Genomic DNA, 101,667 nt, shown 5'->3' on the forward strand with positions numbered 1-101,667 from the left:
AACCTCTCTTTTTCTTTTTCAGACAGTCTCACTATGTAGCACAGGTTGATCTTGACTTCATGATCCTCCTGTCTCAGCCTCCAGGCATGTACCACGTAGGAGAGCAGCTTTTAACCTAGAACAAAAATGTCTGTTTTTCAATGATTTGCAGAAATCATTTGCTTATGACCACAGGAAATACCAAAAGGGCCATCCTCTACCGATATGTGGGGTTTTGTTTTGGTTTTGGTTCTGAGATTTGATCTCTTGGCCTCATGCATACTAAGCCTGCAAGCTGCCACCCTAAGCTACGGACTCTACTGGCAAGTATTGAATAATATGATTCATGTGTGTGAATCAAATGCCATGTGGTGGCTTTCCCTCCCCCCTAACCCTGTCAACCTCTCTCAGAATGCTGTGGTTTCCAGGTGTCATTTTGGTGGAATTAAATGTGAACACCTCAAGTATACAATGCATGGCTGTCAGCTTTACTCACATTTACAAATGGATTCAAAGCTGTGGCTTTGCTTCTCTGGGCAAAGGTCAGCGCCCAGTGGCACCAATGTTCCACAAGAATTAACAAAACCTGGGGGAGTGGGTTAAGTTTGCAAGCTGCCACCTGTTAACATTCCAGTGCGCATTTCATTCTTAGGTCAAGATGGCGGAAGTCACCAGCCTCGTAAGCATCAGAACAGAAGAGCAAGGCTTGGGTTTTCATAGAGGTAAAGTTTACAGAGTGAAATGTACAGATCTTAAGGATTCGGTATAGCCCTGTGTAACAGAAGGCCCAGACAACATATAACACATTCCGATCATTCAGAAAATATCCCTTCCTAAAAGTCCTCCCCCTCACAGGAGGCCAGTGGTTCGATTTCTGTGGCCATAGACTAGTTTTGTCTGTTCTTGAATTTCACACTGATAGAACTTCATATAATCATATATCATTCATATAATCCTTCTATAGTTGTTACAGTTTTGCTGGTGCTGTTGTAAACTGAATCTAGAGAAATGGAGCTGTTAAGGTTCTGGCAAAGATCCAGGTTGAGAACTGCAGAAGCAGAAGAGTGTTGGCAGGGTTAAGCCGTTAAAGCAGTTAAAGCCAGGCCAAGTGATTCATATTCTCAGTGAGAATGTCAGAGCTGCTGGGGGAGATGAGCCAGTTGCACCAGAAGACCTGACAGGGTGGAGCCTTCAACAAGGGCACTGTGTGGCTCATGGATGAATGGACAGTGAATTTCTAAGTTAAGTCTAGGGCTTAGCTTTTCAGGGGCTGCCGAGAGCCCAGATCTAAGCAGGGCAAACTGGCGTAGGGTTTGCAGTTATCTGTGCTCAGGATAGAAGCTGGGGAGAGAAAGGTGGCAGAGCACACTTGCTTTCTTCCCCCAAAGGCTGCAAGGTCTAAGCTCACCTAGAGACCGTTTCTCATTGTGCAACATGAATCTGCAATGTCCTCACATGCCCAGACAACCTCCATGGTTCTGGTTCACTTCTTCTGTCAGCCCAGAAGCCTCAAGGGAGTGGGTGGAGGGGTAGCCAAGGAATTGGGACCAGGCCAGATATTGGTGGCTCCTGCCTGTAATCTTAGCTACTCTGGAGGCTGAGATCTGAGGATCATAATTTGAAGCTCGTTCTCCAGTTAACTACTAAAAAGCCAGAAGTGGAGGTATGCCTCAAGGGGTAGAATGCCAGCCTTGAGTGGAAAAGGCCAAGTAAGAGTGTCAAGCACTTTGTTCAAGCCCCAGTTTAAAAAAAAGAAAGAAAGGGCTGGGAAGGTGGCTCAGTGGTAGAGCGCTTGCCTTGCATGCATGAGGCCCTGGGTTCGATTCCTCAGCACCACATAAGCCAAAAAGAAAAAAAAAGCCGGAAGTGGCACTGTGGCCCAAGTGGTAGAGCGCTAGCCTTGAGCCCAGAGTTCAGGCCCCACGACCAGACCCCCCCCCCCAAAAAAAAGGAAAGAAAATGAGACCCACATGATTTTACAAAAGCGATTTAGGAACTAGGGGTACATAGGGGAAAAAAGGGTTCTCTCTGATAGGGGGATCTCTCTTCATAGCAGTGCATCAATGCTCAGAGTCTGTCTCCCACATATATTAGACACATTTATTTAATTGGGCAATCAGAGCTTGAGCCTCTTTTTTCTAGGCTGGGAAAGCCCAATAGGAGAAAGGCTGCTGGAGCAGAAACAGAGCTGGGAGGAGGCTCTGATCCTTAAGGCAGCCTCTGCCTTCCTCCTCCTCAGGATGAAGATGCTTCTTCTGGGATGTTGTGGCTCTCTATCAGCTGCATGGCCACTGGAGGACTGTAGGCTCGGGAACCAGGCCTGGTGGCACCAGGTCTGCGTCGCATCTCTTGATGGCCTCGTAGGCCTGAGCCCAGCTTGGAGTCATAGGGATGGTAGAGATCTGTGTTGAGATTTTTCAGGCACGGAGAAGTTCTCTAGAAAACACGAAGCAAATGGTTTCTTATTAGTTATCCACTTTTTCTCTTCCAGCCCCACGCATCCCTTGCTCCTGCCATAGCTACCTCCTGTCACTTTCTTTCTTTCCTTTCCTTTTTGTCAGTCGTGGAGCTTGAACTCTGAGCCTGGGCGCTGTCCCTGAGCTCTCCAGCTCAAGGCAAGCGCTCTGCCACTTGAGCCACAGCGCCCCTTCTGGTTTTCCCAGTGGCTTATTGGAGATAAGAATCTCACAGGTTGGGAAGGTGGCTCAGTGGTAGAGTGCTTGCCTAACATGCATGAAGCCCTGGGTTCGATTCCTCAGTACCACATACACAGAAAAAGCCAGAAGTGGTGCTGTGGCTCAAGTGGTAGAGTGCTAGCCTTGAGCAAAAGAAGTTCAAGGACAGCACTCAGGCCCTGAGTTCAAGCCCCAGGACTGGCAAAACAAAAACAAAAACAAGAATCTCACAAACTTTCCCACCTAAGCTGGCTTTGAACTGCAATCCTCAGATCTCAGCCTCCTGAGTAGCTAGGATTACAGGTGTGAGCCACCCATACCCAGCTTTCCTGCCACTTCTTTGGTCCCCTTTGTCCCTCCCCCATCCCTCACCTCAACAAAGACCTTCCTGCCTTTTCTTGGGTGGCCTTCTGTCTTCCTGGCTTCAGTCTTCCATTCCTGACTAACTCACAATTTACCATTCCCCATCACCCCGTTGCAACTCTGCTCTCCCTGCTCCTTTTTGTTCTCTCTTTTCTTCAGGAAAAGGAGGTTCCCACACTCCAAGGCACTCACCAGAGATAAGACAAACCCCACAGAGAGAATCACAGCCATGGCTACCGAGGCCAGCGCGATGAGGGCGACTTCCCACGGCCTCAGGTGTCCCTGAGGGGCGGCGCTCGTGTTGGTCCCACTGGAGGTGGGATCTGACGCTGTTGGGTTTGCCCCAGGTGTGGTTACTGTCAAGGAGGTGGCTGTGGTTGATCCCAGGATGGTGTTTATGGTGCTTGACGTAGGCTGAGGGGTTGTGGTGTTGCCATTAGAGGCTATGGCTGCTTGGGAAGGGTGGCTGGTTAGCTCCATTGGAAATGGAGTTTGTCTCTGCAGCTGTTGTATTATTGTCATGACAATAGTAATAATAGCACCGGGTGCCCGTGGCTCATGCCTGTAATCCTAGCTACTCAGGAGGCTGAGATCTGAGGATCACAATTCAAAGCCATCCCTGGCAGGAAAGTCCGAGAGACTCTTATCTCCAATAAAAACCACTAGAAAACTGCAAGTGGCCTTGTGGCTCAAGTGGTAGAGCATTTGCCTTGAGCTGAAGAGCACACGGACAGCGCCCCAGCCCAGAGTTCAAGCCCACAACCAACAAAAAAAAAGTAATAGCTGTCACTTATTAAGACTCATGAAGTTCCAGGCATTGCACTTGATAATCACCCACATACGAGTTAGTACCTCAAATCCTCACAGCACCTCCATGAAAAGGAACCACTATTTTCCACATTCTATGGGTAGAAAAGTTGAAGGTTAGAAAAATACAGCAACTGGTCCCAGACAGACAGTCAGTGGGTGGTGGAATAGAGGATTAAACCAAGGCAGCAGCAGGTAACCTGAGGGGATGGGTGGGGTTGGGAGAGATGGGGGAGGATGATGAAAGGGGTGACATGGATCAAGATGCACTGTACCCATAAACCGAGGGGTTGAATCGAAACCCTTCTGTGCAAGTTACTTTGAGATAAGTCTTTAAAAAATTAAAAAGGAAGAAAAATAATCTGAAGTAGCTTGACCTCAGAGCAAGCCTGTAACACCCTGCTATATTATTCCAGATGTGGGGGGATTTAGTGCTTTGGGCACAAGAAGACTGTCATTCCCTCTCCACTATTTGTGATACTATCCAGATGAAGAATGGAAGAGAGAAAGCTGAGCAGGCACTGGTGGCTCACACCTATAATCCTAGCTATTCAGGTGGCTAAGAGCTGAGGATCACAGTTCAAAGCCAGCCCAAGCAGAAAAGTTCATGAGACTCTTATGTCCAATTAATGAGCAAAAATCAGGAAGTGGAGGTGTGGCTCAACTGGTAGAGTGCCAATCTTGAGGGAAAAAGCTGAAGGACAGAGACTAGACTATTCCCAGTATCATATTGGCATGTAAGACTGAGAGAGAGGAAGAGAGGAAGAGAGAGAGAAAAAAAGAGTTGGACCATTATGCAAATTTGAGCCACACCCAAATGCCATTAGGTTCTTCTTTTAGGGGAAGATGAGCCAAAGGAATCAGGTTGGGAGAACAGTGTGTTTTACTGCTACCAGGCAAATCCTCAAGCAAAAAAACTAAAAAAATAAAAAATAAAAAATAAATTGGAGATCCATCGGTCTTGGCACATGATTGAACAAAAACCAGACAGGTGTAGTTTGAAGAAATAAAATCTTCCAGTATCCTTGATTAGTCAGAGTTAAGGGGAGACCAGGCTTCTTGCCCTTTGTCTCCTGGCTGTCTTCAACCCTCTTCTGACTCTTCTCATTCTTGGACCACCAAGCACCTGACCTCCCAAGTGTCTACCTTGTGTCTCCAACAGCCCTCTTGGGATACAGGTGTCACCCACAGCCAAGGTGTCCTTTCTTTAATATTGTCTAGGAATGTGAATTTACATTTATGGGCAGGGGCGAGGGGAATCCCACAACCTTGTGAATTAAGAGAAAAGTTAAATAGAAGTTGAGAAGGAGCCAGGGGCTGGTGGCTCACGCCTATAATCCTAGCTACTAAAGAGACTGAGATCTGAGGATCATGGTTCAAAGCCAGCTGGGGTGGGAAAGTCTGTGAGACTCTTTAATAAACCAGAAAACCAGAAGTGATGCTGTGGTTCAAGTGGTAGAACGCTAGCCTTGAGCTGAAGAGCTGATGGACAACACCCAAGTCCAGAGTTTAAGCCCCATGATTAACAACAATAAAAAAAAGTTGAGAAGAAAAGCTGACTCAGGAACAAGGGACAAGTTTTTTTATGTTGTGTTGAAGTAGAAAACAAGTCAAAGACAAGACTGGGGATTTCTAGAAAGAACTAAAACCTACAAGTGTAGAACTGTATGTCTTATGAAATGTGTAATTAGAGACTGCTTTCATAGATGTGGGAAATGGATCCCAGCCTACTATGGGAAGTTAGACATGAACTTTAAAATCCCTTTAGTAGTAGGGCACTGGTGGCTCATGTCTGTAATCCTAGCTATTCAAGAGGCTGAGATCTAAGGATCGCAGTTTGTAGGCAGCCCAGGCAGGAAAGTCCATGAGACTCTTATCTCCAATAAATTACTCAAAAAAGCTGGAAGTGGCATTGTGGATCAACTGGTAGAAAGCTAGCCTTGAGCACAAAGAGGCTTAGGGCCAGGGCTAGGCCCTGAGTTCAAGCCCTAGGACCAGCCCCCATCCCCCACCCTCCAAAAAAAATCCCTTTAGTGGAATGAAGAAGTCTGAGGCAGGAGGATCACAAGTTGGAGGCTAGCCTTGTCTGCATAGCAAGACTTGCTCTTCCAACTCAAATGCATTTATATTTGGGAGAGATTTATTATAAAAGGAGCTGGTCAGATTTATGGCCTGAATTGCTACTGGGAGCAGAATGGAAACAGGGTTGAATTGGAAAGAGTGGAGCACACACGACCATCCTTAACCCTTGCATTAGAACAAAATGCAGCAGTGCTACACATTAGATACTATGTTGAAAATGAACTGCATAACATGTGGGTAGAGATGGGAGGGAAAAACTGGAAGAAAGCAAGAGAAGGGGTGACATTGTCCCAAAGAAATGTACTCATGACCTCACTTATATAACAGTAACCCTGGGGTGCATCACCTTCACAAGAACAATAAAAAACATTTTTTAAAGCTGGGCACCAGTGTCTCACGCCTATAATCCTAGCTACTCAGGAGGCTGAGATCTGAGGATCACTGTTCAAAGCCAGCTGGGGCAGGAAACTCCGTGAGACTCTTATCTCCAATAAACCACTAGAAAACTGGAAGTGATGCTGTGGCTCAAGTGGTAGAGCTCTGGACTTGAGCTGAAGAGCTGAGGGACAGCGCCCAAGCCCAGAGTTCAAGCCCCATGACCAACAAAAAACAAAAACAAAACATTAAAAAAAAAAAGAACTAAGAAAACAGATATGCATCATAGGACTTATCAACATTTTCCCCAATTCCCCAAACTCTACTCACATCCCAAGATTCTAAACAACATCACTCACCATTTCCAAAAAGTAGAAGATGAAACAAGCAGTTTGCAAGGACAAATGCTTTTCTCTTCATCTTGAGGCAGTCTGTGTGTGTAGTGGGGCTGGGAGGGAGGGTCCTGAGCCTGGATCAGTGAAGGCCTAGAAGGGAAAGAGAGGTAAGATGGATGGTGACAGTCTCAAGGTGAGGACATGGGGTTAGAACACTTGTAGTTTATATCTCCACAGAATGGGGCTTCAGCCCACAGAAAAGAACCAGTGTTGGGCGACCTGGGGCTGCAGGATCGTGAGGTTAGGGATGTCTGCTCCCTTAGCATTCCAATATGCTGTCTTCCTCTTTCTGTTTCTTAGAGGGCCTTTATAGCATTACCTGGGCCGGGCAGAGGCTGAGCAAGGAGCCTGTTGTTCTTGTAGTTGTGGCCAGTGATAGGACACCTGAGGTTAAGGAGGAGGGACAGAGGCCAGGAGGAACGCAGGGATGGAGAATGGCTTGGTTTCAGTAGGCAGGTCCTGGGGAGGTGTAGGAAATAGAATGGTTCAAGGGAATCAAGGCTGTCAAAGTGGAGGGCACCCACCCTCTGAGGCAGAACCTGTTCTAGTTCAACCTTGTTTCCTGGACAAGAAGTTACAAGTGCCCAGGGGAACAGGGATGTGAGGTGGAGGTCCCAGCAAATGGAACTTAGAAGGCAGGATGCTTGGTGCTTTTCTTTCTTTTTCTTTCTTTCTTTCTTTCTTTGTTCTTTCTTTCTTCTCTTTCTTTCTTCTCTTTCTTTCTTTCTTTCTTTCTTTCTTTCTTTCTTTCTTTCTTTCTTTCTTTCTTTCTTTCTTTCTTTCTTTGCTGAGGATTGAACTCAGGGCCTTGTATTTGTCAGGCAAGTGCTGAATCCCCAACCCCTAAACTGAGGTTTAAGTGTCCACCAACTGTAAATTGACGCATAGAACTGGAGATAGGACTTCCAGCCTTTGCTGAGTATGTAGTAGATTCACAAAGTACAACTGGGATGAGTAAAAAGAGACCCAGAGTTAGGAAAATAGACTCTAAGGCCCTTGGGATATGACAACAGGGTGGGTGGTTCTGGAAGAGACAGAACCAGGGGCAGACTGGCATCCACAACTATCTGTGTGATTTCAGTTTTAGGCCATAGGATCAACTCCGAGCATTCCACATATCAGGTGCAGCCACTCATCAGATGATTCCAGAAGAGCCAGGACAGAGGGCTAGGACAGGCAATGAGTGGAGAGGGGCCAGGAGTCAAGACTACCTAGGAACAGGCGTGGAAACCGACTGGCCCAGCGTTCACGCTAGCATGTTTCCTATAGGGATAGCAGCCATGTGGTTGGTGCTGAGTCTCTAGCATGCTCCAGGAAGGGTAAAAATCCTTACAACATTTCTAAATAGAGAGACACATTTGTTTTCCCTCTCTAGACCCCACTGGAGTTAAAGAACTTGTTCTGGCTTACTCATCTATTAGCTATTTTTTTCTGAGTTGCAGGTTTCCCATGTACTTAGTAAGGATTATATCTGGCCTTTATAGGATTGTTCTAATTCTGGCTTCTATTTCACATTTCTCTCTTGGTCTCTCTGTCTCTGTCTGTGTGTCTGTGTGTCTGTCTCCTTCCCTCCCCCACCTCAGTACTGGTCCTGGGGCCTGGGCACTGTCCCTGTATATTTTTGTTCAATGCTAGTGCTTGAACCACAACGCCACTTCTGGATTTTGGGGGGGGGTAGTGAAGTGAAAGTGCTTAATTGGAAATAAGAGACTTGAAGGTTTTCCTGCCAAAGCTGGCTTTGAACTGTGCTCCTCACATCTCAGCCTCTTGAGCAGCTAAGATTACAGGTGTGAGCCACTAGCACCACCTTCTTTTTTTGTTGTTGTTGTTGGTCATGGGGATTGAACTCTGGGCCTGGGCGCTGTCCCTCAGCTCTTCAGCTCAAGTCTAGCGCTCCACCACTTGATCCACAGTGCCACTTCCACCACATTCTTAATCACTCTAAAAAGAGGCACCAATTACAAACATCACTTCCAGAATGATCCAGGTGCCACCTTCAAAGCAAGTCACAGGAACCTAAGCTCCTCTTCCAGAGGAATCCTGAAGCTTCTGTAGAAGCTACAAAAGGTTCGGTGAGGTTATCTAGGAAATAAAATGATGCAATATTTACAAAAAGGGCATCCCATTAGAACAAAGGAATTAGAAGCCTGTTATCTGAGCACAGCTCAGAGGAACCAGAACTCAACTGGATTCTGTCCTAAGAACCATGAAGAGACCAGGATGAGGGGCTGAGATTAATGCCCCCATGTATGAGAAATGTTAAGATCCAAACACTTGCTTATAAATTAAAGACACAGTACAACTTTAGAATTTTGTTGTGTAAATTATAAAGAACAAAAAGTTGTTTTAGGAACTGCCCAGATTCCCCCTCTGCCCAGCCCTTTAATTTTAGTATGTCCTAATTCAGATTGCCTTCAGACGTCTAGACAAGGAGTCTGCTTTCTCTTTCTAATTTTGCCCTACCATCTCCAGTTCCAACCCAATCCTCCCACACTGGATTTGTGCCAGGAGTTTTTTTAATACTTGGTAACTTTTAACATCTTTCCATGAACTACATTTCCCAGGCTTCCTTGCCAATAAGTTCCAGGCACATTATACTTTCCTTTGTTGAGATGAACTCTCATGAGAATTAGTTCTGTAGCAGCAATGGCTGGGACCACTCCTGGGCTTCTGGGTGAAGATTCTGGAGTAGAGTCTGCATTTCTCTGACTCTACACACTAAGTAGGATGTGGAGGATAGTGGGCCAGGCAGCAGTTGCTTGCATTTCTGTCTCTGAATGACAGCAGTGAACCTGAAAGCTATTAGCTGTCTCTCTTTCATAATTATAGCTTTCTAAATCATCTTTTACGCATCTGTTTCTCAGAGTAAATTATTTTATGCTTGAGATATCCAAAGTGGTTTCCGTTTCCATTAGAGGAAGCCTGGCTGTTACAACATTTGGTATTAATGAGATTTTAGAAAATGATCTTCAAACATGGGAGTCAGTGACTATCTGACCAATTCATGTTTAAGGGCAGGGGTAAAATCCTACTAGTACAAAATGGCATTCTAGAATAAAAGGTACAAGTAAAGCTGGGTGTCCCTGGCTCATGCCTGTAATCTTAGCTACTCAGGAGGTTGAGCTCTGAGGATCAAGGCTCAAAGCCAGTCTAGGCAGAAAAATCTATGACTCTTATCTCCAATTAACCAGCAAAAGCCAAAGTGGAGCTGTGATTCAAGTGGTAGAGCATCAGCATTGTATGAAAAAGCCAACTAAGGGCATAAGGCCCTGAGTTCAAGCCTCAGGACTGGCATGTACACACACACACACACACACACACACACACACACACACACACACATACACACACACACACACACACACACACCTCCATGTAATTCCAAGAATATGGGTCACAGATACCATGTGAGGATCACTGTGGAGATGCTGCTATAGAGGTCTAGATATGGAATCCCTTTAACCCTGTCTGCTGCACAGATGTTTACTTAGGTCAGATGTGCTCAGTGGGTGGGGATGTCAGGTGTAATCCATGATGAGATGTGGGCAGTGGAGAGTAATGAGATATTCAGAGCATAATTATGTGACTATATTACATAAGCTAAATTACTCACCAGGGAGTCCTCCCTTTTTACCTTTCTCTAGCTACCTTCTGGTCCTTTGTTTATCTTTGGAAACCAATTTTTTATTTACCTGGCGTGCCTACTAATATTTTAGTAGTTTCATTGAGATATAAGTTATATACTATCTAGTTCATCTATTTAATGTATATAAACTAATGGCTTCCCTTCCACCCCCCAACTTCTACTTTATTTCCTGGCTACTTGGACTTAAATTCTAGACTCCTGTAAATGAACTATACAATTTGTAGGTGAGGACAGGAGGGAAAAACTGGGAGAAAGTGAGGGAAGGAGTGACATTGTCCAAAAAGAAATGTACTCTTTACCTGACTCATGTAACTACAATCCCTCGGTACATCACCTTTATAATAACAATTAAAATTTTAATTTAAAAATTCAATTCTCTTTTTAAAAATTTCTCATTCTCTTCCTTCCTTCCTTCCTTCCTTCCTTCCTTCCTTCCCTTCCTTCCTTCCTTCCTTTCCTTCCTTCCTTCCCTTCCTTCCTTCCCTTCCTTCCCTTCTTTCCTTTCTTCCCTTCCTTCCTTCCTTCCTTCCCTTCCTTCCTTCCTTCCCTTCCTTCCTTCCTTCCTTCCTTCCTTCCTTCCTTCCTTTTCTTTCTTTCTTTCCTTTTCTTTCTTTCTTTCTTTCTTTCTTTCTTTCTTTCTTTCTTTCTTTCTTTCTTTCTTTTTCTTTTTCTTTCTTTCTTTCTTTCTTGTGGGTCATAGGCTTGAACTCTGGGCCTGGGCACATTCCCTCAGCACTTCAGCTCAAGGCTAGCACTCTACCTCTTGAGCCACAGTGCCACTTCTGGTTTTCTAGTGGTTTATTGGAGATAAGAGTCTCACAGATGCTTCCTGCCCAGGCAGGTTTTGAACCTTGATCCTTAGATCTCACCCTTCTGAGCAACTAGAATTATAGGCGAGAGCCACCAGTGCCTGGCTTTTCTGAGCTTTTTTGTTCAAGGCTAAGAAGCTACCACTTGAGCCACAGCTCCACTTCTGGCTTTTTGGTGTTTACTTGGAGATAAGAGTCTCATTGACTTTCCTGCCTGGGCTGGCTGTGAACTGCGGTCCTTAGATCTCAGCCTCCTGAGTAGCTTGGATCACAGGCATGAGCCACTGGTATCTGGCCTTTTTTGAACCTTATTACCTGCATGTCAGTCCTCCTGGATCTACCCTCTGTCTTGTGTTTTCTGGGTGGTTTTCATCCTGGTATTATTGTGTCTAACAGAGCTATTTCTCCCACTTACTCTTCCAGAGTATGTTCTAATGTGTTTTTTTGTTTTTGTTTTTTATTTTTTTCGGTCATGGGGCTTCATCTCAGGGCCTGGGTACTCTCTCTAAGCATTTTTGCTCAAGGCTAGAACTCTACCACTTTGAGCCACAATGCCAATTCCAGTTTTTGAATGGTTCATCGGAGATAAAAGTCTTACAGGGATGTTTTTGCCTTGGTTGGCTTTGAACCATGATTCTCAGATCTCAGCCTCCTGAGTAGCTAGGATTTAGGCATGAGCCACCAGTGCCCAGCTTTCTAATGTTATTCTGAACAATGGCCAGCTTTTATAAAATTTTCTATTAAACTTGTAAACCTTAAAATGTATGTTTTGTATTGTTAACAATCGAATGGGATTCTTTTGTCTGAGCTTGCTTTCAGATTTTCCATGTAATGACTTGCACAATTCCCTCCTCAGAGTCAACTTGGCTTTCTCTTCTGGATACTGGATGCCTTAATGTGAGATGATGATGGTGATGATGATGAAGATGATGATGATGATGATGATGATGATAATGATGATGATGATGACCATGGATGACCAATGAGGATGACAGCAACTGCTTGCATATAGCTCAGTATGGCCTCACAGACAAGGTCCAACTGTTTGGCTTGCTGAGCCTCTAGAACTCCGTGAGCAATAAAAGGCAAAGCAGTCTCCCCTGCAGTGAGTTGGGGTGAACCCATCAATTCACCACTAGTTCTAATAGTTGTGCCTCAGGAGGAGTTCTCCAAAGCAGTCCCCCTCCCCATCTGTCCTCTAAAACATGGAGGGTCGGGTAGCCTCACCCATGGACACACTCGTGAGACACACGAGGCCCTCCTTTCCCCTTAGGTGTCTCTGCTAAGAATCTCCTGAAAGGCTAACCTCTAGTCTGGAAAGTCTTTCCCTTGGAAAAGCAGGGAGCATTTTCTCTCTGCCTCTCAAGGGAGCATTCTGAGAGAGAGAAGGGTCAATGGCTGTCTTCATCCTGATTAGGGGCATGGGTGTAGACCACCTTCAAGTGCATATGTACCCTGAGATCATGCGTGGAATGACACCACCTCTGTGTTTTCTGTGGATCACAACTCAAGTTTGGGAGCAGCCCTGGCACCTGCTCTGCCATCAATTCTCTCAGGGATTCAGGAGTCCTGTTTGGGATAAGAAGGATTACAAAATGGGAACACACCAATATGACTGAGGTCTCTGGGTGTTACAGTGGAGAGTTCTGAGATCCTAACATAGAAATTCACCCATCCAACTAAGGTATTCCATTCAGAACTATGGATACTCACACAGGCTCTTTCTTCAGACATGTTGAATGCATTTATTTCTTGACTAAATGATTGATTACCCTTTTACCCTTTACCCTTGTAAAGGCAAGAGAGCGGAAGAAGCAACTTCCTTAAGGATTTTCAGGGACTCACACAAAGCTGAGAAGGGACGTCAGGGAGGACTAAAAGGAAACTCAGGTCTCTCACCGCATGATGCCCATCCCCCTCCCAAGCTCTGGCTCCTTCTGAAGAATGTGACATAGCTTCTGGGGCTATGCAGGAGACAGTTCTATCTCTTGCTCAGCTCTGTGGCCACTGAGGTGACTGGTCTCATCCAGAACCAGTTAGGGCTCCACGCAGGCCTGGGGGCGGCTCTGTGATTTCCTCCTAGGCTGAGGCCGGGGCCATGGGAGCAGTAGACAGCAGTGCCAGAGATGTTTCTCAAGAACAGGCAGTTTCTCTAGAAAAACAAGAGTCCACCACTTTAGAGTTGTATCCCCCTCTCCCAAGCCTTCACCAGGAACGCCTCTGGAATCATCCTTTTCCAATGACCTCTGTCACCTAGTCCTCCTCCCTCCAGCCTCCACTTATTTCCAGCACCGTTCTCACACAGGTGATTGGTTTCCTCTCCACTTTGATTAGCTCCTGCAGTTACATCTCACTATTTCTATTTTTCCCTCTCTCCTGATCTCCGTTTTTGCCCTGAGCTGCCTCTGACTTGGCCCCCTCCCACTTCTCATTTCCTTTGGTTCCTGCTGTTCCTTCCCACAGGAACCTTCCGGGACATGAAGTACTCACCGCAACAAAGAAGAACCCAGCAAAGATCCCCATGACCACTGCAACAGAGACCAGGGTGACGAGGAAGATTTCCTATGGCTTTACGGACTCACTGGGCTTCACCCCATTCTCTGCAGTTCCAACACTTGCACTAAATCCACCGGAAGTGGTATGTGTTCCACGTGCGCTCAAGCTGTTGGAGGTGACACTCAGTCCAGTGTTGGAGGCTGCACTGTGCTCAACAGATGTTATGCTGGGCACAGTGTTGGAGGTGCTGTCAGCACCACTGGACGTCACGTGGGTCAAGGTGGATACAGGCCTGGAGACTCTGCTATCCATAAGGGACGTCTCATTGGATCCAGTTGTGCTGGCGCTACTAGAGATTGCAGCTGTGGCAGAGGTAGTGTCTTCCCTGCTGGAAGGCAATCTGGAGGCAGGGTTGGAGGTTGTGATAGGCTCACTAGAGGCTAGGATGGATGCAGGGTTGGAGGTCATGTCGGTCCCTCTAGAACTTTTACTGGAAAGCCTGTTGGCAGGTGCCCAAGAGCTCACGGTACTGGGGGTGCCATTTCCCTCAGAGTTCACGATGGATGCAGTGTTAGGGATGCCATTTTCCCCAGAGCTCATAGGAGATGTCCCCTGGAGTTTATGGTAGACAGAGTATTGTGGGTACCAGTCGCCTCCGAGCTTGTGGTAGATGTAGTATTGGGGATACCAGTTCTCTCAGAGGTGGCATTAGACCTAGCATGGGAATTAGAGGAGGTTCCAGTCCATTTCCCAGAGCTAACTGTGGTGTGCTCAGAGTTGGCAATACTGATGTTATTATCACTGGAGGTTATTCCTGAAGATGATCATAAAGAATAGCAAGTAGATATCAAGCATGCATACCTCCTGCTCAGTGATTGGTTAAGCTTATTGCTTGGCTAATTTGTATTTATTTATGTATGTTTGTCAGCCATGGGGCTTGAAATTTGGGCCTAGAGGCTGTCCCTGAGCTCTTTTGCTCAAGGCTAGTGTGCTCCCACTTTGAGTCACACCACCACTTCTGGTTTTTGAGTGGCTAATTGGAGATAAGAGACTCACAGGGACTTTTCTGACTGGGCTGGCTTTGAACTGTGATCCTCAGATCTGAGCCTCCTGAGTAGCTAAGATTACAAACATAAGCCATTATCATCTGGCTCAATTTATATTTTTAATACCTACCTCAGCCCTTTAACAGACCTTTTTTGGTTTGGTTTGTTTTTGCTGGTCATGGGGCCTGAACTCTGGGCCTGGATGCTGTCTCCCAGCTCTTCAGCTCAAGGCTAGCACTCTATCACTTGAGCCACAGCACCACTTCTGTTTTTTTCTGCTTATGTAGTGCTGAGGAATCGAACCCAGGGCCTCATGCATATGAGGCAAGTACTCTACTACTGAGCCACTTTCCCAGCCCCCCCCCCTTTTTTTTTGGTTAGTCATGGGGCCTGAACTCTGGGCCTGGGCATTGTACCTCAGCTGTTCAGCTCAAGGCTAGCACTTTACCACTTGAGCCACAGCACCACTTCCAGCTTTTTCTGCTTATATGGTGCTGAGGAATTGAACCCAGGGCTTCATGCATGCAAGGCAAGCACTCTACCACTAAGCCACTTCCCAGACCCATTATTATTATCATCAGCTAAGATACAGAAATTGAGGATTAGCTGGGCACTGGTGGCTCATGCCTGTAATCCTAGCTACTCAGGAGGCTGAGATCTGAGGATCACAGAAGCCAGCCAGGGCAGGAAAGTTCAGGAGACTCTTATCTTCAATTAAGCACCAGAAAACTGGAAGTAGCACTATGGCTGGAAGTAGTAGAGCGCTAGACTTGGGTGAAAAAGCTTAGCAACAGTGTCCATGCCCTGAGTTCAAGCCCCACAACCAACCAAAAAGAAAAAAGAAAAAGAAAAAAAGAATTATTGATGGTCAACCAAGTTTATACAGCTAGTAGTTAGTGGAATGGAAAGTTGAACCCTCCCTATTGAATCTGAACTTTAAGATCCAAAGCTAAGTCATCCTCACCATTTGCCGGTGTGAGTTACATGGCCTACTTTTGATGATTTATATGCTATTGCTTATTCTCCTCAGAAGATTCAAAACAGATAAAAAGGTATTACAAAGGAATTGTAAAGCTAGGGGTGGAGTCCAATGTTAGGCCCTGGGTTCCATTTCCAGTACCAAAAATGGTGCTAATGATGTTGGGAATTACAGAACCAGGTGAAATTATATATATTAACTTTTTTTTTTTTTTTTTTTGCTGGTCCTAGGCCTCAAACTATGGACTTGGTTGCTGTCCCTGAGCTCCTTTTTGCTCAAGGCTAGCGCTCTACCACTTGAGCCACAGTGCCACTTCTTATTTTTGAGTCGTTAATTGGAGATGAGTCTCCCTGTGACTTTCCTGACCAGACTCACTTCAAACTGTGATCCTCAGATCTCAGTCTCCTGAGTAGCTAGGATTGCAGGCCCAACTTGACTCATTTTAAAAATAGTATCACCCCCTTCTTAGAAAGTATTTTTCTGGGTCATAATCTTAGTTACTCAGGAGTCTAAGATCTGAGGATCATGGTTTGAAAACAGCCCAGACAATAAAGTCCTCAGATTCTTTTTTTTTTTTTTTTTGGGGGGGGGGGTCCAGTCGTAGGCCTGAAATCTGGGCCTGGGCGCTGTCCCTCAGCTCTTCAGCTCAAGGCTAGCGCTCTACCACTTGAGCCACAGCACCGCTACCGGATTTTTCTTTTTGCTTATGTGGTACTGAGGAATCGAACCCAGGGCCTCATGCATGCAAGGCAAGCACTCTACCACTGAGCCACCTTCCCAGCCCCCATCATCAGACTCTTATCTTCAACTAACCACCAAAATGCCAGAAGTGGAGGTATGGCTCAAGTGGTAGAGCACCAGTCTTGAGTGAAAAAGCTAAGGGAAAGTGCACAAGCCCTGAGTTCAAGCCCTAGTACCAGTATAAGAAAAGAAAATAAGGGGCTGGGAAGGTGGCTCAGTGGTAGAGTGCTTGCCTTGCATGCATGAGGCCCTGGGTTCAATTCCTCAGCACCACATAAGTAGAAAAATCCAGAAGTGGTACTGTGGCTCAAGTGGTAGAGTGCTAACCTTGAGCTGAAGAGCTGAGGGACAACGCGTAAACCCAGAGTTTAGGCCCCATGACCAACACACACACACACACACACACACACACACACACACACACACACACACACACGAAAGAGAAAGAAAAGAAAATCTTTCTCTGGATATTGTTCAGAAAGCAGCCACACCAGATTCACATGGGAGAACTTGTTAAATATAAATATTCTTAGGATCTAGACTAAATGAATCAGATGATGTGCGGGTCATTTCCATCTGCAGTGAGAACCAGGGACAGTGTGTGCGTTGAAGTTTCAGGGGCTCCTGGTCACTGTGGCACGGGTTGGAAAACAAGCTTTGTGAAGCTCAAATGCAAAAAATTCCTGGGATTAAGGATGGTAAACTAAGACCCGTGGCTCTAAGAAAGGTTTCCAGCTCCTTAGAAGTTCAGCTGAAGTTTAGATCATGTTTACTTTTCACCCCTCACTACCCTGGAGGACAAAGATACTCAACTTCCTCACCCTTTATATTCTCATCTCATTTATGTATCACTTTGCTATTAACTGGAATACAAGTGCCCATCACCTCCCCCAGCATACGTCTTTTTGTTGTTGGTGGTGGTGGTTGTAGGGCTTGAACTTGGATCCTGAGTGCTGTCCCTGAGATCTTTTTGCTCAAGGCTAGCACTCAACCACTTTGAGCCACAGCACCACTTCTGGTTTTTGAATGGTTAAGTGATTAATTAGAGATAAGTGTCTCTCATGGCTTTTCTGCCCTGGCTGGTTTCAAACTGCAATCCTCAGATCTCAGCCTCCTGAGTAGCTAGGATTACAGGCATGAGTCACTGGCACCAGGCTAGACCATCTACTTTTAGATAACAATACTCACCATTTTCTAAAAGTAGGAGATACAATAGCACCCAACACTGAAGGACACTGTTTCCCTTCTGCATCTTCCTCTTCCTCCTCGTGACTGGAATGCAAGATGCCTAGATCCCAGAGGTAGTCCAGCCCTAGAGGGCAAACAAGATAGGAATCTCAATAAAGGGGCACTCCAGATGAAAAGCTAAAGTCTGGAGCTTGCAGGAGCTTGAGTGTCCTAAGTACCTACTCTGGAAAAGAACTTGTGTGTGTTGGGGAGAGTCTGGATGTCCACCATGCAGTGCTGTTGTCTCTTTCTCTGTTTTGTGAGTGCTGCAGGGGCCTTTATAACCTCAGGTAGGCTGAGGAAGGGTTGGGCAGTTGTCCTGACAGTCTGCCAACTATGAGCAAATAACAGCAATACTGAGCTTGAGAAGGAATATGCCAGGGCATCAAGAGGAAGGTGAGAATGAGAATGACATGATCGCACTAGGCAGGCCACTGGACTGGGTTAGAACAGGAAGCAGAAGGAAGTAAGGAGATTGAGGTTGTCAGGGTAAAAAGAATTCACCTTTGGAGTCAGGGATCGGGGTCAAAAACATTGTTTCCCAGTCGAGAAGTCCTGTGAGCTGTCTTTAGCCTGGACGAAGCCCTAATGAACATGATTGAAGGGCAGAACCTCATCCCTGTAAAGCAGATAAACATATGGCACTCAGCACTGCATGCTGAATCAGCAGAAAGAGAGATCCATGGTTAATGGAGCGATCTTTCAGTTCTTAGTTCATTTTGTGTTGCTATAACAAAACACCTGGGCTTGGCTACTTTATACAGAAAAGAGGTTGATTTAGCTCAGTTTAGGAGGCTGAAAGTCCAAGACTGGGCAGCCCTAGGTGTGTGGTTCTGAATTCAGAAAGCCTGGTTACATCATAAGGTGCAGACAGCAGTGGGATATGTGCACGAGACAAAGATCTCAGAGAGAGATGCAAAGCAAGATGATGAGAGAGGCCACGGTCTCCTCCTCTAACAACCTGCGTTCTCCACACAGAGAAAGCTCTCCCAAGAGAAAACTGTGATCCCTCTTAAAGACTCAGTTAACATCTACAACTCTTTTTTTTTTTTTTTTTTTTTTTGCCAGTCCTTTGGCTTGACCTCAGGGCCTGGGCACTGTCCCTGAGCTTCTTTTGCTCAAGGCTAGCACTCTACCACTTGAGCCACAGCGCCACTTCCGGCTTTTTCTGTATTATGGTGTTGAGGAATCAAACCTAGGGCTTCATGCATGCTAGGCAAGCACTCTACCACTGAGCCACCTTCCCAGCCCCAACATCTACAACTCATAAAGGGTTTCCCCCACCTCTGAGCCTTGCTGCACTGGGAACCAAGATTTTTCTGTAGTTCCTTTTACTATCCACTCCATGTCCACATTCTTCTTTTCCTGGGCAGCTTCCTCTGTGACCCAGTGTCTGGTTATTGCTGGGGCCCCTGTCCCCATGATTCCTGATGTGGTTCATTCCACTGCCTCCTCCAAAGCTGAGGCCCTCTCTGTGCCCAAAACCAAAGCAGAAAAATGCAAATGTATTTTTAAGATTAGAGGAAAAACATCAGAATAGCTCACCCCGGAAGTAGCATTAGGTTGTATGAATCACGAAGTTATAAAACATGTTAAGGTCCGGAATAGTCATCACTCTGTAAAGACTGCATTTCTTTCTGTTTCCCTTCCTTCCTTTCTTCTTTGAGCCAGTACTGTGGCTTGAACTCAGGACCTGGGTGCTGTCCTTATGCTTTCCCACTTAAGGCTGGCATTGTACACTCAACCCACAGCTCCACTTTGGCTTTCTGTTCACTCATTGGAGATAAGTCTTATGCGCTTTCCTGCCTCGGCTAGCTTTTTTTTTTTTTTTTTTTTGGTCCGGTCATGGGGCCTGAACTCTGGGCCTGGGCACTGTCCCTCAGCTCTTCAGCTCAAGGCTAGCACTCTACCACTTGAGCCACAGCGCCACTTCCAGCTTTTTTCTTTTTGCTTATGTGGTGCTGAGGAATCGAACCCAGGGCCTCATGCATGCAAGGCAAGTGCTCTACCACTGAGCTACCTTCCCAGCCCCCCCTTTATTTTTTTTTTGTCGGTCATGGGGCTTGAACTCTAGGCCTGGACACTGTCCCTCAGCTCTTCAGCTCAAGGCTAGCGCTCTACCACTTAAGCCACAGTGCCACTTCCTGCCTTTTCTATTTATGTGGTGCTAAGGAATCAAACCCAGGGCCTCATGCATGCAAGGCAAGCACTCTACCACTAAGCCACATTCTGGGCTAGCTTTGAACCCAAATCCTCAGATTTCAGCCTCCTGAGAAGGTAGGATTACAGGTGTGAGCCACAGGCTCCTGACTAAGATTGCTGTTCTAGTACTGCAGCTCCCAGCGACATCCAGGTGCACTCTCCACAGTACACCTGAGCCCTTACACATCCACACGAGTTGATTCCACTTCCCTCTCACTTGGGACCCATCTTATCTGTTTTTCTCTGCCTTCTAGTACATCTATTTTTATGAATTCTGCTTTCTACTTCTGCTTGGTCTTTTTTTTTGGGGGGGGGGGTGGGAGTCTGGTTGTGGGGCCTGAACTCTGGGCCTGGGCACTGTCCCTCAGCTCTTCAGCTCAAGGCTAATGCTCTACCACTTGAGCCACAGTGCCACTTCCAGGTTTTTTCTTTTTGCTTATGTGGTGCTGAGGAATCGAATCCAGGGCCTCATGCATGCAAGGCAAGCGCTCTACCACTGAGCCACCTTCCCATCCCCTGCTTGGTCTTAATATTATGCTATGTGAGAAAGTAAAAACCAGACAGAAAATACCCATCTGCCTGCCATGAATCAGGCTGGGATATCCACAGAGATAAGGCCAACTGTGATATCTCCTGCAGGGAAGATTTTCCCAAGGCCATGCTGCAGCTGCAGGTCCCAGAGCAGCTCTCAGTGGCTTAGTCAATGACAAATGGACTCCAAGATTGTAGTCTGGCATCAATTTGCAATACAGGTGACATCATCAAGAGGGAAAAACCCATTCTTCTGTTTTGTTTTGATTTTTATTGTGAAAATACTGTACAGAGGGGTTACAATTACATGGGCAAGATAATGAGTACATTTCTTATCAAGCATTGTAGCCTCCTCCTTTGTTTACCCTTCCCATCCCTTCCCATCCCCCCCCCACCCACCAAAGTTGTAAAGTTCATTTTCAACATAACAACTTGTACATCTCATTGTTGCAATGGGTCTACCTGTATCCCTATTTAAACGATTTGTTTTTTCCCTTCCCCTCCACAAATTATACCAACATCAAATACAGTGAAAGCAGGGGTTATACTGCTCTGTTTATGGATTCCATGAATGCCTTTAGTGATCTTTGTCTATTCTCATTCTGCTCTCTCAATTCCTGTATTACTCTTTGACTAGCTTCCTCCCGTTCGTGGGATTCCTGTAGTTCTGATGTTCTCAAGCTGCTCACGCACTTCCTGTATCAATCTTTGAGTAGCTTCCGCACGCTCATGATATTCCTGTATAAACCTTTGGAATGCCTCCTCTCTCTCCCTATCACGCTCATACAGAGTCCTTTGTAGGTTTTCAATCTTTTCATTTACCATGTTTACCAGTAGTGTTTGTAGAGCTTTTTGGGAACTCTCCTCTGGATTATTCATTATCTGTTCTGTCTCCTGATTATCATGATTGGGAGTAGAGATACCTGGACTTGCCATTTTTCTTGTGTTTTTCCGGCTAGCTCTGCCCATTTGGAATCAAAGTAACACCAGTTTTGTGCTAGAACACTATCTTAAGGCAAGCATCAAACAAAGTCTGTAGTTGCACAGTCAAAAGTCTGTAGATACAATCTAGTTCAACAGATATATCTATTCAACATCAAACAACTATGTATTAATGGGCTACGAACTGCAAAGAAGAATTTGCCAATCCAGAAATTATTAGGCTTAGGGAGAGATGTGGGTAAAAATAGGAATAGAGGGATGTGGAAAGGCAGAGGGAGAGTTAACTAAATCCTAATCTCAAAGTGGGAAATAGGTTGGATAGAATGATAGTAGAGAGAGAGAAAAAAAGAAGAAAAAAAAGAGACAAGAAAAAATAGAAAAACAAAAATTAAAAAAAGACGTGAAAAACTTAAGAATAAAAATGCTTAAAATATTTTATAGGTATAAAGAGGTAGTACTGCTATTAAGGAATTTAAGTCTAAGAGGTTTTGAGTTGAGTAATAAATTTCTGGATTAAGTGTGTACACAATAGGGGATAAGGTCTAATAATCGACTACTGGTATATCTGAGGATGAGCAGAACAGCAATTAAGTCACACAAAGAAGAGCAAAAGAGAAGAAAAAGTGAAAAGAGTGAGAAGAAAAAAAAGGGTCAAAAGGTCAGTAGAGCTAAACAAAATTTAAAAAAAGCACACACACAAATACCTTTAAAATAAAAATAAGAGGAAGAAAAAAAAAGTTAATACAAAACAAATTTTGTTTCGTTTTGAGTCCGGTAGTGGGGCCTGAACTCTGGGCCTGGGCGCTGTCCCTCAACTCTTCAGCTTAAGCCTAGCGCTCTACCACTTGAGCCACAGCGCCACTTCCAGCTTTTTTCTTTTTGCTTATGTGGTACTGAGGAATCGAACCCAGGGCCTCAGGCATGCAAGGCAAGCACTCTACCACTAGGCCACCTTCCCAGCCCCAGAAAACAATTTTTTTAACGTTAAAAATTAAAAGAAGTTTTAGAAAAAATTTTAAAATAAAAGGTACAAAAAAAAAAAAAGAGTTCTTTGATTTTCTTTGGGGGGATGGGAAGATCCTGTATCTCCCTTGTGTCTGTAACCAGTCTCTTGTTCGAGTCTCTGGTCTGCTTGTGGTGTTTGATTTTCTTGTGGCTTGGTTGGTTTCTTAAGTCAGTTTGTTTGAGCAGGCAGAAAAATGCTCTGCTTTACCCAGGATTTTGTGATCCTCCTCCCAAAGCTAGTTCATTGGGAGGGAGATCTGCTTTGAGTATCACAAAAGAGGGAGATGGCTGTTTCCTCCAGTTTGGAGATGCTGTGATGAGGCTAGGTTCTGGGTAGAGTTGAGGCCTTTTCAGCAAACAGTAGCTTTTCCCTGGGGGCTAGCTCCAGAGACACTCACAGAGCCCAACCTGGATTGATTCTCTGGCTCAGTTTGCCCAGTGAAGAAAGCCACTCCTGGGGTTGGCAGCCCGAGCTGGGTGACTTTTCCCTGGGTGGAGCTGAGTCTGGCAGGTCAGGTTAGGTTCTAAATGACTCTAGGTTTCTTCCAAGGCCTGAGTTGGAGCTAGCAGCTCAGCCGGGCCTTTGTCAGTATCAAAGATGGAGATCTCCGGTAGTGGGGGGGAGGGATGGCCTTCCCTCCTTTGCTCCCTGAGAAGGAGGACGTCAGGCTGCTACTCACACCGAGTCTTGGTTCCTGGGTCGTCTCTGGTCTGCGATATGCAGGATGAAGATGTCTGCTCCTTGTCAGTTCTTGCTGGTGTTGAGTAGAATCTGGTCTCCCGCTGCATCTGGCGTTTTTGTCCCGGACTCTCTGTATTGCAGGTATGGCAGCGGCTGCCGAGGCTGCTGGCAAGAGCTCAGATCTGTCTCCTTGCCTGGATTTTCCCTCTCTGGCTTGACTCTCTGTCCTGTGATGGCACACTTGGTGTGATTCTCTGGCTTAGGACTGTTCACTGGAGCACTAAAACTGCTTTCTATGCGAGAGCTTGTTTAGCCTCCACCTTCTCCTCCGCCATCTTCCCGGAATCAAGGCAAGCGCTCTACCACTTGCACCATAACGTCACTTCCGGTTTTCTGAATGGTTTATTGGAGAAAAGAATCTCGTGGACTTTCCTGCCCCAGGCTGACTTTGAACAGTGATCCTCAGACCTCAGCCTCCGGAGTAGATAGGATTACTGGGGTGAGCCACTGGCGCCTGGCTTAACCCATTCTTGTCTGGAGAAACTAAGTTGCTCTGACACACAGAAGTAGCTTCAATGTCTAACTCAGGGAGGAGAAGGAGTTTCTGAATCCCTATTTCAGATTCCTGTTTCTATCAATCTTACTTCTACTCATCACTCAGGATGGTTGCCCTGCCATAGTAATGTACTCGACACTGAACTGAACATTTAAACACATTTAAAATGTCCAGGTGCTAGTGGCTCACAAATCATTAAATTTCCCATTGAAGCTGAGTGCCAATGGCTCACTCCTGTAATCCTAGCTACTCAGGAGGCTGAGATGTGAGGATCATAGTTTGAAACCAGCCCAAGCAGACAAATCTTAGAGACTTATCCCCAATTAACCAGGAAAAAAGAAAGCCAGATGCTCTGTGTTTGAAAGATGAACATAAAAACATGTTGTTTTTTTTTTTAAAAAAAGATGGACTGGGAATGTGGCTCGGTGGTAGCATACTTGCCTGGCATGCATGAAGCCCTGGGTTCAATTCCTCAGTACCACATAAACAGAAAAACTAGAAGTGGCGCTGTTGCTCAAGTGGTAGAGCACTAGCCTTGAACAAAAAGAAGCTCAGGGACAGTGCCCAGACCCTGAGTTCAAGTCCCAGGACTGGAGAAAAAAAAAAAAGCACCAGAAATGTAGGTGTGGTTTAAGTGGTAGAGAGCCAGCCTTGAGCAAACACACACAAAAGTTATCTGTTTATTTGTTTTTGTTGGTTGTGAGCTTGAACTCCAGGCTTGGACACTGCCCCTGAGCTTTTTCTGGTCAAGGCTAGCTCTCTACCACTTTAAGCTACTACACCACTAATGGTTTTCTGGTGATTCCTTGAAGCTAAGAGTCTCAGGGACTTTCTTGCCCAGGCTGGCTTCTAACTGCAATCCTCAGATCTCAGACTCCTGAATAGCTAGGAATTCAGGTGTGAGCCACTGGCATTCAGCTTCAATGGGAAATTTAATGATTTGTCTACTTACCATACTATGCTTTGGGTAAGTAGGCCCTCACCTATCCAAAAGATCTATATCAAAGGCTTGATCCCCAAGGTGGAGCTACAGGAGGTGGTAGAGTCTTTAGGACGTGGGACCTTAGTGGGTTCTAGGGTTTTTGGAGGTATGTCTTTCAATGAGACTGTAGAATTCCTTCCTCTTTTTCTTTTTCCCTTCTTGGTCACAAAGTGAGCAGTTTTACTCCATCTTGCTCTCCTGTTGCTGTGATGAATGGAGTGGCAGGGGGAGGGGATAAGAAGAAGGAAGGCAGGGGGCTGGGAAGGTGGCTCAGTGGTAGAGCACTTGCCTTGCATGCATGAGGCCCTGGGTTCCATTCCTCAGCACCACATAAGGAGAACAAAGCCGGACGTGGTGCTATGGCTCAAGTGGTAGAGCGCTAGCCTTGAGTTGAAGAGCTCGGGGACAGCGCCCAGGCCGAGTTCAAGCCCCATGACCAAAAAAAAAAAAAAAAAAAAAAAAAAAATTGCAAGAAAAGGAGAGGATTGCTAGACCTTGGGGGTCTAGAAAACCTTTAGGGGACTGGCTACTAGGATGTCACTTCATGGGTCTCAGAGGTTCAATGAGGCTGTTGGTAAAGAGCTTGACTCAGGCCGGGAGCCAGTGGCTCATGCCTGTAATCCTCAGGAGGCTGAGATCTGAGGATCACAGTTCAAAGCCAGCCTGAGAAGGAAAGTCCAGGAGACTCTTATCTCCAATTAACCATCAGAAGTGGTTCTGTGGCTCAAGTGATAGAGTGCTTGCCTTGAGCTGGAGAGATTGGGGACAGTGCCCAGGCCCAGAGTTCAAGCCTCATGACGAACCTGCTGATGGTGGGGACAGAAGACCAAGTTGATGGGACTGTAAGAGGAGATCTGGACTGTGAAAGAAGACACTGGACTGTGTCACAAACCTCAGGTACCATCTCCCACACATCCTGGTCCTGCTACAAAAGCACAGTGAAGTGAGGTTGGAGAACATAAACCTCCTTGGTCCACAGGAGCCTGGGACATCAAACAAGGCCTTGCTGCACCTCATTTTCTCATCTATAAAAGAACCAGCTGACAGGCTAATGGGAAGATCGGTGGCTGCAATGTTGGAGAAAGCAAAGCACAGATGGTTTGGCAAGTTTGTCATCAATGTATCATGGGAGCAAAACCCAGGCCTGTTGATCTGGCAATTAGGGCAGGCACTGAACCGGGAGCTAGATTTGGGTTGCCATGTGAGTGCCCAGTAAGGCCAGAAGGAATCAGCTTTGTTCACAGAAAGAAATCCAAGATCCTTGAGGCCAGAAGCAGCCCCCAGGGAAGGATGGGAGGTGCAGAATCTGGAGTTCTGCTACTACCACCCAGCCTGCCCTCCTGGGCCTGGACTCTCACTTCCTGCTCTGACCTACTCCAGGCGGGTGACCTAGCAGTGGGAGTGGATTCCTTATAGGCCTACTAATTAAGTAATTAGGGATAATGACCCTTAGGGCCCAGCCTGGAGGTGCTTAAAGAACACATTCCATAGATTTCAGGGTGGTAATCAGTGAGGAAGGGAGGTTGGAATCCAGAAAAGGGAGCTGGGAGCAGCCAGATCCTGCCACTCCTTTTATGTGCCTCAGGCTGGGGAGGGGTGGGTCTGGTTGGCTGTTTGACTCTAGAGGCAAAGGTGTTTATATTTCACTGTATCCTTTTAGTTAGAGTTGGGACTAAGGGAGGGGACTCAATTGTCAGGGGTTGGATCTAGAAGGTTCCGGCATCTTTCCTAGGCCAGTTCTGGCAGCTGAGTGCCTGTTTGTCCAGACCACATAAAACCACACATCATAACCCTCTTTTTCTGGCAGGATCCGTAGCTAGCTCCCAGAACCTAGAAATCCACATACCACAGGTTTTCACCAGCCACCTGTGGCAGCTGGGATGCCTCCTTTCTGAGACTAGAGTCCATACTGCCCTAAGCAGAAGCAGTCTCAGGTGAGATATCCAGAGAGACTTCAGGCCCCAGGGCATCCAGCCCAGAGCTGGCCTCTGTTGGCAGGCAGAGCCAGATAAGTCAGGGAGATATGAGTAAAAGATTGGGTTTACTGTGGGGGTTGTGGTCTCAGAGAGATGGAAATGCCAAATACAGCAAATAGTGACCACGATGTCCAGAGTGAAGGGCAGGGCTCTGTTGGAACTGACACATGGACCCAGAATGGTTTGGGGGAAGGATTGGAGTCTTAACATAAAAATTGGCCTGTGGGCTGGGAATGTGGCTTACTGGTTAGAGTGCTTGCCTAGAATGCATGAAGCCCTGGGTTTGATTCCTCAGTACCACATAAACAGAAAAGGCCAGAAATGGCACTGTGGCTAAAGTGGTAGAGTGCTAGCCTTGAGCAAAAGAGCCTCAAGGACAGTGCCCAGGCCCTGAGTTCAAGACCATGACTGGCGAAAAAAAAAAGGCCTGGTTGAGGCTGATAAGTATTGAGTTTAATTAGTTGCAGTGTTGTTTTATTCTGCATGATACTTCCTTGTGACAACTCCTGAAGAACTTTTTCATTTCCTTTTGTATAAATTTAATTTGCGCTTATGTCTCAGGTTAGAACTATATTTTATATTTCCTTATATCCACAACAGATCATTTTATGGATGCTTAAAATTATTAAACAAAACACTTCCCCTCATTTTGTACCTTGCATATAAATTTGTCTTGAGCTCAGGCTGTTTTTGTTTTAATCTAGACGCAGAAAGCCACGTGCTAGTGGCTCACGCCTGTAATCCTAGCTACTCAGGAAGCTGAGATCTGAGGACTGTGGTTCAAAGCCATCCCAGGCTCACGCCTGTAATCCTAGCTACTCAGGAGGCTGAGATCTGAAAATCGCGGTTCAAAGCCAGCCCGGGCAGGAGAGACCGTGAGACTCCTATCTCCAATAAACCACCAGAAAACCGGAAGTGGCCCTGTAGCTCAAGTGGTAGAGCACTCGCCTTGAGCTGAAGAGCTGAGGGACAGCGCCCAGGCCCAGAGTTCAAGCCCCACGACCGACAAAAAACAAAAACAAAAAAAAACAAAGCCATGCCAGGCAGGAGAGTTGGTGACGGGAGGCCCTCCGTCATGGGCTTGAACTCTGGGCCTGGGTGCTGCCCCTCAGCTCTTCAGCTCAAGGCTAGCACTCTACCACTTGAGCCACTACACCACTTCTGGTTTTCTGGTGGTTTATTGGAGATAAGAGTCTCATAGACTTTCCTGCCCAGGCTGGATTTGAACCTTGATCCTCAGATCTCAGCCTCCTGAGTAGCTAGCTACCAACTGGCACCTGGCTTGGTGAGATTCTTCTTTTTGTGTGTGTGTGGAGGGGGGGGGTCCAGTTGTGGGGCCTGAACTCTGGGTCTGGGCGCTGTCCCTCAGCTCTTCAGCTCAAGGCCAGCGCTCTACCACTTGAGCCACAGCACCACTGCCAGATTTTTCTTTTTGCTTATGTGGTGCTGAGGAATTGAACCCAGAGCTTCAGGCATGCAAGGCAAGCGCTCTACCACTAAGCCACCTTCCCAGCCCTTGGTGAGATTCTTATCTCCAATAAACTATTCAGAAAAAGCTGGAAGTGGTGCTGAGGCTTAAGTGCTATAGAGTGCTAGCCTTGAGAAAAAGAATCTTAGGGACAGCACTCAGGTTCAGAGTTCAAGCCTTAGGACCAGCCAAAAAAAAAAAGTTGAACTAAATTTAAAAAAAAAATCTAGATCCAGAAACAGCCATTTTAGAAACAACAGAAATTGAAATTCCCCTCTCTTGTTGCCCCAAAGAATCCCTGTCCTGGGCGTCAGCCCCTCCTGCCCAGGGATCATCAAGAAGGTCACAGCCAGAGCCAAGAACACCAGTCAATTCTCCTGATAGTCCTCTGAGTCTTTTCTTTATAAATGTTATAGTTTATTATAAAAACACTGATGATAAAAAGGAACTGTATTTGTGCACTGTCCTCCCTCCACCCTGTCCCCCAACTCCGGCCTGCTTCCCCAATCAGTAGTAGGTAAAAAGGCTGTAATGTGTTGGGAGAGAAAATCCAGAAGGCACTCACAGATGAAATGCCTACAAGGAGAAAACCAGAACATTGGGGAAGATGTGAGGAGAGAGGACCAGGGAGTAGAGAAACTGGGGGACTTGCAAGATCAAGTCAGAACTGGCTTCTAGTAGAAGAGACAAGAGAATAGGATCTGAGTGGGGGCACCATCAGGAAAGGTCTGGGATGGGGCTGCGTGCATGAGACTGTAGGCCAATCAAAAATCCACTCCCTGTGTGCCATCCAAACCTACAGGAAGCCCACTATAGACATGGAGGAAAAACTAAGGGATTCAGGAGTTCAGGAGGGAGAGGGAAGAGAGTAGAGAAGAAAATACTGTAAATCTTCTTTGCTTCTTAGAATTTATTTTTTCCTTCATTAAAAAAAGAAGGGCACCAGGCATTGGTGGCTCACACCTGTAATCCTAGCTACTCAGGAGGCTGAGATCTGAGGATCACAGTTCAAAGCCAGACTGGGCAGGAAAGTCCATGAGACTCTTATCTCCAGTTAACTACCAGAAAACTGTAAGTGGCACTATTTGACTTGAGCTGAAGAGCTCAGAGACAGTGCCCAGGTTCCAGAGTTCAAGCCCATGACTGACAAAAAAAAAAAGGTAAGTATCCTGGTGAGGGGTGTCTATGATTTGAAATGCCAGGGCTCTGTCATTCTCTCTGATTCCCAAGACCTCTGACTCACAAGTCACTTTGGAGCATTGCCTTCTGAGACTCCTATGACTCCCTCCATACCCCTTCCAGGACTCAGTGTACTGTATTGGTCCCTACCCCACATATCCATGAAACACCTTCTCATTCTCAGATCATCACCTTCTACAGAAAACACTTGCTTGTACTGTTCTTCCTTCTTTTACTTGGAAACTTGCACCTTCTTGTTACCACCACATTCTCTGGAGGAGGCTTAATGCTGTCAACTATACTACTAGTATTCATTAGCCTTTTGGAGTCCAAGAAATAAACATTGTGAGTCTACTTCATCATTCAGGGAAGGAGTAGAGCCTGGAAGAGCTGGGGATATATGCCTTCTAAAAGATCACTGTGGGGAAGGGATTTGGCTCATTTGCAAGTTCTGCTGCTCCATCAGGTAGACAGGGTAGGAATTGGGCCCCTCATTGTCCTCTGGGTCATTGTCCTCAGCATTCCGGGTCAGTGTATGGCGTGCCCGAGTCATACAGGAGACCTGAGATTGAGATGAGAAACAAATGAGAATGGCACCTGTCATGCCATTTGCTTTGCTTAATGTCCACAATTCAGGCTCTTAATTTTTAACTCTGTGCCCTTGGTTTGCTCCTTTCCAAAGATTCCAACCAGCTTGTATAATCATTCCAGCCCCAGATCCAATACTCTGAGTGCCAAATTCTATCTTAGCCCTCTACTCTGTTGTATTTTCCTTGTCTTTATACCCTTTATCCTCACAGACTCCTGTTGACCCCCCCCCACCTGTTTTCCTCCGCTTTTTAAAATCTCAGTCACAGATCAATTCCAACTTTTTTCATTTCATCACTTCCTGCTTAGTTTTAATTATTTCACTTTTATCACATTCCACCTCCATGATGTCCCTTTTCCTAACGTTATTATTCTAGCTCAGACCCCCTAACCTCTCCATAACTACCTATCTCATGGTCTCATGTCTCTGAGTCACCCTTGTTCCTTACCATGAAGACCAGGCCAAGGAATACCAACAAGAGAATCACAGCCACTAGGACCACGATAACTATTGCCCATGCAGGGAATGAATCATTCTCCCTTGTCACTCCAGCGTGGAGACCTCCCTGTGAGCCATCGATATCGGGGTATGGAAGGCTCTGGTTGCCTGGGGTTTTTGAAAGGATGGAGCTTGTGGTAAGTTCTGAAGAACCAATGAGTCCTTGATGGGTAATCTCAGTTTTGTTGACGTAAAGACAGGTAGTAGGGCTGGATTTGTCTCCTGTAATCTTGACTGGAGGCCTTGTAGTTTCTGTGACTTCTATTTTTCCTGGGTTTTCTGTGGATTTTAATGAGGTTTTTACCATCTTTGTGGTTAGTGTGGTGTTCTTTGGGTATATGGTAGGATTTTCTATGATTCTTGTAGCTTTCTCTGGGGTTGTCGTCTCTTCTGGATATGCTGTAGAATTTTCTGAGACATGTGTGATCTTCTCATGGGTCAATGTGGTCTTTCCTCCATGCTCTACAGGCATTGCATGGGTTCTTGTGGAATCATCAGCCAATGTGGTCTCTCCTTCATGCTCCACTGTAGGCATTGGGTGGGCTCTTGAGGTCTCATCAGCCAATGTGGTCTCTCTTTCATGCTTCACCGTAGGCATTGGGTGGGCTTTTGTGGTCTCACCAGCCAATGTAGTCTCTCCTTCATGCTCCACTGTAGGCACTGTAGGCACTCTTGTGGTCTTATCAGCCAATGTGACCCTTTCGACATGCCTTGTAGTTATTGCATGGCTTCCTGTGATCTCATTGGCTGATGTGGTCTCTTTGATGGGTGCTGTAGTCCTTATGAGAGGCCTGTCTGAGGCACTTGTAGTCCTGTCATCTTTAGCAACTTCTGATTTTCCTGGGGTTCTTGGAGTCCTATGTGATATCTTCATGTTAATCTCTGAATTGACTGAATTGTGAGAAGAAGTTGTAGTCATGTGTGAGGTGATTCTGTTATTATGTGAATTCGTAATGGTCTTTTCCACAGGTCTTACAGTTGTACCTGAGCTTCTCGTTGCTCTTGATGTACTTCTTGTGGTTTTACAAGTTGTTTTGCCCCTGGGTGCTGAGGTTGGATGTTTTTCACCAGGTGGTGACTTCCGGGTAGTAGGGGAGGTAGCATGATTGACAGAGCGTCCACTGCGGCTCATTGTGTCTTGTCCTTGGCTACTGATGTTTTGTTCAGAAGTGTTATGATGAATTATTGCATTTTTGTGGCCTGTGGTTTCAGGATTGTGAACTGGCTTGGAGCTGCGGGTGGTGCTGCAGTGGCGTTTGGACTTCTGGCTTTCTGTAGATCTGGGGAGGTCTGGAGATTTCTGTGCTGAGTGCAGAGCAGAAGGGTCTGGAGTAGCGGGTAATAGAGGAACAGATGGTAGGGATTCACCAACTTTCTGAACTTCTTGAGATCTTGTAGCACCTGTGGGTGAAAAAAGGCAAATTAGAAATTTTCTGTACGTTCTTCCCTCATTCCTTCCACTTCTAGGGCTCCCATGCATCTCCTCTATAGATATGTCTCCCCAGCCACATTTCCTTAGAATGCCATGATGTCTGATCCCCATTCCCATCTCTAGCCTTTGGACCTTCTTTAAAATTATGCCTTCAACAAAACATCACTTGCCTCCTTTGCCTCATCTCAGCTGATCCGAGGGCCTTCTGGGATCTCTCCAAGTTCCTCTAAGTGCATAAGATCTAGTATCATCTCAGTATTCAAAAGTTTTGAGGGGCTGGGAATGTGGCTTAGTGGTATAGTGCTTGCCTTGCATGCAAGAAGCCCTGGGTTTAATCCCTCAGTACCACATAAACAGAAAAAGCCAGAAGTGGTACTATGGCTGAAGTGGTAGAGTTCTAGCCTTGAGCACAAAGAAGCTCAGGGACAGTGCTCAGGCCCTGAGTTCAAGCCCCAGGAGTGGCAAAAAAAAAAAAAAAGTTGGGCTGGGAAGGTAGCTCAGTGGTAGAGCACTTGCCTGCATGCATGAGGCCCTGGGTTCGATTTCTCAGTACCACATAAGCAAAAAGAAAAAAGCTGGAAGTGGCGCTGTGGCTCAAGTGGTAGAGCGCTAGCCCTGAGCTGAAGAGCTGAGGGACAGTGCCCAGACCCAGAGTTCAGGCCCCACGACTGGACCCAAAAAAACAAAACAAAACAAAAAAACCAGAAAAAAAAGTAAACAAACAAAAAAAAGTTTTGAATCATGGTGCAAAGCCAGCCCAGGCAGGAAACTCCATGAGACTCTTATCTCCAATTAATCACCCAAAAGCTGGAAAATGGAGCTGTGACTCAAGTAGCAGAGCACCAACCTTAAGCAAAAAAGCTAAGGGGCAGTCAGTGCTTAGGGTCCCAATACAAGCACTAGTACAGTCACATACAAAATAAGTCCTATTCTCTTTCCTGATAACTTTTGCTTGACATTACTGTGCCCATGTGCCTGTCAATATCTACTTCCTATCATGTCTGCCAAACTGGACAATTTTTTTGGTCAGTTGTGGGATTTGAACTCTGAGCCTGCGTGCTCTCCCTCAGCTATTCAGCTCAAGGCAACTGCTCTACACCCTTGAGACATAGAGTCACTTCCAGTTTTCTGGTAGTTTATTGGAGATGAGTCGTTCCTGGGCTGAATTGGACAATTTTGAGAGCAGGGTTTGAATGTCATTTTGCTATTCAGGTTGCTCTTTTAGTATCTGTGGAATGGAATTCCCTTACCACAGCAGAGCAGGGAGGGAAAGAATCTCCTTTTCATATTATTCCAGGCTTCTTCTATATGTAACCAAGTGGGAAACTAAGATAAGACCTCTGGTAAAACTTCCCATAGAGAGAGAACAAGGGAAAGGGGTGACATTGTCTTTTACCTGACTTATGTAACAGTAACCCCTCTGTACATCACCTTTTATAATAACAATAAAAAATAAAAACTTCCCATAGATGGGGGGGGAGCAGGGAGGATTGGGTGGAGGGGTGGGGGGAGGATGGGAAGGGGAAACAAAGGAGGAGGCTATAATACTTGATAAGAAATGTATTCATTATCTTGCCCATGTAATTGTAACCCCTCTGTACAGTATTTTCACAATAAAAAAAGAAATGTACTCATGTAACTCTAACCCCTCTGTGCAGCATCTTTACAATAAAATAAAATTAAATAAAAAAACTTCCCATAGAGATTAGCAGATAGACAGGTTGTAAGGGAAGTATAGTAAAAGAAGTAGAGGTTGAATCAGAGAAAGGAAATGGGAAGTTGCCATTTTGGCAAAGAAATCTCCCCAATGGGTCCCTCTCTTCACTTAATGCTAAGTGGTGGGAGGGACTACCTATGTTTAAGGACAGGGTGTGGAGGAAAATATCTCTATCAGTGGACAGATATAGGCCCCAATTTCATGGGGAAAACGGGAAGGGACAGAGAACTTGTCACAGATTTTGAGACAAGAAGGAGAAGCAGGAGATCACCAGAGAATAAAGAGAGATTGTGATTTCAAAACTGAGATTGCTGATCTCTATTAGCTTAAGGTGGCAGCCAGAGCCTGGAACTGTTCCCAGCCACAGGAATCCATGATCTACCCACCCATATGCTGACAAGGAGAAGGGGGCTGGGGAACTCAGGCTCCAAGTGGCAAATGTGGGTGGGACAAAAAGAGGGTAAAGGGAATAGAAAAAGGCAAACCTTGAAGGGAATCAAGATTGGGAGAGAAAGAAAGGCTGAGTTCTCTAGCCCCCACTCTACTCTGATTTGTGTGTGTGTATACACGTGCCAGTCTTTGGACTTGAATTCTGGGCATGGGTACTATCCCTGAGTGTTTGTGCTCATGGCTAGTACTCTACCAATTGAGCTACAGTTCCAAATCCAGATTTTTGGTAGTTTTAATGGAGATAAGAATCCCACAGACTTTCCTTCCCCAGGCTGTCTTTGAACTGAGATCCCCAGATCTTAGCCTCCTGAGTAGCTAGGACTGCAAGCATGACCACCAGCACCTGGCTTCTCTGATCCTTTTGACAGCAATTCTAAACAGTATTTGTCACTGATTAGGATCTTCTCTAGGTACTATAGTTTGGATCTGGAAACTAAATGCTGATCAAAGGCCCATAGGTTAAAGGCTTGGTCCCCAGTGAAACACCACTGGGAGGTGGTAGAACATTCAGGAGGTAGAGTCCAGGGGGACAACTTTAGGTTATTAGAGGTAGGCCCTTGAAGGGAATACCTTCAAGGGCATACTAGCTCACTCTTCTTTTTCATTCCTGGCTTTGCTCTGCCATATGTTACCACTATGATGGACCACCGTATGCCAGAGAAACAAAGAAAATTGTTCATAGATTCAACCCTCCAAAACTATAAGCAAAAAACAAACTTTTCACCTCTATATGTTGATTATCAGATATTTTGTCACAGTAACAGAATGCCAGACAATTATCTTTCTGGATTCTTTTCTATGCTGACTGATCTCTTAATGCCCAGAAAGTTTCCTAGAAACTGTCAACCTGTTTTACATTGAGAAACTGGAATTAACTCATAGAAGAAAAGTGAGTTGTACATCATCCTACAGCAACAGCCTCAGCCAAACTTTTTGAGTACTTACTATAAAACAGGTTTGAGTGAGGACCAATATTAATTCCTTCAGATTGAGAACTATATCCTATTCTCCCATATATATATATATATATATATATATATACACACACACACACACACACACATATATATATATATATATATATTTTTTTTTTTTTTTTGGTCGGTCATGGGGCTTAAACTCTGGGCCTGGGAACTGTCCCTCGGCTCTTCAGCTCAAGGCGAGCACTCTACCACTTGAGCTACAGCGCCACTTCCAGTTTTCTAGTGGTTTATTGGAGATAGGAGTCTCATGATCTTTACTGCCCGAGCTGGCTTTGAACCATGATCCTCAGATCTCAGCCTCCTGAGTAGCTAGGATTACAGACATGAGCCACCAGCGCCCGGCTCTCCCATATTTTTGTCCCAGTCATTGGGCTTGTACTCAGGGCCTGAACACTGGCCATAGTTTTTGTTGTCTTTTTTTTTTTTTGGTAGGTTGTGGGCCTTGAACTCTAGGCCTGGGCACTGTTCCTCAGCTCTTCAGCTCAAGGCTAGTGCTCTACCACTTGAGCCATAGCGCCATTTCTGGTTTTCTGGTGGTTAATTGGAGATGAGTCTCATGGACTTTTCTGCCTGGGTTGGCTTTGAACCATAATCCTCCAATCTCAGCCTGCTGAGTAGCTAGGATTACAGGTGTGAGCCACCAGTGTCCAGCTGTTTTTTGTGTTTTTGTTCAAGGTTAGCACTCAACCACTTGAGCCATAACTCATTTTTTGGTGTCTAAGGAGATAATAGCATCACAGTCTTTCCTGCTCCAGCTGACTTCACTTCTGTGATCTGAAGATCTCATCCTTCTGAGTGGCAAGAATTACAGGCATGAGCCACTGGCTCCTGGCTTCTCCCATAAGGAGAAAGAAGGTTTACATAAGGAAAGAAGGTTTAGAGTGGTCTAATAATAACCTCAGAGAGACTCAGGAAGAAATGGAGACAGGATTTAAATACACATTCTGGCCCAGACTCTTCCTGGTTAAGACCACAGAACACAGCTTATAGGCCAGTCTAGTCTCATCAGGAAACCTGTTGGCATTTGTGGAACTCCTGGAGTATGCTGGTCACATATTTATTTAATTTGTTCACAATCTTACAAAGAGATTTATGATCTTACAGTTTTACAGATGAGGGGAAGGAGATTCAAAGATCTTAAGTAATTGCTTAAATCAGGCTTTCCGTTCCATCCAGTTGTTTTTAAACATAAAGGATGAATTCACTGAGTAATAAATGAGCAGCTAGCAGCATAGAAAGGAAAATCCCACCAGCCTTGAAACATGCAAGGATGAAGCTGGTATAGACCTTGTCCTCCATCACTTTGCCTTCTTGCTCAGGTCCTTTAAATGGTTCAGAAGTCCCAGACCCTCAACAATGAGCCACAATGATGTTATTACCCACCCCAAGGGATACTGAGGGGATGAAATGATCATTGATTGGTCAGTTCTTTCCATGCAAATGCTCCAAGAATGTCTGCTCCCCATCCCTACCAACCTAATGCCGTCAGCCCATTCAGCCCATTTATGCAAGCTTGAAGAACCCAACCTGGGGATGGTACAGTTCTGTCGACCATGTCTTCAAGAACAGAGCTATATTCCATCTCCAATATGTCCCTTAGCAAGCAGACTCATTCCATGGACACACTAGACAACTCTACACAGTCACCCAGGCGCACTCACCTTCATTTGTTTCCCATTGGTCATCCAACCCTGTAAATACCAAGAGCTGAGCTCTCTCTCATTTTCCATCCCCCTATGTGATAATGAACCCTTCACCCTTGTGAGCATCTTACCGAACTCCCAAGAAGCTAGCAGGAAGAAAAGGCAGCACTGGAAGCCAAAAATGGACCAGAGGCCACCAGCTGGCTGGGCCATGTCGGAGCTGCACAGTGGTTTGGGGACCATGAGCTGGGGATCCTTTATCTTATGTGGGGCCAGGTCTGATGTCATGGGGCTGGGGCCCCTCACAGTTAAACCTTAAACAAATGGAGCTGCCCCACCTCACGGGGTGCCCTGATAATGGGAGACGGCAGCCACTGCGTCACGAAGTCAGATACCCGGGCACCACCAAAAGGGTGGGATCTGCAGGCAGGGAAATAGAGCCAGGCACAGGCAGGATCTTGACTCAGCCCCAAGAGAGAGGAGGCCTGGGGAAGGGGTGGCCTCCAGGCTACAGGGAGCTGAGAAACTGGAGTCTGTGTTCTAGGAAGTCTGAGCTCTGGCTGGGGGCAGGATGAGGAGGGACTCTGGGAAGAAATTGGCTTGTGGATCTTTCTCCAGTTTCACACTCGCCTCCTGCCTCTCTCTCAGCCGGCTCCACACCCTTGACTCACACAGGGTCATTCTTCCCACCCTGGGTGGGGCTGTCCTCAAGGATCAGGTGAAAGAGCAAGGGAGAGGAAACCCTTGTGTGACCCACCATGCAAAGACGGGTGCTTCGAGATACCCACATTCAGACATAAAGCAGTGGGGAGTGGTGGAAGCAGACTGAGACAAGTCAGATGCAGAGCCTAGAAACGTCACACCATGGATGCAGACAGCTCCAGCCATCTAAGGCCTGAGGCCAAGCTCCCTGGCAGAGATGTTCAGCCTCTGGGAGCTTCTGCCTTCACTCTATCCCTCCCTATCACCACCCCAGCCTCCAAGCTCCCATCTACCCCAGAAAGACAAACCTGATTTCTAGAAACCCAGATGTTTCCCCTTCCGTTCCTTCCCATTCTGTGACAAAGTTTTAGCTCAGGAACAAGTGCCTGGGGCTGGAATAGGAGAAGATGGGCTACCTGGATTGCTACCACCTCTGTGGCTGGTCTGTTGGCTCCATGGGGGCCTGTGGCAATGGAAAGTAAGTGCCCTGGGCAAAGTCCTTGCTTTCATCACTGCCATGTTCTCAGCACCTAGGACAGGGCCTGGTACTCTGGAGGCAAGTGGATCAATGCTTGTTCCCTGGATAGAGTGGAAGCAGAGTTGGCTGTGAATGCCTTAAGGGAAAAGAGCAACAGGGAGAGGGGATAAACCTGGGGACCCAGGGAGAGAAGGCCAGATCTCAGGAGAGCTGGGGCTCATGCAGGATGCAACACATGGATCTCTCTTATCATCCAGTATGACTGATTTCTCAACCATAGGTAGGGCTAGAATGGGTAAGAAGTGGAGAGGAGGTCAACAGCTCATTCATTGAATTAATGGGAGATTAATGAGGCTCCATGGAATCTGGCCAAAGACTGACATGCTCAGAACTGGGCAGATTTAATGCATCCCACAAGATCAGGAAACTGAGGCAGAGGCAGACCTTTTTCCATAACTCCATCTGGACTTGGGATTGACTGCTCCTTTTCCTTTCTCTAGGAACCCCAAACTCTAAGGCAGAGATTTTCCGTAGGGAGGAGCAATCCCTCCATCCCCAAGGAATATTAGACAATTTTAGGTGACAACCTTGTCACGGGTTTTTTGTTTTTTGTTTTTTTGTCAGTCGTGGGGCTTGAACTCTGGACCTGGGTGCTGTCCCTCAGCTCTTCAGCTCAAGGTTAGTATTCTATCACTTGAACCACAGCACTACTTCCAGTTTTCTGAGTGGTTTATTGGAGAAAAGAGTCTCATGGCCTTTCCTGCCTGGGCTGGCTTTGAACTGTGATCCTCAGATGTCAGCCTCCTGAGTAGCTAGGATTATAGGTGTGAGCCATCATGCAACCTTATCACACTTTAGAGATGGGTGCTACTGCATCTAGTGGGTGAAGGCCAAAGATGGGTGCTGCTAAACATCCTGTAATACTTGAACAGCTTCCACAGAAAGAATGCTCCAGCCCCTTATGTCAATAATTCCAAAGGTAAGAATTTCTACGTTAGGACAAGCTGTAGTCAGAATTTGTGGATGAACACTCCCTCCTACTTCTTTTAGTCACAACTCTACTCAAAGGACTCTAGAGAGGAGGAACTTGGTGGGTAGGGGCCCAAGGTGATCTTTTCACAGTCAGTGGTGTTGGCTCATTGAGCTAAAAGGCAGAGGAGCCAACCATAAAATAGATGGTTGAGCATCTCTGTGTGCTGAAGCATGTATTAATGCTCACCTTACAAGTTATAACCAGAGAGACTGGCAGTGGGATGTCATCTTCAGTTTCCAGATGAGGACAAACAAGCTTGGGACCAGAGAGTGCTAATCTAGTGCGTGCTTGCCCAGGCACCCGGCCAAGTCCCACAGAGGCTGCAAGACCAGTGGAGGGGGTGTGTGAGGCATTTTATTTAGGAAGGATTCTAGCTACCATCCTCCCAAAGTGGTCCAAGGTGCATCCCAGAGCTGAGTTCTTCACCTGTCCCAAAGGAGAGAATTAGGAAGTGTTAGGGAGTCAGGGGGCAACCTGCAGGTGTGGGGACTACCTAAGGAAAAAAAAAAACTGTCTGATAGTTGAGAAGGGGTGAGAATGGAAAGAAAGAGGGATGGTCAAAGTCTCTAACTGTGCTGGCTCAGACTCTGCAAGAGCTTCAGAAACCCTGAGACAGAATAGGAAGTACTTTACACTTATAGCTAGGATCAAAGGCATATTCCAGCATCTATGGCTTATTGATTGAGATGTAGTTTCACTATCTGCTCCCCCTCCCGCCCCAGGCTGGCCTCAAACCACAATCCTTCAAATCTCTGACTCCCAACTAGCTGGGATTATAGATGCATACCAATCACATCCCATCTTGCCTATTCCTTTTGATCTGTGGTGACTCAGCACTGTGATGGTCACCAGGTGAGCCTTCCTTTCTTCTGAGCCCTCCAACCTCCTCACAGCCCCACCCTGATTTGGTCCCTTCTGGGACCCTAATCATAGGTCCAGCCCCTTGTTCTTTAAAGACTGGGGACCTATCACAAGTCCTCAGAGAGCATTGTGTCTGGGCCTAAACTAACACCAGGTGATCTCTGGGGGATGGGTGTCACTAAGGTATCTCAAGAGGTTAATCCAACCAACTCTTTGCCCAGGAAGCCCTGGGCAGGGGCAGAGTGAGGGTGAGACCTTGAGCTCTTGACAACGACCATCCCCTTCCCAGGCCTGAGTTGGTTCTCAGCTCTGTTCCTCCTAATAATGGAAATATCCTATCCCAAAGTCCTCCTCTTATTCTTACAAGTGCAACTGTTCAGGATCAGGACACAGGGATAATCTCAAGGAAGTAGGATTTGGGAGCAAGTGTGAGGACTAGGGGGAAATGGTCAGGACTGTGTAAGACCTTGGGGAAGGATGGGCTGGACAACTGAACCACCTCTTCCCCAAATGGTTTTGGTTCTTTGTTCCTTTGGCAGAGAAAGAGAAGATGGCATGCGAAGGGACAGTGCAGACATCCTCAAATTCCTGAAGCCCAGTACTGGGGCTGAATCTGCTGAGTGGACTCCACCACCCAGGTGGGCATCTCAGTACAAGTTCCAAGAGATGCAGCATCTTAGATTCTTTACCCGTACACATAAGTGATCTAGGAACACTAGGGTTTATATGAGCCTGGTGCACAGCAGTGTCAGCTGTTGTTATATAGAAAAAGTGGGGGAGGGCTGGGAAGGTGGCTCAGTGGTAGAGCGCTTGCCTTGCATGCATGAGGCCCTGGGTTCGATTCCTCAGCACCACATAAGCAAAAAGAAAAAAGCCGGAAGTGGTGCTGTGGCTCAAGTGGTAGAGCACTAGTCTTGAGCTGCATAGCTGAGGGACAGCACCCAGGCCCAGAGTTCAGGCCCCACGAACGGACCCAAAAAAACCCAAAAAAGTGGGGGAGCCGGACACTGGTGTCTCACCATTGTAATCCTAGTTACTCAGGAGGCTGAGATCTGAGGATCACGGTTCAAAGCCAGCCCGGGCAGGAAAGTCTGTGAGACTCTTATCTCCAATAAACCACTAAAAAACTGAAAGTGGTGCTGTGGCTCAAGTGGCAGAGCGCTCGCCTTGAGCTGAAGAGCTGAGGGTCAGCGCCCAAGCCCAGAGTTCAAGTCCCATGACCAACAAAAAAAAAAAGAAAAAAAAAAGAAAAAGTGGGGAATATCAGCCTGGAAAAAAGTAGGGTTCTTATCTTTCTTCTTAGGAAGATCCAGGTACGCCAAAACCTCTGTGTCCCCTTTTCTCTTCCTACTTATACGTCTTGTGTATGCTGCTTTTTGTTCAGTTTTCTTCCCACTGGGATCCTGCTGCCCTCCTTAGTAAACCTGGGAGTACCTGAATGTCTCCCTGTGGATTGTCTCTTCCTCCATTTTCTTGGTCTTGCTTTTGGCTTCTCTCCAGGTGCCTAGTCCTCTCTGCCTACATCCTTCTGCACTTGCTCCCACTCATTTTGCCTGGGGGGAAGATGCAGGGCCTGTGCCCTTGAGGATCACATAGTTCATGTGACTCAGGTGTCAGTCTGTTGAGCATGACCTCCTGTGTTCTAATCTCTCTGCCATTAGCTGCTGGGTGACCTTAACAAGTCATTCTCTATGGGCCTTAGTTTCCTAGATTTGTGTGTGTTTGTACCAGTGCTTGAACTCAGAGCCTGGGCACTGTCCCTGAGACTTTTTTTTCCCCTCAAGGCTAGCACTCTACCTCTAACACTTGCGCCATAGCTAAGCTTCCAGCCCCTACCCCCTCCTTTATTTTTTGGTGCTTAATTGGAGATAGGGGTCTCCTCAGCTCTCAGCCTCCTGAGTAGCTAGGGTTACAGGTGTGCACCACTGGTACTTGGCTAGTTTCCTGTATTTTTTTTGGGGGGGGGGGTCCGGTCATGGGGCCTGTACTCTGGGCCTGGGCGCTGTCCCTCAGCTCTTCAGCTCAAGGCTAGTGCTCTATCACTTGAGCCACAGCGCCACTTCCGGCTTTTTAATTTTTGCTTATGTGGTGCTGAGGAATCGAACCCAGGGCCTCATGCATGCAAGGCAAGCACTCTATCACTGAGCCACTGTCCCAGCCCAGTTTCCTGTATTTTGAAGAAGGGTTGTAAACTAGTTGGGACCCAAACTCCCTCTACACATGGGTCCTAGTGCTTGCCCTTGGTTTGGAATAGCTACATATATTTCCTTTGCCTGGGTGGGCAAAGGTAGGGTGGATAATTGGTAGAAACTCCAATCTCCACCTGAGTATCTAAGATGTGTTGGAGATTTAAACTGCTCAAAGATGGAAGTCCCCATTTTCTAGGTTTCTCATTTGGAAAGCCAGAGGCTAAAACAGAGGATACCTTAGCTGGCAAAGGAACTTGACTTAATTACCCCTCCCTGTTGGGCCTACATTCCTGAGTCCCTGAGTGGCAGTAATGATGACTATTAATAGAAGTTAATAATTAATCACTAAAGAGCACCAAGAAGCCCAGGCTTGGGTGGGGCTCAGACACCTGCTGGTGAGCCACCTCCCTGATCCCTGCTTTCCTCTTCAAAGGACCAGCAGCTCCCTTCCTCCCCCACAGACTTGCTAACAGGGATGAAAACAAGGGACAAACCCAGAGAAGGGACTTACCCTCTCCTTTCCTCAAGAGCCCCATGAAGAGCCCACTCCAGGGTCCTGAAAGCCATACAAGGTGAACTGGAAAATCCAGTTCCCAGATCCTCCTCCTATTCCCCCCACATTGCCGTTAAGGACTGAGAGACCACAGGGACATCAGATGAGAAGTGAGGTGGCCACAATGAGGCTCATACTGCCCCTATTCCTTCTCTTATCCCTCCTCACCAGCTCACATGCAACAGGTAGGGGCTGGAAGGTGGCCATCTGAGTGTCTTGAACATGGAGAAAGGGGAGGGACTCCTTGGCCACTGAAAGATGGCGGAGCTTCCTAGGATCCAGGCAAATCCCTGCATCAGAGCGACGGTCGGGGGGCATCCTGAAGGAGGAATCATGCAAGGTGTGGGCCAGGAGGTACCTGCGCCCTGAAGGAACAGAGCCCTGACTGCAGGGTCCTAAGCTGCAATTTTGGGTTCTCAGGGCCAACGGCGACTTTGCAAGTGAAGCTGAAGACTTTTCTGGCCAATGTCTCCCATGACTCCAGCTTCCTGGAATTGCCTGGAAAGGTAGTAAGGGGCTGTTTGGGAGAGACTGGGGACGGGGGTGGGGGCGCTGTTTGTTTCTGGGAATCAATTTGGGCTCTGCTGGGAGCTGGCTGTCACAAGCAGGGGGTTGAAGAGCCATCTTACCCCTCACTCTGGTCCTTTCTGTTCCTCAGCTCTGCCTCCTCCTCCACCTCCCATCAGGGACCAATGTCACCCTCCATCATAAAGGACCCCCGCACCACTTTACCTGCAAAGACTGAGAACAACTGAAGCCTGTGTTACCTGGGCATTTAGCCTCAGGTGCTGGGACCATGCCTTGAACCTGCTTGTCTTCCAGTAGTCCCTCTGTTGCATGCCAATAAATACACTGAATACAGTGGGTCCATGCACTGGGTGGGCAATGGGAGCAGGATACTCAAGTCTGACTCCCAGCTGCTGAGTGTGGGGTTTATGGTCTCTCTCAACACCACAAAGGCCTAAAAGGAATCTGGGAAATTAAGTAACTGCACACATACACACAACTTTTGGGCTTCAGGACACTCAGGAATAAAGGAAAATTAAGTTATGAATCCCTACTTTGTTTTAAGCCTACTACTTAGAACATTTGATGTGGCAACCTTAAATGTCCCATGTTAGGTATCATTATTTCACAAGTAAGGAAATTGAAACTTAACATGACTCACTCGACTTTCAATGGCAGTGGAGAGATTAGACACCAGCTAGGTGTATGTTTAAGCAAGATTTTAATTTCAGCCCCTTTAGCTTAAGCTAAGGCAGGGATGTGGACAGAATACCCATAGAACATGGTCCCCAGGCCCAGAGGCCACACAGGCTGGCAGGGTGGAAGCAGGGGCAGGCCAGGGAGAGTGGTTCAGCAGTGAGAAGTGGTGTGGGGCCCCATCATTGCAGAGCTTTGCACTGCTTATGCCTAGCATGAAAAACATTCATCTTATCTAAGTCATCATTACACTCGAACAAAGGACATGCAACTAAGTTATTAGGCTCAAGAATTGGGTTAAATCCTTGTGATACCTTGGACAGGTTACTTCTAGTCTGAGCACATTTCCTCTCACCTTAGAAGGCTCTTCGCACGATTAAATGACATTGGATATCCAGTACTACAGAGGACTAAGGATCCAAGGCAGGCTTGCCATAAATAGCTACTCAGAGGTGCTGGACAGACTGCAATGTGGGCATGGAAGGACAAAGCCTCTGAATTCTACTGAGACAAGTCAAGGTGTTTAGGTGGGCAGGGTGGCTACTGGTGCATCCGTGCACATGTAAGTGTGTCTGAGTGTGTCTCTGGTGGTGCTCAGAGGACAGGAGGCACACAGGCCCCAGCACACCCTGCAGCCCCTCAGGCCTGGAGGAAGGCCAGCTTTTCTCAGCACCTCTGGGGATAAGTAAGGTGCAAGGAAGCTTCCATCTGCTGAGAAGTGGAACATGAAGGGCCTATACCAGCCAGGGCACTGGAACTGAGGTCATCGTGTCCATGCCTCGCCCTAATACTAGAAGGTTCCTCCTCCTCCAGAGAGGTCACCTCTACCCAGCACCCACACTTCCATGCAGCCCAGGGTCAGGGCCTAAGAGGAAGTCTTCCTCTCTTCCCACACCAGGCCTGTAAGGAACGATGGAGAGGTAAGAATGTTACCAAAAGGGAAAAAAACAAAAAGCCCATTAGCAGACACAGGTGAGATTTTATGAGTTTATCTGAATCTCCTCGTTCCTAAACTGGCGGCTGGGCTGTACAGGAGAGCCAGACAGTAACCGCACTGTCTCTGGTCAGGCAGGTGGCTTCCTCATTTATAAAATGAAGGTGGACTGTGGAATCTCTGACACCCCACCACACCTGACACCTGACAGATGTGCTGACCTCAGATGGGTCTGCAAGGGAGGCCAATCAACAGGGATAAGAGTTAGAGTTCAAAGCTCTCTCGGGCTGGGAGCCTCATCCATCAGCTGCTGGAGGTGAGAGGCTGCCTGGTCCAGTTTTGACAATTCCAGCTGGAGAGCGGAAAGCTGGGTAAGGAGAGAGAGCAGTGAGGACCCGGGTCTGAGCTCACCCTACCAGCACATGCTTCCTCAGGGGTGCAGGTTTCCTAAGAGGCCTCCAAGCCTTACCCTTTGCTGCTTCTGTGTCTCTGCCTCCCCTTCTGATGGGGTCCAAGCCATGAGGCCATCAAGCTGCTTCTGCAACTTGAGTCTTCGAGTGGCTAGCCGAGGTAGCTGAGTCTGGGGGTCTACCAGGCCCTGGGAAGAGAAGGTTGACTCGCCTGCAGCCTGCTCAGGCCTCTACCTTCTCCACTATGATGCCCCTTTCCCAGCCCTTCCACTGTACCCAGCATTCTTCCCCATCCCTCCAGTCCCCTTTGATCACCTGCAACTCCATGTAGACCTCAACAGTGTCACTGAGGGTGGCCTGGGCCCAGCCTGAGGGAGCTGCTGCGCCTGGGGGCAGGAAGCTCACAGCTCCACAGTGGCTCAGGGTGCCCAGGGGCTCCAGGAAGGCCTGGAAGAGGCCCTGCTCCCCTGGCTCCAAGGTCTGCAGCAGTACTGGGGAGGGAGTGAGAGAGGGAAGGTCAAGCCCCAGGTATCAGCTCCTGCCTCCTTTCCCATCCTGAACCTCCAGACCCTCGCTCTGCTCTCTATGTTGCTCCCTTCTCCAGCACCCCCTTCTTCCTGCAGCCAAATGCCTAGGATCTCACCCTGGGGCCGGGCTTTGGTGAGTTGGTAGGTGGCTCGAAGAGCTCGAAGCATCTGCACGGCTTCCTGGACCTGGGAGAAGCGCTGCTCCAACTCAGGATGGCGCCAGTGCTCCTGGCAAAGGGAACCCAGAGTTTGCAAAGCCTCAGCATCAACTCCCTTGGCTCTGCCCTCCACTCATCCACCTTCATCTCCCTAGGGTAACAGATCTATCTTCAAAAGCACACAAAATGTTCCACTCTCTAAGGAAAGGACAATACACGATCAGATTAGAATCTTAAACAACATCCAAATGTCACAAAACCAAGAAAGTTTTTGACATTTATCTTTCTTAAGTTATTAAACTTTCCCTGAAATTTAAAGGACACTCTGATACTCTCTTGTTTAACTGACCTCACAAGTATGCCCGGACAGTACAAAGGTGGGAGGAACTAAGGTAGTCACACAGAAAATACCAATCTGGTCAGAGTCCTGATTTCGAACACTAGGCTAACACTGCCCCCAGACACACTGCAGGGCAATCCATCCTCTCCAAGGCTCCACGGCAAAGTGTGAACCGCTATGGTAATGTCCATAGCAGCAAACCCTGCCAGAGGCTGTCCCCACTTTTGCTGGAGTTACATGCCAATGAACTAGATTGTGACTCACCAAGCTGTGGGCACTAGGGTAGGGTGCAACACAGATGCTGGGAGCAGAGAAGCCACCTGGCCTTTGGGGCAGCCTCTGCCAGAGCTCTTCAGCCAGGAAGGGCATCAGTGGGGCCAGGAGGCGGAGACCAACATCTGCGCAGGAGAATAGGACCTGAAGTGGCTCAGGGGGGCGGGGCTTGCGCAACAGCACTGGCTTCACAGCTTCCTAGAAAGGAAGCCCAGGTGTCAGAGGGGAGTCCACAGCAACGTCCTTCCTCCACAGTGGCTGCTGCACCTGTGGGGACTGCTGCAGGCAAGCTGGGGAGTTCTTAAGAGAGGCCTAGGCATGCCTGACACCACCCACATGCCAGTGCACATGAAGAGAGGAAATCCAGGCAGAGATTCTCAGAGGGAGGTGAAAATAAGATTTCCTAGGAAGATGTGAAATTTGTGGGAAAGCCAGATATTTGCTTGTTAGAAGGGAACAAGGCATTTAATAAACAATGGACGGACAAGGGTGTGGTTGATGGCTAGAGCCATCAGTACCACTTGGGAAGAGAACACACATTCTCAACACCCAGCCCGACCTGCTCTGGGGTGGCCAGGCAATCTGTGGTCAACAGGCCACAAATGACTCTGACATGAAGCCCTTCGGGTAGACCCTCGTCTGAAAGCCACCATGCTCTCCTCCCAGGCACCTTGTAGTACCTGGATGGACGTGATCTTGACAGAGTACTTATGGGGACTGCAAATGTTCTTTCTTCTTTGCAACCCTGCCTGGCAAGTATTTTCTAGAAGACTTCCTAGTCTCTCCCAGGTGAGAGGCAGGCTGTGCTGCAGAGACCAGTCCAGGGGAGGGAAACTGGGACTGCCTTTCCTTTCCTTTCTCACTGAGAAGCCAATTAGGCATCATGAAATCCATTGCTTTCAGCTATCACCAGAGTTCAGGAGGAACTAGCAGCAGGCCACAGGAGGAAGGGCTGCTGCTTACCAGGTAGACATCACAGAGGTTGTGGAGCCAGAAGTGATGCAGGGTATGGGTGACCAGGGAGAGCTCCTGGGTGAGGAAGCCACGCTCACACTCGCGGGCAGCAAGGGCCAGGCGGCTCAGGATCCAGGCGTCCATGGGGGAGGTGGGAGACAGCTGGGGGAGGGGACTGGTATCAGGACCTAGAGTGGTGGATCCCCAACTTCTTGCCTCTTTTCCTTCAGCCCCTAGACCCCCACATCAAACATAACTACTTCCTCTCTCACCTCCTCTGACGGCTGGGGTACAAAATTCTCCCCTAGGGCATTGAGAATAAAACGCAGGGCATTCCAGATCTTGTTGCAGAAATGGCGGCAGCTCAGGACCTCAGAGACAGACAGGTGCAGGTCGCCCCCTGGAGGGCAGACAACCTGGATGGAGTGCGCATGTGGGATGGATGCAGCATCCCAGGAAGTTGTCTAGGCTGCTGCCTCAGCTCGCTATCACTTCACCTCCCAGCTTACCCAGGACTCCATGAGAGCACAGTGCGAATCTCAGGGCATCTGTCCCACATTCAGGTATCCCATGAGGAAAGTCCTTTTTCTGCAACCAGAGGAAGAAGAGCTTGGCAGATACCAGCCAAGATGCAGGGCAGAGCTAGAAGTGTGGTAGAAGCCAGTGGCCAGGCTAGAGGCCTGCACCGGGCAGAGAAAGCATCTTACCTGTGCTGCAGCTGCAAAGGCCAGCTCTGCGGGGTCCAGGTTCCCATCTCTTAGCTTGGCCTGCAGCACCTGGGGATGGGTGAGGAAATCGTTGGCCTAGGTCTCAAGCCTGCCACTATACCTGCTGTCCTTTACCTGTCCTCTCCTTAGACTCCTATCTCTCCAGCCAGGCTCTCCTCACCTGCAGCTCCACACCACTGATGATGTCCCGTGGATCCAGCACATTCCCCAAAGACTTGCTCATCTTCCGGCCCTGCCTGTCCCGAACCATGGAATGAAGAAGCACCTGAGGGCGCAGAGGGGGTCAATGGGGTGGGAATGGGGTTAAGACCTATAGTTTCTGGACTCTAGGGATCAGAAAAGTGAATCCTGAAATTAGGAACACAGAAAACATATGAGGAGTCAGGGAAGGGAAGGCAAGTTAGGGGAAAACGGGAGCCAGAGAGGCAGGGCACTAACTGCTGTTACCTTGCTGAAGGGGAGCTGCCCCGTGAGCTGGGTCCCCAGCATGACCATTCGGCCCACCCAGAACAGCAGAAGGTCACTGCCCGTTTCCAAAAGTGACAGGGGGTAGAAATGCGCAAGGTCTGGAGTCTAAGAGGAAGAGGTAAGTGCTAACTAACCAAGTCCAAGCTGCCCGCCCCATGTCTATTAGGCTGGACTCCATGGATGCCCAGCTCTCCAACTTCTTCACCAGACCCATCTTCACCCTCCCACTATCAACTCACCTTTTGGGGCCAGCCCAGGGCAGAAAAGGGAAAGAGAGCAGAAGAGAACCAAGTGTCCAGGACATCGGGGTCTGGGAACAGAATAGGGATTGGGGACAGTTGAAACCTTGGTGTCTAGCACCTTAGATTCCTGCTGCCCGTCCTTCAGGACAATCCTCACCCCCAGAGCCCAGGTGGCTCACCTCCTGCCCCACTCCCAGCTTGCCTGACCCCACCTACTCCCTTCAAGGGCCCATTACCCACCCCTGTTCACTCCTTTTCTCTTCTCAGCCCCTCCTTAGCTCTGTACTCACCCCTCTCCAGGGTCAGCTCCGTTCCTGGTCTCCCAGTCAGTTCTGCTGCTGCCTGTCTGGCCTCTGCCTCAGACCGCCCCACCACCCAGCATTCCTTGTCATCCTGCTAAAGAGGTGGGACAAGGGAGGAAAATGACAAGGGTCAGGTATAAAACTTAAATCTTCCTGTTTTCTCCTGATGCCTCTCTGTGCTGAGCCCCTGTCACACAGTCGGTCTCATGACCAAGACCACAAAGTGCATTAGCAGGCAGGAGCTGGCTCTGGAAATAGCAGTCCACTGACTCCTGGGTAAGGCTCTCCCCACCCTACCCAGCCTCCTCTACCAACCTTCTCATGCCCCTCCGTGACAAGGTAGGCTGGAATCCGATGGCCCCACCACAGCTGCCGGGAGACACACCAGTCCCTGTGGAGAGAAGAGTCAGTGACCCCTCAACATGACCAGTAACGCACCCTCTCCCCCCCACCCCCCACCACAAATGCTCTTCTCACCCTTACCCAATGTGAGCGAACCAGTGCTGCCAGCTCTTCTGGTGGAAAGATGGACAGAGCTCCAAAGCCCCTGATTCCACAGCCTGGAGCGAAAGAGGCATTTAAAAAATGCTTTCCTGCTGGGCACTGTTGGCTCACACCTATAATTCTACTTAGGAGGCTGAGATCTGAGGATCATGGTTTGAAGCCAGCTTAGGCAGGAAAGGCCATAAGGGTCTTATTTCCAATAAACTACTCAGAAAATGCCAGACTCTGTGGCTCACGTGGTAAGAGCACTAGCCTTGAGCACAAAGAGGCCCAAGGACAGTGCCCAGGCCCTGAGTTCAAGTCCTAGGGCTGGCAAAAACAAAACAAACAAAAGAATGCTTTCCTGCCAGACACCAGCTATTCAGGAGGCTGAGATCTGAATTGTGCTTCAAAGCCAATCTGGGCAGAATAGTCTGTGAGATTCCATCTCTAAAATAACCAGAAGAGGGCTGGGAAGGTGGCTCAGTGGTAGAGCGCTTGCCTTGCATGCCTGAGGCCCTGGGTTCGATTCCTCAGCACCACGTAAGCAAAAAGAAAAAAGCCGGAAGTGGTGCTGTGGCTCAAGTGGTAGAGTGCTAGCCTTGAGCTGAAGAGCTGAGGGACAGTGCCCAGGCCCAGAGTGCAGGCCCACGACCGGACCCAAAAAAAAAAAAAATAACCAGAAGAACAAACAAACAAACAAACCTGGGCTCAAGTCATGGCTGCTCAAGGGGTAGAGTGTCAGCAAAGCAAGCAAGCTAAGCAGTCATATAGCACTGAGTTCCAACTCTGATCTCGGGAGACAGAGATCTGAGGATATTGGTTCAAAACCAGCCCAGGCAGCAAAGTCCACAAGACTTTTATCTCCAATAAACTAGTACGAAAAAGCTGGAAGAGTGGCATTGTAGCTCAAGTGGTAGAGTACTAGTCTTGAGCCAAAGAATCTCAGGGACAGCACTCAGGCTTTGAGTTCAAGCCCCAGGACCAGCAGCACCAAAGGAGAAAGAAAAAAAAAAAAAAAAGAAACAATCCTTTTCTTCCTACCCACCAGACCTGACTTCTGGGATAGAACAAATGGCCTCTGAGGTAATTTTGTAACTCTGGAAGGGCCTCCCAAGCCTCCCCCAAGGATCCTGAAGGAGACAACCCTCTGGGAGTCACTTTGCCTCTTCAATTACCATGACTAGAGAGCATTCAGGTCAGGACATCCCTTGCTGCTTCATCTCAGTTCTCAGGGGTTCCTCTAGCCCCTAGGCCCAGCCTTCCTTGTACTGAAGCCTCACCTGGGCAGCTCGGTCCCCCATTTCCTGGCAGCGAACAAACCACTGGCTCTTCAGTAGGTATTCCACCACATCCCCAGAACGGCTGAAAAAGAGAGAGAAGGAGGTCAGTGCTCTCTGGCCCTGTGCACAGGAGCCTACTCCATAGGCTGGGCCTAGGAACAGGACTAACACAACACCTATTTTCTAATGCAGAGGGTTCAGAGCCCATCTGCCAGCACTCTTAAGCTTCACCCGTTCCCTTTTGGGTGGCCCTCAGCAAAGGTGGTTTTTTTGTTTGTTTGTTTGTTTGTTTTTGGGGGGTATGGTCATAGGACCTGAACTCTGGGCCTGGGCACTGTCCCTCAGCTCTTCAGCTCAAGGCTAGTACTCTACCACTTGAGACACAGCACCACTTCCGGCTTTTATTCTTTTTGCTTATGTGGTGCTGGGGAATCGAACCCAGGGCCTCATGCATACAAGGCAAGCGCTCTACCACTGAGCCACCTTCCCAGCCCCAGCAAAGGTGTTAAAGTGGGCTACCTGCATATGGGCAGTACCATGGGGTGGTCCTGGAGGCCCCGGAACTGGCCCCGCTCCCTCAGTGCACACATAATCTTCTCCCGGGCCACAAATCGGTGAAGACCCTGGGAAAACAGTGGTGACAGGAAAGATCAAAGGCCTTTTGAGAAGGAAAGGGGGAGGGAGAAGGGGAAGTGGGCAGAGGGAACCCCCCAGAGGATGAGGTAAAACCGAGGCTGACCCCACCTGTAGCCAGTCCCCACAGAGTGAGGTCATGGTCCCATCCTCCGCAATGACAGTCAGGGGGCTCAAGCCATGCCGGGCCCCCATCTCAGCGTCAGCAGGACTGTGAGCTGGAGTGATTTTCACTGCTCCTGCGGAAGCACAACTGCAGCAGGTACTGACCCTGACCTGGGCTATGGGCTTTTCTAGTCACACTGTCACCTACATTGCCCTATCCCTCCCCACCTTCTGTCTGTGCCTCCCTTTCATTCCCACTGCCCTCCCTCATTTCTCTCCTCCACTTTCTGTCCCTGTCCTCCACTCACCTGTGCCCACCTGCGGCTGAACAGCAGGGTCTGTGATGAGGGGGAGAAGCTGCCCTGTCAGGGGGTGACGGAGCTGTCGCCCATGTAGATGCTAAGGGAAAGGAGAAAGATCAGGGGTGGGTAGACCTACAGGGAGGAAAGGTCTAGGGTGTGAGAACCCCAGGAACAAGAGGATGGAGACCAGAGGTAAAAAGCTAAAGCAAGGTCAACATACTTCCTCAGGGACAAGAAAGTAAATACTGTGGCAGAGCTAGAGAACATATCTAGAAGAGCAGCCATAGACACCATACACACAAGTGAGTATCACTTATATAAAAGGAGACAGCAGCTGAAATTTGGTACAGGTGCCACAGTGGGTTAACCCGTGAACTAGAGAAAAAGAAAAGGGAGCAGAGCAAATTACACTGTGGAGATGAGTAGGAAGGGCAGAGACATTACTCAAGTAGTAGAGGTCCTGCCTAGCATGTGTGAGGCTCTGAGTTCAAGCTCCAGGATAGAAGAAAAAAGGAAGGAAGAAAAAGAGAAGGAGCCTGGTGCCGGTGGCTCATGCCTGTAATCCTAGCTACTGAGGAGGCTGAGATCTGAGGATCACAGTTCAAAGCCAGCCCGGGCAGAAAAGTCCGTGAGACTCTTATCTCCAATAAACCACTAGAAAACCAGAAGTGGTGCTGTGGCTCAAGCAGTAGAGCACTTGCCTTGAGCTGAAAAGCTGAGGGATAGTGCCCAAGCCCAGAGTGCAAGCCCCGTGACTGACCAAAAAAAAAAAAGAGGAGGAGGAAAATGAGGAGGAGGAGGAGGAGAAGGAAAGGAAGGAAGGAAGGAAAGGAAAGAAAGGGAGGAGATGAAAGAGAAAGGGAGGGGAGGACAGAAGATGAAGCAAATAAGTGGACTACGTGGAGAATGGGTTGGGTGCAGGCAATATTTCTTACTGTGTAACGGGAGTCATCAGGGTGAACAGCTACAGCCACATCTCCAGGCAATGTTTCTGGCCTTGTGGTTCCCACCACTACCTCTGCATCTAAAGATAAACATGGCAGCTGGTCATCACACCCTCTGCTTGCTCTGACACAGTAAAGCCAGCAGAGCTACAAGAGGGAAGGGCAGAGAGTATCAAGGTGGGCCTAGGAACCACAGTGAAAATCAGGAGCCATGTTTATAGGAGCCCAGGTTTCCTGTAACTGCATGACCAGGAGAGGGTGTGAGTGTAAAGGAATTTCCCAAGACTTTGTATGGAAGAATCCAAGATAATAGTGACAAAAGCAACTAAAGCCTGAGGACAACTGGAAATCTCAGTCCTAATCACAAATGTTGTGCCTTTTTCAGGCCACTGAAAACACTGCTTTGGACCATTCTCTCTCTCTCTCTTTTTTTTTTAATTGTGAAAATACTGTACAGAGGGGTTACAATTACATGGTGCTTTGGACCATTCTTGATCTGTCTCTTTCCTTCTCTGATCTCTTCAGACAACTTACTGTACAAACCATACTTTAGAAGTGATCATTTGTCTCTTTCCTGTGAAGCAGATGGCTACTGAATAACAACAAATGCATGCTTACATCCTCCATAATAGCCAAGGTAAGTGCTCACGATGCAAACACTCCCAACATGGACATGAGAAAATAGGAAACAAACTGGGCATGGAGGATCATGCCTGTAATCCTAGCTAATTTGGAGGCAGAGCAGGAAGATTACAGTTCAAGGCCAGCCCAGGCAAAAATTTAAGTGACCCTGTCTCAACCAACAAAAAGCAGGTGCCATGGTGTACACATGTCATCTCAGCTATGGGAGAAGCATAAATCGGAAGATCACAGTCAATCTTGGCCTGGGCATAAGTGTAAGGCTCTATTCAAAACTGAAGGAAAAAATAAAACCAAGGAGGAAGAAAATGTAAAGTGGAGCAACTCACCAGGCTCTCCATCCACAGGGAAGGCAACAGAAACAAGGAGGCCAAAAGACACAGGGGTGGGACAGCCAGGCAGCCGGAGTTCTGTGCGTCCAGGCAGAGGCCGGTTCTCCACCTGGAGAAGTCGAGGAGGCCAGGTAAGAGTCACCTCTCTACAGAGCTCACAGGCAGGATGCCTGCTTCCCACCCCAGCTTCCCTGCAATCCATCTAAATCCTGGAGGAGCTGGGAACCACCCCCTTTCCCCTCACCCAACTTTTGTGCCATTGGTCACAGTACACATTCACTGAGCATTAGGTCATGCCGAAGTATTGTGCTGAGCATGTCACACCAAATTTTGCTTCATTTTACAATCCTGAGAAACAAGCATCCCAGCATCTCTGAATTGACAGTGTAAGAAGTGGAACTTAAAGGGGCAAAAGCCTGCTGAAAATCATACCATTTTTAGGGAAGCACTCAGACTGAATCCAGGCAGTGCAGCTCCAGAGTCTAAGCTCTTAATCACTCGATTACTTGCCTTACAGTCCTCAGAAACCCTTGCCTCACCTCAATATCTGAGATGGCTGATCTTAAAGCACATGACCAGTTGACAAGCTGACAGTTCCTGTACAACAACCCTGCATTGTAGAGTCGCACGAAAGCTTCAGTCACAGCCACTGAAGAACCCTAGAATGACAACAGTGACCAAATCAGCCCCTCCCAGTTGAACCTGCTCCCTCTTGAGGGACCCCTGTCTTGAGCCTCCCTTCCTTAAGAAGCCTGCTCCACACATGGGTCTATAAAACCCTACCCTAACACCCAAAAGGACTCTAGCATGGAACACTCACAGCATCCATGGTAAAACACTCCCGATCCCAGTCCAGGGAGGCCCCCAGAGCACGTAACTGCTCACAGATCTCTCCTCCTTTCCTGCACCAGAGATACATGTCAGCAATCAACACACTCAGAACTTCCCGAGTAACTAGCCCAATGATGCTACCACAAAGCCAGATGCTACAGGAAAATAAAATACAGATGGCCCTCATCTAGCCTGCCAAGCTGATAGACATGAAACCTAAACACAATGTGAGGCTTTCCACAGCATTAAAAGAGGTAGAAGGGGGCTGAGAAGGTGGCTCAGTGGTAGAGCGCTTGCCTTGCATGCCTGAGGCCCTGGGTTCGATTCCTCAGCACCACATAAGCAAAAAGAAAAAAGCTGGAAGTGGCGCTGTGGCTCAAGTGGTAGAGCGCTAGCCTTGAGCTGAAGAGCTGAGGGACAGCGCCCAGGCCCAGAGTTCAGGCCCACGACCGGACCCAAAAAAAAAGAGGTAGAAGGCCACGCACCAATAGCTCACACCTTGTTATCCTAGATATCCAGGAGGCTGAGATCTGAGGATTGCAGTTTGAACCCTGCCTGCACAAGAAAGTGTGAAACTCTTATCTCCAACTAACCACCAAAAAAGCCAGAAGTGAAGCTGTGGCTCAAGTGGAAGAGCACTATCCTTGAGCATAAAAAACTCAGGTACCAGGCCGGGCGCTGGTGGCTCACGCCTGTAATCCTAGCTACTCAGGAGGCTGAGATCTGAGGATCGCGGTTCAAAGCCAGCCTGGGCAGGAGAGACCGTGAGACTCCTATCTCCAATAAAACCACCAGAAAACCGGAAGTGGCGCTGTAGCTCAAGTGGTAGAGCGCTGGCCTTGAGCTGAAGAGCTAAGGGACAACGCCCAGGCCCAGAGTTCAAGCCCCACGACCGACAAAAAAAAAAAAAAAAAAAAAAACAACTCAGGTACCAGGATCAGGCCCAGGCGGAGTTCAAGCCCCAGGGCCAGCACATACATACACATACACATACACATACACATACACATACACATACACATACACACCTCAACGAATCTACAGAGGAGGGACAGTCACTTTGTGGAAAACCCAAGAGAACTGCACAGAAATAATGACATGCCCTAACAGACTATCTTTCCAAATGAAGGCAATTTATGGAAACTGGGAGGTAGGAATGGACAGGTAGAAGAGGTGATGAAATACACACAAGAGAAATGGGGATGTGTACAAGAGAAACTAGGATACATGCAGGTACACACTAATATGTATATATAGTGTACATGCACTCCACCAAATGCTAAGGGGTTCTGTTCCAAAGCTTCTGTCTCAGGAATTTAGAGGCATCATGGGAAACAGAGGCAAAGCTTGCCATCTCTGGGTATCCTGTGGCCCTGTCCATCATACTCACTCCTCCTTCCACTGCCACACCTCCTTAAGGAAGTCCTCCCGGCCCAGCTCATGCCTCCTCACTCCCTGCTCCTTCCACAGTTGTTTCTCCACCACAGCCTGCAGTAGGATTAGGGGCAGATGATCAGTGAGTCAGCAGGCTTTGGGAGAAGATACAGCTTTCAGCCAAGAAGAGGAAAATGTGACCAAAGACCTACTTGTGTAGCAATTCCTGCATGATCTGAGCCAGGGACCCACAGTACCCGATCCCCACGCATCCGATGCCTGAAACAGAAATGCTCTCAGGGGAGTTCTGGGGCTCACATGCTTATCCTCACCCATTCCTGTACTTAGTATCTTCCCTCTGCACTGCCAAAGACCCCATCCCCCTCTCACCAGCGCACAAGGGCATCCTGGATAGCCACTGTCAGTGCATGGCCAATGTGTAGAGAGCCAGTGACATTCGGAGGTGGGATACACATGGAGAAGGTCTCTCCTGTAGCCTGGGGCAGCCTCCTCTAGAAGGAGAAAAGTCAAAGGAAAGAGAGGACTGAAAATTACCTGGGGGAATAGCACCCTCTGGTGCCACCAAAGCAAAAAGAACTTCAGGAAGAATCAGCAAAGGTGAGAAGAAAGCAACAGAAACCTTTGCAGAAGCCAGGAACCAAATGAAAAGAAACCTCAGTGTCAACTGGACTCTGAGACTCATCTGTGCCCACCTACTTGAAGGACCACTCTCTCCTGGGATCCTGAGAACCATTTAATACCCTCTCAGCTAGGCACTAACCTGATATTCTGGTTTGAAGAAGCCCTCTCGAACCCACCATGGGTACCAAGAAGCCTCAACATATCGGGGGCTGTAAGCAGGAGGCAAGGGTACTGCCACATCTGTGAAGCAGAAGGGAACTCCATTAACTGTTGAACTTTGTTCCAAGCTGTGCAATGCTTATTCTGCAGACCAAATGGACAACTAAAATAGGAAAGAAGTGTGGTGGAACATGCCTGTAATCCTTATGAGGAGGCAGATGCAAGGAGGCTCATGGATTGAGAATAGCTTAAGCTACATAGTAAGTTCCAGGGCCAATCTGAGCTAGACCCTTACTTAAAAAAGAAAAAACAACAAGTGAAAGGTCTTCAGGCTCCCCAGTTACCTTTCTTTTCACCGGGTTCTGTTGGGATTTCATACAATACTATCTCCTTAGGACTCCATGCCTTACTGGTCTCTGCAGGTGACTGGAAGGCGGGAACAGAAGGGGAACTTGAAACTCCCAGTATACACCATCTGGCCCCCAGGCTGTCTCCTTCGGCCTCCCACCCAAGTCTTTTTGAGACCCAAAGACAAACTGACCCCTAACCTTGCTTTTCCGGGTTATGGCAGCTTCCAGCGCCTCCTGCTTCTCGCGCAGGCGCTTCTGCTTGGCTTCACGGTTCCTCCGAGAGACAGAGGAGCTATGGGGCTCGGATTGTGTGGAAAGGGGACGGGGCTTGGGGAGGCCCCGTGAGGGCCTCAGCCCCCAGAGTGGTGGCCGAAACGAGGCCAGGGGCAAATGAGGCATCGGGAGTGTGCGCGGAAGCGGCCAGGATCAGGTCCAGAGCACACCAGAGGACAAGCGGGCGCAGGGGGTCACACCCCCTTCATTTCCTGCCTTCTACACTAGCATGCACCCCCTGCTCCGCGAGGGCTGGGGTACCGTGCGGGCAGCACCCTGGAGACCGCAGCTCAGGGACGGGATGACGAACATTCAAGGGCCCCTACGAGCAGGCCTGGTGCCGCTTGCTGCGCGTCTGGCCGGCCGGCATGGCTTCCCCGCGGCGCCACCACGTGGGCCCGGGCCCTCAGCGACTCCCCCGCGCCCCCCAGCTCCCGGAGTCGGCCACGTTCGCGCTCACCCCGCGACCCCGCGGCTATCCCAGGGCGCCCCGCGGCGGTAGGGGTAGGGGGTTCCAGCGTCCGGGACACCGGAACCCGGCCGGCGACCCGAGCGCACGTGGGGGCGTGGCCACGTGCGGCGCATGCGCGAAGGCCGGCCTCGCCTCCCGGCTCCGCCCCGCCCCGCCCCGCCGTCAGAGGACCGCGGACGCGGACGCGAGCAGGTGTGCGGGACGTGTCGTCTGCGGGGAGGTGTGGTCTGCGGGGAGGTGTGTGGGGCTGTGCGGCTCACTTCCAAAACTTTATTGTAAACAAGAAAGGTTTCCGCGGGTGAATAATAATAATAATAAAAAGCACCTGAGTTATGAGGCCGCGGCCGCCATTGCGCGGCCGGCTCGCCCATCCCGCCCGGTCCCGCCCGCGCGCCCGCCAGGGTCCGGTCCCGGCCCGGGGTGCTCCGGTTCTGCGGGCTCAGGAGCTGTGCTTCTGCCGCTTCCAGAAGCGCTTGACGTCGCTGTGCCCGGCCGGGGTCACCACCATGAGCCGCTTGGCCGAGTTCTCGAACACCAGCACGCCCAGCTCCTTCGCGTGCGCCAGCAGCAGCTCGAAGTCCACTTGCGACAGGAACTGGTTGTACAGGACGCCTGGACGGGGCGGGACGAGGCGGTGGGCCGGAGCGGCCTGTGCCTCAGAATTAAAAAGCTCTGTGTGGGGGTCACTAGTGTGATCTAGACATGTTCAAGAAGCCCCTAGCTATTCAGGAGGCTGAGATCTGAGGATCACAGTTCAAAGCCAGCCTTGGCAGGAAAGTCCATGAAACTCTTATCTCCGATGAACCACCAAAAAGCCAGAAGTGAAGCTGTGGCACGCACATGCATGCGTGCGCACACACACAAAGGCAGAAAGCATGTAGGAAAGGAAGAGGGAGGGAGGAAGAAAACCTGTGACTTAGGGTTGGGAAGGTGGCTCAGTGGTAGAGTGCTTGCCTTGCATGCATGAGGCCCTGGGTTTGATTCCTCAGCACCACATAAGCAGAAAAAGCTGGAAGTGGCACTGTGGCTCAAGTGGTAGAGCGCTAGCCTTGAGCTGAAGAGCTCAGGGACTGTGCCCAGGCCCAGAGTTCAGGCCCCAAAACCGACAGGAAAAAAAAAAAAGAAAACCTGTGACTTGCTCACTCACCAAACCCAGAAAAATAATGAATCACTTCTCCCACTTGCCTTCTAGCCAAATCCAAACTACTGATTTGACACAATTCATTTACTGTTACAAATTCACCCTAAAACAAAAGTGTCTTGCTAGTTTTTCTCCTCCATTCCCTAAATAAACAAAAAATGAAATGCACAGGAATTTTTTCAGTCCATCAAGACTGAACTACCTGCTCTTCCTCTGGCCAGGAACTTGGACTGGGCCACTAGAAGCCACTTACCTTCAGTGAATCGGAGTCTGTCCCTTTCCAACTCCCATAGCCTAATCTGGTCTGTGATGGTGGGGGGCAGCACCGGGGTCTGCAGGAGCAAGGTTGGGCTATAGGGATTCAGGAATGCTGCCCCAGACTCCCACAGCCCTCCACTCTTTCCCAGGGTTTGGACACCCCTTTTCCTCTTCCACCATTTCATTGCAAGGTGCCATGGGCTACCAGCATCCTGATACCTGTTTGAGCATCACTGGGTGGGCCCTTGTCCTTAGGAAATGGATTATCTAGGAAAAGATAAGAGTGCCATGAGGGTTCAAGAAGGCAGGAAAGCCATCTAAGCTGTCACTTAATATCACTGAAAAGGAATTTTCTCTTATCATAGCCATTCTGTACTCCTGTTCTCAACACATCCCTGTTCTGCTTTTATCTCAAATTGGTCCTCCAGCTTGTCAGGTCTGCCCTTCCCAGTCTTGTTTTGTTTTACTTTCTTTAAAATAGCAGAAGCTACTGTATTCTGAACACTTAATCTTCAGCAGGCTCTGAACTAAATGCTTTACATCTAGTCTTTCACTGAATTCTCCCAACAACCCTGCGTGACGAGGATTGTCATTTACCAGATTCACAGAGGTAAAGCAATGAGGTCCAGTTTACTCAGCCAGAAACTATGATACTGAGACACAAATTAAGAGTTATACCTCCTCCCCTCATGTTTTCCCACTAGGGTCTAGCAGTTCCCACCCCTAAAGTCTTGATTTCTTTTCATGTGCCTGGTGTTCACAGACCACTCACAGCTACTATTGTGGCAGACTGAAGGGTAGCCTTCCATAATGGGTCTATCCTGTGCCCCTCAACCCAAGTGCAGCCTAATATCTTCCCACCTCTATCCGTGCAAGTAGGGATACCTGCTGGGCTGTGATGCCACTGGCAATGGCCTGCTGCACACTCTCCCGGGTCACCTGTGCCACCACCATGTTGGGGAAGCGATAGAGCATCTCAGAGAAGAGGGCAATGAGGGCGATCTGCAGCTCTGATTCTGACCCATGCATAGAAGAGAGGATGACAAGGTTACCCCCCACCTAGACTTCCTCAAGCCCTTCCTTCAAGTGTGAGAAGGTCAGGGAGCTCTGTAGACCAAGTAAACATAAACCGGCATTCCCTCCAGCTTCCTTTCCCTCCCTATACCCACCCCAAGGGAGCCCTATATCCCAGCCTCACCTGTGTAGGCATACAACCGGTAATTGGTTTCCACGACAATGAAGCCTGGCTGATGCACAGTACCCCCAGCAGCCCCAGAGACACCAGATGAAAGGTTGATGGCCAGGCGTGTGGGGTAGTAACGCCGAGATTTCCTCTGGGAAGGGAAAAACAGAGGTCCTCTCTCAGGAATCATTACCCTACATCTTCCTTGCTGGGACATCAGATCCTTCCCAGTGCATAGAATCTCAACTCTCAACTTCCTCTCCAAGTACTCAATCCTGACCAAATACTTCCCCCTACTGCTCAGGCCCCTCTTCCCTAGAAGCTATGTATCTGGGTGCTCTTACCTTCCTCTGGAAAACAAGCCCAAACTCACGCAGATGTTGCAGGAAGTTCAACAAAGAATCACTCATACCTTCCACAGAGTAATCCTGGAGAAGAGGTGGTTAGCTGAGGTCCAAAACACATCCCATCTTCCTTCTTCCCCCAACCCATCCCTCACATGCATTCCCTCCATCCACTTCTCTGGTCATTTTGTGTTCACACTTATCTTCTCACTCTGCTATCTCACAACCTGACTTCCCCTTCCCATCTCCCTGTCCTGACAGTACTTACCTTGCCTAGAGTAGAGAAGCTGAGCTGGAAGAGGAAAGACAGAATCTCCACCAGATCCATGCCCCGGCTCTAGAGAAGAGGAGAAATGGGAGGGGTAGGGGAGAAGAGGAGCGGGAACAGGGAACAGTTTGAGGGTGGCTGTCAATGGGATTTGAGAAGAGCAGGGATATTGGCAAGGGGATCTGACCTTCTTACCTGGGCTGTCTGCAGATACTGAAGCATAAAGTACCAGAGCTGGGCAGGGGTGTCCAGCAACAGGAACTGGAAGCCAGCAGAAGTAATACAGGGTGGCTCTCCAGGTTCACTACTAGAAATGAAGAGGTAGGATGATGATCTGCAGAAAAAGGCTACTCTCCCCAAGTGTCCTCTCAGGCTTTTTCTGGCTATCTCTCACTGTACCCTACTCATCATCTGCTTCTAATCCTGGGTGTCTAATCCCAGATACCCAGTTAATCCAAGACCCAAGGAAATGGCCAAGGAAGTGACTGTTATACTTCAGGTTTCCTTACCTCTTCATGAGCCCAGCCTGGCTGAGGAGTTGAGCCAGGTCCTGGCTGACAGCTGCGCTGGGGGAGCCCACCATGAAGTGCAAGACCACCTAGGAACGGATCAGAACAGGAAGACTGAGGCCTCTGCTAGCTGCAGGAAGTAGGAGCACAGCAGAGACATGCACAGACGCCTAAGTCCTCACCTCCCATCGCTCCTCGGCGTACTTGTCAAGTGAGGGAACGTCCCGAGCATGCTTGTCTGGTCCCAGCTGACTTGTGTCATCAGACCAGGCCTTCCCCCTATGGCCAGGATGGGCCAGCAGTAAGGAGCTCTGTCTCTCCCCTGCTGGCCCCTGGCCCTTCCCTCCCTTATCCCAAGGGCCCAAGAAAGGGACATTGCCTATATCCTAAAGCCACATCTGGTCCAACTCATCCCTGAAGGAGTTCCCCTTCCATTAGTGATATTAAGCAGTTCCTTTGGCCTAGCTTAGAAAAAGATGGGAACAACATACCCACCCAGAAGGGCAATTCGGAGGTTCTGGCGGAAGATTGGGTTCAGGATGAGGCCCTGGAGGCCACCAGGGAGCAGCTGGGTGTGCCAGATACGGAGGCCACTCAGCAGCCCTGTACTTTCCTCCTGAGCCCTGGAACAGAAGAAGAGAGGTGAGTGGGTATCTAGAGAACAAAAAGAAGGAGACTATAGATGCCTCCATTTCTGCCTTTTCTGAACTGGTGATCCCGGAACACCATTATAAACTAATATTGTGTCTCTTTAAGTATCTTTACTGCAGTGCCTAGCAAGCCTTGTTAAAGATGATCACAACTCTCCAAAAGGAAAAAATACATATATTTCCTGGAAGGAATGAGAGTATAAGTCAGTGGTAGTTTATATTATGCTTAGCATGTGCTAAATCTAGTCTAATCCCCACTAACTAAAAACATATAATTATAATGTAAATGTGTTTCCTAGTATTCTAAAAAACAAGTTTGGGAAAGGTAAATGTTGAGGAATTTGTATCTGGCTGAGAATGGAGACTCACTTGCTGAATTCCTTCTTCACCCACAGGGCTACGGCAGCTTGCGGCAAAGGCTGCTCCAGAAAGAGCATCCGCATCACCCAGTTCTTAGCCAGAGACGGGAGCTCCCTGTAGGGGTTAGAGGCCAAATGTAAATATCAGCAGCTGTGTTATACCTGCATCTCTACCTTCATCTATCTCTCAAAAATCTTACCTCTCCTCCCACTCCCCAGTATATCTTTACCAGTCTTGCTGCCCCCACAACCTCCATCTGTTTTGGGCCTTGCCGCCCCCATCCTAAGTAGATTGCTACACTCCTATCTATGGTAACTGATTGCAGCATGCATGCCCCCCATTATAATCCCTGCTATGAAGGAGGCTCCTTACCTAAACACAGCCAGACAAGTGGCAGGGTGCCCATACAATCGATCCAATACTCCAGGACTCAGGCCTCCTAAGAATTCCTGTAGATTCTTGCATTGTAGGTGCACCCGGTTCAGTCCACCCCTTGCAGGGGTGTTCTCCATCACCTGAGAGAGGTAAGTGTTAGAAGCACAACCCTACCCCTAAGATCCATTCTAGTTGAACAATAACCCCATATTTCCTGTGGTCTCCTCCCCCGTGCCATTCAGCACTTATTTCTTCCAAACTTCCCCTCTTTTCCTGCCTCTTCATCCCATTTCTGCCCTAAACTCATCTTCTGGTGATGAGATCATCTTCCAAGTGATGAGATTATTACTGGTCCTACATTTTTGCAAAATCGTTTTATATTTCAATGACTTCTCATCTTTAGCTAAGCAGCGTCGAAGACAGTTGTTTGCGCCTAGTCCTCTCTCTCCCTGCACTCCAAAACTGTCAGTTCTTCGCATATCCTAATTCTTAGCCCACTTCTGAATGATGCCGTAATAAGCCGGCTCTCTCTTCCATGCTTCCCAAATCTAAGTCTATCTCTATCTTTCCCCTCGCCCCTCTCCCAGAGACCCAATTTCTGATCTAACTTCCCCCGGCTTGCCAGTCTCCTACCCACGGTGGGATCCTTCACCACTCAGCGTCGATCCCCCTCGCGCACACCCGATCTTCAGCCGTCGCTTAATCACAGCCAAGATCTCGCATTCGCTTCCAGAGATAAGGAGAAAAATGGTGAAACACACGAGAGAAAGACAAAAGAATGACGAAAGACTTCAAACAAGAGCCCAAAGTGAAGAAATCGGAAGGGCAGGAGTGAACGAATGGGAAGGATAAGAATAAGCACTGCACTCGTCTGTCGCGAGGCATACTGGGAATTGTAGTCCTTTTCATGCCTACTCCAGGGCAAGTTGGAGAATGTCTGACTTCAACTCCCGAAAGGCACCGCGGGGAGGCACGGCCGAGAAGCCGCTGGATTTTAATTGAGAAGCCCGGGGAAACCAAAAGACAGACCATTTCGTTCCGCAACTGTCTTGGGAAGACACCATGTGATGGCGTGTCTAACCTGCCTGGTCCAGAGGCGAGATGAAGAGTGGAGGGGACCTGAGGGCTGGTAGAGGCCCCTTAATAGTGAGTCTTTGGGTGGAGACGGCACAACTGGGTTTCTTGGGCTCACATGTCGCCCACAAAAGTGGAATGATTCACGTTACACAGCACTTTCACACTTAGTTAAGGATCAACTTTTAATTGGGAAGCCCAGGAAACCAGAAAGCAGAACAGCCAGGAGCCAGGCCTGTAACCTAACAGAAGTTTTCTTTTCCGTGAAATGACAACCGTTTTAACTACTTCATATATTGTTTTGAGTATTAAAGGTGATATATGTACGAAACATAATACCTAGTGTATAGTATGTGCGCAGTAAAATTATCTTCATTTCTATTTCTATAACTTTCACTTGTCAATCTTAGTTTGGGAGCTACACAGAATCTCTTTATGTTAACCTTTCAGATATCAGATTTTTTTGTTGTTGTTTTGGTTTTTTGCTGGTCCTGGAGCTTGAATTCAAGGAACTGGACTGTGTCCCTGAGCCCCTCTGTGCTCAAGGCTAACGCTCTACCTCTTGATCCACAGGGATACTTCTGGCTCTTTCTGAGTAGTTCATTGTCGATTAAGAGTCTCACAGACTTTCCTTCCTGAGCTGGATGTGAACTGCAATCCTCAGACCTCAACCTCTTTGAGCAGCTAGGATTACAGGCTAGGATTACAATGCCCAGCTTTTTTTTTTTTTTTCAATTAATTAAGCTCCATATTCAGGGAATTTACCATTGTTCAGCCTATAGTCTAGTGAGAGAAGAAGATGGAAAAAACAAATGCATGAATACATGTAAAATATCACCTGTAAATGATACAAATAAGATATATAATACAATAATACAAATAGATTTGTGTGTTCAGAGAACATCAAAAAGGGACTTGTCCTTATGAGGGACGACTACTGAAGGGTAAGCAGCAATTAACAAGGAGAACACAGGGAAAATTGTTTCGAATAGAGAACAACTTGCTACAAAGGCCCAGTGGCAGAAAAGCCTTTAGCCATGGGAAAAACTGAAACAAGGTCAGTGGTGCATACAGGAGAGAGTGCTAGAGAAAGTTGTGGAGACCAACATTAAACAAGATTTCTTTCTTTTCTTCTGTGTATGTGTGTTTGCCACAGTTCCAATTCCTATTTTTTGATAGTTAATTGGAGATAATCTCACAGACTTTCCTGTCCCAGCTGGTTTTGAACCTCGATCATCGGATCTCAGCCTCTTGTGCTGAGATACCAGTGCTCAAGATACTTTATTTCTTTCTTTGCCAGAACCAAGGCATGAACTAAAGGCCCATACTCTCACTTGCAGGCACTTTCACTTCAGCTATGCCTCCAGCCCCAAAATTTTGTCCTTTAAACATTTATGGGGAGCCAGTCGTGGTGGCATGTCTGTAATCCCTGCATTGAATAGGCTCAAGCAAGAAGATCAAGAGCTGGCGGTCAATATGGTCTACATAGTGAGTTTGAAGTTAGCCTGTGCCACATAGGAAGAGCCTGTCTCACTAAACAAACAATCACTGTTGGTTTGGGGATGTAATTCAGTGGTAGAACACTTGCCTAGCATGTGCAAGGGCCTAGATTTGATCCTCATATCTGCCAAACAAACAAAAACATCAGCATGACACAAGCCTATAATCCCAGTACTCAGGAAATAGAGGCACAAGAAGCTCATGAGTTCAAAGTCAGCCTGGGTTATACAGCAAGTCTAAGCAAATCTACATTGTAAGACAGTGAGACCTTGTATCTAATGATGATGATGATGATGATGATGATGATAATCAGTGAGATGTTATTAGAGGGATTGAAATAAGGGAGGGAAGTCAGATTTATGTGCATTGAAGGTCATCGTGCTTACAGGGCTGAAAAAAAAATGAGACAGGAACAGGAATAGGTGATTAAAGAGACTACAGTAGGCCACAGGGTATGGCAATGTGTGCCAGTGGGGGCAATAGCAACAGAGAGAAATAATGAGTCTTTGGGAGATTTGGGATGCAAAAAACTACCAACTGTTGTGCTGGATTTGACCTGGCAGGTGAGGGTCAGGTGATCACTTGTGTTGCTAGGAGCACGATGCTGTCACTCAAAGATAGGACACAATAAAGAGGGGCAGGTTTGAGCATGCTGAAGTTTGCTGAATCCTTGGGTTTGCATTAGGCCTGTTTTAAAAGTCTGTTCTCAGAGATTTTGGCATTAACAGCTCATTGCAGTGGCTTTCATTTGCTTATTATTCTGGCTCTGGCCTATGAACTCTTAACTCATCAGTGTGTGTCTTTATGATGGCTCACTGTAATCAGTAACCTATTAGATCCGTGACCTGACCTCAAGAGTCTATTAAGTCAACTTCAGATGAAATTATCCTTATTGTTATTCTCATTATCCATTTGGCTCATTTTGTAAAATATCACCAGCCAAAACCTCCCAAGGGACTGTTTTCCACCTAAACTGCCATTAAGACAGGTCTGCCTGGCCCAATACCTGCAACTGATTTTTTTTTTTCTTCTTCCCAATCTAGTTCAAACTTGTTAAATGCTTTCTTAACAGTGACTCATCCTTGCATGCTTGCTGGGACTAATCCAAGGGTCTCCACCTGGGCCTCCCAGGCCCAAAGGGACTTCTAGAATTTAAGCAATATAAAGGAATTACAGGGCTAGGAGCCAGTGGTTCATGCCTGTAATCCAAGCTAAGTAGAAGGCTAAGATATGAGGATCATGGTTCAAAGCCAGCCCAGGAAGAAAAGCCAATGAGATTGCTATCTCCAGTTGTTAATCCTTCATATTTTCTGTGTTTTAAAACATAATTCTGAATAGTAAACAGATTTCACAGACCCCTAAGGGTCAGACACACCCTTGGAATCCCCGAGCGGAGGAGTTCCCTTCAGAGCTCCTGCAGAGCCCCTGGGTACACGTAAGTTCCCTGAGTTCCTGATGACTCATTATCACAAAGGGCCTGGATCATAGGCAAATAGACCACTGTGCTGGACAGTTAAAGTGTAGGACTGAAGACAGGGAGGAAAAAGAGAAGGAAGAAAGGAAATGGGTTGAGAGAGAAGTGGAGAAGGCAGATTTTACCAAACCCCAAGAAACTCACAACTGTGGAAAACTCAACCTTTATTATTACCTGCCTAGTGCAGGGGATTAAAATTGCCTCAAGCTAGGTCCATATATTAGTGTAAAAATCTGTCTCTTCCCCCCCAAAAATGTACAAACCCCAGGTGATTATAGAAAAAAACCAATGTGGTAGCTACAATAGAGAAGTCCAACCCCCAGGCCACAGCCCCTTGCTCTCTCATCTCCCCTAATCCCCAGTATTTACTCCACAGAAACGTACAGGCTTAGAGAAGGCCTAGCTACAGCATGGCAGGTGGGAAGAAGGGACGAGGATCAGGGCAGGGGCCACCCGCCCCTCTTCCAGGTCCAGTGTCTGAGGGGACATTGGAGGAGGAGAAGGAGGCCAACGCTGAGAACAATTCCAGGGGTAGGCCCTTTTTTGTCTTCCTCACCCCTCAAGTTCTCAGCCAGCAGAGTCCAGTGTGTGACAGGAAGAGAGAAGCTGGGGGTACAGCCACCTCCCCCTAGGAACCAGTGTTATCCAGTGAGGCCCAGGTGCTCCAGTGAGCCAGGTCCAGTGTCTGCCCTGCATTGCCCCACCTTTTCCCAAAGGATGGCTGGTAGAAGTCAGAGACGGTCCCATCCACAGGGCCAGCTGGGTGGGCGGCAGGGGCAGAGAAGAGGGACGGGAAAGGGAAGTGAGTGCCAGGTCCGGTGAAAGCTCCCTGGGTAGGCCCAGCCCACCCACAGTCATGCTGCCTCTCGGGGAGATGGGCAGTCAGGAAAGGGGGTGGGTGGGGTGGGCATAGGCTTCTCTTGTTTTCGTGTCATGGTTTCCCAAGGGTGGGTCAGCAGGATGGCATGATTCACACTGTGTTGAGTGCATCTTCTGCCAGAAACCGATGTAGCTGGGAAAAGGGCGGCCGCTGCTCAGGTTCCCGGCTCCAGCACTGAAGCATCAGCTCATACAGGCCCTGCGGGCAGGCAGGTGGCCGGGACAGGTACACCTGCAGCAAGTAGCATGGCATAGAGAGAGCAACAGGTGTTCTTTAGTCTCCACACTCCCATGCTCCACCCCTCACACCCCCACCCCACCTCCCCCCAGCCTCTGCTCTGACCTGCCGGCCCTGGTCCCGGAAGAACTCCCCTGCATTCTCGATGACTTGTTCGTCGGTGAGTTGCCCAAAGGGCTGGGCCCTGCAGAGCATCAGCACCTCCCACAGAGTTACCCCAAAGGCCCACACATCACTCGCCGTGGTGAACTTGCCCTGGGACATAGAGAAGGCAGAAAAGGACCTCAGGCAATGAAGCTGTAGGGAAGCCCCACACCCACCCAGCCTGACTCCTTCTCCCCCTTAACTTCCACTCTCCTTAGATGGCCTACCTCCGTCCTCCCTGCCCCCTTTCCTTATGCTCTGGTGCTCTTCTCCTCCTCCCCATCTTTCCTTTCCATTTGCCCTCCATTTTCTGGTCCTGATTCTCTGTTTTCCCCCAGCCCTATCTCCAGCTTCCTCTCTCCTCTTCCCTGACACCCTGTCCCCATTCTTCGCTCCTGGGCCCTTTCCCCATCACAAGATCTCTCTTCCTTGGGTCCCTTGTGCCAGAGGGATCCCCATTTTACAGACAAGGAGACAGCAGCCAGAGAAGGCAGGTGACTAGCAAAGCCACAGCGCTGAGTGGCTGCTGCTGTTGTCCTCTACAGTTCTGCCTCTGCCTGCCTCTCCTCCAACTACTCACCATGAGAATGCACTCCCACGCCATCCACCGGATGGGTAGCACCGCCCGGCCCTGCACTCGGTAATAATCTCCAGCATAGAGGTTCCGGCTCATGCCAAAGTCGGCAATTTTGATAGTGAAATTTTCCCCAACCAAGCAGTTCCGAGTGGCAAGGTCTCGATGGACAAAGTTGAGTGTGGCCAGATAGCGCATGCCTGAGGCAATCTGGGCTGCCACATGCAGTAACATCGGGTAGCTGGTGAGGGAGCCAAGGACAGATGGTTACCAGGATTCAGACCCAGAGAACTCCCAACTCCACACATTCCTGTGCAGGAAAGGAAGCAGACCCCAGGCTTCTGGTGTGAAGAAGTGTTAATGCCCACATGAGGCCAGGGGCAAGATCCCACTCAACCCCCATCTGGGCCATCCAGCCATAAGGCTCTGAGGTTAGGCTGCCACATCTAGGCTCAAGTGGTGAGGGTGCGGGAGGGCGATTGTGATTCACAGCAGTGTTCGAGTCCCTCCCTCCCCTCCACTGAGCCATCTCAGTCTGTGTGGCCAAGTTCTAGAATTGCCATATTCCCTGGTCCCTATCCCAGATCCCTCCTGGGACTTCTATCTGCCTCCTGACCTCATGCTCTCTTTTTCCTCCAGTCTGGAGTAAAGGGAGAGAGGGTAGCTCTCCAGGAAAACCTCCCTGCACAAGTCGGTACCTGATGGTGGGTCCTTGGGTAGCCTCCCCATCCCCAGGGGCCTCCTCGGCTATCTTGTCCTCCAACTGGTGGGCGCTGAGGAACTGGTTCAGGTCTCCATTCTCCATGTAATCCGTGATCATGCAGAGAGGGTCGTCCTGCACACACACACCCAGGAGCCGAATGATGTTGGGGTCCTTCAGCCTTGACATGATCTTCACTTCCTTCAAGAAATCATTCCTGGAGAAGCAGGGAGAAGGTGAGGGAAATGCTGAGGGAGCAGCCATGCCTTTCCTCCTGCTCACATAACCCCAGCACATGCCCCAAATACCAGCCCTCTGCTGGGCACTGTCATAGTTCTCTCTGCCTTGATGCCCAGGCTTCAAGGCCTCCCTTCCAGATGTCCTCACCTGGCATTCTTGGTGGCATCTGGCCGTAAGATCTTGACAGCTACCAGCAAGGGCTGCCCCTTGCGCACACTGATGGGAAAGTCAAGACTGACCAGGTCTTGAGGATTCTCTACCTCACAGAGGTGCACCTGAAGGATGAAAGCCACAAGGTTCATCCAGATCACTGGGTCCAATAGACTAACATGACCGATGGCCGAGAGACCAGGGGACATGCAGGCGTGGTGGCAGCTGGGTCAGGTGTTATTGGTGGTCAGATGTCTTTCTTACCTCTCCAAATTGGCCCTCGCCAAGCTTCTCCTTGAACCGGAGCCTCGATCGAGGGAAATCCACTCTAGGGGGCCCATCCCCCACTGCCCCTGGGGGTAGTGCAGGCACAGCATAGGTGTTGCCCCCAGTGACGCCCTGCAGGGTGACAATGTCAGCCTCGGCATAATGGGGGACACTGTTCTGGGGAGGTGGGGGCAGAAGCGGGGCACCTGGCTTCTCAGGCTCCATGTAGTCCCCGTTGCAGGCTGGAGAGGTGAGGAGGAAAAAGATAGGACAAGGGATCAAGTACGGCACCTGACAGCCACAATTCACCATAGCCCAGCCTCTCTGAGGACCTGTGTCTCCCAGTTAGGGGAGATATCAGGTCCATCCTGAATCTTCTTTGGTGCTCTAGCCACTAGCCTTGAACCAGATGCAAGTTAACTACTCCAGAGAAAGTTTTTAAGCAGTGCAAATGGTTAAGCAAAAGCTGTCATCAATTCTTACTGTCATCAGTTTTTACTGTGTGAGGCTCGCCCAACACAGACCAAGAGATCATAAGGAAGTCTGGGTTGGCAGAGGAATTCCTCTACCCACCACCGGAAGCATGGTCTACCTAGCCAATCTCCTCCATTTCCTAACCCCTTGCCCCTCTCACCACCAGCTCCTTCTACTCCCTTTATCTGCTCTCTGGATGAAAGAGGAGCCCCGGCCCCTCCCTGCCATGGTTCCCCAACGCTCCCAACCCAGCACACCAAGCTCAAAGACAAAGACAAGGGCACACAGAGAAGGGAGAGGGCAACAGTTCTCCACAGCCCCACAATAAGGCATCCATAGACAGGAGGGAATCAGAGCGGTTCCCTCTTGGCCCTGGGGAAGAGGCCACAATGAGAAGGCAACATGGAGGGGAGGAGGAGAAGACAGGAGGGGCAGGGCATGAGCCTTCACCTCTGGGACTGCAGAGAGAGGACACATGGGGGGAGAGGGCAAGCGCCCAGGGTGAGGCCCTCCTCCTCGCAGCTCTAGAGAGAGGGGAGAATAAAGGGGGTTTATGAGATAGCCTAGGACACCACAGCCCTGGAGAGCTGGGGAGGCAGATAGGAGAGGAGGAGGGGACAGCGCTGAGACCAATAGCCTTCTACTTCTAGGTTCAAAGGGGAGGCCATCAAAAGGAGCGAGGAGCAGCAAAGCTGAGCTACAGGGATGAAAGCTGCCAGCTGGAGCGCTCAGGAGAGCAGGAGAGGCCACAGTGGGGAAGAGGAGTGCAAGGTGTGAGGGCTTTTCCCTGCCCCAGTAAAGGTATGGGGAGCCTGGTGGAGCCCAGGGGCAGAGGGGCTTACCCTGGGTGTTGGTGGGTTTGGCCCAGGCGGGTGTGGGGGGGCCCGGGCCTCGAGGGGGACGGGCGTAAGTGGCCAGAAGGAGGCGGTAGGCCGGATTGGAGAGCAGCAACGCTGTCGGGAGAAGGAGGGGGAGACACGGGGAAGGGGTGAGACTCAAGGCTAGACAGACAGGGAGACCTGGAATAGAGCAAGACTAGGGTTCACTGGGATGAATATCCTAAGAGACAGAACAGAATAAAACAAGGACCTGGAGAGTGATGAATAGCTGAATGGACAGTGGATGGATGCATGCTTGGGGAGATGGATGCATGGATGGATGGCAGCTGGACAAGGAGATGATGATGGATGATAAACAGATGATTGAGTGAATGGATGATGGAGGGACAAATGGGTATATGACTATAAATAGATGGATAGGTGGTTGGATGCATGGATGGAGGCAGCTAAATGGATGAATATACATGAGTGGATGTATAAATATAGATAAATGGATGGTAGATGAATTGATACAAGGAACAAATATGAGTGTAGGAAAAAATAAGAGAGGCTAGGCACATACAATGAAAAGACACAACGAAGAAGATGGAAAAACTTGTATGTGACACAGAGACGGATGAGACCGGAGGGAATTATAGACAATAGGTAGGGATTTTGAGATAGCTTTTATGCAAAGAAAGGTGACTAGGGTTATAGAAGTAAGAAAATGGCATAGACAGGAAAAGAAGAGAAGAGGAAAGGAGGAAAGGAAAGAAGAAAAATAGAACAGAGGTGGCACTGAATGAAGGCAGTCCTTACCAGAGCTATTGGGAACACAGGGAGCAGAGTGGGGTGGATTTCCACGAGGCCGGGGTTCCTGGTAAGGCGGTGGCTCTCGAGGACCTGGGCGATTGTTGATGAGGATGGTATCCCCAGGAACAGACAGGTGAACTGTCAACTCTTCTTCCAATACCCGACGTTCGGCCTTGATATTGGAAATAGGCCATGTTAAGTGAGGCCACTGCATAGCACACACTTCTTGGTGCTTTGTAAGCATAGCACCTGAGTTATCTCCTTTAGTTCCCAGCAAAAACCTCTGGTTGGGCTCCTGCAGGCTCCATTTTACTTTCAGGCATAGGCTCAAACTTAAACTGAGGACCAGTGGCTCATGTTTGTAAATCCTAGCTACTCAGGAGGCTGAGATCTGAGGACTGCAGTTCAAAGCCAGTCCAGTCAAGTAAAAGTCTGTGAGATTATCTCCAATTAACCAGCAAAAAAGACAGAAGTGAAGCTTTGGCTCTAGGACTAGAGAACTAGCCTTAAATGAAAAGGCTCAAGGACTTAGGCCCTGAATTCAAGTCCCAGAACCAGCAGGCATACACACACACACACACACACACACACACACACACACACATGCACAACCAGCACACACACACACACACACACACACACACAACCAGCACACACACACACACACACAACCAGCACACGCGCACACACACACACACACACACACACACACACACACACACACACACACACACACACACACACACACACACACGCTGAAGAGCATTTTAAGTAACTTCCCTGATGGGATTCCAACCCAAATCTGAGCAGCCTCTAATTGTCACCCCTAATGCACTAAGTTACAAGTAAACAAAGGCTTGGGGAGTTCACACATCCATTTGCCCCTCTCACTCTTACTTTCTACCCACTTCTGCCTGAATAAGCTGATTGGGGTTGGCCAGAGAACCCCAGGGGCAGTTAGTGAGGTCAGAAGCAGTTTGCAGCCTATACCAGAGTTCACTGTCCCTCTCAAGCGGCTCACTCTAGACTCCTTCCAGCCCTGGTAACTGCAGCCTCCCCTTATCCCAACAGGGCCAAGAGTAGGGGATTGACCCATTCCTGTGAGTCCCAAACTTCCTGTTCACATTCTTCACAGTGGTCTCTATGTCAGATCATGCTTCCAACTCTGCCAACACGCTGACTTATGCAGCCCCCTCTCCACACCCCTCCTGCCGCTCCACGCACCTTGCTAAGGAGCCTGCGCCAGTGCAGCCGCCACAGCATGAGGGCAATGATGAGGAGCAACAGCAGGATAATGGCCACCAGGCAGCCAATGAGGATGGCAGTCGGACTCCCCTCTGCCTTGGCCACAGGCTGCTGGCCCCGGGGCTCTAGCTCTGGCAGAAGAGAGGAGTCAGTACCACAGGAGGATTCCAATCCCACCCAAGGGGAGGCCAGGGAGGATGGTGGGAGAGGCTGCTCACCAATGCTGCTGAAGTTAGTGGGAGGTGGGCCAGGTGGCCACCAGGGAGCTGGCGGGAAGGTGCCCCCCAGAACTGGAGAGGAATCATTCACCACATCTGGGGAGAAGGAAAAGGAAGAGAGGAAGGAGTCAGAGGAAGAGACTCAAAGAAGCATGTGTGTGCTTGAGATCTAGGGAGTGGAGGAGGAGGGGTGACACTCAATATTGGCAACCACTGACCAGTCAGGCACCAACTAGTCAGAGCAAGCGGTGGGAAGTCCCTGGCTGTGGGCAATTGGAGGGCTTCAGGACAGAGCCCAGGGTAGGAGTGCTGGCTATCAGAAGGCTTAGAGAAAAGCTGACTTCTCCACTGAGCCTTCCACTATTAACAATCAGTACTGTCCTCTGGGTAAGGGTCAGTCACGAACAAAGAGCTCCTAAAGACAGAACAAGCTGGGCACTGGTGGCTCATGCTGATAATCCTAACTAGTCAGGAGGCTGAGATCTGAGGATCACAGTTCAAAGTCAGCCTGGGCAGGAAAATCTGTGAGATTCTTACTCTCTAATTAACCACAAGAAGTGGCACTGTGGCTCAAAGTGGTAGAGTGCTAGCCTTGTGCAAAAGAGCTCAGGGACACAGCAACTAGGCCCTGCGTTCAAGACCCACGACAAAAACAAAAGGGGGGGGGGGGGAGAGAGGAAACAAGGAGAAAAAGGGCTCTGATTATTCTGCTCCTGGCTGAGAAGTCTTATAGCTGATAGGTAAGAATGATGCCAGGAATAGTATTCTACAGCACATCAGGGTCAATGCTTAAACTGGTTGGCAACTCTGGGGGCTGACTCCAGAGACTTACCAGAGATGAAGGAGATTTCACTGAAGAGCAGCCAAGGCCCCGCAAAGAGGAAGCGGCATTGCAGGAAGCGACCCACACGGCCGCCCAGAGGTACTGAGATAGCCCGGGCTCGGGGGTCCCCTAGGCTGCCCCCCAGGGCATGGCGCATGGGTTCCCCCTCCCAGGCCATAGCAGGACTTCGCTTGAATCGACATTCCACCCCGCCTGGCAGGCGAGCTCCCAGTGTGTGCATATTGTTACAGTGGACCTAGGGAGACAGGGGGAAGACAGAGGGTCAAGGCCAGGAGAGCCCCAAAGAACCCTGGTAGCACCTTACCCTGTCACTAGGGCCATCCCTGAGGGCTGCGCTCACCTGCATGGCCTGGAAGACCCTCAGTTGGTCAAACTCAAACTCCATCTCCACATAGCCACTGGGGAAACTGTGGTTGCTCCATCCCACATAGTCATAGCCTGGCCAGACTCTCAGCTCCTGGCTCTGCCGAAAGTCATCCAGCCCCACCACACCATCTGCTAGCTGGCCCAGACCACCATACTGCAGCCTGGAGAGGAGGGGACCAAAGAAGAGGAAATGGAGGTTGAAAGAGAAGGTATCAACTGTCCAGATGCACTGGACATCTCCCTTCAATAATCTGGCTGGCCTATTTCCTGTCTACTTGTTCCTCAACCCATCCCAACCCCATTAGTTCCCTTTTCTCTTTTTCTTTTTTTTCCCCCCAGTCCTGGGGCTTGAACCCAGGGCTTGGGCACTGTCCCTGAGCTTCTTTTGTGTAAGGCTAGCACTCTACCACTTAAGCCACAGTGCCACTTATGTGATACTGAGGAAATAAACCCAGGGCTTCATGTATGCAGGGCAAGCACTTTACCACTCATCCACATTCCCAGCTCCTTTTCTTTCTGTTCTCTATACTACCTCTAGGACCATCACAGGTACTTTGTAGGCCACATGCTGCACACCTTTAAGGCATGCTATTTAATCTATGCTGTGCCAATTTCCAACAGCCAGGGGGTGCCTCTAATTCACTCAAAGCGTTCTCTGGAGATAGCGGTCCTGTGGATTACTGCCACTTTATTCTTGACCATGCCCCCTAAAGCTCCACCTCCTGATCCCTCACCCTAGTTCCTCCATTTCACGGCCAAGACTACTCATCTAGACACCACCCTCCAACCTCCCGCACACACTCTGGCCTCCCTCCCAGGCTCCATGTCCTCCCCAGCGTCTTTCCTCTCACCCGCCCACGGTGTATCCATCGTAGGTGGAGTCATTGAGGTACACAGCCTCAGATAAGTACATAGTCTGCCCCACAGGGGCTGTGTAAGACAGGAGTCCATCTGTCAGGGAAGGAAGAGGAGAGTTAGAGATAGGAGCTTGCCGGGCTCTGGTGGCTCACGCCTGTAATCCTAGCTACTCAGGAGGCTGAGATCTGAGGATCACAGTTCAAAGCCAGCCCGGGCAGGAGACACCGTGAGACTCCTATCTCCAATAAACCACCAGAAAACCAGAAGTGGCGCTGTAGCTCAAGCGGTAGAGCGCTCGCCTTGAGCTGAAGAGCTGAGGGACAGCGCCCAGGCCCAGAGTTCAAGCCCCACAACCGACCAAAAAAAAAAAAAGAGACAGGAGCTTTTACTCCCTACTCTCGCCCTGGGCCTGGGTAGATTTCAGCCCTGTTCTTTTTTTTTTTTTTTTTTTTTTTGTCGGTCATGGGGCCTGAGCTCTGGGCCTGGGCGCTGTCCCTCCGCTCTTCAGCTCAAGGCTAGTGCTCTACCACTTGAGCCATAGCGCCACTTCCAGCTTTTTCTGCTTATGTGGTGCTGAGGAATCGAACCCAGGGCCTCATGCATGCGAAGTGAGCACTCTACCACTGAGCCACCTTTCCAGCCCCTCAGCCCTGTTCTTGTGTCCCTTCACTGGCCCATAGGCATGGGAGAAGAAACGACACTGTCAGTCCCTTCCTCAGGAAAGGGTACTGAATGACCCTCTTCATATTCCCCAAGCCCTAGAACCAAAATGGATTCTTAAGGGAACTTCACTACTCACCCCTCCAGAGGCAGCCATAGAGCTCCACCCGCAGACAGACACTCATGACTCGGTCAGCCCGGGGATAGAAGCGAACCAGTCGGGCCACCATGGGGGGCCCGAGGTCCTTCAGCACCACTCCCCCGGGGTCCTCATTCCCTGAGATCACCTGGGGGCCAAGAAACAGGGCAGATGAGTGGGGAGGGCCCCAGACCCTAGTTAAGTCACAGTTAACTTCAAACTGGTCCACAAAGTTTGTTCAGCCTACTAAAAGACCCCCCAGAAGGGAACACTGAGCACACAGCACTGTGGGAATTTATATAGCCAGGCGTTTATAAAATAAGGATCTACAGCAGCAACCTCATGTTTCTTAGAGCCTTTGGTCTGTCCTCAAACTGTAGTTTCAGGTCCCCCTCTCTCTCTACCTGCCTCTATCCAAGTCACTTCTGCCATTATGGCTGGATCCAGTCTAGACCCTTAAAGCCCTGACCCCACTTCATCTCCCACCTCTTGCTCTACCCCATTCCCTCTGTCCATTCAGCTAAAGTTGGCTGACTGCCTACTCCGTGCCTGGCACATTCTCAATGGTGAACATCAGTCTCTCCCCTCAGCAGCCTAGGACTCCAGTAGGAGAAACAGCTGAGAGGAACAAGAGGCTGAGTTGTGAGGACAATGAGGTAGATGGTCAGAAAAGGCTCTGTGAGAGGTGACATCTCGGGGGAGAACTGAATTGGAGCCAGGGAGTGCCTGTGGGTTCCTAGAGGAGGAGCTTACCAACCACACAGAACAGCATTGGAGAATGTTCTGACTGTAGAAAGCAGCCCTGGTTTGTTCCAGGCACAGCAAGAAAGGCAGTGTGGCCAAAGGAGAGCCAGAAGCCAGGCTGGGCTAAGTGTTCTCACCCAGCCAAGGAGCTCTAGCTTTGTTTTGGTAGAGTCAAGTGCCAATGGAGAACTAGAAGCTGGATGTGACACCTCTGACTAGCATTTTCTTCTTTTTCTTTTTCTTTTCTTTTTTTTTTTCTTTTTTCTTTTTTTTGCCTGTCCTGGAGCTTAAACTCGGCCTGGGCACTGTTTCTGAGCTTCTTCTTTTTTAGTTTCTTTCTCTCAAGGCCAGAATTCTACCACCAGAGCCATAGCACCACTTTCGGCTTTTTCAGAATAGTTTATTGGAGATGAGGCTCACAGACTTTTTTGTTGTTGGTGGTGGTAGTCATGGGGCCTGAACTCTGGGCCTGGGCTGTCCCTTAGCTCTTCAGCTCAAGGCTAATACTCTAACACTTGAGCCACAGCACCACTTGCAGCTTTTTCTGCTTATGTGGTGCTGAGGAATCAAACCCAGGGCCTCATGCTTGCGAGGCAAGTACTCTACCACTGAGCCACCTTCCCAGCCCAGAATCTCACAGACTTTCCTGCCAGGCTGACTTGGAACCATTCAACCTTCTGAGTAGCTAAGATCATAATCTTAAACTACCAGAACCTAGCTCGGACTGGCATTTTCTAAGGACCACTACATATAGCCTAAGGTCAAGATCTAACATCAGGCAAAAAGGTTTGGAGACTACTCCTTTCATCTAAGCTGGGAAGGGATGGACACTTGGCCTAAGGCTGTAGAATGGGGTGGGAAGAAGTGAGATTCAGGAAATGCTATGGAGAAAGACTGGCACTGCTGATGCTTTGGAAGAGGAAGGAAAAGAAAGGGAAAAAAGTCAGGATATCACCTTAGCTCAGAAGCTGAGCTACTAGGCAACGGAAGCATAACACTTCATGAGCTGAGGATGCTGGGAAGAGGGAAGGTTGGGAGCTAAGGTCAATGGTGAGTATGAGATACTCACTAAACACCAAGGTCCAGGAGGGGGTTCAGGTTTGCAACACTGGGTGGCATTAGGAGGAGCAGACCTACTCTAGATCTATCCTGGAGCTGGAGCTGCTATAACTGGAGGGTCAACCAGAATATAAGTGCTGTTTAAAGTATGGCTAGCTACTCAGGAAGCTGAGATCTGAGGATTGCAGTTCAAAGCCAGCCGGGGCAGGAAAGCCCATGAGACTCTTATCTCCAATTAACCACCAGAAAACAGGAAGCGGTGTTGTAGCTCAAGTGGTAGAGCACTTGCCTTGAGCTGAAGAGCTCAGGGACAGCACGCAGGCCCAGAGTTCAAGCCCCACAACAGACCAAAAACATTAAAAAATACAAATAAAAGTATGATTGGGCATTGCCACTACTATCCTCACCTCCTGACCCCAGCGGTCCTTCCAGTCCATCCAGCGGTAGCCATCCCGGGAGTAACGCAGCCGGTAGCTACGGGAGAACTCCTTGCCCAGACCTCCAGCATGGCGGCCCTGGGTGCCCACCAAGGCAACCAAGTGTAGTCGCCGTAGATCCACCTGCAGGTACTCCTCCTCCTTGGGAAATACAGGCCCTGCAGGGCACCATGCCCCATCTCCATCACTGCTCTCCAGCCTGGTAGGAGAAAGGAGGTTACAGGACCTTTGGTCCCAGATCTTCCTCTGCATCTCCTATTTAAAACCTTCCACCCCTACCTCCACCACCAGACTGCTGGAGTTTCATCTGCATGGGTATTCTCAGAAGCCTCTGGGCTTGGGCAAAGGGGCTGGAAAGGCAAGCAGAGACCTGAGGGCACCCTCCAGGGTAGTCACAGGTATGTATGCCAGGTACCTGCTGTGTCGGGCAGCCGTGGAATCTGACCAGGAGCTGGAGACAGAGATGTCACTGTCAGGAATGGTCCGGTCCTGCATGCCCAGGGCATAGCGGCACTTGGCTGGATGAACATAGGCATAATGGGTCAATGTCGCCAACTCTTTGACATCCCCGCCCCTCAAGCTCTATCCCTTAGGGATAGAAGATTCAGTGTCCTCACCAGGGTCAAAATGTCCCTTCATGTCAGCATCTCCAGTTGCCACCAAGAGCAGCAGCAACAGTAGAAATGAGAGGGCCCTTGGCCCCATAGCTCCTGATCCCTCAGGCCTAAGGAGGTAAGGGTCGCATCTCTGCAGGGGACAAAATGAGTAGGAGGGTAAATGAATTGGACACTGAGTCACAGTGACAGCAAAAGATAGGATGGCTACTTTGGGGATAACAACAGTAAATTGTCAAAGATGGCCATTGTTTAACATCATCAGCTCTATGTTTAGACTTTTTCATGTGCCAGACACCAGGCTAAACCCGTAAACAGAATCTATAATTTTATCTTCACAGGCCACATTATAGGGTAGATTCTGTTACTGTCCACATTGCATAGGTGAAGAAACTGAGGTAGAGATCCACTTAAATATGCCAAAAGATCTGTTCCCCTACTCAGGAAAAGATGACAAAATACCCCCACAAACAATGGCTTCAAACAAAGAACATGCAAATGAAAGTGGACAACACATATAAAAGGGGAAAAGGATAATAGTTACAAATAAACTAAGTATGGGGGCTGGGAAGGTGGCTCAGTGGTACAGCACTTGCCTTGCATGCATGAGGCCCTGGGTTCGATTCCTCAGCACCACATAAGAAAAAAGAAAAAAGCCAGAAACGGCGCTGTGGCTCAAGTGGTAGAGTGCTAGCCTTGAGCTAAAGAGCTGAGGGACAGCGCCCAGGCCCAGAGTTCAGGCCCCAAGACTGGACCCCAAAAAAATAAAAAATAAAATAAAATAAGTATGTTTACAAATTGAAACAAGAAAACATATATAAAAACAATCTAACAGAGAAACAGCCAAAGAATGTAGTCATTTCATGGAAAAGCAGTTTAACTGCCAACAAACTTTTTTCTTTTTAACTGTCAAAACTAGGGGCCAGTGGGTCGCACCTATAATCCTAAACTACTCAGGAGGCTCAGATCTGAGGATCACTATTTGAACCCAAGTCCTCAAGACTTTTTTTTTTTTTTTTTTGTCGGTCGTGGGGCTTGAACTCTGGGCCTGGGTGCTGTCCCTGTGCTCTTCAGTTCAAGGTGAGCATTCTACTGCTTGAGCCACAGCGCCACTTCCAGTTTCTAGTGGTTTATTGGAGATAGGAGTCTCATGGACTTTCTTGCCCTGGCTGGCTTTGAACCTCGATCCTCAGTCTAAGCCTCTTAAGTAGCTAAGATTACAGGCCCTCCTGAGTAGCTAAGATTATAGGCGTGAGCCACCGGCACCTGGCTCCTCGAGACTCTTATCTCCAATTAAGTACCAAAAAAGCCAAAAGTAAAACTGTGACTCAAGTGGTAGAGCACTAGTCTTAAGCATAGGGACAGAGCCCAGGCCCTGAATTCAAGCCCTAGGATCAGCACCAAAAAAGAAAGAGAGACAGAGACAGAGACAGAGACAGAGACAGAGAGAGAAATAGAGTGTCAAAGAAATAGATATTCATTCAGGCACTGGTGGCTCATGCTTGTACTCCTAGCTACTTAGCAGGCTGAGATTTGAGGATGATGGTTCAAAGCTAGCCCAGGCTTTCCTGGAGACTGACACTCTCTCTCTCTCTCTCTCTCTCTCTCTCTCTCTCTCTCTCTCTCTCTCTCTCTCTCTCTCTCTCTCTCTCTCTCTCTCTCTCTCTCTCTCTCCACTCTTCTCTCTGTTCTCTCGCTCTTCTCTCTTCTCGCTCTGTCCTCTCTCTTCTTGCTCCTCACCCCCCCTCCCCCTCCCTCTCCCTCTCTTTTCAGGAGGTCCTGAGGCTTGAACTCTGCCCTGGGGTACTGTCCCTGGGCTCCTTTTGCTCAAGCCTAGCACTTTACCACTAGAGCTACATCACCACTTCAGGCTTTTTCTGTGATTTAGTTGGAGATAAGTCTCACAGAGTTTCTCCTGCCCAGGCTGGCTTTGAACCAAGATCCTCAGTTCTCAGCCTCCTGAGTAGCTAGGATTACAGGTGTGAGCCACCAACACCTAGCTATCCTCAACACTCTTATCTCCAATTAATCACCAAAAAAACATGAATTGGAGCTGTGGCTAAATTGTCTAGCCTTGAGCAAAAAAAGCTCAGGAACAAATGCCAGGCCTTGAGTTCAAGTCCCAGGACTAGCATACAAAAAATGCAAATCAGATTGACAATTTTTTTTTTGGGGGGGGGGTCCAGTCATGGGGCCTGAACTCTGGGCCTGGGCGCTGTCCCTCAAATCTTCAGCTCAAGGCTAGCACTCTACCACTTGAGCCACGGCGCCACTTCCAGCTTTTTCTTTTTTCTTTTTTTGCTTATGTGGTACTGAGGAATCGAACCCAGGGCTTCATGCATGCAAGGCAAACACTCTACCACTGAGCCACCTTCCCAGCCCCTGACAAATATTTTTTAAGGTTACGACTTCTATGAATGGTAGAGACAGATGAAAAAGGAGCCACGCCTCTTTTTGATAGAAATGTAGTATTCTGTATTCTGTATTTGAAAAGCAACCTAGCAGTATAATAATTCTTTTTTAAAAAATGTTCATAGATTTCTATGTGGCTATGGAAAGTACCAATATAACTATCTCCAACTTAGTGTGATTTCCGGATGTCTCTGTTGAATATGAAAAGCAAGACTCAGAAGGATTAAAAACATGCATTCCACCTTCTGAAAGCAAAGAATAAACAAACTCGTTTGTACACATACTTGTAAGCATGTCTAGAATACTTGCATTAGAACATGAGTTAACAAAAGGAAAAGACAGGCTGACCGCACTGTTTTGGTAAAACATGTAATACTAATGTCATGTAAAATGTCATCTATAAATAAATACAAAAATCATTTTAGTTTTTTTCTTTTTGTCCAAGACTAGGACTTAACCTCACTATCTGGTGGTTACTTTTGCTCATTGGCTAGCACTCTACCCACCTAATCCACACCTCCAACCCTCATTTTTAGTTTTTTATTATTTATTTATTTATTTTGTCAGTCGTGGGGCCTGATCTCTGGGCCTGGGCGCTGTCCCTCAGCTCTTCAGCTCAAGGCTAGTGCTCTACCACTTGAGCCACAGCACCACTTCCAGCTTTTTCTGCTTATATGGTTCTGAGGAATCGAACCCAGGGCCTCATGCATGCAAGGCAAGCACTCTACCACTGAGCCACCTTCCCAGCCCCCATTTTTAGTTTTTAAAAAGTAAAAGTATCTTAAGTATCAGCTAAACCTGGATTGATTGGCCCTCCAACTTCCAAGCCTGGAAATTCAGAGAAGCATGGGTTTCAGTCCCTTCTAATCCCACCACCCTCTAAGTCCCATAGGCCCAATACGGTCCCTAAACCAGTAGCTTTGACAAACGCAGAACCCTGGGCCCATCCAGACCTGCTGAATCCGAATCTGCATTTTAACACCATCCAGGTGATCTGTGTCCACTTAAGTTTGAAAATCCCTACACTGTTTCTTCTGGTGTCCCAGAAGCCTACCCCATCCCAGATCAGCCCAACTGTCACCTTATAAACCCAGGAATCTAGCTGTCCCCACACCCCTGCTACAAGAAAAACCGTTCTAACCCATGCCAGTGCCTGAGTTCTTAAGGCTCTGAAGTCCTGAGGAACCACCCCTGCCATCAGGTCCAAAGCATCCTTTGGCCTGCACTCCTTGCTCTGCCCCTGACATCCTATCCTCCCAGTTCCTACTTTCTTGAAGGTGGTGGCCTCTGACAAGAGCTCAGGGCTGAGGAAAAGACAGTTGCCTTGGAGATGAAGGCGGGTCTAGAGGGAAGCCAGGTCACCCCAGGAGGTAAGGAGGAGTGGTAGGGGGAGACTCCCCCATCTCTTTGTCCTCCTCCAGCTGCTCCCACAATGCTCTAGGGCAGGAATGTAAGAGGCAGCTGAGACCCCATAGTCATAAGCAGCAGCTGAAGGAGATGACGGAGTTGTGGGGAGTACTAGCTAGAACCATGACTAGTCCCTGGGGGGTGTGGGGGGGTTCCAGTGCCACAGTCCCAGGAGATTGGCTAGGAATTCCTGGGTGCTGCTCTCCACCCCCACCTCTCTGGGAACAGCAGGGCCCTTGTTTCCCTGAGTAACCTTCATGCCTATCCCAGATGAGTCACCGGAGCCAGAAAGAGAAGAGAGGAGCCTGGGGCAGAGATACAAAGGCAGACCTAGGACAGGAGGCAGAGAAGACAGCCGAAACACAAAGAAGAGGTAAACAGAACTGGCTCAAAATGCAGGGCGCAGGGCCAAGCAGGGAAACACGGAAGAGTATAGCAAAGTCTGGGATATCCCATTCTCTAACATCCCCCAATCACCCCATCTCTTTCCACCAAATCTTAAGCTCACAGTCAGAAACAGGGAGGACAGGCTAAGAAGATTCACCCAATCACACCTAGCTTGACTCCTTTACAACCAATTATAAACCCGGGACTAGAACACCTTGCCTCAGGCCCTTCACTCTCCTCTCCCAACTCCCATTCACCACCCAAAAATCTATACCCAAACAGCATGCACGCACGCATGCGCACACACATACATATACACACACACACTCATAAAAGCGCATGCACACACAAACTTACTGTAAATACTGGGGCTAACACACAGCATGCATGCCTCTGAGTGTCTCAGACAACCCCTCCCAGCCTTTTAGGGAGACATGGCAAACACGGAGGCCCAAAAACAGACACAACACAGCCACTCCATCTACACCTTGGCATTCTTTAAAGTCCAATCCTTGGGGAATACCCGGTTCAGACACCTGTGAACATGAGATGGCAGATACCACATGCTCCTGTAGCCACCAGGGGCCTCTGGATCCTCAAAGAACTAGATCCACTTCCCAACACACATGGGTACCCAAGCCAGAGGCAGGGCCAAGGGGGTGGTACACATGGAAACGGGGTGGGAAGAGCAGCATTGAGAATAAAAACCACATGTAATCTCATGCTACCTTTGAGGATTTCTAGAAGGTATTCTATTATTCTATAAGGTATTCCATTGTATGGGTGTATCTCAATTGGCATTTTTTTGTGCATTTTGTTTTAAGACGGGGTCTGACTATGTTGCCTCACCTTCCCAAGTAGCTGGTACAATAGGCCTGCCTCCCAGTGCTCAGCTTGGTTTGTATTTGTTTAATAAACTTCCCACCTTTATGGGTGGGGGGAGGGGAAAGAACAAAAACCGTTTCTCCAGACACTCTTTCACCTGTCTCTGCAGCGCACTCGGTGCTAGACACACCTACATCCTCAGCAACAGTGACTCCAGCGCCGGCCACACGCTGTCTGGGAGCCGAGGTGCTGGGTTGCCCGGCCAGCGGGGAGCCAGAAAGTGGAGGCTTGGGGGCGTAGGGGTGGGACCTTGAGAATGGCGCTCACTGGATGGGGAGTGACCTCATCTCATGGCAGAACCAACCAACCGTCCGGCATGGATTGTCCCTGGTAGGTGAGGTGTCCGGCCAGCGCCCGGCGGGGCCTGGCTGTCGGTCCGGCCGCGGGTTGAGCGGAGGCTTGGCAGTCGATGCCCGCAGGGACCGGTCGGGCAGCTTCTCCAGGGGCGGGTGCCGTGACTCAGTGGGCCACATTTGCGCACCTGTCCCCCACCCTGGGTCCGGGGAGGCCCCTATCCCACGGAGGGAACACTTTCTCGGAAGCCACTTTCTCCGATTTCAGACAGGGAGCCGGGGGCACAGGGGTGGCGCGCAGGGCCCGATCCCTCCCCCCGCCCGCGCTCACCCCGCGGCCGCCCCGCAGGGCCCCCCCTGCCCCGCCGATCTCCCTTCCTACCTCTCATCGCTCTTCCCGGTAGACCCTTCCAGGCGTCCGACCCCGCAGTGGGGCCTCCGCGGCGGCGGCGGCGGGGCGCGGGGCGGGGCGGGGAGCCAGGAGCCGGGAGCGGGAGGCGCCGGCGGGGCTCGGGTGTCGGGAGGCGGCACCCGCGAGCAGCTGTCGGGGGCCTGTTCCGGGGAGAGGAACCAGGGCAGGGGCGGCTCGGGCCCAGGCGCCGCCTCCCCGCGCCGGGTCCCCCTCCTCCCCGCGCCCGCGCTCCCCTCCCCTCCGCCGGCCGCCGCCGCGCGCTCGGGGCGCAGCCTCCCCTCCCCCTCCCGGGCCCCCGGACTCCCACGCCCCGGCGCCGCCCACCCCGCATCTCCCGCGCACCCGGCCTCCCCCAGGTAACCCGCCCGCGCCCCCCACCCATGGCGCGCACCCGCCCCAACCCCTCCCGCGTCCCCCGCCACGCACCCCACCCCCCGCTGTCCCATCCCCGGGGGGCGATGAGGGGGTCCACACACACAGCAGGCCCCACTTTGCGCCCCTCCCTACCCCCCCCCGCCCCTGTTCTGGGCTCGGTTCCTGGAGCAGCCCCCGGCGCCGAGGACCGAGCGGGTTTCAACAGGCCCGGCGCCCAGCGAAGCGCGGTAGCCCGAGTGGGGGCAGGGAGCCCGGATCACCTGTCCACCCGACCCGCGTCTCCTACCACCGCGCTTGGCTTCTCGCTGGGACCCTCCGGGCTCTCCACAGCCCACCCGAGGTCGCCCCCAGAGCCTGGCGAGGAGCCATTCTGTCCTAGCCCCGATTTCTCTCGCATTCCCGCATTCCCGTTCCTCTCTCTCCAGACCGCTCTCGGGAACTCGGGGCCACACTTCCAGGCCCTGTTTCCCCTGGACTCCCCTGCTACCGGGCTCGTAGTCCTTAGGCCTGGTGCGCAAGTGTGTGTGTGTGGGGGGGGGAATCTGATCACTGGTATGGGGGGCCTAGAAACAGAGCCAGGACAGGTGAGTGGAGAGACGGAGGAGGAGGAAGAAGATCGGGGCACACTGTAAATCAGACATTGCCTGACCGGATGGGAGCCCGAGACAGAGCTGCGGGGAGACTTGGGTAAATAAAGAAGAGAGCTGCTGAGCAGTGGACCGTGTGGTGCCCACAGTCCGCCCTCAGGAAGCACCACCTGTCAGCCCTCCTCTCCACACCCCCACACCTGCCAACCCCTGGACCATGTTAGATCACCAGGAAGGTCTCTCTGGGCAACATCACAGATCGCCACGCCATGGCACCTCACAGCTGACATAAACTCTGACACAACCCCCGGTGTCGTTCCAAATAGTCTCAAGAAAGAAACACCAAGCCCAAACCAGACAAGAACACAAAAGCACTACCAGGAAGAGGCTGGCCCTTGGGAGAGGCCAAGGCACACAATGAGTCCAAGTTCACAAACCCAAGGACACTGTAGCCGTAGAGGAACTTGCTCACAGACAGTCCCGGGTCACTGGCAGAACGGGCCTCTGGCCCTCCCATCAAGCCCCCAGGGATTTCCCCAGAGCACCTACCCCACCGCAGACAGCAGACAGCGCTGGGAAATCTGAGTCCCGGAGAGGCTGGGCCCAGCCTAGAGCCAGGCTGGGGGTGGGGCCAAGGCTTCTCAGTCACCTCACCTGGGCCAGCCTCAGCCCTTCCTCCCTGAAGCTGTGCATTGGGGACGCCCCCCCCCCCAGCAGCAGCCGAGCTGAATTTAGGCTCCTCATACCCCAGAGGGACATTCCACACCCTGCACTCATGCTGACTAGGACCCAAGGATTTGCTGGGAGCAATAGAGGAAGCCAAAGAGTCCTAAAACGTTGGTCTGCTCTTCTCATGCTCCCAGGAGAAATTCCTGGTCAGTGATGCCCACTTCACCCCAGCCCTGAGAGGGATGCAGCCCTGGGGCCCAGCGGAATCAAGTGACAACCGCCCAGGGGGGCTGGAGCCAGCTGGAATGTGGGGACTGGAACCGAGATTTCCAGGGGCCAGAGAGGGAAATCCCAGCCACTCAGGATTCCACAGCCAGGCCACACATCTCAAGGGTGCCACCCCTCCTCATTTCCCTCACTACTTCCAGCTAGGAGGTACCACATGCTCTGCAACCTCCAAACCCTGCCTTCCCCTTCAATGGCTTCCTGCTGCCCAGGAAGGAGAGGAGGGGAAAGAGCTTTCCAAAAAAAAAAAAAAAAAAAAAAATGTGGAAGAGAGTAATGAACAGCTCTAGGCCTACAGGGACCTGGCTATTGTGGGGAGACCAACCAGAATCAGTGAGAAGGAGGATGGACCAGATGCCCCCAGCCCCCCTCAGCTTCAGACCCCTTCTCAGAGATGCAGCTGCCTTTGGGGGGAAGCAGGTTGGGTCAGCAGCTGGGAAAAGTGGGAAGCGGCTGGTGGGGGGGGGCAGGGTGTGGGAGTGGAAAAGGCTCTGGGAATGAGTCATACCTTAATGCCACAAGTGGGAAACTGAGGCCCCAAGTTGAAGGAGGAGGAAAAAAGGATGTCACTGTAGCAGAAAGATGAGATCGCTCAGCTGTGCATGGCCTGGGGGGAGGAGAAAGAAAGGACAGAGGACTAGCAAGAAGGGAACGGGGCTGGTGACATTGTGATGGAACTCAGAGAAAGGCTGGAGAGAGATGGAGGCAGGGGCTGGGGGACAGAATGTTTAGGACAGAGCAAACACATCACAAGATAGTAAGACCACAAGACCCAGGAGATAACTGAGGGGCACAGAAGAAAGAGTGGGGAAGAGACAAAAAAAAAAAAAAAGCACCCACAGTGAGGAGCCTGCAGGAGGTGAGCAGACAGACAGAGGGAATAAGAATAAAGGACAGGGCTGGGAAGGTGGCTCAGTGGTAATGTGCTTGCCTTGCATGCACGAGGCCCTGGGTTCGATTCCTCAGCACCACATAAGCAGAAAAACCTGGAAGTGGCACTGTGGCTCAAGTGGTAGAGCGCTAGCCTTGAGTTGAAGAGCTGAGGGACAGCGCCCAGGCCCAGAGTTCAGGCCCCACAACCAGCAATATATATATATATGACAAAGAAAAGAAGAGTGAAATAAGCCTTAGGGGAAAAAAGAAGGGAAAGACTGAGGCCCAGAGTTTGCAAAAAGGAGACATAAGGATATGGGGTCTAAGAGGCCTTGAAAGGAAGGGCAACTGCAGGACAGAGGAGGGAAAGTGGAAAGCAGATGCCTAGAAATGGAACCAAACCTGTCTTGGGGCTGTAGGACACAGAGGCTCCTGTCCTACCTTTAGGCCATCCTTGTCCCTCAGGTTATTTTTCACACACACACACACACACACACACACAGCACCCAATTCTGTTCTCCATCCTCCCTGGTCCCGACCACCTGGCCCACCTGGTCCTTTCCCACAAAGAGAAAGGGGGACTCCAGTGCCCCTCCTGCCCTTCCAGCTCAGTTCTGACCCCCCCTCCCTCTCACCTCCAGCTAGAGCTTCTCCTCGGTTCCAGTCTCTCGAGTGTTGGGCCTTTGGGGTTCTAGGTCTGAGGCTGCTGAAGCTGCCAGGCTTTGTCCAAGCACCCCAGGCCCAAGAGCAGCTGCCCGGGGCCAGCTGCGGCTGGCTTCAACGTGACCATGGCAACCCAGCCTCGCTCCCCTTGCTGGAGCCTCTCAGCCCCCGCAGAGAGGGAGGGGACAGCCTGGCCTGAGAGAAAAGGAGGGGAGGCTAAGAACTGTGAAACTTATTAAAGGAGACCCCCAGACAAAGAGACCCCCAGACAAAGAGACCTTGGACAAAGGGAGATGAAGGAGGCCAGAAAGCAAGCCTTGGCTAGCTGTGACCACGGGCTTAGAGAAGGGAGAATGTGGGGGATGGGGGCTAAAGAAAGGAGTAGAGAGATCAGAACTGAGCAGGGTGGTCCTTTGGAGGCATCCTCTGGATCCCTAAATGTACTTCCTTCTCCCAGAATTTTGATTTCGTGGCCCTGGGGAGAAGTAGAATTTGTTTCCTAGTCAGCTGCCCCCAAAGTATTACATGATGAATTCTTCCCCCATTTTCCCCCATTGCACCAGTGGCCACAGGAAGAACTAAAGCCAAAAGGCACCATTGCTTTTCAGGAACCACCTCCATTTCAAACTAAAAAGGCTGACCTATCTACCTGTTAAGTATAAGCAGCTTTGTCAAACAGTACACTCCAATTCTTGGTCTGGAAACAACCATCCCCAAAGCTGAAGGAGGAAGGTGTCTCATTGGACTTGGAGGGAGGAATGAGGCCTCTCACCAGCACCAAAAGGCGAGAAAAGCAGAGGAGGGATGAAAATTATGACTGCCATTTGCTTGCCTTGGCTGCATCCACCACCATCCTGGACCTTCACTGGTAGGGTGGGGGGGAGACCCAGGAGTCTGTCTGGGTGATAATTTCCCCTAACATCAGCTCCATATTGCTAGGGATCTCTGAGCCCCACGTCCCCTGCACCAGGCAGGGCTCAGATGAGAAGAGTACAAAGAGTTGCTAAGAACAGAGTCCACCTCACCCTCTGCATACTGAAAGTCCAGAGAGAGAGAGAGAGAGAGAGACATCTGTAATCACATCAGACCAGGATTATGAACACGTGTCTATAATCCTGGTCTGCTGTAGATAAACTGGAAAGGGCTTGTGAAAACTAGGGGAGAGTCAGGCCAGCCAGTCCTCCAGCAGGACAGGAGAAGACTGAGAAAAGCCTAGTGGAAGAGTAAAGCTTGGCCTAGGTGCTAAGTGGTTACAATTTGCAAAGCAAGCTGGGCACTGGTACTCACGCCTATAATCCTAGCTACTCAGGAGGCTGAGATCCTTGAGACGCTTATCTTCAATTAATCACCAGGAAATCGGAAGTTGTGCTGTGGCTCAAACTGGTAGAGGACTAGTCTTGAGAGGAAGAGCTCAGGAACAGCATCTAAGCCCTGAGTTCAAGCCCCATGGCTGACCAAAAAAAAAAAAAAAAAAAAAAAAGATTTGCAGAGCAGTGCGTGTGGCTGAGGCAGCTGAATGAAACAGGGCTGGGAGGTACCCACAGGAGGGTGTGAAAATACAGCTGTGGCGGCAAGCAGGCTCTGTCCTCAGTGAGTAATGCCAGAAAGGCAGACTTGGACTCTCTTAATATTTTGGCCTATTCTGAAGGTAAGGAGGAAGAGCCTTTGAGCCAGAAAATGACATGATTAAATTTGTGGGATTATTATTATTATTATTATTAAATTTGTTTCTTGCAGCAGCATGTGGAATGCAAAGTTCAGAGCCATGACAAAGGAGAAAGGAGTAATACCAGCTTTATCTTGTCCATCCCCCTGTGGTTCACTCCCACCCCCCAACCAGGAATGCCAGAAGGAAATGGTGAAATTCTAAGAAAGTAATGCACATGTTAGGCAGGTTCCCCAAGTCTTTGTTATCTTATGGTTGTCTCCTCAGAGTTAGGTGAGTCAGGGCTCTTTATAAAAACGAAACCAGAAGATGCAAGGGATCAAGATGTATTGTAGCTCATAATTTGTTATATGGAACTGAAATCCTTTTGTACAACTATATAGAGGTTTTGTTTTGTTTTGTTTACTAAAAATACAACAGTGGCCGGCGCTGGTGGCTCACACCTGTAATCCTAGCTACTAAGGAGGCTGAGATCTGAGGATCACGGTTTAAAGCCAGGAAAGTCCATGAGACTCTTATCTCCAGTTAACTGCCAGAAAACAGGAAGTGGCACTGTGGCTCAAGTGGTAGAGCACTCACTTTGAGCAGAAGAGTTCAGGAACAGTGCCCAGGCCCAGAGTTCAAGTCCCATGACCAACAACCACAACAACAACAAAAAACCCCAGACTAACAGAGGTTGGAACTTGACCTAGATCTGTGGCAAGTTTCTGCTTCTTGCCCAGGACTTTTGCCTGGATCCTTCAAAGAGAGATCTAGAATGGGCTCCCTTGGTGGCTCTACTATCTACACCCCTAAGCTTCTAGAGTCTCCCCTACCCCCAGACTCATTCTTGATGGGTTTCATCTTGACTCTTTTTGTGGGCTTCACAGTCCCTGCAATGAACAGAACTACAGCTAGGGGGCGCGCATTAAGCAGGCGACTAGTGAGGGATAGGAGAGAGGCTGAACTGCAGCTGCAGCCAGCCAGGGTCTACTCACATATCAGGGATAATGTCATTTATAGACAGCATCAGAAGCTTTACTCTCCTTCTGCCGTCCTTGGCTAAAGAGCCTGTAGCACTCCCAGAAGCCCATTAGGATTGGAGCCTAGCTTGTGCAGGCTCTGCACGCTCTGCACTCAGGGTTTTTCACACTCAGCCCATTTGGCTCTCACAGAAGCACTGTGAGGGGGCATCTTGAAATGTGCCCACTCCATAGGGCCAGAAACTAAGGTTACAGAAGGTGAGTACATTCAGAGTAATTTGATAGTGCTGTAATTGAAGCTTGAGGCTTTTTGTATCCAAAGCAAAGCCAGACTGAGGGTCTTAGCCACCAAAACCACAAATACTTTGCCTAGGAAAAAACCCTTATCTCTTCCTTCCTAGTCTTTGAGGATCATAAGAAACTATCGTCGTGTGTGTGTGTGTGTGTGTGTGTGTGTGTGTGTGTGTGTGTGTGTGTGTGTGTGAAAGAGAGAGAGAGTATACTAGTTCTGGAGCTTGAACTCATGGCCTAAGCATTATTCTAAGCTTTTTGCTTTTTTTCCCCTCAAGGTTAGAGCTCTACCACTTGAGCCACAGCCCACTTCAATCTTTTTGGTGGTAAATTGGAGATAAGAGCCACAGAATCTTTCTTGTCCAGGCTGGCTTTTTCTTTTTTTCTTTTTTTTTTTTTTTTTTGTCGGTCGTGGGGCTTGAACTCTGGGCCTGAGCGCTGTCCCTCAGCTCTTCAGCTCAAGGCGAGCGCTCTACCACTTGAGCTACAGCGCCACTTCCAGTTTTCTGGTGGTTTATTGGAGATAGGAGTCTCACGGTCTCTCCTGCCCGGGCTGGCTTTGAACCGCGATCCTCAGATCTCAGCCTCCTGAGTAGCTAGGATTACAGGCGTGAGCCACCAGCGCCCGGCTTGCTTTGTTTTGTTTTTCTTTTTTTTTTTTTTTTGTCCAGGCTGGCTTTGAACCAAGACTCTCAGATTTCAGCCTCCTGAGTAGATGGGAGTACACATGTGAGCCACCAGTACCTGATTCAAGATATTGTCTTTAACTGTTCTAATTCCATAGCTCAAGAATATAAGCACCCAACTCTTTCTTGTTTGTATGCAAAGAATAGATAAATGACTCTCTTTCTCTCTCTATTTATACATATATATGCAAAGGACTATAATCCTAGCTACTCAGGAGGCTGAGTTCTGAGGATCAAGGTTCAAAGGCAGCCTGGGCAGACAAATTCAAAGTTCTTCTCTCCAGCAAAGTGCCAGACAAAGACCTGTGGCTCAAGTGGTAAAGCTCCATCCTTGGGCAAAAAAGCTAGCTGGGACAATGCCCAGGCCCCAAGTTCAAGCCCCAGCATTGTCATGCACACACACATAACACACACACACACACACACACACACACACACACACACACACACACAGAGCAAATGATTTGCTCAATGCCATACTATAAAGTCAAGATCAATGCCAAGAGAGTAGTTCTCAAATTAAGGTCTCTGGACTCCTGATGATCTATGTGAAAAGTATTAAATTCCATGTTTACATTTTCTTTGTTAATTATAAGCAGTTTGGATCTTAAGGAACTAAGCCTGAGCCTGCATGTGAGTGCCTGATTCATGCCAGTGTTTGCCCATTTATAGCTTGCCTTGTCTTGATTGAATCTGTACAAAGAAGGCCACAAGACAAGTACTAACTTATTTCTTAGTAATCTGAATAGACCTGAGAAAGGAAGAATTGAGTCATCCCTGGCACACAGTGAAATGTTATCCCAGGTTCAAAAGAACCCGAATGTGCTGTTCCCTGAAATGCTGTGCATGTTGGGATTGCCAACATCAACTTCATTTCAGAAAACAACACTATTCATCATGTTAAATCAATGGCAACTTTTTTAAACTGCCTTCTTACTTTTGCTTGTATTGATTGCTACTTTGTTTTCATCTTACTAAAACATAAGAAATAAGAAACTCATAGCTATGTTTGTACAGCTAACTCTAACTATTTATTTATTTGGTCTTGGGGCTTGAACTCAGGACCTGGGCACTGTCCCAGACCCTTTCTGCTCAAGGCTAGTGCTCTACCACTTGAGTCACAGCTCCATTTCTGGCTTTTTGGTGGTTAATTGGAGAGTCTCATGGACTTCCTTGCTGGGCTGACTTCAAATTGCAGTCCTCAGAACTCAGCCTTCCTGAGTAGCTGGGATTACAGGTGTGAGCCACAGGTGCCAGCTTCTATTTTATTTTATTTATTTATTTATTTAGGGTCTGGTTGTGGGGCCTGAACTCTGGGCCTGGGCGCTGTCCCTCAGCTCTTCAGCTCAAGGCTAGCGCTCTACCACTTGAGCCACAGAGCTACTTCCATTTTTTTTTCTTAAGTGGTGCTAAGGAATTGAACCCAGGGCCTCATGCATGCAAGGCAAGCGCTCTACCACTGAGCCACCTTCCCAGCCCCCTAACTCTATTTTAAAGATAACAAGTCAAGGCCAGGAAAAAAAAATGTTTTCTTCCCAAAAGTGGTCAATTCTCACAGTGAAACAAACCTAATGTGTGCCTTCCGGAGTCTCAAAGAAAAATCTGCAGTGATGGAACCCTTGGTGAAGGTTAAAAAGTCTGCCAGCCAAGAGCAAGAGTAAGAGCAAAGAAATTAGGAGCTGTAGGTCCTGGGCTGCTGAGAGAGAAGAAAAGGAGGGGCAATTTGTAAGCCAGAAGGTCTTGATCAGGCACCTGGGGAAAAAGCCAGTGAAACATTACAGGACAAAATCAATGATTGAGCTAGGTGCTGGTGGTTCACATCTATAATCTTAGTAACTCAGAAGGCTGAGATCTGAGGATCATGGTTTGAAGCTAGCCCTGGCAGTCAAGTCTCTGAGACTCTTTATCTCCAATTAACCAGCCAAAGCTTGAAGTGGAGGTGTGGCTTAAGTGGTAGAGCCCTAGCCATGATCAAAAAGCCAAGCAAGGGCTGGGAAGGTGGCTCAGTGGTAGAGCGCTTGCCTTGCATGCCTGAGGCCCTGGGTTTGATTCTTCGGCACCACATAAGCAAAAAGAAAAAAGCCGGAAGTGGCACTGTGGCTCAAGTGGTAGAGCGCTAGCTTTAAGCTGAAGAGCTGAGGGACAGCGCCCAGGCCCAGAGTTCAGGCCCCACAACCGGACCCAAAAAGAAGAAGAAAAAAAAAAAGCCAAGCAAGAGTGTAACACCTTGAGTTCAAGCCCCCAGTACCAGTAAAAATAAAAATAAAAAGAATTGAGGTGAAACTTCAAGTTTTCCCCAATTAACTATGCCAGACATTTGGTTCTAAGCAGCCCATCATTAAGGAAAAACTGCAAATATTTAGGATGCATAGAATTTAAACATAATCGTCAATCATGCAGGACTGACAGGACATCCCCCAAATCGACTGAGCTGCCAAACACACATGCAGACTGTTTTGTTTTACTTTACTACACTTGGTCAAAACCATGTGTAGTAAATCTGCAAACAAGGTGGGCTTATGTCATACCCATTTTGGAAGGGCATGACTAAGTAGGAGGAAAGAAAAAGAATATAGGGAAGGTTTCTAATAATGCATGTAGCCAAATTATCAGATGCTTAAACAAAATGTCTGGTAGAGTCTGTGTTAATTTGGTGGCTTGATGTCAGAGACACAGCTACTGCTTCTTTCTTCTTCCTTCGTCCTCTTCCTCCTCCTCCTCCTCCTCCATCTCCTCCTCCTCCTCTTCTTCCTCCTTCTTCTTCCTCTGATCCTGGGGCTTGAACTAAAGGCCACCAGGGTGCTGTCCCTGAGATTCTTTTTTTTTTTTTTTTTTAGTTGTGGGGCTTGAACTCTGGGCCTGGGCGCTGTCCTTCAGCTCTTCAGCTCAAGGCGAGTGCTCTACTGCTTGAGCCACAGTGCCACTTCCGGTTTCTAGTGGTTTATTGGAGATAAGAGTCTCACAGACTTTCTTGCCCGGGCTGGCTTTGAACTGCGATCCTCAGATCTCAGCCTCCTGAGAAGCTAAGATTACAGGCGTGAGCCACCAGCGCCTGGCTCCTGAGATTCTTTTTTGTGCCTCTAACACTTGAGCCACAGCTCCACTTCTGGCTTTTTTTTTGGGGGGGGGCAGTTTATTGGAGTTAAGAGTCTTTACTGGGCAGACTTTAACACCCAGGTTGACCTTGAACTAGGATCCTCAGCTATCAGCCTCCTGAGTAGCTGCCCAGCTTCATTCTCCCTTTGTGTTCTCCAGGATTTGGGGGTTCACCCATAGACCTTGGCTGGCTGTCAGAGCTCACACATCACATTCTTCACACCCCTATCCAGAGGCCCAGAGCCTATCCCAGAAGCACCCCTTGGTCCCCCAAATCCCTGTGGCCCAGAGCCCTCTCCTCAACCCATCATGGAGGAGCGAGGGAAGTGGCAAGGCTGGTTTAGTCCAGTCTTAGCAGTATACCTCTTTGGGCTGCAAAGGGACCTTCTTTTCTGAATCTTCAGGAGGGTAGCCCTGAAACAATAAGTAATAAATGAATCCAGTGAGAACTTTGCAGCAAGGAAGCAGAGGGTGGCTGTTTTGTGGGTTCTAAAAGCATCTTCTGTGAAAAGCTTTCATAACATTGGACAGGCTTTCTAAAGGAACTAGTCTTCTGTGCCAAGGAGATTGGATCTCATCCAGTGGGCACTGGAAAGTCTTTCTGTCTGAGTATGATCAGATAAAGGATGTTGAGAAGGGGAAGTGAGATTACAGGAAGGGATGCCAGGAAGCACGTTATTGTTATGGGCTTCTAGTTCTAAATGGTGCACCTGGTAAGGAAACCAGAACTGGCAGGTAGAAACCAGAATCAACAGGTAGATGGCAACCTTTGTGCCTGTTGGACAGCAGGAGTGGCAAACAACAGCCTTTCTTGGAATTTCCACAGAGAATCTCAAAGCCCTTCAGCCCTGGGTGGAGCCGACCAAAGTGCAAGAGCAGACCTCATGAGTGAAGGGGTCCAGGGCTACCTGCTCCTGGGGGAGGGGCAGCTGTCCTGAAGGTCAGAGGTTGGGGTGGGAGGGGCTGAGTATGTGCTAATCAAAGGCTCACACTCATGCACATACATTTAGGGACGTTCCCTAAATACAAGAATCTGCCACCATGCTCCCCCAAAGATCCCTGTGTCCCACTCAAAACCCAGATGACAGCCTGAAGCCAAGCACTGATAGTTCACGCCTGTAATTGTAGCTATTCAGGAGGCTGAGATCTGAGGATCATGGTTCAAAGCTGCCCAGGCAGAAAGTCCATGAGACTCTTATCTCCAATAAACTACTAAAAACCAGAAGTGGTGCTATGACTCAAGTGGTAGAGCACTCGCCTTGAGCTGATGAGCACAGAGACAGCGCCCAAGCCCAGAGTTCAAGCCTCTCGACCGACCAAAAACAAAACAAAACAACAGATAACAACCTGAGAGTCCCATTAGCCTGATTTTGTCTCTGAAATACTCACCTGACTTGAGGGATGGGATGACCAAGGCAAATCTCTTGTCCAAATCCTAAAGCTATCTCTCACACAGTTGTATTCAGTAGCATCTTCTCCTAATGTTTTCATGGTGTGTATTTTCAGAGGAGGGACGAAAAGGCCATGTGTTGGTGAAAGAACTGATCAAAAGAGAAGCCAATTAAAAGAGAAAAGCTGAGCTGGGTGCCAGTGGCTCACACCTATAATCCTAGCGACTCAGGAGGCTGAGAGCTGAGGATCAAGGATCAAAGCCAGCCCAGGCAGGGAAGTCTATGAGACTCTTATCTTCAATTAATCTCCAGAAAACCAGAAGTAGATCTGTGACTCAAATGGTAACTAAGTTTGAGTGGAAAAAGCTCAGGGACATCACCCAGGCCCTGAGTTCAAGGCCCACGAGCCCCCCCCCTCCCCACCTCCACCCTCCACCCTGCAAAAAGAAAAGAAAAGAAAAGAAAATCTGAGCTAGACTACAGGTGCATGCCTGTAATCTCAGCTCTCTGGAGGCAAGAGCTGGAAAATTGAGAATTTGAGGTCAGCCTGTAATACATAGTGAGAGTTTAACAAAAGGGGAGGAAAAAAAAGGAAATCTAAAATTCTAATGGTTAAAAAAAAAAGTAGTGGGGCTGGGAAGGTGGCTTAGTGGTAGAGCGCTTGCCTTGCATGCCTGAGGCCCTGGGTTCGATTCCTCAGCACCACATAAGCAAAAAGAAAAAAAAGCCGGAAGTGGTGCTGTGGCTCAAGTGGTAGGGCGCTAGCCTTGAGCTGAAGAGCTGAGGGACAGCGCCCAGGCCCAGAGTTCAGGCCCCACGACCAGACTCCCCCCGCCCCCCACCCAAAAAAAGTAGTAATAATCTCTATACTTAGATTTTTCTGGACAGGAATCCTAGAATCCTAGTTTATTTTGCAACCTGGATGGCTGTCATGCTAAACTGGCATCTTGGCTGGGTCTCTCTGGGCAACCTAGGATTGGGTGGAGGGCAGGAGGTGGAGGATTGAGGATGGGCTTTGAGGCAGGGTGGTTTGGATGAACGGTTTGTGGAGGGGACAATCTTCGTGATGTCCTTTCCTTATCTGAAGCTTCACAGATCTCCTTTAGGTGCCTTTCAGGAGTTGAGGACACTTCCCTAACTCACAGGAATCACCAAGGAAGGTTAGTACTTAAGATGTTCAAGGCCAAAATCCAAGGAGTATCACGTCTGGGAACAAGCTAGCCACCTCTGCTGTGTCCCTGCTTGCCAGACCTTTGGAATTTTTTTTTCCAGCCATGGGGCTTGAACTCAGTACCTAGCTACTGTCCCTGGTTTTCTGTTCAAGCCTAGCATTCTACTAATGTTAAGCCATAGCTCTACTTCTTGCTTTCTGGAGATTAATTGGAGACAAGAGTCTCACAGACTTTCCTGCCTGGGCTGACTTTGAACCACGATCCTCAGATCTCAGCCTCCTGAGTAGCTAGGATTACAGGCGTGAGCCACCAGCACCTGGCTTGGAATTCTTCATGATGGTCTGTAGTCCAACACAGGATGATCCTCCAAGACCGACCTCAGATTCTCACCATATTTCCAGTTCTCACCATACTTCCTCCTTCAGCCTTGTGAGTTTCCTTCTCCTATTCCACTTACCTTCTCTAACACCACTATGCAGAGCTCCTGCCCCACCACAGCCCCAAAGATGAACACATTCTTGACCCTTTTTGTATTTGTGAAGTTATTATAATGTCTGGCCAGATTCTTCTCCACCTAACTAGTTAATTTTTTGGTGCCGGTCCTGGGGCTTGAACTCACAGCTTGAGCATTGTCCCTGAGGTTTTTTGCTCAAATGGCTCTACCACTTGAGCCATAGCTCCACCTCTGGCTTTTTTTGATAGTCAATTGGAGATAAGGGTCTCACAGGTGTCCCTCTCCAGGCTGGCTTCGAACTGCAATCCTCCGATCTCAGCCTCCTGTAGGATTATAAGGCATAACCCACCTACACTGGGCTCCATTTATTTTGTTGTTGTTGTTTGGCTTTAAAGATGGGGTCTCCTCTGTAGCCCAGGTTGGTCTTGAACTCATGATCCTCCTGCCTCCACTTCTGAAGTACTGGGATTACAGGTGTGCACCTCACATTTGTACCCAACTCACACTAGTCTCTGCTGCGAGCATTGGGGATTTGGAAACCAGGATGTAGGATGGGGAAGGAAGAGCTATCCTGGAGATAAAGTCAGTGTTGTATACTGGGAGCTCAATGTTGAAATTAAGTCAGATGTCTTCAGCACAGCAAGAGTTAATTTCCTGCACCCCAGTAGCCTGCTTGCAGGGGGCCGGGAAGGCTCTCCTCAGCCAGGCAGGCTGTCAGGCTCTATTTGCTTAGGAATTGACAGCTTTACATACAAAACCCACTGAAGCAGAAGCAGAAGCCAAGCGTGATGAACTTGGACCCAGAAACAAAGTCTTGGACATTAAACTAAAAGTGCTTTTGTGGTAGACAATGTTTATCTCTGTACCGTATGGCTAGATAGAAGTGGTTCTTTTGGTGGGGCCTCATTTCTTTGGGTTGGGAGAGATTGTTTTGTGTTGTGGGGCTTGAACATAGGGCCTCGCACTTGCTGGACAGGTGTCTCTCAAGGATGGCCTGTGGCTTGTCTGCCTGTATTGATCATTTTGTTTGGCCCCATGGCCGTATGTTATAGTGATGTTGTAAATATCCGAATGGCCCTTGGCAGAACAAAGGTTCCCACACTTGCTTAAGGCAACGTTTAGCACAGGCTGGAGACCAGATTGGAGCATGCTTGGACAACTGGGTTCATCAATACATGCGAAGTTACCCTCAGACCTCGAGAAACAGTTGGGCAGAGAAGAGGACTTTGCAAGGATTGAGGAAAGACACTGACATTTACGTTCTTACTTGAAGATGTTCCTATTGGAGAACCAAGGCATGGTGGCTCACGTCTATAATCCTTACTACTCAGGAAGCTGAAATCTGAAGATTGTAGTTCAAAGCCAGCCTGGGCAAGAAAGTCCATGAGACTCTTCTCTCCAATTAACCAGTAAGAAGCCAGAAGAAGAGGAATGGCTCCAGTGATAGATTACCGGCCTTGAGTGAAAAGGCTCAGGGAGAGTATAAGGCCCTGAGTTCAAGCCCAGTACCACCCCCCCACACACACACAATTATTGAAGTATGATAGGTGTACTTTGGTAAGTTGTTTCTTGTGTGCCAGGGCCATGAACTCATTGTCACAATCAAGATAGTGAACTTATCTATAACTCCCAGTTTTCTCCTGCTCTTTGTAATTCCTTCTCTCCTGCCCTCCCCAGATCTTCCCAAGCAACTGCTGATCTGCTTTCTGTCTCTATAGATTAGTTTGCATCTTCTAGAGTTTTATATAAATGAAATCATACAGTGTATGCTCTTTTAGTTTTGGCCTGTTTTCTTTCACTCTGGCTGACAAGCTTTAAGAAATGTTGCTCTAATGGAAGACAGTTCAGCTCAGAAAACCCTGCCAAAGAGCTCATGTTCTTGCCTGTGCAGCATCTGGCTGTTCTGAATTCTTGTCAGGATATTTAATTTTTCTACAAGGAAGCCAAGAGTACTTTCTAGTTAATGAGTCTCTCTTAATTAGAAACAAGAATAATTTGTACTCTTTAATTTTTTGTCAAAATATATAACCTTGAATATCAACATCTCCCTCCATCAGTTTTTATTTCACACACACACACACACACACACACACACACACACACACACACACACACACACACACACACACACAAGCTGGGGTGGCTCATATCTGTAATCCTAGTTACTCAGGAAGCTGAGATCTAAGGATCACAGTTTAAAGCCAGACCAGGCAAGAAAGAGTATGGAGACTCTTATCTCCAATTAGCCAACAGAAACAAACAAAAAAAAAAAAAAAAAAAAAAAAAAACAGAAGTGGCACTGTGGCTCAAAATGGCAGAGCACTAGCCTTGAGCAAAAGAGCTCAGGGATAGTGCACAGGCCCTGAGTTCAAGCCCCAAGACTGACAAAATAAAATAAACAAATTCAAAGACAATAAAATACACAGGTGCATTCAGTTACTACAACTTTGGATTATGCAGCTGGAGTCATTCTAAACTGTGAATTCGGATTGTGTGATTTTAAACTCTGTGTGTGTGTGTGTGTGTGTGTGTGTGTGTGTGTGTGCGCACGCGTGCACACGCTACTTATGGGGCTTGAACAGAGGACCTTGAGTTCTTGCTTAGTTAGCTTATTTGCTCAAGACTGGCAACCTTTTTTTTTTGTTGTTGGTCATGGGGCTTGAACTCTGGGCTTGGGTGATGTCCCTTTGCTCTTCAGCTCAAGGCAAGCATTCTACCACTTGAGCCACAGTGCCACTTCCGGTTTTTTATGGTTTGTTGGAGATGAGAGTCTCACGGGGCTGGGAAGGTGGCTCAGTGGTAGAGTGCTTGCCTTGCATGCATGCTGCCCTGGGTTCTATTCTTCAGCACCACATAAACAAAAAGAAAAAAGCCGGAAGTGGCGCTGTGGCTCAAGTGGTAGAGCGCTAGCCTTGAGCTGAAGAGCTGAGGGACAGCGCTCAGGCCCAGAGTTCAGGCCCCACGACCAGACCCAGAAAAAACCAAAAAGAGTCTCACGGACTTTTCTGCCCGGGCTGGCTTTGAACTGGGATCCTCAGATCTCAACCTCCTGAGTAGCTGGCAATCTACCACTGAGCCTAAGCTCCACTTCTGGTCCACTTCTGTTTGTTTTTTGTTGTTGTTGTTTTTTGTCAGTCATGGGGCCTGAACTCAGGGCCCAGGCGCCGTCCCTCAGCTCTTCAGCTCAAGGGTAGCGCTCTATCACTGGAGCCACAACACCACTTCTGGTTTTATTTGCTTATATGGTGCTGAGGAATCAAACCTAGGGCCTCATGCATGCAAAGCAAGCACTCTACCACTGACCCACCTTCCCAGCCCATCACTTCTGTTTTTATTGCTAGTTTGTATTGTGGTGGTTTTTTGTTGTTGTTTTGCATTGTTTTTGCACCCATTAGGAGGCTTGAACTCAGGGTCTGGGCACTGTCCTGAGCTTCTTTTGCTCAAGGCTAGCA

General features: G+C 48.9%; 5 protein-coding genes across 11 annotated transcripts; all 5 read right to left on the reverse strand.

The window, feature by feature from the left end:
* Window positions 1–2,051: 2,051 nt before the first annotated feature.
* Muc21 (mucin 21, cell surface associated) lies at window positions 2,052–6,976 on the reverse strand. Its single transcript, XM_070023396.1, has 4 exons — window positions 6,896–6,976; window positions 6,641–6,766; window positions 3,210–3,466; window positions 2,052–2,415 (listed from the first exon to the last, which is right to left on the reverse strand). The coding sequence occupies exons 2-4, from the start codon at window positions 6,699–6,701 to the stop codon at window positions 2,215–2,217; spliced, it is 519 nt and encodes a 172-aa protein (XP_069879497.1). The 5' UTR covers window positions 6,702–6,766; window positions 6,896–6,976; the 3' UTR covers window positions 2,052–2,214.
* A 22,582-nt stretch (window positions 6,977–29,558) lies between these two features.
* Window positions 29,559–36,668, reverse strand: Mucl3 (mucin like 3). The gene is made up of 4 exons (XM_070023510.1): window positions 36,587–36,668; window positions 31,299–31,535; window positions 30,181–31,121; window positions 29,559–29,705 (listed from the first exon to the last, which is right to left on the reverse strand). Exons 1-4 carry the CDS (start codon window positions 36,666–36,668, stop codon window positions 29,559–29,561), a joined length of 1,407 nt encoding a protein of 468 aa, XP_069879611.1.
* Window positions 36,669–43,498: 6,830 nt separating this feature from the next.
* Vars2 (valyl-tRNA synthetase 2, mitochondrial) lies at window positions 43,499–57,702 on the reverse strand. Of its 3 annotated transcripts, XR_011372221.1 has the most exons (30): window positions 57,086–57,702; window positions 56,882–56,963; window positions 56,518–56,618; window positions 56,127–56,248; window positions 55,949–56,015; window positions 55,753–55,850; window positions 54,352–54,433; window positions 54,071–54,190; window positions 53,529–53,640; window positions 52,552–52,640; window positions 51,623–51,713; window positions 51,321–51,448; window positions 51,096–51,199; window positions 50,577–50,658; window positions 49,294–49,370; window positions 49,126–49,201; window positions 48,799–48,904; window positions 48,506–48,576; window positions 48,246–48,371; window positions 47,959–48,063; window positions 47,778–47,846; window positions 47,580–47,658; window positions 47,343–47,470; window positions 47,080–47,232; window positions 46,108–46,314; window positions 45,462–45,573; window positions 45,134–45,309; window positions 44,878–45,006; window positions 44,630–44,775; window positions 43,499–44,374 (listed from the first exon to the last, which is right to left on the reverse strand). XR_011372221.1 is itself a non-coding variant. In XM_070024197.1 (29 exons), exons 1-29 carry the CDS (start codon window positions 57,284–57,286, stop codon window positions 44,680–44,682), a joined length of 3,186 nt encoding a protein of 1,061 aa, XP_069880298.1. In that variant the 5' UTR covers window positions 57,287–57,702; the 3' UTR covers window positions 44,448–44,679. The 3 variants fall into 3 exon arrangements, 2 of the variants coding, with proteins under 2 accessions (XP_069880298.1, XP_069880297.1); XM_070024197.1 differs by lacking the exon at window positions 43,499–44,374 and having other exon boundaries at window positions 44,448–44,775; window positions 48,799–48,901; XM_070024196.1 differs by lacking the exon at window positions 43,499–44,374 and having other exon boundaries at window positions 44,448–44,775.
* A 287-nt stretch (window positions 57,703–57,989) lies between these two features.
* Gtf2h4 (general transcription factor IIH subunit 4) lies at window positions 57,990–63,439 on the reverse strand. Its single transcript, XM_070024199.1, has 14 exons — window positions 63,354–63,439; window positions 62,718–62,860; window positions 62,355–62,459; window positions 61,827–61,958; window positions 61,518–61,614; window positions 61,336–61,424; window positions 61,022–61,133; window positions 60,827–60,895; window positions 60,559–60,642; window positions 60,230–60,365; window positions 59,917–60,047; window positions 59,251–59,298; window positions 59,027–59,105; window positions 57,990–58,244 (listed from the first exon to the last, which is right to left on the reverse strand). The coding sequence occupies exons 2-14, from the start codon at window positions 62,855–62,857 to the stop codon at window positions 58,072–58,074; spliced, it is 1,395 nt and encodes a 464-aa protein (XP_069880300.1). The 5' UTR covers window positions 62,858–62,860; window positions 63,354–63,439; the 3' UTR covers window positions 57,990–58,071.
* Window positions 63,440–66,915: 3,476 nt separating this feature from the next.
* Ddr1 (discoidin domain receptor tyrosine kinase 1) lies at window positions 66,916–88,517 on the reverse strand. Of its 5 annotated transcripts, XM_070024208.1 has the most exons (20): window positions 88,470–88,516; window positions 87,470–87,568; window positions 85,016–85,185; window positions 79,253–79,382; window positions 79,051–79,153; window positions 78,606–78,834; window positions 76,396–76,543; window positions 75,590–75,689; window positions 74,713–74,899; window positions 74,361–74,607; window positions 73,529–73,624; window positions 73,290–73,441; window positions 72,072–72,237; window positions 71,277–71,387; window positions 69,958–70,202; window positions 69,691–69,818; window positions 69,302–69,520; window positions 68,610–68,844; window positions 67,991–68,140; window positions 66,916–67,879 (listed from the first exon to the last, which is right to left on the reverse strand). In XM_070024208.1, exons 4-20 carry the CDS (start codon window positions 79,338–79,340, stop codon window positions 67,739–67,741), a joined length of 2,745 nt encoding a protein of 914 aa, XP_069880309.1. In that variant the 5' UTR covers window positions 79,341–79,382; window positions 85,016–85,185; window positions 87,470–87,568; window positions 88,470–88,516; the 3' UTR covers window positions 66,916–67,738. The 5 variants fall into 5 exon arrangements, with proteins under 5 accessions (XP_069880309.1, XP_069880312.1, XP_069880310.1 ...); XM_070024211.1 differs by lacking the exon at window positions 71,277–71,387 and having other exon boundaries at window positions 88,470–88,517; XM_070024209.1 differs by lacking the exons at window positions 87,470–87,568; window positions 88,470–88,516 and adding an exon at window positions 86,557–86,572.
* Window positions 88,518–101,667: the final 13,150 nt, after the last annotated feature.

This window comes from Dipodomys merriami, unplaced genomic scaffold (assembly GCF_024711535.1).
Source record: "Dipodomys merriami isolate MVZ:Mamm:240054 unplaced genomic scaffold, mDipMer1.0.p SCAF_16, whole genome shotgun sequence".
Classification (NCBI taxonomy): Eukaryota; Metazoa; Chordata; class Mammalia; order Rodentia; family Heteromyidae; genus Dipodomys; species Dipodomys merriami.

Bases quoted from the DNA above. Each gene is read 5' to 3' on its own strand.
- Vars2 (XM_070024196.1), bottom strand. From the start codon at position 57,286: ATGCCTCATTTGCCCCTGGCCTCGTTTCGGCCACCACTCTGGGGGCTG. The intron at 56,249-56,517 runs GTTAGTGCCTAG...TTCTCCTTCTAG, and splicing joins TCTTCAAACCAGAATATCAG to AGGAGGCTGCCCCAGGCTAC. The intron at 55,851-55,948 runs GTAGGTCTTTGG...ATCCTACTGCAG, and splicing joins ATGCAGGAATTGCTACACAA to GCTGTGGTGGAGAAACAACT.
- Mucl3 (XM_070023510.1), bottom strand. From the start codon at position 36,668: ATGGCCCAGCCAGCTGGTGGCCTCTGGTCCATTTTTGGCTTCCAGTGC. The intron at 31,536-36,586 runs GTAAGATGCTCA...CTCTGCACTCAG, and splicing joins GCTAGCTTCTTGGGAGTTCG to CACAGAAATCTCCAGACCTC. The intron at 31,122-31,298 runs GTGAAAAACATC...CTCACAATTCAG, and splicing joins TACCCGGAAGTCACCACCTG to TCAATTCAGAGATTAACATG.
- Muc21 (XM_070023396.1), bottom strand. From the start codon at position 6,701: ATGAAGAGAAAAGCATTTGTCCTTGCAAACTGCTTGTTTCATCTTCTA. The intron at 3,467-6,640 runs GTGAGTGATGTT...CTTCCCAAGCAG, and splicing joins TCTTCTACTTTTTGGAAATG to CCATAGCCTCTAATGGCAAC. The intron at 2,416-3,209 runs GTGAGTGCCTTG...CGTGTTTTCTAG, and splicing joins TGGGGTTTGTCTTATCTCTG to AGAACTTCTCCGTGCCTGAA.
- Ddr1 (XM_070024208.1), bottom strand. From the start codon at position 79,340: ATGGGGCCAAGGGCCCTCTCATTTCTACTGTTGCTGCTGCTCTTGGTG. The intron at 73,625-74,360 runs GTAAGTCTCTGG...CCTTCTCCCCAG, and splicing joins TGAAATCTCCTTCATCTCTG to ATGTGGTGAATGATTCCTCT. The intron at 68,141-68,609 runs GTGAGTAGTTGG...TCTATGTCCCAG, and splicing joins CGTGGGAGTGCATTCTCATG to GGCAAGTTCACCACGGCGAG.
- Gtf2h4 (XM_070024199.1), bottom strand. From the start codon at position 62,857: ATGGAGAACACCCCTGCAAGGGGTGGACTGAACCGGGTGCACCTACAA. The intron at 61,959-62,354 runs GTGAGTCTCCAT...CTTCTGTTCCAG, and splicing joins GTGAAGAAGGAATTCAGCAA to GGCTCAGGAGGAAAGTACAG. The intron at 61,615-61,826 runs GTATGTTGTTCC...TCCTGGCCATAG, and splicing joins CGAATTGCCCTTCTGGGTGG to GGGGAAGGCCTGGTCTGATG.